The sequence below is a fragment of the Saccopteryx leptura genome, chromosome 5, assembly GCF_036850995.1.
Source record: "Saccopteryx leptura isolate mSacLep1 chromosome 5, mSacLep1_pri_phased_curated, whole genome shotgun sequence".
Taxonomy (NCBI): Eukaryota; Metazoa; Chordata; class Mammalia; order Chiroptera; family Emballonuridae; genus Saccopteryx; species Saccopteryx leptura.
The window spans coordinates 156,877,545-157,021,723 of record NC_089507.1 but is presented as its reverse complement, the minus strand read 5'-3'; the positions used below and the strand labels follow the sequence as shown (position 1 = coordinate 157,021,723).

Below are 144,179 nucleotides of genomic sequence, written 5' to 3'. Positions count from 1 at the left end.
CCAGGCTTGGTTCTTGTTTTTTCCCCTAGAGGAAGGATCCTGCAGAATGCAGGGGGCAGAGGACATGGTTCTCAGAGGAGCTATGGCCTTCTGGGTGTTCTTGCTGGTGTTGTGAGAAGGGCAATGGACAAAGCTCAGGTTGTTGGGGAGAAAATGTAGCTCCATCCTGAGAGTAACTGAATGTTACTAAGACATCCAAGAAAGGAATATAGAGTGGTTACCTTCAGGGAAAAAAGACTTAGGAATAAGAGGAATACCTTCTATATGGAAGGCACAGAAGTATAAGATCAGAAAGAAGGAGTGGAAAACAGAAAAATGTAAGCAAAATATTAAAAATGAACAGAAATCATATGAAGATGCTAAGAATAAAGGCATGATTAATGCATAATAGATACATTTGGAGAACACCTAGCCTCTAATTATGGTTTTCTTCAGCTCCTCTGAGATCTAAGCCTATTTTGACAAGCCATGATTGAAGAGGGTCAGCCAGGTGTTCTTCAGCATTTGCCCTTGAGGAAGCCCATGATACTGAGGAATGGTGAGGATGGGGTCAAGTCTAATTGGACTCCACTATATCAGACTAGACTTATCATTACTTACTTAGTAAAGGGATGAGAGTTCATGTCATATTTCTGCAACTTATACCCTTGTGACTTTGGGCAAGTTTATTTAAACTGTCTGGATCTTAATTTCTTCATCAATAAAATGTATCTAATATCTAAGTCATATAATCATTGTAGGATCTATATTAAATAAGATAATGTTACAAGTACCTAGTAATATACCTGGTGTACAGTATGCCCTTAAACCCTTATTTAATGTGTTAATTCTACTTATCCATCTGGATTTCTTGCACTTAATTGTGTTTCCTGGAGCAAAATATCAGGGGCAGCTTAAAAATTAGAATAAACTTAAAAACCAGGCAAAGGCCAGTTACCATCTCTCGATATTCAGCCATGCCTCCTCACAATGGTGTCACCAACCTTAAAATGGCCTGAAAATAAATCCCACTCCCCCCAATCCCCGCTACCGTTAAATAATGTTTAGGTTATTATTTTAACACATACTTTCTTGATACAGGACTCTGAGCTTTTGAATATCGTGCTGCAGCCAAAATATTAATGAATCCTGGCTTGCTTCTCAATTGAATGTGGTGAGTGGTCAGGACACAGCATCCGACCCTCTGTGCTCCAGCATCATTATCATTAAACTCCATCATCTGAATTATCTCCATGGGAGAGCATGCAGTGTCGGTTTTGGTTGAAGACGCAAAGAACACGGGATAAACTCTTCATTCACTATGCTTATTGTGATGAAGACGAAGTGTTCCAAGGCACAGACATTCGAATCAGTTCTTTACTGATCTTTGTATTTGTATTAATGCAAATGACTTTTCTGATGGGGTTGCTCTTCTAAAACGGTCATAAAAAATTAGATGGGAAGGCCCTGGCCGGTTGGCTCAGCGGTAGAGCGTCAGCCTGGCGTGCGGGGGACCCTGGTTCGATTCCCGGCCAGGGCACATAGGAGAAGCGCCCATTTGCTTCTCCACCCCCCACCCCCTCCCTTCTCTCTGTCTCTCTCTTCCCCTCCTGCAGCCAAGGCTCCATTGGAGCAAAGATGGCCCGGGCGCTGGGGATGGCTCCTTGGCCTCTGCCCCAGGCGCTAGAGTGGCTCTGGTCGCGGCAGAGCCACGCCGGGGAGGGGTAGAGCATCGCCCCCTGGTGAGCAGAGCGGCGCCCCTGGTGGGCGTGCCGGGTGGATCCCGGTCGGGCGCATGCGGGAGTCTGTCTGACTGTCTCTCCCCATTTCCAGCTTCAGAAAAAATACAAAAAAAAAAAAATTAGATGGGAAATATATACACTTTTACTTTGTATTTAAATATAAGTAAAATAAGGTCAATATACATGTGATGTGCATTATATATATACATAATGTGCTTTATGTGTATAAATTATTATATATATATTAAACATTGCATATCTATATAACTATTATGACTATATAAAATAAATTGATTTTTTTTTTTGTATTTTTCTGAAGCTGGAAATGGGGAGGCAGTCAGACAGACTCCGGCATGCACCCAACTGGGATCCACCCGGCACGCTCACCAGGGGGCGGTGCTCTGTTGCGACCAGAGCCACTCTAGCGCCTGGGGCAGAGGCCACGGAGCCATCCCCAGCGCCCTGGCCATCTTTTGCTCCAATGGAGCCTCAGCTGCGGAGGGGAAGAGAGAGACAGAGAGGAAGGAGAGGGGGAGGGGTGGAGAAGCAGATGGGCGCCTCTCCTGTGTGCCCTGGCCGGGAATCGAACCCGGGACTTCCGATGCCAGGCCGACGCTCTACCACTGAGCCAACCGGCCAGGGCTAAATTGATATTAAATATTCATAGTAACTATGGCAGAGTAATGCTCACCCTGTGGCCTGTTTGCTTTCCTTCTAGACTACTTCTAGTCAATGGATTCTGGTCAGAAATGATAGTTGTCCCCTTTGGACCTAATCTTAGAGTAGTAGATGTGATTTTTCTGTGCCCCTCTCTTTCTCTCTGTTGGTGAATGAGGGTTGTTCCAAATGGGTGTGGCTGCATGATGAGCAGGCATTCATTATCTGGATCCCAAGAGCAGAGCTCCCCGGTCTCTTTGCTGACTCACAATGGACAGGTAGCACGAGGGGTAAACCTTTGCTGTGTTAAACCACTGGGGTCCTTTTACCACAGTAAAAGTAAATCCTATCCTATCCTGACAGATATAGTAACTACCTTGGAATTCTCTAAAATACGCCTCAACTAGCACTTCAACCACAGTCTAGAGTAGCATGCATTAGGAGCAACGATTGTATTCTATTATTCTTTTCTCAAATTGCTGTTAAAAATCAAGTAATAGCTCAATTTTATTAAAAAATATTTAGGTATTTTCCTACTAAATTTGAATACTTTTGTTTACAATTCCAAACTCTTTCATCTAGATGAGGTTGAAATGCTTTCAAGTCTTCAAAGTTCCTCTTGTTTCTCCACTGTCTTTCCAGCAGAGGGACTTTCCATAACAACTGAGGACATTCTCAAAGCTAGCTTTCCAGAATTAGAAGGCAGAGGCCTGAGAGTTGTGCTTCACTTGTATTACAGATGGTACCCACCAGATATCTGTGCGACATTAAGATGATAAAGCTAATGGTTATAATGTAAAAGAAAATAAATAGAAAAATAGAAACAGAACAGTGCTCCACCAACTTCATGGATTATGTGAGATAAAAAGAAATGGTGAGACAGACGTTTTTCACAATGTGTCCATGCCGGCTGGACCCAAGTGATACAGAAGGAGGCAAACACACTTCAGTGGTTTAAGTTCAAGACTATGAACAGTGAAAATAATGAGCAGCTTGCTAACTTCCTTACTTTACAGCGATTTTATGAGGATTAAACAGTTAAAACACTTTGAAGATGACAAATGCTTAAGTGTTCAGCATTATTATTATCTGAAACTATTACTACATCAATTGCTTGTGTAATCAAGTATTATTATTGGAAGCGCTGCAAGAAAATCTAATCTTTGGAGATTTTCGGCTCTCTTTGCAGAACAAAGAGGCGTGGGTATCATTCATCCTAAGTACTTTAGACATGTAGATCAAGAGTATCTAGACAGTGAGTGAGTATTTCTTGTTTGCCCATATTTCAACTAATAAGAACTTTGTATTTATTGGCATCACCCAAAAAGCAATATGGTACTTTGGGAAGGAAAAAAATAATAGATTTAGATTGTAGAATTAGGTGAAACTAACATGGAACCTACCCAAATGTTTTCAGCTGAGATTAAACCCCTCCCGGCTATTTTGAAGAAATTGTTCTTTAAGTAATTAAAACTGTAGTCTATGGTCTTTAGTAAATTCTAGTAATTTCTCTGTAGTCAGTTTTAAGTATTTTTCTGGCTGGCTTCTTTCCAAAGAGTACACCTGTGTGTTAGTTGAACAATGTCTTACTGAAAGATGAAATTAACTAATTTTGTTTGATTTGGATCTTGGTTAAAAGTCTAAAGTTAGATATTTATATGCAGAGCCACATAAAGAATACTAGCTTAAATTATTCCACCAGGGACTGTAATAAGATTTCCATTTAGCTAACAGAACATTAGAATATGCTTAGCTAATGAAAACAACAATTCATCTCTGTTTTTCTATCAAACATGAGAGTTGGAGGGGGGCAAAAGAACTATTATTTTAAGTATACAACTTCTAGTATTTTAACTTTCTTCCCTTCCATGTTACATCCTCTTTCTAAATTTATTCACTTTTGCTTCTGAACTTTGAAAAGACTGTGATCTATTTTAGTTCATGAAAACCCAATAAAACATTGCTTTGACATTAAATAATGGGTCTTTGATGCCTTTGATCCCCCTTCTCCATGTAAAATAAAAGCCTAATGATTCTTATTAAATGAAAGGAATAAAGTTTATTTCAATAACTATGTTCATTTTATGAGGGCAATTTAAGTTTTCACTCTTGCCCATTAATTATATGGGATGTCACAAGTGCTGGAAGATGGGGTTTATTTATGTTTCCAGTTTTTATCTCAATTAGTTTTCACTTTGTACAGAATTAACACATCCCTGAGTAAGGGTGCCACCCACCACCATCTCGAGAGTGCATGCAGGTGTAGAACCCTGGCAGTGTAGCTCAATTGGTTAGAGTGTTGCCCTGATACATCAACATTGCAGGTTCAATCCCTGGTCAGGGCACATACAAGAATCAACCAATGATTGCATAAATAAGTGGAACAACAAATTAATGTTTTCCTTTCCTTCTCTCTTTCCTCTTTTCTTTCTCTATAAAATAAATAAATAAATAAATGATTTTATTTTAATATAAGAGAGTACAGATGTGTGTAGTGAGAATCTGGTGCTGTTCACAACTGGGCTAATTTCTGAACAATCATACTTTCCAGTGAGCTTGCACCAAAATGGTCTCTGAATGGTCTCAGGGGAGCCCCCTCTCGCGGTCAGGACACAGATGGCAAAGCATGAGTTATCCTGGCACTTCACTGTGTGGGCTTTACCTGGCCAGATGGGAGGAATGCTGCTGATTTCCCCAGCCTGGCTGTCTGCGGCCCAACACTAGAGTCCTGGTCAAGGTTGGGAGACAAAGCTCATGTAAGAAAGAAGGCTTTTCATTGTCCCTAATGTGCCTCCTATATGGCATCCCAAATGTTTCACAGACTGCCTAGAGGAAAGTAATGAATGGTGACAATTTAAAAAATACTCAATTCTACAACAAAAACATAGAGAAACAAATAAGAAGGACAGATAAATTTGAGTGTAGAAATAAGTATCATGTGAGAAGCATTAGGCAAAAAAGTAGGGCATACATATGCTAAAGCGATAGGAATGGATGGAAGAACCAAGTCAATACTCAATATTCATGAAGCATATGAAACATCAAATCTTCGTGACTCCCTAAATATTCATGAGATCTTTAGCCACTTGTTGGTGATACCCGTTCAGCCTCCATTTGTTCTCAACACATCACTTAGTGTGGGATGCTCATTATGCAGCAGTGTATTCATGGGACCCCAGTGACCCACGACCTGATGGCCAGAGAGCATAAGTAATATCTACATCTCTAAAGGTCATCTGTCTCTAAAACTTTAACCACACACATATAAGAAAGGCCTAATTGTAGTGATATATAAAGAGTCTTTACAAATCAGTAAGAAATATAAACACAATTTTTTTATTAATTTTACTAGGGTAACATCAATAAATCAGGGTACATATGTTCAAAGAAAACATGTCCAGGTTATCTTGTCAATCAATTATGCTGCATACCCATCACCCAAAGTCAGATTGTCCTCTGTCACCTTCTATCTAGTTTTCTTTGTGCCCCTCCCCCTCCCCCCTTACCTCTCCCTCCCGCCCCTCCCTGTAACCACCACACTCTTATCAATGTCTCTTAGTCTTGTTTTTATGTCCCACCTACGTATGGAATAATGCAGTTCTTGGTTTTTTCTGATTTACTTATTTCACTTCATATAATGTTATCAAGATCCCACCATTTTGTTGTAAATGATCCGATGTCATCATTTCTTATGGCTGAGTAGTATTCCATAATGTATATGTGCCACATCTTCTTTATCCAGTCTTCTGTTGAAGGGCTTTTTGGTTGTTTCCATGTCTTGGCCACTGTGAACAATGCTGCAATGAACATGGGGCTGCATGTGTCTTTACGTATCAATGTTTCTGAGTTTTTGGGGTATATACCCAGTAGAGGGATTGCTGGGTCATAAGGTAGTTCTATTTTCGGTTTTTTGAGGAACCACCATACTTTCTTCTGTAACGGTTGTACTACTTTACATTCCCACCAACAGTGAATGAGGGTTCCTTTTTCTCCACAGCCTCTCCAACATTTGCTATTACCTGTCTTGTTAATAATAGCTAATCTAACAGGTGTGAGGTGATATCTCATTGCAGTTATGATTTGTATTTCTCTAATAACTAATGAAGATGAGCATCTTTTCATATATCTGTTGGCCATTTGTATTTCTTCCTGAGAGAAGTGTCTGTGCATGTCCTCTTCCCATTTTTTTATTGGATTGTTTGTTTGTTTGTTGTTAAGTTTTATGAGTTCTTTGTATATTTTGGATATTAGGCCCTTATCTGAGCTGTTGTTTAAAAATATCATTTCCCATTTAGTTGGCTGTCTGTTTATTTTGTTGTCAATTTATCTTGCTGAGCAAAAACTTCTTAGTCTGATGTAGTCCCATTCATTTATTTTTGCCTTCACTTCCCTTGCCTTTGGAGTCAAATTCATAAAATGCTCTTTAAAACCAAGGTCCATGAGTTTAGAACCTATGTCTTCTTCTATGTACTTTATTGTTTCGGGTCTTATATTTAGGTCTTTGATCCATTTTGAATTAATTTTTGTACAAGGGGACAAACTATAGTCCAGTTTCATTCTTTTGCATGTGGCTTTCCAGTTTTCCCAGCACCATTTGTTGAAGAGGCTGTCTTTTCTCCATTGTGTGTTGTTGGCCCCTTTATCAAAAATTATTTGACCATATATATGTGGTTTTATTTCTGGACTTTCTATTCTGTTCTATTGGTCTGAATGTCTATTTATCTACCAATACCATGCTGTTTTGATTGTCATGGCCCTATAATATAGTTTGAAGTCAGGTATTGTAATGCCCCAGCTTCGTTCTTTTTCTTTAGGATTGCTTTGGCTATTGGGGTTTTTTTATAGTTCCATATAAATCTGATGATTTTTTGTTCCATTTCTTTAAAAAATTACATTGGAATTTTGATGGGAATTGCATTAAATTTGTATATTGCTTTGGGTAATATGGCCATCTTGATTATATTTATTCTTCTTATTCAAGAGCAAGGAATACACAATTTTCTTTTTAATTGGCAAAATTTATTAACATGCAAATTCACGGTAAAAGGAAGACATGCTAAAGCATGTGTGGAGGATCAAAGTGAGAAGCGGAAAGAAGGAATAGCCTGACGTTCAGGTACTCTGGTGGCTGTCCTGTTCTAGCTTCTCCAGCGCTGGGGTGGGAAGGGGGAGGGGGAGGAAAAGGCAGGTGGATGCTGCACTCTCTCTCTGTGGGTCACTGGGGCAGGCAAGCCAGTGCCTGCTCTCCTGAGCAACACCACTGTGGTTCTTTGAAGGGATATCCTATCAGATTCATACACACACATACACACAGTGTCTTCCATATGCTCACTTATACACTGGGATTTCACGTGGGTTCTTCTGTCCCAGCCCTGTCCATGGACCACTGATATCTTTGTTGTAGGATTTTGCTGCTTTAAAGTCATGGTGTCTCTCTCTACTAAATGGAGAGAATGGACCACTCCAACACTGTGTCACCCTTTGTCACATAGATCTAAGAGAAGTAAATGGCTACAATTCTCACAAGAGAAAGTTCTGTCATAGAACCTACTAAAGGAGACACTGTTGTAGAAGTATCAGTCCCAGAGGACAGCCCCGAGTGCAAGCCACAGGAAAAGTATTAGGATTATGACCTTCATCCTTTCTTCACTTCCCTCTTCATTCTTTTGCTACCTTATCTTCTACTTAGAACCTTGTGACTCAAAGAGGGGCCAGCAGATCACGCCACTGGGGAATTTGTTAAAAACACAGAAACTCAGTCCTATCCCTGACCAACTTCATCAGAATCTGCATTTTAACAACATCCTCAGGTTATTCTGAAACACATTAAAGGTGGAGGGATACCAATTTGCAGAATGTCTGGATTTTCTGCTCCAGCCATTCAAAGCCATGGTCACTTTTAGCTGGATGGCTCTCAGGGTGGGGGGTGTTCCTTCTTCGTTCTCCTTCCTCAACTTTGTCTGCACATATCTGCCCTTGGCAGCGTTTCAGTTCTGGACCCATTCTCTCATTTCTTGTTCCCCATTCTTGTGGCCCTTGCCCTTCTCTTCTTGCTGATAAATGGCCACACAGGCTCCTCGGCTCCATTTGTCCTCCTCCCAGTGAGTCTGAAAAAGCACCCCATGATCAGCTGTGGCAGGCTTGATGGGCCCCACCCTGCCTCCTCTCATGCCAGATGTAATCATTCCCAGAGTTCAGAGGTTTACGGCTTATTTCTAGTAGTTCCAAATGTGCGGTCAAGATGCCCTGGTGTTGAGTTGGCAGGACTAATGGCTTATTCAAATATTTTCCAATTCTGCTCTTCCAGACCCCTTCTTCCACATTATATCACTTGCAGAGGAATATGAATGTAGTGAAATCATATGGCTCATGTCAAGCTTGCCTTTAAACTGTTGTACTGATTAAGTCACTATGCCAGCAGTTTCCACAAACTAAATCTACTGTGAAAGAAAGAGTATCTGGAATCGGCCCCAAAATCTTTCCATAGGTTCTTGGATGCACTTTGTGATTTGGCTTCCTAAGCATGGCAAGAAGTTACATTTGAAGTCCAGAAAGGGCAAAGATGCTTGGGGAATCCACCTGCATCCACAGAGGCAAATGCTTTCATCTGAATACACACACGTGCACACACATTGACACACATGTACACATACATGCTCAGCTCACACATGCATGCACACACACATATTCACACATACATGCACATTATTGCCCAAGCTTATTGTCCCCTTCATAGACAGGGAGAAAAAACCAAGGTTGTCTCTAGGAAGAAAAGTCAGCTGTAAAACTGGTAACATTATGCATTATGCATCTTACAAGCATTAGAATATTAAGGACAATCTAGCTGAAAAGATGTCAGAGTTTATGTAACTCAGATGCTGTCCTCTTGATGATACAGAAAATAGCAGGTGTAATAAAATTGATAAGGTACTTAGATGATTAGAATTAACTGGTGGAAAGTCAAAAGAAACAAGTCATTGTTTATTCTCTCTGTGCACAAGGATCTCTGAGAAGGTAAAAAGTACAAAATAAGAAAGACTCTTGAAAGAGTTTTAAAACAGGCTGCAGATCATTTACCCCCATAACTGAGTCATCCACTCAGATAAACTGAGGCCATTTTGGACTCATTGAAAGAATAATGGCCCCAAAGAGCATTCCTTGATGAGACAAAGGTAACATCTGGAGTCTCCAGACTCTTCTGCCATACAGAGTGAACTTCTGTGCTGTAGGTCCATAAACAGCTCCATAAACAAGTTTATTTCTAGTCTGGTCTAGTCATGATCAAAGTTCTGAATGTTCAGCAAAACCCACCCTGCATACCTAACATCAACAAATAATCTCTTTAAAAATCAAAGCCAACACTCACACAGGCAACAGAAGGAAATTCAACTGACTACAGAGTGTATGGTAGGTTTTGTGCATCAAAAAACACTACCAGCAGAGTGAAAAGACAGAATTCTCTCACAGAATGGAGAACATATTTGCAAATCATCTACCTGATGAGAGCTTAGTAGCCCCAATATATATAAAGCCCCTACAACTCAACAACAAAAGACAAATCCAAATTTTAAAAAATGGGCGTAGGACTTGAATAGATAGGTCTCCAGAGAAAATAGACAAATAGGCAATAAGTACATAAAAAAATTCTCATCCTCACTAGTCATTAGGGAAATGCAAATCAAAAGCACAAGGATGAGATACCTACCAGGATGCATCTTAACCTCTCTGAACATCAGATTTTTTTGTGTGTTAAAAGAAAAAAATATTGAAATCTGTTTAACCCACACTACTAGATCTGCGAGTTTCTTGAAGATGTGGTGTGATATGCCTGGCAGAGCTATTGTGAGAATTAGCTGAATAACATCCTCCGGGGAAAAACATTTGCTGTTTCGAAAGCAACATGAAGTGTAGTGAACGGTTTTATCTCCCATTATATAACTGACTTCAAATGTCAGCATTACTAAATGTACAGCATTGCTTTACTAGAAAATCAAAGCTTTGAAATAATTTTCCATATAATTCAAGAGGTCAAATACAATTGAAAAATGCAAAGCTTTTGCTGCTGTTGTTGCTGTTGTTTTGGTCCAACTTTAGCTCTACTTTGCTCTTTCACGCTATTGAACTTTACTGTGGATTACATGTCACCTGCGTTCAGATAAAGCTCTACCACCCCCGATGGCCAGATGGCCTCCATGCCATCATGTTTTTGCACACAAATCTTGGCCAAGTTACTTTATTTCACACCAGCTTTGGAAAAGTAGGACGATTACTTAATGCAGGCCAAAAAATGATGTGACAATCATTTAGGCACCTGCCTTGATGTTATCACTGCTGTGTTAATAAAGTCATCTCACTTTATTATCTTTCCAGTGAAGTCTTCTTAACCTAGTTAGCTGCTCCCTGACCTTTCCTCTTAAACTCCCATGATAATATTCCCATGCTCAGCCCAAGGTTCTGCTCTGTTTTGTTTTCACGAGACATTTAGGTGTTCCAAGTAGCTTCTTCCTTTTTAGCTAAGTGTAAAAGCAAAGCTCACGAAGGGGCCTTAGTTTGGGATGCTCTCTACCTACAGATCCAGAGCATGGTCATCCAAGATCGTGGGGGTTATGATCAATGTTGTATTGCCCTATTTTAAGTTAGTAGTGGAATCAGACTCTAGATAGAGCCTACTCCCTCTGGCACATCACACTAAGTTTCTCTGGGGTGGCTGGGACCATCACAATATGATGCAAGCACTCTGGAAGTATAGAAGAGGCAGATGACTACCATCTAAAGAGATACTAAAGACTAGAAAGATAGGGAGTAGAACTGGATCTTTAAGGCTGGGTAGGAGTTCAAAATGATTAGGACAAGGAAAGACCTCCAAGGAAATGGAACACCTTCAACAAGACACCACAGTAGAGAAAGGCCCATTAAAAAATGAATAAGTCAGTCAGTGTTGGTGGAGTTGAGTTTCTTGGGTGGGACATAGAAGTAGAGAAATCCAATAGGGTCAGAATCACTTTGTGTAAGACTTGAGATGGCAAACTGTATGTGGAATTTATTCTGGAAGGATTCCCATGATAAAAGTGAGAGGTTTAAAACAATAAATAGGAAACCAGCTGCTGAAAGGAAGAGGAGGGGGAAAGAAAAAACTCTGTAGCAATCAAACTGATCAAACTGAAATCAGGTTGGATATGGGGGAGTAGGGGTCAAGGGCTGGTATGAAGAAGAAAAAAAAGCCAAAGATTAGACAATATATATCAGAATATTGCCCCAGTGCTAGGTCCAAGGGAGATAGTCAACAGATACTCATTGAAGTTGGTGGTTCCAGAGTGACATTTTATTCTTTTAAAGGAGAACCCACAAGGAAAGCCGGTACTTATCTGGCAGATGGTTGATGCTCAACAAAGGTAAGTTTCCATTTCCGTCCACTCCTCTGATGAAGTATACTCTATTTCCTCCTTAAATTGTCCTTCCATTACTCAGCTCACTTTTATTGAGCATCTGCTCTTTTGCCAAACTGTGCTAGACTCTGACAATGCAATGGGAATAATGGTGGGCACAATATCTAGGCAGTACCCGAGTGACATGACTAGATTTATGCTTGGGGTCAGCTAGTGTGGACATTCCAAGGGAGCCTGGAAAGGTGCTGGAACAGAGAGCTTTATGGCAGGCCCCTTCCTTCCCATCCTCTGTCTGCTTCAGAAGGCCTCAGGACAGTTGGATTTTGCAGACTAACATTTGTAAATGGACTCAACAGTTAGGCTAGGTGGTCTATTTAAGTGGATGCAGAAATGTCTTTGCAGCCAGTGGAGTGGAGAGAGGGTACAGATAGAGGGTCAGAGAGAATAAAAATAATGCTGCTCAATGACTTGGTCTAATTTGTACTTACAAATGTTAACTTATCATAAATAATATTTCTTCCAGTGCTTAAGCTTACACTTAACTTCCTAAATTCCCTTCTGTGTTCTGAAAGAGATAGCTTTATGTGTCAACACTGGCCCTGGCTGCAACCCCAGCCCCAGCCCAGCCTTAACTACAGGAGAAATACAAAGCTCTCCTTAACTTTCAGAGACCCAAAGGGAGAGTGCCTCAACTTGGCATAGTTTCTTTCGCCAGTTTTTGCTTGTAGTAGCTTGTATTTTAACAACTCTGCTAACATGGACCATCATGCTATGAAATTCAAGTGGGATTTGCAAAGGACTCTTACAGCCTAATACAGTCCCTAAATTGTATCTTGGAATACGGTTTAATCACCTCATCAAGATTCAAGAGATTAAACTATCCAAAACCATTTTTCAAAGTGCTGATTTAATTACTGTTGTATTTAACTGCCTTTCACACATGGGCTTTAAGCTTTCTACCCATATGTAACCAAATGAACTAGACACTGAACTTCTACAGTAATTTCTTAAGTGCCAAGAAATAAGAATGGGGATTTTTTATTCTACAGTTCAAGATGCACAAGGCCTAGCATGTCTGGGAACAGATACACAGCCATGTAAAGGACTGCATTTGCTGCCCCGGGAAACTTTTTTATCTGTTCATTTTCTCACCAAGAATAAAAATGCATACTTAATCTTGACCTTGGAAAGTGGTTTCTATGCCACAGTGGATAAGGTTGTGGGGTCATAATCTGCCTCAGGAGATGTTCAAATAATCATGAGAGCCAAGAGTGTGAGTTCTGAGCCCCATCAATGTCTTTCCATATTCTCAGCATCTCCTCTCCCCTGGTCTACAACTACAGCCCCAGAAGGAGGTCTCTGAGATGTCCTAGAAAGCAGAAACTCACACTGGCCATCCAGAACACTACCACCAAGCCAGTTGCTGCAAAATGATGAAGAGAAATGCCTCCCCCTAAGAAAACTCCCAGCAAAGTCTGAAAGGGTCAGTGATTACACTGTGTCTGAGAATACTATGTACTAAGGGTCTATCCAGTTAGAGATGAAAAGAGACCCACTTAACCATTAGAGTCAATGCTACCATTTATTCCCCCTAAGGGTTTTATAATTCCACAAAGCTTATTTTTACTTTATATCTGAATTTTTTAAAAAGAATCAGAAGCCCTAGCTGGTTGGTTCAGCAGTAGAATGTCAGCCCAGCATGTGGATGTCCCAGATTCAATTCCCAGTCAAGGCACACAGGAGAAGCAACCATTTGCTTTTTCACACCTTCCCTTCTTCCTTCTCTTTTTATTATCTCTCTCTTCTCCTTCTGCAGCCATGCTTCAGTTGGAGCAACTTGGACCCAGGAGCTGAGGATGGCTCCATGGCCTCACCTCAGGAGCTAAAATAGCTTGGTTGCCAAGCAATGGAGCAACCACCCCAGATGAGCAGAGCATCACCCCCTAGGGGGCTTGCCGAGTGAATCCTGGTCAGGGCACATGTGGAAGTCTGTCTCTCTGCCTCCCCGATTCTCACTTAAGGAAAATTTTTTATAAGAAAAAAAATCAAGATATTTTCTCCTCAGGAAGATCCATATTCACCAAATTTATTACATTTAAATAGAATTTTAATACAAACCTCTCATTTGTAGCATCCTATGAAATTAAATCCATTTTCCTTTTTCTTTCTTCCTATGTTTTCAGTTTTATTTTCTCCTGATGCTACCACAGGAAAGAGCACCAGGTGAGAGTCTAGAGGTCTGTATTTCAGTCTTGCTAATAATGCTGGAAACCTTAGAAGGGTCAGTTAATCCTTCCAATGCTCAGCTTCCTCACCCCTCAAAAGGCACATTTTATGAACCGCTTGCCCCACAACACTGCTGTAAGCTTCAGACAGGAATCACATCTGCAAAAGTAACTGAAAACCCACTGTGAATCAAAGCAAGGACACTTCAAATTTCCCATGGACACTTCCCATCAAACATCATATAGTTTTTTGGGTTTTTTTTAATATTTTATTTATTCATTTTAGAGAAGGGGAGAGAGAGAGGAGGGGGAGGAGCAGGAAGCATCAACTCCCATATGTGCCTTGACTGGGCAAGCCCAGGGTTTCGAACTGGCGACCTCAGCGTTCCAGGTCGACGCTTTATCCACTGTGCCACCACAAGTCAGGCTAAACATTATATAGTTTTAACGCACTTAAATCAGTTTCCTCTGATAGCATTCATAGCTTTGGCCCTCAAATATTTCATTCTTAAAATTAATTTAATGGTAATCTAACTACTGCATATGCTTCCTGCAGTAATCTAGAGCCAATTATGAAGATGATAACTTTCTCACCTGGGAATGCAAAACTTTTATGGTTATTATTCCATATTCAAATTTATTTAAACTATAAAGGATCAGACCATCATGGAAACAATTTCAGATCTGAGCAACTTACCAACATGGCCTCATGTTCTGTCTGTTTCTGTTGAAATACTCTTTCAGTCCACCCATGCTGATGTCACCAACACTGGACAGGGCCAGCTGCAAAGACCATACAGCCTCTGGGATCTAGGAAGTGAGTGAGGAGCACATAAAGGAGGAGCACACTTTATAGATTGTGAATTTTTGGAGGATGTTGTGGGGAAATTCTTTCCTTTTAAAAAAGAAAGCAAAACTTCTTTTCAGAATTCCACACTTCATCATTAAAAATTATGCTGATTTTCAAAATGTATCTTTGGCAGAGGAGATTATGTCTGGTCTGGTACAAACCCTAGCAGCTTTCTTTTTTAACCAACAGCTCATCTAAAATTTTTTACTTAATCCAGAACATAAGAGAACTAACAATGAAATCTGGAGGGTAGGAGACCCCAAATCAGCTGATAGAAAGCTGAGCTTTTCTTAGACAGAGCCTGTGCAAAATCTTTTGCACTTGCTTGTAGAGCACCTCAGAGCAACGTCTGTGAGGTTGAATTTAAATCTCCAAGTGCCAAGGACAACAATTGCACTAGATCAGGTCCAGGAACCTATAATGAGACTAGAAAGAGAGATTTTTCAAAAAAAAATATGTTTTGTTTTTTTTCTATAATATTGCTAAAAAGTGGAAATGCTGCCAGGTGAAATCTTGGCACTCCTTTGGCTATAAAACAGCCATGTATACATGAACATGTATACACAATGAACACAGGTTACTATGTCTTGTTAATTCTAGATCACAACACAAGCAGTATAGGTACTTTCTAATAGTTAATGATCTCCTAACATTAGTGCATTGTTAAGGACAATTTAAATACTTCTAACTTATTAACAACATGATTTGAATTTCATTTCTCTGTTAAATATTTCTAATCCTGAATATCATGCTTCTGTCTAGGTTTATATTTTGAGGACATTTTGAATTGTCTTAATATTTGCTAATAGTGTAAAAAACTCAAGCACTATATTTTCAAATTAAACTTGATTTTGGTCTAGGTCTTTTCTTTAAAAAGTATATGGTTTAGCTAAGCAATATTTATCTTATTATATTTTAAGCAAATACAACCCCCTGCTTCTAGGACCTTCCTTACTGTCACTAAGACATTGCAAACAACTCCTTAAAAACTTCTCAACACAGTCAGACAATTGAGTTGTGCTTTACTGTGGCACAGGGTATAATGGAGATCTTGAGCTGATTCTGTTCAGTTCAGGCTAAAACCAAGGTCACAAGACTTTTGCTCTCACCCACTATAAATAGATAGATGATAGATAGATAGATAGATAGATAGATAGATAGATAGATAGATAGATAGATAGATGATAGATAGATTTAGATAGAGATAGAGATATATAATAGACTAGTATTATACATTTTGGTAATTACTATAATGTAGACATATTAGTTGAAATTAGAGTTGGTGCATGTAAGAGAAACTCGAATAAGGGCAGGTTAAATACAATAAAGACAGAGATCTCTCAAGTAAAAGGAGTTCAGAGGTATATAGTCCAAGGCTGTTAAGACAGCCTCAGAGAGTCTTATCTCTGGCTTCATTGAAAAGGTTTAACATTTGAGCTGAAAGAAATGGAATAAAAGGAATCAATTGGCCTCCCTGGTTGATGGAGAACATTGCAGACCACACAAAGGAGATGTGTAAAGACAGAGGGGTCAGAATATAGCATGTAGAGACTCTCTAGATAGTTTAGACTCCTGGAGAGGGGAGATAAGGGCAGAATGGAAGATTAGGGCACACTTATGAAGACATTGTAAGCTGGATAGAGAAATATGGGTTTTAAGAGGAAGCCAATGAGCAATTGTACACATGGGAGTGACACAGTATGATTTTCACAACTGAAAGATCATTGAGCACTTACACTAGGAAATGTTCATCAGTGAGTGCTGCAAGGGAGTACTGTTTCATCCTGAATGGCTCATCCCAATAAAGAGACACTAAGGTCATCTCTGGTGATGGGAGAAGTAGGAAGGACAAGCAAGGCAAATAGCTGAGCTAAAAGCACTTTCTAAAACTTCCTTACAAAGACAATACGCGCACATGGGTGCACACACACACAACAAACCCAATATAAACACATTCCAAATTTGTGGAAGTTTTCAGGGAATCTTGGCACTCAGCTACACATAAAGGAGGGGAAACAATAAGAGGTGGATTAAAAAGTAACAGATTTAATTCTGATCTATACTTTTGTTCTGTCTATTATAGATCAGCCTCCTCCAGCACCACTTAAATGCTATCTCATTATTAACATAATGGAGAGCCAATTTTTTAATCAAAAGCCATTTTTAGGATCAAAGAGAAACATATTTCGAGGCGGATAGTATGTTAGTTATATCTCATAACATCATATGGTTAGGGGTATTCAACTAAAATTAAAGATGATATGCACTGAATTCTCAAAAAAAAAAATCAAATGCCTCCCAATCGGGGAAGGAAAATTGAATCTTTTTTCTTTCAGGATATTTTTCTCAAGTACTGGCGGAAGTGCTAATGAGAGACAGGCCTCCTTGCCATCCAGTGACAAATGTAATAGGTTACATGAAACCACAGAAAATGAGTGTATTTAAAAATGTCAGATACAACACTAAAGGAAAACTAGGTTTTGTATTTTTCCTCTTGATCATGGTCTAATAGAGACAATTCAAAAATGATTTCTTCTGAACTTGGTGATATTCATGATTGAAATAGTGTTGCTAATGATAACAATGTGTAGAATTATTATATGGAAAGTACTAATAATGCAAATCATATGGTTTTTAGTTGTAGTTTCCTTACAGATTATTTTTTCCTAGGCATGTTTGATTACTCAGAGATTAGCATACTAAAACTCAGATTTGTTCTAACATACAGAGAATTAGGTTTAAAACAAAGTTCGACAATTAACCAAATTTCACTTATGGCAGTTTTATCCCATAAAAGAGTGACAATGTAAGGCAGAGGGTATTAAACCTAAAATACTATTTTCAACTATTTTTGACATCTTGTGTTTTTGCTTAGATCTACCAATACATAGTGTTCTATAAAACATAATATTAAAATAATTACAAAATTTTATGAGCACTTGTAAAAATAAAAGGTACAGATGCTTAATCTATATTGTGAAAAAAATAATTTGGAATCTAAACACTACCTGATCTCTTGACTACACTTTAAAGAAAAAATTTGAATGCTTTCTTTTCCTTATTAAAAAGAATTTTTAAAACGATTTTCATATCTCATGCTGTTTATATGTCTGATGGTTATAGGAGACTATATTTTTTCTACTGTAAGAAACAACATTTATAAATATATTATGTCACTGTGATTACAGGTCATTTCCACTGGTTTTGAAGAGTAACAAAAATTGCAGAATTAAAAAACTTCCAAAAAAATTAGCCCTGGCAGGATAGCTCCATCAGTTAGAGCATCAACCCGAGACACAAAGGTTGTGGGTTTGATCCCCAGTCAGGGCACATACAGGATCAGATCAATGTTCCTGTCTCTCTGTCTCTCTCTCTCTCTCTCTTCCTTCTTCTAGCTCTAAAATCAATAAATAAAAATAAATAATTTTAAAAAGGAAAAAGAACTGCAAACATTTGAGTAAATTTCTAGAACCATGTCCCAAAATGTCCCAAAGCTGATGGGTATAAAGCAATGGGATTTTCTCAAAGAAACAAAGTTGTAATGGAGAATTGTTTATAACAAAAGGGTTGACATCAAACAGATCTTGGCTATGACTACAAATATGTCATAAAACAAAGCAAACCCACAACTACAGATTTTTATAATAATTTAATTAGCAAACATGATAGCTCAAGTCCCATAAAATGTACATATATATTATTTGTTCAAAAGATGTTACTATGTCATATTTAGGTACAGATGATATATGATATATTTTATATATCACATATATTATAGTATATAAAGAAATATAGATAACACATACATATATAGTTATTTATTCAATACACACAGTATCAATTTTGCTAGCTTATGTTGCAATAACAAACTACCCCAAAACCTCAGCAGTTTACAATAACAAAAGACTTATTTCTTGCTCCCATTGCATGTCCTTCGCTGGTTGGTTCCACCTCTACTCCCCATCTTCTTCATTCTGGGACCCTGGACAAAAGAAGAACCCCAATGTGGGATAGACTGCTGTTAAGGTAGAGAAAAGAGGAATGACAGAATCCCACACTGATAGAATTCCACCATGGACCAACTGTTAACATTTCATTGTCCAAAACAAGCCACATGGGCAAGTTTAATATCAATAGGGCACAAAATGCAATCTTAGATGAAGACAATTACTAGAAATAAGTTTATTGCTTGAGAAACACATAAATATGAAAACATTTATCAGAACAATATCTCCTTCACAGGACAACTGATCTCTCAGTTGGGTAAATCTGTTCGCTTATTATCAAATGACTTTACTCATCAGTACATCAGAAACATGAGATACAAGCAAAGAAAAAGAAAATATTCACAGCTGGAAAATTTTTATTTACAAATAAGACTCAAGTTGGGAAAAAAGAATACCAACAAAAACAGAAGGGAAATTTTTATTACTACGCTACATGAAATAAGCCAGGCAGAGAAAGACAAATAGCATATAATCTCACTTATATGTGGAATCTAATGAACAAAGTGAACTGAGGAACGGAATAGAGGCAGAGGTGGGGTCACAGGGAGCAGAGGGACAGCTGTCAGAGGGAAGGGGGATGAGGGGATAGGATCAGAGGAGGTTAAGAGATTAGTGAAATTATATATACATAACACATAAATACAGATAACAGGACAGCAAAGCCCGAAGGGAAGTGGGGGGGGGGGCAATGGAGGACAAGGGGGTGAGGGTGAGGAAGTTATATTGAGTGGGACACTTGAATTTATGTTAACACAATAAATTAAAATTAATTTAAAACATTTTAAAAACAAGGGAAGAATCATAAAATTTTAAAAATTCAACAATAAATTTTAAATAAACCATGTAAAACTATTATGTAAATCCAAGAACTGCTTCATCCAAAAAAAGCTTTAAAATATATAAACATAAACCTTTAGGTCATCTGATCTTGTGGGGAAATGGGAGATAACACAAAAGCACAAATTTGGAAAGAATGGAATAACCACAAATACAGACAAAACTGAAAAATTCATAAGCAACTACTTTGCTCAAATCAAAGCAAAAAAAAATTTTTTTTGAGAACCTGAATTAAGGAGGATGATTTTTAGGAAAATATAAATTACTCATAGTGCCAATACTATTTATATTGTCCCAAAGCAAAGAAAATAAAAAGTTAAACTTCTAGCTGGTATTCACTTGTTTGCAAAACAGAGATGGTCAAAGCTTTTCTTTAGTTGGTATATTAGTTTCCTACTGCTGCTACAACAAATTACCAAAAATTTAGTGTCTTAAAAACAACACAAATTTATTATCTTAAATTTCTAGAGATCAGAACTTCAAAATCAGCTTCACTGAGCTAAAGTCATGGTGGCAGGCCTGTGGTTCTGGAAGATCTATGGAAGAAGACATTTCCTTTTTCCAGCAATTGGCTGGGTGCCTACGTTCCTTGGTTTGTGGCCTCTTCCTTTAGCTTTAAGCCAGAAGAATAGCATCTTCTGATCTCTTTCTCTGACTATGACTGTTGCTTCCATCTTCATATTTATTTCTCTCCCTCTGCTTCCATTATCATATTATGGTCTCTTACTCTGGCCTCCCGATCCCTTTTTATATGGACCCTTGTGATTACATTGGGCCCATCTGGATGATCCAGAATAATCTTCCCATCTCAAGATCCTTACCACATATCTGCAGAGTCCTTTTTGTCATATCATGTAGCATATTCACAGATTCCAGGGATTCAGACATGGGAGGACGTTATTCAGTCTATGAGAGTTGGATAGGTGGACAATATGAAAAGACATTTTGACCTAATAAAAAACCCATAAACCCATTCTTATTTTACTGGGGAACATAAATTCTACACTAAAAAATTCATCCTGTAGCAGTATAATTAGCCCACAAAAACCTTGCTTAACGAGAAACTGGTTTCTGCATAATCCAATAAAATGAAAACACTGTCTTCTAAAGGAATATTTATCTGTAGCTAGTCCCAATCTATATTTGTTTTAGTTTATAGAGATAATTGAACAATATTTCCCATATCTTTCTTCTCTGTACCCTGTCCTGCTACTAAAAACTTTTTTTTATGGTTTCATTGAGCAGGGCTAATGGACCATGTTGAGGTGTTAAAACAAAACATTTGGAACTGCAGTTACATTATATTGCAGGTATATATATTTAAGACTTGAAAGTCTTAAAATAAAAGTATTCTTTTTTCTTATTTCTTTGTTCTTTCTCCTCTTGTTCCTTTTTACACAATATTCAACCTACATATCCTAGTTCAAAGGGTGCTTAAAGCACCAATTTGAACTTTTAGTGTAATAGAATAGTAAGGAAGGTGGGAACATATTTTATTAATAAGTCAGTTCTTTCTAACATTCTCATAACAACCATCAGAAATATTCTTTCCTATCATAAAGATGCAAGCATTACCCATTTCTTTGTCTCACTCTCATTGCTATTGTGGGCCTTCCTTCTGTTTTGCAAAGTGGCCCAAACTATTCTCTTACCTCAATTAAATGGTCTCTAACAAGTGTAACAGTTTCTAGGATTGTCTTCAAGAGTTCCTGCAGAGTTATCCAGGCCATATCAGAAATGCAACCATTTTTCTTCTCTTGCTTTAAATGGTGTTGCCTATGAAATGGTAAAAGGCTCTGACACTACTTCCCCTACAATTTCCTGCCTATATGTGCTGCATATGGTTGACAGTTCCCTGAAAATTTCACATCCATGGCACTCTGCACGAGGCTTCTCTAATCAACAAGGGGCAGATTTCCTTGGTACTATGTTCTGTCACAGTGGTTGCTAAGGAGCACTGCCTTCCATCCCAAAATCTCTCATAGATTTTGTGGGGGAAAGACTTCTTTCTGCTTCCTGCTACAATTCTCTTTTCCCTAGGACTCAGACATGAGTCCATTTGGATTGAGCAAAAAGGGGGCCATTTATCTGAGACTGCCGTCCTGAACAGTCCATAAGTTTCTCTTCCCCTTCTAGGCCTACATAAAACATGTAATACAAAACTTGGCACATAGTAAATGTTCGATAAATATTTCCTGTCACTATTATTTGACAAAACTCTGTCTCTCTTTGTCATTTACATCCATTAGAGTTCCTTAATTACCCTATTGTATATAAGGCTCAACTTATATTTTGATATTTTCTTTCCATACATTATTCCTTGCTATCCAGTCATGAAGTTAAATAATCAGAAAACCCACATCACATTTTTCTGTGGACATTGCTAGATGGATGAAATGCAGAGTCAGCCCCTCAATGCTTTTATAATGAGTCCCCAGATGCCCCTGAAATAGGTCAGCCTCTGGCCAACAGTCAGTGAGAAACAGTGTTTGGGCAACAATTACTTGATTGAGCTTAGCAGTGGATTCTCCAGCCTCAGTGAAACTTTGAGATATCTGCATCCCTGACCAACCAGCTTGGCTGCAACTGTGAAAGACTATAAGCTAGATTCTCCCAGCTAGACTGAACTCCCTAAGATTGAACCCTCCTGGTTAATTTTTCTGGCACAGGCTTATGTAATGAAATTAGAGACATAAATCACTTGAGACGACGCATCACAAATGCACATGCAAGGATTGAAAGAAATGCTGCACTTGTGAACCACGTTCACTGGAAATTTTGCACACACTGAACTATGCATTAGTTTATTTTGTGTTTTTGTCTATGTTTCTCAGACTCTGTGATCACATATTAATTCTAACCTAAATGGGTCGCTGTGAGGACTAAAACTTAGTCAATTCATGAGTGGCTTTTTAAAAAACTCATGGTGTTATTTATTTAGAAAGTAAAACTGAAAAGGGAGAAAGTTCATGAAGAAGAAGAGGACCAGTCAGTCTACTTTCAGCAGCTGATTGGGTGGTAGTTCATATCACTGAGATGCTAAAACGCTTTCTTTCTTCCTGTAGGTGAGATTCATGCACGTGCTGGTCTACTTGTCTACTCCCCCCCACCCCACTCAGTTATAAAACTATGTCACACTCACTATCCTATTTTTGGACAGATCACTTCTTTTAGACAATCACTTGCTATGTGACAGATACTGAGGATACAACAGTTCACAAGACGCACATATCTTTGTCATCATGGAGTCTGTGTATGGCAAGTTCAAAATACCTCTGTAATAGACATCTTCAGCATTTTGCTAAAGTGTGCAGTAACATAGGCTGGCTATATGAATGCTAATAAAGTCAACAGAGAATCAACTTTCCTGGGGGGTAGGGGACGAGAAGGACGCATCCAGTAAAGGAAGAAATATGGGCAGAAGAAAAAGAAAAGGAGAAAACGGGAAGGGAAGTCGTAAGTATTTTATGGATGACCACATTCCCTAACTCAGGGTCCAGGCTCTTTCACCAGCCCGCACGCCGCGTGAACTGAAAGCGTCGCTCCCGGGAGCTGCGTGCGTCGCGCAGATGTGACGCCAGAGGGCCCGTCAGAGGGCGCGGACTTCCGGGTCCCGTGACACTTTCCATGGAGAGTCAGGGCAGAGCCCGCTGCCTTCTAGGCGGACAGGTGAGGCTCTTCCCTCCGCACTGGGGGGCACTTTGCAAGGGGAAGGACGGCCGGGCAGGCGTCTGGGGGTCCCCGCCGAGCCCCTGCTGCCCTTGGCCCGACGACCCGCAGGGGCGTGACAGCGCTGCGACCGCTCGGTGCCCGGAGCCATGGCCGGGACCCGCTCTGGCTGCTGGCCCAGCGTTCGATCCTCCAAGCGCGGGGACGTGCCGCTTGTACTTGCATGCAGTGCACCTGAGGACCCGATGTCGCTGCGGCCCCCTTGGGGAGCAGGGGCCAGGACGCCGGGCAGCTGTGCGGGAGAAGTGACTGGAGAGGCCCACGTCGGGGCCTCCAGAGAGCTGAGTTTCTTCACATTTCAAGCCTCTTCCAGCCCGGACCAGCCCCTCTTCCCCCGTGGCTCTCCACTTCCCGCCCTGCCCCTCAGCGGGGTCATGAAGCGCTCTTGTTTTGCACTCAGGGTTCTCAGAAGGGTCAGCCTCCTCCCCCATACCTCTCCTAAATTTGTTACACAGATCCCCTTGAACATTGTCTCTTGGGCCAGGCTCTGAATTTGACACTCCCTGAGCCACACATGAGGCTCAGCAGTAGTTGCTTCAATAATTCTCTATGACCCCACGGTCAAAACGGAGCCTGCTTCCTTGAAGTTAGAGTGCAGCATTTGGGGGAAATCATTGAGACTTTCTGCTGCCTATACCCCTTGCAGTACATCTTGGTGTTTTACTGAAGTCTGTGCCTCGTTTTCTCATCTGTAAAATGGGGGTACTATCGTATCCATTAGATGTTTGTTTTTTAACAGATAATTCACATAGCGTCTAGAATAGTGGTTTACACACAATAAGCATTCAAAGAATGACACACACACACACACACACTCGACAACTCTTGATGCTTTTCGCAGGAGGTATTTAGTACTCACACTGCTTTTCATTTATCCTTCACCTTAACTCTGAACTCTCACCCTTAGGTTTTTATTTTCCTGCAAAAGACAGGATGCAGATTCGGACACTTTATTCCTTGATTCACAAACTGGAAGAAGCAAAGGAGTTCTGGGAAAAAAAATGTTTTTCTCTTTTTCAGGAAAAGATAATTCAGTTTAATTCATCCTGAGTGTAGTATGTGCTTCGGTTTTGATGTTTCCTCAGCTGTGGTAATGAATTTTATATCGATCATATAAGCTTGCTCTTCTGACCCAGTTGCACGAGTTTGAGAAGAATCTTACTGGAGGTTAGTATGTTGTCATTAAATAACAAAGTTAGACATAAGTTGTAAAATTACTAGTCTTCTGATCACTTATTAAGCAGGAGCAAGAGGTCGATTCACAGAATCTTGGCGTAAAGTGCATCATTTCCCGCTCTACAATATGCTATTTTTCCGCAAATTCTGTAGTATGTGACTGGGAATTTTTAGAGTGGGAGTCAGAAGATGATAGCATTGGTTTCAACATTTTAAAGCCCTATAACTGCACTCAAATAAAATTAAAAGTTTGACAGTGTCATACTCCATGAATTGTACTGCCTATTTGGCAATGCTGTTAAGGCCAGATGAGAAGTATGAGAATGTACTTCACAAATGAAAGAACTAGAGAAAAAGAGGGTAGTTTTCCTTGCAGGTAGTAAGAGTATCATCAAGTCAGGATATAGCAAATGATTACTTCCTCTGACATATTCTGGGGAAGGATGGGAAAGATATAAATTTAGTGAAAGGGTGGGGATGTTTTGTTTATGCACCTGTTTTATATGCCGACTTCAGCTGGATGAGTTGAGGCTTATAGGGGCCAAATTCTCACTTTTTCCTTTTTATTCCACTTACACAATTAAATAAATAAATGTGTTATAGGGTGTAATAAAACTTTTCTTTTGAAATTATTATAGATTCACAAGAAATGCAAAAAAATGTCCCCATGTGTGATTCCACTAATCTCCCTCAATGGTAACATCTTGTATAACTGTAGTACAATTCTTGAACTGAGAAAGTGACATTGATATGATCCATAGATTTTACTGACATTTCACCAGTATCACAAGCACTTATTTGTGTATATATACAGGTCTATAACTTCATATAACCATCAGTATGTTCAAGATACAGAACCGTTCCATCACCACGGGCTTCCCTCATGCTGCCCCAATGTAGCCACAGCCATCTCCTCCTACCTCAGTTCCTAACCCTGCTAACCACTAATATATTTTCCATCTCTATAATTTTGTCCATTTTAGAAACGTAGTATAAATATAATCATATAATATGTAATATTTGAGACTCTTCCTCTGCATTAGCTCCTTTGAGATCCATCCAAGTCATTTCATGATTTAGTAGTTTGTTCCTGTTTACTGCTGAATAGTAGTCTATGGTGTAGAACTGTGCCACAGTTACTTAACCATTCACTTGTTGAGGGACATTGGGTTTTGTCCAGTTATGAGCTATTACAAAAGGAACTGCTGTGAACCTTAGTAGGAAGGTTTTTGTGTGAACATGTTTTTATTTCTCTGGGATAAATGCCCAGAAGTACATTTTCAGGGTTAGATGGTATGTTTTTGTTAATTCATATGATTATATGATTTTTCTTCTTATAACGTCTTGATATGGTAGATTACATTGATTGATTTTTGAATGTTGAGCATACTTGGACTAGCTCCTACTTGGTTGTTGTACTATATATACTTTTTTTAAATACATTGCTGGATTTTATTTGCTAATATTTTGTTAAGGTATAGATATGAGAGGTATGGATGTGTAGTTTTATTTTTTGTATTAGGGTACTAGTATTCTTTACAGTCTTTAATTATAACCCCTATTTCATTCCTGGTATTAGTTATTTGTGTCTTCTCTCTTTTTATCTTTTTCAGTGGAGGCTTATTAATTCTATTGATCTTTTTTTAAAGAAATTGCTATTTAACTGATTTTTTCTTTTTTCAGTTTTATTGATGTTTGCTCTGATATTTATCATTTTCTTCCCACTGCTTGCTTTATGTTTATTTTGTTTTCCTTTTTCTAGTTTCTTGATCATTGATTTGAGACTTTGTCTCTCATTTCTTTCTTTTTTTATTTCTTCTTTTCTAAGTGAGAGGAGAGGAGTTAGAGAGATAGACTCCTGCATGCGTCCTGAACAGAATCCACACAGCACCCCTGTCTAGGGCTGATGCACTACCCATCTGGGCCATGCTCACAACAGAGCTTGTCTCTCATTTCTAATGTCAGCATATCATGGTAAAAATTTCCCTCCTAGCATGGCTTTTGTTGCATCTCACAATTTTGATATTTTGTATTTTCATTGAGTTCTACTTCTTCCGATTTCCTCTGAAAGGTTTTTGTTTGTTTGTTTGTTTTTTGTCGATGGATTATTTAGAAGGGTGTACTTTAGTTTCCAAGTGTTTGGAACCTTACCTGTTCTCTTCATGATATTGATACTAGTTTTTGCATAATGATAGGAGATATAAGATATATGATTTTAATTCTTTTAAATTTATGTTTGTTTTATGACCCAGGATATGGTGTATCTTGATGAATATTTCATGTGTGTTGGAAAAGAATGTGTATTCTGCTGTTGGGTAGAATGTTCAATACATGTCAATTACATTCTGTGGTTGAGGGTGGCTTTCAGTTCTTCCATATGTCGTTGACTGTTTCTCGAGTAGTTCTTTTCATTGCTAAGAGTCTTTAACTATAATTGTGGTTTTTTCTCTTTCTCCTTTCAGCTCATTGGTTTTTGCTTCATGCATTTTGAATCTCAGTTTAATGCATGTACACTTAGGATGTCTTATTGATGGATTAATCCTTTTATCGGTATAAAATGTACTCTTTGTACAATAATTTTCTTTGCTCTGATTTCTATTTTAACTGATAGCAATATAGCCTATCTTTTTTTAAAAAAGTATTATTAACATGATATATCTTTTTCTATTCTTTTATTTTCAACCAACAATCTTGGCATGTTTAAGTAACCCTTTTGTAAATAACATAGTTGGGTCGTGTTTCTTTTTATTTATTTATTTTCATTGGGCCATGTTTCTTTTAAATCCATTCTATCTATGGATTTTAATTGCTACATTTAGACTATTTCTACTTAAAATAATTATTGATGTTTTAGGGCTTAGGTCATTTTATTATTTGTTTTCTGTTTGCTCCATCTTCTACTTTTCTATTCTCTTCTTTTTTATATATACTAGTAGGTTACTTGAATATTTTTAAGAATTCCATTTGACTTATGATGCTTTTTAATATATCACTTAGTACACTTTTTTTTTTTACTAGTTGTGCTAGGTATAACAGTATACATACATAACATCACACAGCCTACTTGTATTGATATTTTACTACCTCAAGTGAAGTGGAGAAACCTTACTTATATTTAGGTCCTTTTAACCTCTCCACTTTTTAAATATAATTGTCATATGTTCTGTATATACATGGAGTACCACATCAAAGGCTGTCATAAATTTTACTTCAACCATCAAATACGATTTGAGAAACAAATGCGGAAAAGGATAATCCATTATATCTACCACTACTCATGCCATTTCATTGTTCTTGCTTTACTGAAGTTAAACCTTATTTCTTTCTATATGGAGAACTGCCTTTAGGAGAACTTCCTAATGGTGGATCTGTTAGTGACAAATTTCTTACCTTTTCTTCATCTGAGAATATCTTTATTTACCCTTCATTTCTGAAGGATTGTTTTGTCTAATACAAAATTTGGGGTTGATAGTCCTTTTCCTTCAGCACTTGAAAAATGTTCCGCTTTTGCCTGACCTGTGGCAGTGCAGTAGATAGAGCGTCGACCTGGAATGCTGAAGGCACCAGTTTGAAACCCTGGGCTTGCCCGATCAAGGCACATATGAGAAACAATGAACAACTAAAGTGAAGGAGCTATGAATGAGTTGATACTTCTATCTCTCTCTGCCCCCTCCTTCCTCCCTCCTTCTCTCTCTCTCTAAAAATAAATAAGGTATGGGAAAGAAAGAAAGAAAGAAAGAAAGAGAAAGAAAGAGAGAGAAAGAAAGGAAAGAGAAAGAAAGAAAACAGAAAAGAAAAAGAAAAAATGTGTGACTTTTTTCTGGTGTCCATGGTTTCTAATGGGCAATCTGCTGGCATTCAAATTGTTGTTCCTGATAGCTAATATGTCATTTATCTCTGGCTGTTTTTAAGTTTGTTTTTTGTTTGTTTGGTTTTTTTACAGTGACAGAGAGAGAGTAAGAGAGAGGGATAGACAGGGACAGACAGCATCAATCATTAGTTTTTCGTTGCAACACCTTAGTTGTTCATTGATTGCTTTCTCATATGTGCCTTGACTGCGGGCCTTCAGCAGACTGAGTAACTCCTTGCTTGAGCCAGCGACCTTGGGTCCAAACTGGTGAGCTTTGCTCAAACCAGATGAGCCCGCACTCAAGCTGGCGACCTTGGGGTCCGGAACCTGGGTCCTCCGCATCCCAGTCCGATGCTCTATCCACTGCGCCACCACCTGGTCAGGCTGTTTTTAAGTTTTTTATTAGTGTTTTGAAGTTTGACTATGACACGTTTTGTATTTCTTTGGGTTTTCCTGTTTGCAGTTAACTCAGCTTCTTGAATCTGTAAGTGTATATATCTTTTGCCAAATTTTAGAAGCTTTTATTCATTATTTTTTAAATTATTTCAGCCCCACACTCTTTTCTCATACTTGTTTGGGACACTCATACAAATGTCAGATCATTTGTTATTTTCCTAAAAGTCTCTTAAGAGTCTGCTTTTTTTAAAAAGACTGTTTTCTTCTTGTTCAGAATGAATAAATTCTGTTGCTCTGTCTTCAAGTACACCAATCCCGTTCTGCCAATTTAATTCTAGTGAGTGTATCGGCAAGTTTTTAAATTATATTTTTCTATTATATAATTACATTTGATTCTTACTTTTGCAAAGCATTTATCCTTCAAGGAGAGCTACTTTAAATATCCGTGTAATTTCTGGGCAAAATTAATGATAGCTTTAGATTATTAGTGTATATAAACCAATCATCTTATTCAAGATTTTAAACCTTCTCTGAAAAATTGTCTCTGTAAAATCTCAGACATTTCTTGTAGCACTATTTTTTTATATATGCCTTCTTGGGCCAGGGAAATAAACAAATGGAACTACATGAAACTAAAAAGTTTTTGCACGCCAAAGGGAACCATCAACAAAGTAAAAAGACAACCCACTGAATAGGTGAACATATTCGCCAACACATCTGATAAGGGCTTACCATGCAAAACTTGTGAGGACCTTAAAAATTCAACATTTGTACAGCCTCACTGTTCTTATTGGCTGGCTTTATAATAAATATAAATTTGAACCTATAAAATTTATACTGATGAAAGTCTGCTTTTCTGTTTTGTATATTGTCTAGGTTTGTATAAGATAATTTTAGGAAAATTCTTTTAATAAAATGAGAAATCCATTGATAATAGCACATGAACACCTATATCTAGGTAGGTAAGGCTTGCATAAGTTGTACAGAATGTATCCACACTTGGTTTTTATCCAGCCTAACTCTTGCTGCTTATCAAAACTGATGTCTTTAAAGATTGCTTGCAGACTGTGGTGGAAGGTGGGGCCTTCAGCCTTTAATGTAATTAGAGTACATTGTCTTTTGTTCATCTGACACTTGTTTGCAGGACCCAATTACCTTGGATTCTTAGGTAAGGAATATTTTGAATGCTCATACTTTGTTTTCCTTTGCATTTTTATTGAACTGTGCGGCACTCAGAAGCCTAAGAGTGGAGCAGAATAAAAAGGAACTTTCTGAAATCTATACGTTAACTCCATGTTTCTCGGTTGTATTTAATTAAGGTACTTTAGAGTTGTAGGTAGTTTTTTGTTTTCCAGTTTTATAGGATATGCTTAAGTTTTATATCTACTTGATTTCTCATTAATTTTGTGGCTAATCAAACTCCCAGGATATCATTTACTTGAAGTTAAGTGTTTGTGAGTTGACTCTAGTTAAGAACTTTGATTCTCTTCCATTCCAAATATTCAGTTTAGTCAGTGTCTTCTCAATTTTCCAATCTAATGCTGTGCATTGCAGCTGTATCTAGTGTTATTTCTAACACTTTATAAATGTGATGTGAACTTGATAAATATACTGTGTTTTGTGATAGTTTTGGAGATTGGGCTACAGTGACATTTGTTAGTGAACTAAAAACCAATCCATAAGAAAAGATGAGATAATACTTTTTTTTAGTCAATCACTGCATTTTGAATGGGGAGGAGTCCCCATATTATAAGTGAGAAATTTTCATTTTCTAAGTAGTTTTATATAGGAAAATCAGTGTAACTTTTGGTTACACATGGAGATTAAAATATGTTTACTTCCTCTCCCTAAATCCATTAAAATGACAATAAAAGTAATAAAGGCATAAATGAATAAGATGGAAGAGGCAACATACCATCAGACTAGAGAAGTGAGATTTTAGAAATCTTAAGAAGCAGATGGATAAAGAATAACCAGTTTAGCTGAGCTGGTCAGTTGTTGTTTTGTGGTTTTTAAAAATATTTTATTTATTGATTTTAGAGAGGAGAGAGAGAGGAAGGACGGTTGGAGCAGGAAGCATAGTAGTTACTGCTCCTATGTGCCTTGACTGGGCAAGCCCGGGGTTTTAAACTGGGGACCTCATCATTCCAGGTCTACACTTTATCCAGTAGCTACCACGGGTCAGGCACAGCTGTTCAGTTTTGATGGAACATAGTAGTTGATCATAAGATTGCACTACAATTTATTTAATCATTCTCTTAATGTTAAGTCATGTGTATCACTTTTAGTGGCTATGTAATGATTTATCATAATTAACCGTTCTTCCATTAATGACCATTTAGATTCTTCAGTGTTATAAATAGCATTCCATGCATTTATTATTTTTTATTAATTTAGATTTTCTATTTAGAACTGATTTCAAAAAATTACTGAATCATAGTTTATGCCTTAAAAATATTGTCCTGTTCTGCCAGATTGCTTTCTAAAGGCCATTTTCATTATTACCATCAATATATAGACTATCCCATTTCACTATGTCCTTGCCACCCTTGCATTGACTTTATGGTGTTCAGTCATAGGAGGGAAAGGTGGTGTTTGCAGTGAATTTTTGACTGTTGCACCATGAGTTTGTGTGCCGTAATGTGAATAAACAAGCATATAGATTCCTAGGGAAAGCTTACCTGGCTACCATGACCACTGCCAACTTTTGATAAAGATATAAAGATAGGTGCTGTGAGTTTAGAAAAAGAGATTTCCTTATTTGAGGTGCTTACGGAAGACCTCAAGTAGGAAGTAGGATTTAAAGTGAGTATAAAATGGGAAACATTTGAAGAGAACTATTTGGATAGAGACCATAGGGATATATCAGTCTAGATCCAACGAGGAGAAAGAAACCACACAGTAACTTAAATAGTAGTTTCAGGTAGAAGAGAGTAGAAGGACGATAAATCCTGATGGAAGGAGACGACCTTGGGTGCTGAACGCACAGTGCAGTATACAGATGATATGTTATAGAATTGTACACCTGAAACCTGTATGTTTTTATTAACTGGTGTCACCTCAATAAATTCAGTTAAAAAGGAATTATTAAGCTATGGTAGGAGAGAAACTATTAAGTTACTGTATAACAAGAACTCTAAGAGGTACCAGGGGCTGAGGGAAAGTACCCTAGCAAGGACAAACTGGGGACATGGGTTTAGAACTCACTGAGGAAGGTGTAGTTGCAGCCCATTGGGTGATAGAGGAATCGGGTCGATTGCCAGTGCCACAGCTGGTCCACAAGGACTTGGTCAGCAGGTGAACCAATGCTGGAGCGAGGGTATACAGAGTCAGTCACGGTGCTGCTGCAGATATGAGGCCTGAAGTGTGTGATGTCTGTTGGAAGGACCACAGTAATAACCCTCAGGCACAAATAAGTGGAGGCTGGAGGTTATAAAGATGAAACGGGGCACTGCCTTGGATACTGCTGTAATGGGGATTTGGAGAAGCCTCCCTCGGCAGCGACCTGGAGCTCTCCTGGCCAAGTGCCTGCCGCTGTGTGGGACAAAGGTCAGGTGGCTGGCTCTTTCAAAAGCTAGTGTGGCAGTGCCTCCAACGTGTGAGTGTGGGCAGAGGAGAGGGTGCAAGGAACAGCCACCTGGTCTGGGTACAAGCCTAGTCCTTGGACTCTTGCTACATTTCTGCTGGTGCTTGAGCAGACAGCTGGAGAAAAGAGAAAGCAAAGCATATAATAGCCTGCCAAGTGCTGGAGAAAGCTGTGCCCTGTGGGCAGCTAGCACTAGAGTGCCATTTTTTAACCTCGGCACTACTGACCTTTGGGGCTCCATCATTCTTTGTTGTGGGAGGCTGTCCTGTGCACTGAAGGATATTTAACAGCCTCCCTGGCCTACCCACTAGATACCAGTCGTAGCCCCTCCCCCAGTTGTGACAACAAAAGCTATTTCCAGGTATAGCCATATGTCTTCCCAGGGCATAGTTGTCTCCTGTTGGAAGTCAATACACTAGAGAGACCTCGCAGCCTGAGCGCTGAGGGAGTGGGGTGGGGGGAAGCGAGTGCCCTGTATACCTGCTGTGAGATACATTGAAACCAGGAGAGAGAACCCCTCTCTCTGACAAAGCTTAATGTTAGGTCAGCTGGCAGAGGAAAAATGCTGAGAAGGCAATGAAGAGTGATTTTGGAGCTGAGGCAATAAATTGATGACTGGTACAAGCAGGGAAAGCATTCCAGATAGTAGTTGAGACATAAAGGATTAGCAGTTATAGGAGCAGAAAAGTGTGGAGACACTGAGGAAGTGTAAGGACCAAACAGACTAGGGTGCGATGTCAGTGAAGAGTGGTAAGAGGAGAAAAGTGATGGGGACCTGGGAATCTGCACCTGGGTGGCTTTGAATGAAAGGAGGAAAGCTGAAGGGGAGCCTGGGAAGACCACTGTAGAGTCACTGTCCCCTTGCTAGGCATCAGGAAGGCAGAGGCAGAGACGGGAGACGTAAATCCTCTGAGACTGCATTTTCCCACGTACCTTGAGGATTCAGGAAATCATTCATGATGTTATTTCATCTACCCATCTTATAATTTAGTAATGTAGTGCTTTCATAATGCATAAAAATATGCTTACAGAATTTGGGATGAGAAGATTAATAGGGGAAACAGAGATCATCAAGTTCACTGACCCTCTTTAGAGTTCTCTCTGGGAGGGTAAAGGGTCAAGCCATAACTGCTCTAGTTTTCAGCAGGTAAAGATAGGGCGATTGTCTCACTGATAAAGCTCCAAGCTCTAAGAATGCCAGCAGGGGAAAGGGGAAGTTATCCATGGTCATTGTCAGTTTAGACTGGAGAGGAGAATTGTGGGAAAGGCTAACCTGATTTTGATCCACACTCCTGAGTAGTCTTTTATTTCACCAAGGACTTGTCTCTCTCTTTCTTCCGAGTCCTGTGGTTCGCTTTAATTTTTTTCCCTGCAATTCTTTAATCCATAATAGCTGCATAGTCATCTGTCTCCCCTATCTCCTGTGGCATTCCTTCTAGGTATGTTGAAATTTGTCGTTTTTATTCTTGAATATTGTGTTTGGCTTAAAGTTTTACATTTTAGTGACTTTTGATATTGTTTTTCTTCCCTTATTTAGAAATGGACTCAGAAATCAAGGAGGAAATTCCTGTGCATGAGGAATTCATTTTATGTTGTGGAGCTGAAACCCAGGTTCTAAAATGTGGGCCCTGGACTGATCTCTTTGACGATCAAAGTGCCAACCGACCTAAGCTACTTGTTTTTATTATTACTGGTAAGTTTATAAATCTGATGCGAACACTATATAAAAATACTTATAACCATTTCTGATTTTAAAGAGAATTTGGGAAATATGCAAAGCCTTTTGGAAGGAATTAAAATCACTCAAACCATTGATAACAACCACCCTTAGTAGTTGGGTGGTTGGGCTTTTTTTTACTTCAGTGCATTTTTTAATAAATATTATTATATTTATTACATATATATATATATCACAGTTGTAAATATACCATACCTATAATTTTGTAATCTTTTTGATTTTACAATTTTTAGAATAATTAGAACTTTGTCAAATATTTTTTCAAAGTTCTCTAAATAACTTTTTGTCTCATTTCAAGATGATTATAAATTTACTATAGAATATTTATTCTAGGATTTGGTATCTGGATCATTTGTGACTTCTGCTGAATCACTGTCAATAGAATGTTAGGGGTAGATACTTGATTGTAGGTATTTGAAGCACTCTTTGAATTGTGAGTGAATTTAATACACACACACACACACACACATCAATCAGCCTTAAAAATTAAAATGAAACTGTAATATATACTATAGAATATTATATTGTATCAATAATATTACATAGCTATGAATACACACACACACACACACATCAATCAGCCTTAAAAATTAAAATGAAACTGTAATACATATTATAGAATATTATATTGTATCAATAATATTACATAGCTAAGTCTGTAGGGTATTGTGATTACATTCTTTTCTTGAACATTTTTGTTTGTTTTCTCTGGATCAATGATTATCTCTTTAATTTACTTAGTTTTCTATGTTTCAATCCAAATATTTATCCTAAAATTATTCTCTGGAAGTAAAACAAAACAAAACAATAAAACAACCTCTCAATGCATTTAAGTAGCCAGTTTTTTCTTCTCCTGGTGGTCTCCCTCCTAGAACTCTCTGTCCTTTGGCCCCAGTCTGGATTGACTGCTGTCCAGCCCACTGCACAGACCATCTGTGGAGTTCTTCCACTTTTCTCTGGGTTGGATTCCCTGTTTGTGGATCCCATATTTTCGTATGTCTTGGTTTATTCTCTTACTTTTGGTGGGACATATCTTCCAGAAGCTTCCTGAAAAGAGGTGCATGGGAAGCAATCTTTTAAAGATCCAGCATGTCAGAAAATGTCTTAGACTTCTAGGTTGGAGACAATGTTTCCTTAAAATTTGGAGGGCATTTTGATCATTTTCCAAGATTCAGCACTGCTTTGGAGAAGTCTGATACCATTCTGATTTTTTATCTTTTGTATGTGAAGCTCCCCACCAAAAAAATTTTAGATCTTTTTTGTTGTTGTTATTGTTCTAAGATTCTAAAATTTTTCAGTGAAAGACCTTGATATGAATAGTTTTTCACCCATTATATTGGGTTTTAGTGGCCCCTTTAAATCAGAAACTCATATACTTCAAGTCTAAGAGTTCCGTTCTCTCTTTCCTTTTTATATAGTATCTTGTTTTGTAGGTACATTCTCTTTTTTTTGGCTCTTGAATTTTTTTAGAGTTTTTTCTATGTTGCTTTTTCTATTTGTTTGCATTAGTTTTTGTCTTCAAATGTTTGGTAATCCTTGACTGCCCTTTCACTTTTAACGGAAGACACGAGAAATGATTAGAAGCTCTGTATTTAGAGGTGAGGCTTATCAGCAGGTGTGCCTAGGGTGACCTGTCATCCTGGTCTGAGGAGCTATCTAGGACATGTGACTTTTTTGTACTGAAATCACGGTAGTCCTGGGCAAAGCAGAATGGTTGGTCACCCAAGTTAATACTCAGCTTGGATCTGACCAGGCAGTGGCGCAGTGGATAGAGCGTCAGACTGGGATGCGGAGGACCCAGGTTTGAGACCCTGAGGTCGCCAGCTTAAGCGCATGCTCATCTGGTTTGAGCAAAGCTCACAAGCTTGGACCCAAGGTTGCTGGCTCGAGCAAGGGGTTACTTGGTCTGCTATAGCCCCACAGTCAAGGCACATAGAAGAAAGCAATCAATGAACAACTAAGGTGTCGCAATGAAAAACTGATGATTGATGCTTCTCATCTCTCTCTGTTCCTGTCTGTCTGTCCCTGTCTATCCCTCTTTCTGACTCTCTCTCTCTCTGTCTCTGTTAAAAAAAAAAAAAAAAAAAAAAAAAAAAAAAAAAAAAAAACTCAGCTTGGGAAGATTGGGCAGGGACCCAGCATTTCATTGGAGAATTTCAAACTCTCAGTGTCTGTTGCTGTTTCCTGGATTGTTCAGTTTCCCCAGGAAGAATTTCCCCAGCATCCCGTGTGAGGAATGGGGAAGCCTGTCTGCCAGTGTTCACATAGAACAGGGAGAGGAGGCCGAGAGCCCCGGGTTTAGTAACACCTACCCCGATGTCTCCGCAGTCTGCTGCTTCTGCCCGCAGCTGGGCTCCCCCATCTCTCTTCAGTTTCACCTGTTCTGGAAGCAAACTTCCAGTCTTCTGCCATGATGTGGCAGTCTTTTTTGGAAAGTAGTCTGTTGGTATCTACTGATATTTAAAATATATAAACTCCCCCACTAAGTGAGGGGGAGTTTAAAATTATAGGCATGACAAATGCTGTTTGATGAGACAGAGATTTGGAGACCATGCCAAATATAGGATTGAGACAATAAGTGGAAACAATATCCTGGACTGGCAAAGAGAAGGCTCTTCTCCTGAGGCCAGAGTGAAGGAGGTGGAGTTGCTTACTGAGATGGAGAGCGGTGAAGGGAGTCTGTGAGTAGTTCCCGCCTCCTCAACTCCATTTTCTCTGTTAATTAAGAGTAGAGATGCCTGACCAGGCAGTGGTGCAGTGGATAGAGCATTGGACTGGGACGCAGAGGACTCAGGTTTGAAACTCCAAGGTTGCTGGCTTGAGCACAGGCTCATCTGGCTTGAGCGCAAAGTTGCTGGTTTGAGTGTGGGATCATAGACATGACCCCATGGTCGCTGCCTTGAGCCCAAACGTCACTGGCTTGAGCAAGGGGTCACTCACTCTGCTGTAGCCCCCCAGTCAAGGCACATATGAGAAAGCAATCAATGAACAACTAAGGAGCCACAATGAAGAATTGATGCTTCTCATCTCTCTCTCTTCCTGTCTGTCCCTCTCTCTATCTCTGTCTTGGTCACAAGAAAAAGAGGTGATCCATTGTTAGTAAGGATGGCATAGGGTGGATTGGGGCTTTGAGGAAAGTGGTCAGTGTTCAGCGTTAAGAATAGCAGATATGCAGGATGAAAGGAATTATTGACTGAAAAAGAGCAGATAGGTTTTGAGCAGCGCTGTGATCAAATAGCAGGTATATTGGGAGTGAGGTCTAAAAGGGAGAAAGGTTAAGCTGAAGAGCTGTTTGAGTTAGGATGCTTTGAATGGTGATCATTTCTGGGTAATGAAATGAGCGAGGTCTCAGGTTCTGAAACTTGGTACCAGGACCAGCAGTAGCATCTGCAAACTTGTTAGAAATGCAAGCTCTTGGGCCCCACCCAGACCTTCTGAACCAGAAACTCTGAGCGTGGGGCCATCTGTGTTTAACCAGCCTAACAGGGCACTGATGCATACCACTGATTTAGGGTGTGGCTTTTGGAGTTATTTGAATTATGGGCGAAGGTATTGACTCAGTCCATCCAGATTTTGAAACCACCTTAGTTATGGAATGGCAAGTGAGACTGTCATCTAAATGTCAAGGTTTTCAGGGATGGGTGAGAATGACTACAAAATTGATAGATGGATGTAGATGGCTTCAGTCTTAGAGGAGAAGAGGCTATTATAATCAGATGAGCTAGTAAGTGGAGCAGACAGCTCGCTCTACTTCCCACTCTGAGGTATTGGTCACTCACTTATACTGGGTGCTAGTGATACTGTGTTGCAAAGGCATCTGCTGTCACTGACGTATATGAGGTGTTAGAGAAGAGTGGGGTCGCACTGCAGGAGCTTTAAAGGAAGGGAGTCCATCACAGGGGAGAGCCAAGGTTAGGATACAGAGAAAGGGACGCTTACAGCATCTGTTGTCTTATCGTCTCCTTGTTTTGTAGGGCTTTGATGTTTTCAGTTCACATTAGTGTCCTTGGTTCTTTTATGTTTGCGCTTCTATTCTCGTTGCTGCCCGTGGCCCTTTTCCTGGGCATTCATGGCGCTATATTCTAGTACTGCTCATTAGTTTCTGAGATTCAGAATTTTTTTTTGGAGGGGGAGGGCTAGTCTGTTTTTACAGTGGAGAAAATTGGGATGACAATATGTCAAGGGTTGTTAAACCACTATTGACATCATATTTAATCCATCTCTGATAAACTGACATAACATTTCGCTTTAAGTATACTTTGCTTTTGCAGCTAGCAAAATTAATTCATCACTCTTAAATTAGTAATGATAATGAGTAATGTTTTATTGGAATCCACAGACTGAATAACTTTTACTTTATCTTTAACAGTGAACTGTTGTTGTGGAATTTCTGTTAAGTAGCCATATCCCTGAAGCTGATTTAATAGTGAAATGAGCAAAGGAAAAGCAATTTGAGAATGCACTGTAGAATGTATTGGATCATTATAATTCACAGGTGGTCATACGGGGATAATAGAACCTTGTGGCGTCTCTTATTACATTGTTGAGTACACTGATTAGAGGCGGAGCAGAAAACTCTAGGGAAAGCCAAAAATTCTGTCCGTGTGACAACTTTTCAAATAGATGTTATGCCACATTAACTGATGGATGGAAATTTTTGTCCCCTGCAAGATTAACTGGAAGGCATTAAGTGTACAATTGCAATGTTGAATAGTTATGAATTTATTGGTAATAGGGATCTAGAGATGATCACCACAAGCCCTGTTATACATTGCTCAGGCACTTGACTATGTGTATGTCAAGCATGTGTTTATAACACGTTTTGATAACCTTTGATAAAATAACTTACTTGCATTACTGTATTGGAATGTTTTTAAACATCCCTACACCTGGAGTTTTGTGTGTGTATGTATACATATCTGATTTTAGTTATATAAAGTTATACATATTTTAGTTAATTTTCTTTGTGGTTTCCTAGCCAGGAAATTTAGTTCATGGTTCATAAAGTGTAACATAAGCCATAATATTTAAGTGATAAAATATAAGATGACATTTAAACATTTTATATTACATTTTTCACTTCCGTTATACGTTAGATTTTCACGTTACTGCCCATTGGGGACTCCGTTTCTTTAGGAGCCAGGCTCTTTATTTGTGAAGTGCTTCTGCACCTGTCCTTCTTCCACCCTACAGATTTCTCTCAAATCCTCGCAGGATCAATTTCTTCTCATCTCAGCTAAATGCCACCTTCTCAGACATTTTCCTCTAGCCACCCTGGTCTCTTCCCTTCTCAATCACGTAATCCTATTTCCTTCATAGGAGTCATCATGCTTTTTACTTACTTAGTTGTGTATAAATATTCTCCCACTAGAATATAAATTACAAAGAGACCCTTCTCTCTCTGTTACCTAACACAGAGACTTTCACATAATAAGTGCTCAATAAATAATTGCTAACTAAAAGAATATGCAAAAGAATCAATAGTACTGACTAGGATAAATGAACATGGAGTAATTGGCATTGTTGTTTACTTGACAATGATAAAGTAGTGAATCAGAAAGTTAAAAAGGGTTTACCTAAGATCTCATAGTTATTAAGGGAAAGAACTCAGATTTAAACCCAGATATAAGGAGATTATTTGTTTTATATATCCTGTCATTGTAACTATTGAATTTAAATTATATAATTGTTGCTTTGGATTTTCCTTAATGTTAGACCAGTTTTAACATGTTGTACACTTGAAACTCACAGAATGTTACATGTCAAGTTTATTCAATAAAAAAATGTTTAATAATTATAAGTAGTAACAACTACCATTTATTCAGTGCTTACTGTGTGTCCAGTATTGTGAAGTGGCTGTTCATTTATTATCCCTGAAGATAATGCCAACTACTTTATAGAGCTGTTGAAAGATTAACTAAAACAGGGTCTACAAAAGATCCTAGACCAGGTCATTTATATTCTTTTTTAAATTCAGTATTGCCTGACTTGTGGTAGCACAGTGGATAGAGCATTGATTTGGAATGCTGAGGTCACTGGTTTGAAACCCTGGGCTTCCCTGATCAGGGCACCTATGACAAGTAATCAATGAACAACTGAAGTGAGGCAATTATGAGTTGATACTTCTTGCTACCCCCCTCCATAAAATCAATAAATAAAGTCTTTAAAATAAAAAAATAAATAAAATTCAGAATTAATGTTTTCTTTTATATATTCTTTCAGTTATTAAATGTCTATTGAGCACATATTATCTGTGTGACCTTGGGCAAGTTACTTAACCTCTCTAATACTTCATCTATAAAATAGAAATAATAGTAGTACTACCACATGTGAGGACAATGAGATAATATATGTAAATCAGATACTGCCTGTCATGCAATAAATTAGTTATAGCACTTAAAAATGTTGACTTATTATTTTTAGCCCTATGAAGAAAACAATAGAACTTTGCTGAGAAATATGAAACATTTGAATATGAGACCTAACACATTCTGAGGTTATACTCAGTAATGGAAAAAAATATCAAATCTTACTAAATTAATGTGTGAATGAGTTGAAATTTCAATATGAATTCCAAAGAGATTTTTAAAAATTGAACCTGTTGAAAATAATTCCAAAGGTTATGAAACTAGCCTAGGAAATTTAGGAATAAAAATAAAGAGAAGGGCTTTGCCCTACCAGTTAAAAACACAGTGTAGTAATTGAGACAATATGGTGCTGGCAGAGGAGAAAAGGGGAAAAAAGCAAGTGGAATTATTTGGAATCATAATTACCAAGCTAATGTAGGAACTCAGCTTTGGATCAGAAGACATTTCAAATTAATGCAGAAAGAATGGATTATATAATAAGTGGAATTGGGACACTTGGCTAATCACTTGGAAAGAAGTTGGAGTACTCCTTTGTACTTTATACTCATAAACAGCCCAGGCTTACTGAAGATTTGAATATAAAACATAAAACAGCATCACCCACGTCCACCATAGATGAAGCAGCACCCGCCCGAGGCACCGCACCCCCTTCCCCCGTAGCGGCACGGTGGCCATTCACCGAGAAGAGAGCGTGTTATTGCATCTGAGGGAGTTTTCACCCTATTTAACCAAGATGACACCAGCACCATCACAAAAAGGAATTGGAACTAGGATCATTAGGTCAGAATGCAACAGAAGCAAAATAACAATATGGAAGAAAAGGCCAACATATGTTGCATCATGGCTAAATAGCAATGACAATTATGAGTAGCTAACATTTATAGCACTTATGTATCAAGCCATGTTTAAGTACTTTTTGTATATTAATTCACTTAGTTCCCACATGAAGTAGTATGATTATTACCCTCATTTTACAGACAAGGAAACCAAGGCCTAGAGACATATAATTTGCTAAAAGGCAAACACTTAGTAATTGGCAAAGCCAGGATTCCCACCCAGGCACGGTGGCTCCAGAGTCTGTGCCCTAATCCACTTTGCTACTTTCCCTACCTAGGAAACCAAAAAGTACAGACGATGAAGAAGAAATAGCAAAACCATGTCATGTAAGTGCAAAGAGGATAAAGAACAGATAAATTGATGAGAGAAATAGATATTGACCTGGTGTTAGGACTTGAGTATTTGGTTTATGGTTGGTGGTTCCATTTATTAAGTTAAGGAACAGGGAGGAAGAATTCATTGAAATGGAGAACAGAACAGGAGCAGAAATTTTCTAAGGGAGCATTCCCAGACTTAAGGTATAAAGGATATTAAAATTGAGGTGTACAGGTAAATAAATGTTACTGGAGTTGTTGAAGAGAAATAAATCCTTTTCCGTCTGCACATTATCTTATGTTAAGATCACTGCTTTGGTTAATCTAAGTTCTGTCCTTCTTTTCTTAGGTAACCCAGGTTTTTCTGCCTTTTATGTGCCATTTGCAAAGGCTATATACTCTTCAATAAACAGACGCTTTCCAGTTTGGGTTGTCAGTCATGGTGGGCATGTTCTGACCCCCAAAGACAAGAAGATTCTTGCAACCATAGATGGTATGTCTTTATCAACATCTGTTTTCCTTTACAGTGAGTGAGTGTTCATGTTTCTAGAAAGCCTGCTAAGGTTAAGAGTTAGTTACACTACGACACTGGAAACCTCTGCTTGTGGAAACCTCTCTCTTTTTACCTGTGTGTGTGTCCCTCTATGAATGCAACTTAAGAGACTTTTATACTTTGCTTAAAGACTGGGATATACTTTAAAAAGTAAGTAAATTTTGACTACGTAACAGTGAATGATTTTTAAGAGCAGTAGTGACATGAAACTGAATATTCAGTTATTGCCTTGATTAAAAACATCTATTTCAACAACCATCATACTGAAATGGAACTGAAAGTGAATAATATGTAACTGTGAAATATTTTAAAAGCTACATTTTTATTGTTATTTCTTCATATATGCGCAAAGAAAATTTTAGGTTCAATACAGCAAACATTTGATCAGAATGTGTATAGCGACTTTGAAAGTTGAAAATGGACTCTTGACAGTAACCCCAGGCTGGGTTTTCTCAGACTTGGGCTGAGGCGGAAACCCCTGGGGCTGGCTTAGCGACACACCTATTATTGCCCCCTAAGGTGCAGATTCAGTAGATGTGGCAGCAGGACTTGAGAATTCCAGGGATGTGGATGCCGGCTGGTTCTGGCACCACTTTTCAGAACCACTGCTTTAGAGCTTCACCAGTAACAGTGGTGAGGGGAACCAGTAGCTGTAGTGTGCCTGAATTTCTGGGATGTGTCTTTAATTCTTGTTGTAAATTGCCATCTTGTTACTTATAACTCTATTTTGAGTATGCTTATTGCTTAAGCCACTTGCATACTGTTGAGTTAGTAATTAGAGCCCGGTTTTTTTGCTACCTAATGAGAACAGTGCCATCTAGAGGCACTAGCCCAAAGGGCCACCACAGGGCCAGAGGAAGCTGTGGTTTCCAGAGGGGGTGAAAAGGCCACTCATCACCAAGGGTTTATTGACAACTTACTAGTTTTTGTGTGGAGCTGCAGAAGCCTACAAACAAATAGAAATGCCCTTCTGTGTTCTGAGTAGCACAGAAGTTCTGTGAAGGGCAGGCAGGGCTCTGGGCCTCACTGGCACCCCCATCTACCCAGAACAGTTCTTTCACCCTTTTCACAGAGTGGACATTATGTTTGTAAATGCTGTAGTAGATTGCTTTGGCTAGGCAGGACAGATATATTATTTATCATCCAAGATGATTATTCTAAAGGACAGGTTTTCTGACGTGCAAAATATGGTGTGAAAAATATGTAATCATTGAGAGAAAGGACATAAGCTATAACCACACATCAAGTGTTAAAAGTATGTTTTGCTTCATATTAGCCCATGTTAAAATTATGAACAGTTGGAAATAATATTCTCGTTGCACCCCATTATCACAGTCATAAATTGAGTATAATTGAAAGAACAGATGTTTGCCAATGTCAGAAGAGGGTGCTTCAAAAAAAAAGTGTGAAAAGAAAATTTGAGGAATTAGAAGTATAAACTCTTTCTGGCTTTCATTTACTGTAGAGTCAGCTTCCTCAATGGCGGTTCATTATCAACTATTTTAAGTCATTTGTTCAAAAAGTATAACATAAAAGCTGGAAGTCATAGTGGTTTAGTTTCAGCTGATAAAACATTATCTAAAAAAGTTACACAATCTTTCAACTAATGATGAATTTGGGTCATGCTTATCCAAAGAAACTTTAAACCACTCTCATTCCAGTACCCAAAACTTAAAGAGAGAGAGAACCCAGTAGAGCTTTCTATCTTGCCAAGACTGTGATTGGCAGAGGAACATGGAGGCAGAATGTAATGAGGAGATAAGCCCAAGGCAGAGACAATCAGACAGCCAAGTCTTGGGGCCCACAGTCACTAGAAATAAATGTTTGTCTCTAAGTAGGTGGGAAGAGGCAGAAAAGCAAAGGGTGGCGCAAGGAAAGAAGTTAAAATGAAGAAAATTGTTCGAGTCTCAAGAAAGACAGAAGAAGGAAGCAGAGCAAGACTAGGAAAAGTAGCATTGCCCGTAAGTCCTGTGATACAGGACAGATCGCTGCCCTTCCCTTCATAATCCTTAGGTATCTTCTGGCTTCTCACACGGTGCGATCCAGACTCCTTGGCGATGTTCAGTGTCCCCCTTGATCTATTCTCTGCCTTCCTTTCCAGCCTTATTTGTTCCCCCTTTCTCTATAACCACAAATAGCCATGGACATCAAGCTGTGTCCAGAATTGCACCTCTCACTTTTAAGCCTTTTGCTTTGCTTTTATTATTTGCTAAGTCTATAACGTTGTGTTCTCCTTACTGAGTTAGTCAATCGCTCACTGTCTCGCTCTCTCTACCCCACCCTTATGTTTTCCCCACTGGAATTCCAGAACATTGGTTTTAGTCAAGTGGAAAGCATAATTTGATTACCCTGGTTTTCACCATCTGTTTGGAAAATAATAGTTTAAAACTATTTTATAAGACATGTTTGGAGTTTACAAAGTTTTTGTTTGTTTTTTAAGCGAGGTAGCAGTTTTAAATAGAGTGTCTTCCTGCCATCTCTCCCTGTGTGGCATACCTTGAAGGCTAACAGAGTAGCATTGTTTAGATACAAGGAGCTTACAGAATACTTAGGGGACCGGGGATAGTCCAGGCCTGAACTATGAAAGTATATTTTTACATCAGCTTAGTCAACTCGGGACAGCTGTAAAAGAAATACCTTTGGCTCGGTGAATTAAGTAAGCGTAAGGAATTGGGGACGGTTCTCATCTTCTGCATCACTGATGTTTGTGTGAACCCAGATAAAGTCCTTTGGAGCTTCTGTGTGCCATTGAGAGCAATAAAGATGTGAAATTCCTATGAAATTAATTAATGTAAGATAGCTAGGAATGGCATGTCAAAGCATTCTTAATTTAAAATTTTTGAGAAATTTTTTAAACTATAGAGAAGTACAATTGTACAACAGTCTAAGATTCTGTTTATTCACTACTCTTTTCAGTTAACTCTTTGCCATAATTGCATTATTTTGTTAATTAAGTAAATGAAATAAAGCAGTACAGAAAATGTTCCATCTTTTTGGTATCCTATCTCCAATTCGGCTATCACAAATTTAGAGTAAATGTCATGTCCCTTTTTATATTACTGGTTACATATATGTAATGATGAGCAACATATGATATGTTTTGTGTGTTTTTAAAACTTTACCTAAGAAATAAACTGCATATTCATCTTGCTGAAAACATTCTTTAACATATGAAGTGCTATTTTAAGCCTTTTAATTTCCACATGTAAGTTATTCATAAGATATAACTTTGGAGGAATGATGGGCAGGATGGGAGAGTTTACTAGCTGGGAAAATTCTGGCATGAGATTTAGAGAGTTACTATCTATAGACTCAGGCCAGCAAAAGGCTTGTGTGGAGCCAGTCTCCAGTCTTGCTAGTTCTGTGGTCATAGGTGACTTGTAAATACTGCTTGTGTGATGATATGTAGCAACACTCAATGCATTTATACTCAGTGTAGCTAGACATATATGTGTGTGTGTGTGTGTATATAGTTAAATATATATTATTAAATTTAGACCATTATGATTGCACTCAAATATGTCAAATTACACATTTATAGTCATGAGCAGACTTAAAAAAAATGCTATTTCCTAGGTATTTATCTCAAATTACTTGGAGACAAGTACAGTACTTTTTATGAACCCAAAGGGTTGTATTACTTTCTTTTGTAATCCAAAAATCCCTGTTCTTTTCTCAAAAAATATTTGAGATATTCTTACTTCAGCGTTTTTTTTTTTATAAATAAATTTTTATTTTAATGGGGTGACATCAATAAATCAGGGTACATATATTCAAAGAAAACATTTCCAGGTTATCTTATCATTTAGTTCTGTTGCATACCCATCACCCAAAGAGAGATCATCCTCCGTCACCCTCTATCCAGTTTTCTTTTTATCCCTCCCCCTCCTCCTCTCCCTCCTCCCCTCTCCCCACCCCACGTAACCACCCCACTCCTGTCCGTTTCTCTTAGTCTCGTTTTTATGTCCCATCAATGTATGGAATCCTGCAGTTCTTGTTTTTTTCTGATTCACTTATTTCACTCCGCGTAATGTTATCAAGATTCCACCATTCTGCTGTAAGTGATCCGATGTCGTCATTTCTTCTAGCTGAATAGTATACCATGGTGTATATGTGCCCCATCTTCTTTATCCAGTCTTCTATTTTTTTTCACAGTGATTAAAAGCCTTTAAGCAAAATCTTGGCCAATACAGCAAGAATCCATAAAAGAGTAGTGTCCTTAACATGTTCACCAAGTCCAAGTTGGCCCCAACACCATGCCAAATTCCTGAAAAATGCAACCCAACCACAGTTCAGTCTGTTAGGAGCTGTCACAGGGAGCAGGAGTCCAGGAAAAGTCCTCATGGCACTGGAATTGTTGTCACCATTCTATACTTTGCAGCTCATGTCCAAGTCCCAATGACCACTGCTTCTAGCTGGTAATGATTCAGGTAGACTGGAAAAGCCATTTGCAGCATGCGTGGATATGGAGCTTCTGTTCTCCTCTGCCTGGAGAGATGAGACCAGGTTGCTTTTCCCTGGAGCTCTGCGACTGTGGCTTGGTAAAGAGAACCTTGGGATACACTAAGCTGGGTGTCAAAGGTAGATTCATAATAGAAGTTGGCAAAAGGGGGAAAGAGAGCTCTAAATTAGGAGTAGGTCCCAGCCTGAAATATGAGTGGGGCATTGAGGTAGGAGGGATAAAGGAAACACTATATATTAGGCAAAGCAGCAGAAAATAGGACTATCAACACCCACAACAGAGATCTTTGAGGGAAGAATAAAAAACCTGACTATTCAGGCAAAACATAGTTAAGTGGCCCTTGTGCAAATGAGATCAGTTTACCTGCTTCTTGGAAGAAATACCCTAGGCTCGTCCACAGTGTCGTGGATAGGGCCGAAGGCCCTGGGCACCTTCAGCCTTCAATGGCAAACCCCAGCATTCTGGGCAAGGTTAGGTCATAGGTGGCTGGAGCAGGGCTGGAAGAGACTGAACCCTCCCTTAGAGGAGCGAGGGGGAAGCCTACCTTCCAGTGTCCCTGTTTCCTCACAGCAGAGGCATGTAAGCCTGGCAGGCTTTAGCTCAATGACCTTCCTTTCCACTATTGAAGCAGGACCCAGATGGCATCCTATGAGACCCCTTTGGGGCGTTGGAGCTTTTAAGGGTGTATCCTAAAAGCTGGTAGTTCCCCTGATCTCTATTGGGCTTTTTCTGCCTCTAGGTATCATAAAAGCCATGCTCAGAAGATCTCGCTGAGGGGTTTGAGGATCCCCTTCCGCCTATATAAATCTTTTCCATATATCTGGAGCTATTTTGAAAAAGACAAAACAGTGTTATTAGCTGGATCTAGTAAAGAAGGTAGTAGTTTGCAGGCGAAAAAGATTTGGTGTCTCCTGTTCATCAGCATTCAAAAGAAATGTAAATTTTATTTATTTATTTTTAAGTAAGAAGCATGATATGGTAGACCCGTATGAGTTCCTGGATATGACTACCCCCTTTTAATTTTTTTTTTTTTTAAATTGATCTTAAAATGTTTGCTGAGTACACTTTAATAATACCTTAACTTTAAAGATTGTAAGCATGACAAAATACAATAAATGCTTTTGCTCCATATGCAGGAGCATTTTCAGTTTAGCCAGTTTAGGAAATCCAATAATAGAACAATGCATACAGACAATGAGCTATAACATGCTTAGCAGCCTCTCCTGTTCTGACAGAGGTTACTATAGATCCGGAATATGTATTCACTGTAATGTGGACATACGACTGTTTGCCAAATGAAGGTATATGAGTAACATCCATCTGCCAAAGTTGTCCTGGTAGGGGTCCTTGAGGGTTAACTCCAAATGAAGGGGCAGTATAGGACCCCTTGGACAGGATTTCCCAATCTGCCGTGCTGCTTCCCGAGAAAGTTGAAACTGTTCACACCGGACTGCAGTGTTCTGGTGATGCATAGTATGAGACTGACTTGCTCGGTCTGTCATGGTTTTTCCATATAATTTTCTTTTGGGTAGCTTGATCAACAAGGGCATTCCTAGGCCCTGGCCAGTTTGCTCAGTGGTAGAGCATTGGCCTGGTGTGCAGGATTACCGGGTTCGATTCCCAGTCAGAGCACACAGAAGAAGCGCCCATCTACTTCTCCACCCCTCCCCCTCTCCTTCCTCTCTGTCTCTCTCTTCCCCTCCCACAGCCAAGGCTCCACGAGAGCAAAGCCACCCCGGGCACTAAGGATGGCCCCATGGCCTCTGCCTCAGGCACTAGAATGGCTCTGGTTGCAACAGAGCAACACCCCAGATGGGCAGAGCATTCCCCCCCGGTACGCATGCCAGGCGGATCCCTGTCAGGCGCATGTGGAAGTCTGTCTGACTGCCTCCCCATTTCCATCTTCAGAGAAATACAAAAAATAAATAAATAAAAGAAAAAATACAAAAAAAAAAAAAAAGAAAAGAAAAGAGAAACAAAAAAGGGCATTCCTTTGTGCTAAAGCTCCAGGGAGCATGGAGTGAGCTTGAGTATGTCCTATGAAACATGGAGCTCTATGTTGACATATAAGTCTTTGAAGAAGGAGGAACTGCTGAAATAGTTCATCAGCATTTGTCCCTAAGACAGCAGTCTTTATAGTGGAAACACCATAAGTAAATATTTGCTGTCTGTCTATAGATTAAGGGGGGAATATGGTAAATGCTGAAAAGCCATGATCTTTGTGCCCCTCCCCTCCCCCAAACTCCTCCCTCTCCTCCCCCCACCCTGTAACCCCAACACTGTTGTCCATGTCTCTGAGTCTCATCTTTATGTCCCACCTATGTATGGAATCATATAGTTCTTAGTTTTTTCTGATTTACTTCTTTTGCTCAGTATAATGTTATCAAGGCCCATCCATGTTGTTGTAAAAGATCCTATGTCATCATTTCTTATGGCTGAGTAGTATTCTATAGTATATATGTACCAAAGCTTTTTAATCCACTCGTCCTCTGATGGACACTTGGGCTGTTTTCCAGATCTTTGCTATTGTGAACAATGCTGCCATAAACACGGGGGTGCATTTCTTCTTTTCAAACAGTGCTATGGTGTTCTTGAGGTATATTCCTAACAGTGGTATAGCTGGGTCAAAAAGCAGTTCGATTTTTAATTTCTTGAGGAATCTCCATACTGTTTTCCACAGTGGCTGCACCAGTCTGCATTCCCACCAGCAGTGCAGGAGGGTTCCCTTTTCTCCACATCCTCGCCAGCACTTATTCTGTGTTGTTTTATTGCTGAGCGCCATTCTGACTGGTGTGAGGTGATATCTCATTGTGGTTTTAATTTGCATTTCTCTAATCATTAGTGATGTTGAACATTTTTTCATATGCCTATTGGCCATCTGTGTGTCCTCTTTGGAGAAGTGTCTATTCATTTCTTTTGCCCATTTTTGGATTGGATTGTTTGACTTCCTGGTATTAAGTTTTACAAGTTCTTTATAAATTTTGGTTATTAACCCCTTATCAGACGCAATGTCAAATATATTCTCCCATTGTGTAGTTTGTCTTTTTATTCTGTTCTTATTGTCTTTAGCTGTGCAGAAGCTTTTTAGTTTGATAAAGTCCCATTTGTTTATCCTGTCTTTTATTTCACTTGCCTGTGGAGACAAATCAGCAAATGTATTGCTGCGAGAGATGTCAGAGAGCTTACTGCCTATGTTTTCTTCTAAGATGCTTATGGTTCCACTGCTTACATTTAAGTCTTTTATCCATTCTGAGTTTATTTTTGTGAGTGGTGTAAGTTGGTGGTCTAGTTTCATTTTTTTGCAGGTAGCTGTCCAGTTTTCCCAACACCATTTGTGGAAGAGGCTGTCTTTACTCCAGTTTATTTTCTTACCTCCTTTGTCAAATATCAGTTGTCCATAGAGCTGTGGGTTTATTTCTGGGTTCTCTGTTCTGTTCCATTGATCTATGTGCCTGTTCTTTTGCCAGTACCATGCTGTTTTGAGTACAATGGCCTTATAATATAACTTAATATCCGGAAGTGTGATACCTCCCACTTTATTCTTCCTTTTCAAGATTGCTGAGGCTATTCGTGTTCTCTTTTGGTTCCATATAAATTTTTGGAATATGTGTTCTATATCTTTGAAGTAAGTCATTGGTATTTTAATCGGTATTGCATTGAATTTATAAATTGCCTTGGGTAATATAGACATTTTAATGATGTTTATTCTTCCTAACCGTGAGCACAGTAGATGCCTCCACTTATTCGTATCTTCCCTGATTTATTTTATCAATGTTTCATAATTTTCCGAGTACAAGTCTTTAATCTCCTTGGTTAGATTTATTCCTAGGTACTTTATTTTTTTGGTTGCAATGCTAAAGGGGATTGATTCCTTGATTTCTCTTTCTGACAGTTCATTATTAGTGTATAAAAATGCCTCTGATTTCTGAGTATTGATTTTATATCCTGCCACTTTGCCGAATTCATTTATCAGGTCTAGTAGTTTTTTGACTGAGACTTTAGGGTTTTCTATATACAATATCATATCATCTGCAAATAATGATAGTTTTACTTCTTCTTTTCCAATTTGGATGCCTTTTATTTCTTTTTCTTGTCTGATTGCTGTGGATAGGACTTCCAGAACTATGTTGAATAAGAGTGGTGAAAGGGGGTACCCCTGCCTTGTTCCTGATCTTAAGGGGATTGCTTTTAATTTTTGCCCATTGAGTATGATGTTGGCTGTGGATTTGACATAGATGGCCTTTATCATGTTGAGGTATGTTCCCTGTATTCCCACTTTGCTGAGAGTTTTGATCATGAATGGGTGCTGGACTTTATCAAATGCTTTTTCTGCATCTATTGAAATTATCATGTGGTTTTTCTCCTTTCTTTTGTTTACGTGATGAATCACATTGATTGATTTGCGAATATTGTACCACCCTTGCCTCCCCAGAATAAATCCCACTTGATCATGGTGTATGATTTTTTTTCATATATTGCTGGATCTGGTTTGCTAATATTTTGTTGAGGATTTTTACATCTAAGTTCATCAGGGATATTGGCCTATAATTTTCTTTTTTTTGTGTTGTCTTTGCCTGGTTTTGGAATCAGAATTATGCTCGCCTCATAAAAGGAGTTTGGAAGTCTTCCTTCCTCTTGAATTTTCTGAAATAGCTTGAGAAGGATAGGAGTTAGTTCTTCTTTGAATATTTGGTAGAATTCACTTGTGAAGCCATCAGGCCCAGGACTTTTCTTTTTTGGGAGTTTTTTGATAGCTGTTTCAATCTCATTTGTTGTAATTGGTCTGTTTAGGTTTTCTGATTCTTTCAGATTGATTTTTGGAAGATTATATGATTCAAGGAATTTGTCCATTTCATCTAGGTTGTCTAGTTTTTTGGAATACAGTTCTTCATAGTATTTTCTTACAATATTTTGTATTTCTGTTGTGTCAGTTGTTATTTCTCCACTCTCGTTTCTAATTTTATTTATTTGAGTCCTCTCTCTTTTTTTCTTGGTGAGTCTCGTTAAAGGTTCATCGATCTTGTTTACCTTTTCAAAGAACCAGCTCCTGGTTTCATTGATCCTCTGTATTGTTTCTTTAGCCTCTATGTCATTTATTTCTGCTCTGATCTTTATTATTTCCTTTCTTCTACTAGCTCTGGGCTTTACTTGCTGTTCTTTTTCTAGTTCTTTTAGATGCAGGGTTAAGTTGTTTATTTGAGCTTTTTCTAGGTTCTTGAGGTATGCCTGTAATGCTATAAACTTCCCTCTCAGGACTGCTTTTGCTGTGTCCCATAAATTTTGAGTTGATGTATGCTCATTATTGTTTGTTTCTAGGAATTTTTTAATTTCTTCTTTGATCTCAATGTTAACCCATTCGTTATTTAATAACGTGCTATTTAGTTTCCAAGTGTTTGAATGTTGTTCGATTTTTCTATTGTGGTTGATTTCTAGTTTAATGCCATTGTGATCAGGGAAAGTGCTCGATATGATTTCAGTCTTCTTAAATTTGTTGAGACCACTTTTGTGCCCTAACATGTGGCCTATTCTAGAGGATGTACCATGAGCACTTGAAAAGAATGTATATTCTGCTGTTTTAGGGTGAAAGGTTCTGAAGATATCTATCAACTTAAAGTTGTCCTTTAAGTCTGCTGTTTCTTTGTTAATTTTCTTTCTTGAGGATCTATCTAATGATGTTAATGGGGTATTGAAATCCCCTACTATTATAGTATTGCTGTTAATCTCGCCCTTTAAGTCCATCAAAGTCTGCTTTATATATTTAGGTGCTCCTATATTAGGTGCGTAGATATTTATAATGGTTATATCTTCCTTTTGGATTGCTCCCTTTATCATTATGTAGTGACCTTCTTTATCTCTAACTATGGTCTTTGTTTTAAAGTCCATTTTGTCTGATATAAGTATTGCTACCCCAGCTTTTTTTTCATTTCCATTTGCATGAAATATTTTTTTCCATCCTTTTATCTTCAGCCTGTGTGCATCTTTTGATTTAAGGTGTGTCTCTTGTAGACAGCATATGTATGGGTCCTGTTTTCTTATCCACACAGCTACCCTATGTCTCTTGATCAGATCATTTAATCCATTAACATTTAAGGTTATTACTGATATGTAATTGTTTATTGCCATTTTTTTTTTTCTTTAAAACTGTATTCCTCTTTTGCTATATTATTTTTTTCCTTTGATCTGTTTACAACAGGTCCCTTAGCATTTCTTGCAGCCTTGGTTTGGTTGCAGTGAATTCCTTGAGGTTTTTTTTTTTTTTTTGTCTGTAAAGCTTTTTATTTCTCCTTCAATTTTAAATGATAGCCTTGCTTGATAAAGTAGTCTTGGTTGTAGGTTCTTCTTCTGCATTACTTTGAATATTTCTTGCCATTCCCTTCTGGCCTCAAGTGTTTCTGTTGAGAAGTCAGAAGTCATCCTTATGGGGGCTCCTTTGTAGGTAATAGTCTTTTTTTCTCTAGCAGCTTTTAATATTTTCTCTTTATCAGTTAGCTTTAGTATTTTAATTATGATGTGTCTTGGTGTTGGTTTCTTTGGGTTTCTCCTTAATGGAGTTCTCTGTGCTTCCTGAACATGTGAAATGTTTTCCTGCCTTAACTGGGGGAAGTTTTCCGTTATAATATGTTTGAACAAAGTCTCTATCCCTTGTTCTTTCTCTTCTTCTTCAGGAACCCCTATGATGCAGATGTTATTTCTCTTCATGTTGTCACAGAGCTCTCTTAGAGTTTCCTCAGACTTTTTGAGTCTCTTTCCTTTTTTCTGCTCTGCTTCTGTGCCTTTATTTATCATGTCCTCTAACTCACTGATTCCATCCTCTGCTTCATCCATCCTGCTTTTAATTCCTTCCATTGTATTCTTTATTTCAGATATTGTATTTGTCATTTCTGACTATTCCTTTTTATTATTTCAATATCCTTTTTTATATTTGTTATCTCTTTATTTAGATTTTCGTAATGGCCATCTATGGTTGTTCTAATATCTTTGAGCATCCTAACAATCATTATTTTAAACTCTGCATCTGGTAATTTGGTTATATCTGATTCACTTAGGTCCTTTTCTGGAAATTTTTCTTGGTTTATTTGTGTTGTATTTCTCTGCCTCCACATTTTCTCTTCACGGGAGTGGCTGTGATCATTTGCTCAGGTGCACAAGCGTTGGTGGCCTTGGCCTTTGCCCCACCCCCGTGTGCAACATTATGCTCAGTCCTGAGGGCGCTGGCAAGCACCTTTGCTCAGCTGCGGGTCTCCGCCTGTCTCCAGGCTTTCGCCCTGCCCTTGCAGGAGGAACCCACTCGAGGAACGGCTGCTAGCCTTGGCTCTACTGCTGGTCAGGACTGTGTGCCCAGCTCAGCTCAGTAGCGGAACTCCGCCTCTTCTGGGCTTTTGGCTCCACCCCTGCGGGAGGAGCCAGCTACCAAGTCAGACTGCAAGCCTGGGTTGCACGGGTGGGGCAAGGCTGTGCTCCTGCACCCTTGCTCAAGGGCTGGTCTCCACCCTTTCCGTGGTTCCCGCCCATCTCCCGCAGGCTGGATTACAGGCTGCCGGCAGCTGAGCTTGACAGCTTTTGCATGCCCCCTTCTCCCCAGCCAGGCAAGATTGAGCTCACACCTGAGCCCAGTGGTGGTCACCCGGCTTCTGCCCCTGCCAACAGAACCGCGCTTTTGTCTCCCACTGCTGCCCGCCCTCCGGCGCGCCCTCAGCCATGTGGGTGGGGGCATTGCAGCTCGTACCCTAAGACTCACTACTGTAGACCCAAAAGCTCCCTCCTTCTATGCAACTCTGCTCTGAATGCCAGGGGGGAGCTTGTTTGGCTGCTCTCCTGCTTCCCTTTGCTGGTATTGCTGTTTCCGGGGAAAATATTCACTTCAGCTGTGGGGAGTGACTCGTCCCAGGGGTTAGGGTGGCTATCTCCCAAAATGTTTCTCCCTGTGCCTCCTAGATTACACGCTCTTCCTGTTACTCTGGTCCTCTCCTCTCTCCCCCCGTCCCCAGGAGCCCCGGATGAGTGGTTGTGAGAGAGATGTTCTGCATGGTCCCTTTAAGAAGGATCCTGGGTCTGAGAAATCAGACTCTTTCTCACAAACAGTATCCTGACTTGTTTCCAGCTAAATACTGTCCTTATGCCTCTTCTGGGCTCCGGGGCTGCAGGCTGGGGCTTTGTTCCTGGGACTCAGGACCCTTTCCCCTCTGCTAAACTCACTTCTCGCCACGCGAGTCTCTCCCTGCTGCCGTTTGCTCCGGGGAGCTGGGCAGCCCTCTCTGCATTTCCGCTTTTCCTACCAGTCTCGGTGTGGCTTCTTCAGTGTTCCTTGGTTGAAGAGTCCTCTTAGTTTAGTCCGAAGTTGGTTTTTCCAGATGATAGTTCATAAAATTAGTTTGTAATCCACTTTGGTTCTGGGAGGTAGATGTTGGTACGTCCGCCTACTCCAGCGCCATCTTGTCTCTCTCTCTTACTTTAGCATTTTATAATTTCTTTTTATTTATTTGTTTCCTCTTATTAGTTTGTGAATTCCTTAAGACAAGTAGAGTATATTGTATTTATATCTACACTTTCAATATTACTATGGGCCAGTTAGTTATTGGTTTCTGTCAGACTAGCCAATTTAGTTCATGTGAAATGAAAGAAAACAATAGTTATCAGATTCACCTGTGTCCTGAAGCTGTAAGAGTACATAATATTTTGATCCAAAATTAACAAAGTTTTAATAACTAGATTGACTAATTTGAACAACTACATGAAAAGTAAAAGTGAAGTACTAATATTACCTAATTCCTCTATGAACTACCTAGGAACAGATTAGATGTACCTTTTGAAATAATCTTCAAAATCAATATGTGAGCTATAATGTGGATTTCATAGAGATCGGTTTAAGAACAGGGTCAGATTGTAAAAGGGAATTGTCAGTATTATATTCGGGTCCATATGTTGATAAAGATACAGTGACTAGGATTAACATCTATCAATTCAACCAGTTCTCAATTCAGAAACAGATTAAATTTCAAGCACACTTAGTTGACTATAACTTGGAGTACATTTACCCTATAGAAAGAATGGTATCATCTTCATATTATCCTTCTTCTGATTTTAATAAAATTGATTATAATTTTTTACTGCATTTTATGTAGTAAGTTAATGATTCCTAAGTTTTTCAGAGTATATTACGATAATAATAGGCACAGAAATATATAGTTAAATATAGTCTTTTAAACCTGTAGTTCTTGCTAATAAAATAATGTTCAGATAGCACATTCAAATTTTCTATCATTGATTATTTATTTATAGAAATTATTTTTCCAATTAATCTCATTACTTCAGCAAACACTAACAAGTAGTGTGTTTATCTTGGAAAACTGAGCAGTTCCCAGAGGTAAAGCCAGACTTATGTCTGAAATCCACTTGATAATCATTTGAATTATAATGTTAAGTTTTGTCTGAAATACAATATTTTAGGGCCTTTTTTCTGGTTTCAGTCAAGTTTTAAAATGTTTATTGCATTTAGCTCATTTTCTTTCTCTTTGCTCTAACCATGTTATGGTTTTGGTATATATTTACAGGGGGGTTTTAAATTACAGTAATTGAAATGATACAAGTCATAACTTTCTCAAACAGTTTACTGTGTGCTTTAGAAAAATAAAATTATTGATTGATTTTAAAAGAGAGAGAGAGAAAGGCATGGGGGGTGGGGAGGGGGAAACATCAACACATAGTTGCTTCTTTTCTGTGCCTTGATGGGGCAAGCCCTGGATTTTGAACCGGCAACCTCAGCATTCTAGGTTGACGCTTTGTCCACTGCACCGCCACAGGGCAGACCTGTGTGCTTTTAAAGTGTTGTACACACAACATTCCTAGGAAGCTAGAATTATTATCTCTGTTATATACACGAGGAGGCTGAAGGATTTACCCAAGTCACACAGTAAGGTGCTCAGCTGGGAATTAGACCCAGACTTACCTAGTTTCCAATGCTCATGATCTTTTACTACCCTATACCATCCCTATGAAAGGAAGACTGACATTTTTAAATGTGTGTATTGTGAGAAATAAAGTACTACTTGGGTTGCAAATATAGGTGTTGGGTTTGGGTATCAGAGAACAATACGATTGTTTGTGGGAAGAGTGATCAGAGAAGGTGTGCCAAGAGCAGGGGAGTATAAACAACTCACACTTAAAGATGATATTAAGTAGACATTTGGATTTGGAGTCATACGGGGTCCTACCCAGGTCAGATTCCCAGGTTCTGTCTCTTCTTGATTCCACTTTAATCTGAACTTCCTTTTTAAACAGAGAACAGATCGTAGGCTGACCTGGGAAGAAGGATTAGGGCAGACTATGTCTTACCGAGGGGATCAGCAGTACCACAGAAACAGGGAACTGATCCTTATTGATTCAGTAGAAAAAACTCTCAAATAACCTGTATGCCAGGCACTGGGAACAGCAAGTCTGGATTGTGGGGTAGGAGTAAGTCAGGGGTGCTGAAGTCAGATGAGCAAGGGATGTTGTGGAAGCTGAAAGGAAGGCTGCCGACTCCTCACCTACCGGACTGTGGAAAGGCTTCCCAGAGGAGATACCACTTGATGAGAATTGAAGGTTGAAGAGGAGTTATCCAGGCTAGCAGGGGGGCCCGAGCACTGAAGGAAATGAAGACAGCGGGTACAGAGAGAAGGCAGTCTTTCCTGATGAGCTTTGGACACCTTTTGAGTAAGCCCACTGTGACTCATTATAGTTTGCATCAGTGCCTTGCAGGAGTCATGGAGGCAGGAAGTTTAGTATTCCAATGATTCAGATTTTAGGAAAAATTTGACTGCCCTGTGGTATTTTGAAATATTACACTCTGTCATTGGGGCTATGTATACATTCACAAGGAAGCCCTTTGAAGTATTCTGTATTTATAGACTATGAGAGCTGGAAGCATCTTCAGAGCTCATCCAGTCAGTTCATATTTTCACTCGGTGACAATATTCACTGTGTGCTAATCACAGGACACAGATGAGATGAACCTTGTCTTCCAGGAGCTTGCAGCCCCAGAGGAAATAAACAGTTGTCTGGGTGTGACACAGGGCTATAGTAAGAGTGGAGTACTGGGTAAACACAAGTAAGGCTCACTTATTTTTCTTGAAAATTAGCTGGACAAAGTTTTAGTTAGTCTAGAAGAATCTAGAAGACAGTTCCTCTGTGAAAGGAAGAGAGAGTACTTAGATCAGTTCTGTGCTGGTTAAAAGAAACAGCTTACAGCATTTCTGCTTAAGTTTTCAGTCTGAGTAATTCAAGCAAACCAAAGATTATCTAAAATAGTTAAGTGACATCATAGATTTTCTCAGTTGTTTATTAATAGTCTAACCAGTGGTTCTCAAAGCATGGTCCCAGGACCAGCAACATCAACATCAACATCCCTTGGAAACTAAGAAATGCAGACTCCAAGGCTCCGACCCAGAACTATAGAATCCAGGACTCTGGTGGTGGGGCCCAGCAATCATGAGGGTTGTGATTCATGGTCAAGTTTGCGAACCATTGGCCTAAGCTACCAGTAATAGTCCATGGAATATCTGTAAGTTTGTGAGCTGTGAGGACAGAAGGCCTGGGTTTGAAAGTCTCCCTCTTACTTTTGTTTTTTTGTTGTTGTTGTTGTTTTGTATTTTTCTGAAGCTGGAAACGGGGAGGCAGTCAGACAGACTCCCGCATGCGCCTGACCGGGATCCACCCAGCACGCCCACCAGGGGGCGATGCTCTGCCCATCCGGGGCGTCGCTCTGTCACGACCAGAGCCACTCTAGCGCCTGGGGCAGAGGCCAAGGAGCCATCCCCAGCACCCGGGCTATCTTTTGCTCCAATGGAGCCTCGGCTGCGGGAGGGGAAGAGAGAGACAGAGAGGAAGGAGAGGGGGAGGGGTGGAGAAGCAGATGGGCACTTCTCCTGTGTGCCCTGGCCGGAATCGAACCCGGGACTCCTGCACACCAGGCCGACGCTCCACCACTGAGCCAACCGGCCAGGGCCGCCCTCTTACTTAATAAGTATTTGACTGTCATTCTGTCACCTAATGTGTGTGAGCTTCTATAAAATGAAGATACTAATACTTCCTTTCCAGGGTTGCTCTGAGGATTTGGTTGATAGAATTTAGCACCTAACAGTGTAGCTAGCATAATGTAGGCTTTAAATAAATGGTAACTACTATTATTATTACTGTTATTTTTTTAATATTTTTCCCACCAAATTTATTACTTTCACTTATTGAATAAAAACATGATCATATTTTTGGTTTTAGATCCAAATGGTCAAGAAAGTAAGGACACCTATGGACTCTGTGGTCAAGTAGAACACAAGATAGCTTTCCTGAGAGCTCACGTGCCCAAGGAAATCAAGCTGGTGATCGTTGGCCATTCGATAGGCTGTTATATTTCCCTCCAGATTCTGAAGCTTGCCCCCGAGCTCCCAGTAAGTATGCCTCTGAGGTGACTGCAGGACCCTGGTTACTCGCTGTACAAAGCCCCGGCTTTCCTTCATCCTGTGTCTCTTGTGTCGTTGATAAATAGAGCAGAGAGAGGATACTTGGTAGCTACCTTTATACTTTTCTCCAAGTACTGTGGGCCTATGTAAGTATATGTTCATGCAATTTCCATAGCACTTTAAAAAATAATACTGAAAAGGTAGGCATTTTCCAACTGAATGCCTTTTAGTCTCAGGTTATCTGGAAGTCTTAAGTTATATGTAACTTGTTGTATTTTGAAAAAAAATATTCAAAAGCAGTCACTAGCTAAGACCTAGACAGGAATCTGTCTTTATTGAGAGAATATTTTGCAAATGTTCATACCCCCTTTTAAAGGGAAGAAAATGTACCATCATCATTGATAGGCAAATAGCTGTCTTTATGTAATGTGAAATCTTTAATCTTCAGTATGAATTGTTATCAGTTCTGTGGCTTGGCAGGCTTTTTGAGACACTCATTTATTGGTTCATTTATTCAAAAATACTTATCAAGTGCCACTATGTACCGAAGACACTGGGGGCACAGAGACCTATTTAAAGTACCCAGGAGAGGTACTGAGCCACAAGATATTTCAAAACCAAACCAAACCCTGTAATTTCATTGAAATAACCCATTGTATAGATGCAGTTCATAACATAAATTATTTCTTCACTCAACAAACATATTAAATATTTGTTATATGTCTGGCCCTGTGCTGTGTGTAGAGGACATCCTAATGAAGAAGACAGTCTTTGAGGTAAGAGAGTCTGAAGTCTAATGGAGGCGACAGGCTAAGCCATGTGTATGATAACTACCATCTAAGTAACTACTAGGTGTGCGGGAGCATGAGGGAGTGCCATTGAACCTGGTCACCGCAGTGTGACACAGGAACTTCATTTTGCTGGCTTCTAACCTCTTCTGTTCCTGCTGATGCCCCTCTAGTGCTGTTATGAGGTTACCATCTTGACTACATCTTTACCAGCCCTATGACTTAGTGGTTCTCTTTGCACAATTGCTGTGAGCCCTGGTTCCAGAGCCACAATACCTTGTTTCAAATATTTGCTGTCATATTTTGTCACTGTGACTTTGGACAAGTTATTGAGTCTCTCTGTACCTTTGTTTCTTCATCTGTAAAATGGGGATAATAAGATGTTCTTCAAAGGAATTCCTTCAAAGGCATTTAGGGGAATTATAGAAAGAATTAGAAGTGGTGCCTAGAGGGTAAAAGTTTGCTATATGTTTAGTGACTGTTATTATAGAAGTGACAGTTCTCCTGCTGTGTTAGGTATCTACGGCCATGTAGCAAACGGATCCAAACCTAACAGCACAAAACAACACACATAGATTCTCTCACAGCTTCTGTGTACCTGGGATCTTGCTTCAGGGTCTTTTATAGGCTTTAATCAAAAGGTCCCATCTGAAAATTTGCATTGCGAAGGACCTTCTTGCAAGCCCATTCATGTGGCTGTTGGGAGGACTCACAGAGAGTGTTGGTTCCTCACTGGCAGTGGGGGAGGCCGCCATCAGTGCCTGAACATGTGGCCTTTCTGACTTGCCTCATGGAAGCAAGTGTGGGAGGAGAGCCAGAAAGAGTCTGCCGGCAAGACCTGTAACCTAGTTACAGAAACGACAGTCCCATCACTTTACAGTCTTCAGACAAGCAGATCCCCAGGTGCAGCTCCCACTGAAGGGGAGTGGCTTACATGGGAGCATGAATGTTAGAAGGTGAGGATCCTACACTCAGCACCTCACTTGTGTGGGCTAACCCAGCATGTAGACACGCGCACACACTTTATTTCCCAGGTTAGGAAGTGCCTTGGTCCTGACACATAAAACGTAGCAAACTGATATGAAATATAATTTTGGTTGTTAGTTGTTGCAGGTGTTTTAAAAGCTTTAAAAACAATAATAATAGCATTACTGTTTGTGATGGCTAATTTTAGGTCTCAGCTTGACTGGGGTAAGGGACACCCACGAGACAGAAAAGAAGATCTATCTTCACCCCCGTGGTCCAGCATGTCCAGTTCTTTGAGGGCCCAACTCAAACAAAAATTCTGAGAGAGAGGAAGTTCTGACTCTTTCACTTCTTGAGCTGGGACAGCCACCTTCTCCTTCCCTAGAACCCTGGATCTCTGGATTCTCAGGTTTCCAGACTCCAGGACTTATACCAGTGGCACCCAGTTCTGACACCTTTGGCCTCAGACTGGCTTACAGCCCTGGCTTTTCTACTTCTCAGCTTGTAGATGGCAGGTAGTGGCACCCTTGCCTCAGTGATTGCGTGACCTAGTTCCTGTAAATCATATATATAGTAAGCCTCCACGTGTCTCCTGTTGCTTCCGTTTCTCTGGAGAACCCTGATGAATACATTATTGCATGAACATAGGGAAGAAAATACTCATTTCTGTGTCCTTCTGTTTATTAACTTAATCACAGCTCTCTTCTTGGGGTTCTTGTTTGTTCGCTCCACATCCATTCTGCATGTCCTGTGTCATTTCTCTTAGACATCTGTGAAAACAGTTGATATACACGTTTGTTTTGAACCCACCTCTTTTTTGGCTTGTGTTCGCAATGTCTGCTGGGAAGGAGTATGATGCATCTTAAGGTTCATGAGGTGCTTCTGACTTCTTCAGCTTTAGAACGTTGTGATGCCTGCTCTGCTTTCAGGGGCTCGCCCTTGTAGGGATGCTGGTGAAAAGGAGAGAGGAGGAGGAGGATAAAACATGAGCTTAACCTGGTCTGATTTTGGACACATAACTCATACTGTGATTATAGAGCTTTCAGAGAAACATGTGAAACTGTGTTTTCTTAAAAAGGGTATTTTAGAAAATAATGTGTGCAATAAATTGTCCATAAAGGTCACCCTGGGGAGGAGGGTGAACATCTGTATAATTTTTATTATTCAAAAGCTTTATATGGTTTCAATTAACTACATTGTTGAAGTCCCCCCACCCCTCTTTAAACACCTGGCCCAGTTAATTTTGGTAGTATGATCCCCGCTGAAGTGTTGAAATTTCAGTGTCTCTAGGCTACTCTAAGACAGCGCAGTGCCTGCATGCCTGAAGTTAGCATGACACGCTCCATTTAAGATGCATTTGACAATCAAGTAAGTTTGTGTAAGCCGGAGTGTTGCAATCCCTAATCATTTTGCCAAAAATAAGTTAGCTGTTATGTTTTATAACATATGAAGTGTGATAATAGGAAACTTGTGTTTCCATCTCTTCTGTTATTTTTACTGGAATATTTGACTCCCATAAGATTTTAAGGACATATGTGTAGTTTAGTAGCTGGTTTATTTGGTTTTATTTTGGTTTAGTTCTTTACAATGTTTTTGTAACTAATTACAGTAAACTTTGATCTTAAAATAATTTTAAGAGACTTATTGCATATATTAAACATGTTGTCTGACCTATATTTTAATGTACTAAAATATTAGCTTTTTAAAATGTGGTATTAAAATATTTTGGTACATAGAATTATAGAAATTCTGCATATGTTTTGACAGTAAAGTCCGGAATAAAGAATTTAAAGAGCCTGAGAAAATTGGTAATTAGATGACTGTTAAATGGTAGCTGTTGTGACTTCTAATAATAAACACAATTTTAGACTCGTAGGATCTTCTAACTGAAAATGGCTTTAGAAACAACCTAGTCCCATCTTTCATTTTATGGATGGGAACTGTGAGAATATGCCTTGCCAGCATTCAGCCTGGCTCTGTCTGACTCCAGAGGTGGGGGCCAGTTCTATTAGCTGTGGGTATAAAGAGAGTCTGTAAGATACTTGATAGCTCTTTCAACCTTTGGATAATAGCAGAGCCTACAGATATTTCTGGAGAATACTTATGTGACTCATTACATTTCAGCACAAGGAATAAGAGACCCCATGAATATTGCTGTAACAATTTGGGGCAGGGTGGAGGACGGGTGCAATAACATGGGAACAAAAAATGTAGTAGTCCTGTCTCTCTATCTAGAATCCTCTTTCTCTCAACATCAATCCTTCATATGTTCAAAATAGACCATCTGATTTTGCCAATACATTGTTTGCATAAAGTTCAAGGTTAGGAGTTAAAAGCCCATGATTCTCAACTGGGACTTTGCACTGAGTCATGAGGTGAATTTCAAGTAATTTAACTTTTATTTTCCTCTAAGAGTTTATATAATATTTAATGATAATACTTCCTCTCCTTCCAGGGGTATCAGATCCTTCAAAACTTAATATCTTATATTATTTGGCCTTCCTTTGGGGAAAATGTACAATAACATAGAGCTTCCTTTGTCCAGTTGGCAAAAATATCTTCTCTCTAAATGAAATTTCCAGATTACTTAAATTCACTCTTTTAAGCACCAAACTATTTTATCCAGTTGGGTAAAAACTTGTCCAAAATAGATGATTTACTGATCTGCCTTCTTCAACAATGCATATTAACTATGGAGGAATTACTGATTCAAGGGCATCATTTTGATAGTGTTGCTATACTACAGTAAAATACAACTAAAGGGATTTTGCCTATGTCCTGAAATTTCTCAGCTGGTTGTGCTTTTAAAAAAAAAAAAAAAAAAAAAAAAATCTCATGTCTGTTTATCTGATAGTTTTTCTATCTCCTCCCTTATTGTTAGATGTACTTCTGTTTCCTACTTATAATTTGGTGCTACTGATTTGCTATGGGTAGAGAAAACAGATAACTATGTTAGAACTTTGTCTCAGGAAAGAAGGACCAGGTCTTAAATGAAGACATAAGAGTAAAACTGACAAAGTTGAGCACATGGATCTGTTACTGTTCAGAACCTCTTTGTCTTGTCTTCTGTGAACCCCCAGTGGTGTTCCTAGATACTCAAACGTTTAGAGACTCAAAGCACACCACAGGTGCAGCTCAGAAGCTTGAAAAACTTGACTGAAAGAGTTAGAATAATAGCATGTTAGGTCATGTAGGTGTTGATTCACAAGTACATCTCATCTCCATTAGGGAAAAATACAAGTTCAGATATTCTGCAAACAGATTATTGAGACTGGTACGCTTTCATTATTCTGATGAACCTTCAGTTCAGAGTTAGACGTGCTTGTGAGAACGCTCAGATACATACCATCACTAAATTGTGTTCAACAGTCAAGTGAATCTGGAGTTGGGGGGAAATAAGAGATAATTCATTTGTCAAAATAGCTGTTGTCAGAGTCCTGTTCTTATATTAAGTGATAAAAAGCAGAAGGCAAATGAGCAAGTACCATCGGCTCTGAGTATTGTAGAAAGAGAGGTGGTCCCTAGCTGGGAATAGCAGAAGCCCAAGGAAAAAGCTGATAGCTGAACAGGAAAAGGATGAGTCAGAATGGAAGTAGAGAATTTGATGTTTTGGTGATAGGGGATTGCTGTGCATTGTAGGCAGGGGAAATCATTGGGGAAAGAAAAGAGGGAAATGGTTTATATCACTGGGCACATGAAGAGAGCAGAGGTGGTCTGAATTGAATACAGCATAGTGTGCACAAAGAGTGTGGGTGATGGGAGAACTGAGGCCGATTGAAGTGCAGGGACAAGAAAGTTTGGACTAGGGGCTTTGGACTCTGTTCTGGAAAGCAAGGAGCCATTGAAGGACCAGTGTTGATAATAGCCCTGCATCAGGTAAAATAATTTCTTCTAAATAGAATGAAATGGGAAGAGAGTGTAGAATAAAAAGTGAACAACCAAGTGATAGACAAGTTTACTAGTCCAGATGAGAAACACTGAAGAAAGTAGATGGGATTTGCCAAGGGACATTATAGAGAGAAAAGAAATGGACAATAGAAGCATACTGGGGTAATTACTTTATTTGATGAAGAAGAGAAAGACGCAGAAAGTACAATTTTCCAGACTATTGACTATATAGTCCATTAGTGGATCCTGTGCTCTCCCCAGTGGGTTGCAACCGGTGGTTCAATCAAGACAGGAAAGACTGCCCTACAGGTACACAGGGTCAGTGGCTTTCAGCACCAGAGGCTTGTGTATTGCTCATAATCCAAGTCTTTTGAGGGTAGGCCGCCCCCATGTAGTTCTGTCCATGTACACTTATTCCAGAATCCAGATGATGGAGTCACTTCTCTCTGGAATATTGCAGTCTTATAACAGAGGATACAAAGAAAATAGTGAGCCATGTACTGTATTTGAAACCTCTGCTTGGAAGTGGTTTTGTCACTCCTCACACTACTTTGGACAGAGCCACTTACATGACCAAGTCTGCCATCAAAGAGGCTACAAAGTCTAATTCCCTTCATAGAAGGAAAGCATATGTTTGTAAACAATAAAATAGCATTTGAAAATATATACAATAAAATAGAGTAAACATGACTAGAAAACATTATAGAGTGTGTTGGATTATAATAAAGGTAAGTATTGTGAAACTTTCATTTCACTTTTTATGTGTGTGCTTATGTCCTAGATTACAATGTAGAATGTATATCTTTGTGTGGGACCAAGGTAAAAAAAAAACCCAACCAAACAGACTAGAATATACCACAGAAGCTAAGAGGAGAGAAAGAAAGTGTCAAGAAAGCTATAGATATGTGGTAGATCAAAGATGGCCATAGATCCTTTGCCATTCCTCTCCTAGAAGGTGAAGTCTCTTTTCCTTCCCCTTTGAACTTGGGCTGGACATGTGACTAGTTTTCACTAATGGAATGCAATGGCAGTGATGTTCTGGTACTTCCAAGCCCAGGCCTTAAGGGTACTGGGAGCTTCTTTTTCTTCCTTTGGAAGCTAGCTGCCATGTAGGAAGTCCAACTGATGAGGAGGCACTCGATATGAGTGAAACCTTAGACCTTCCAGCCTGTCCCATCTGCTATTAAATACTGCCAAGGAAATGGCCCGTATGGAGAAGTTCAGCTGAGCCCTGTATGAATTCTGGACCCCACAAAGTCAGAAAGAATAATCATTGTGGTTTTAAACTATAACTTGAGGGATGGTATGGGTATGTAGTAAGAGGTAATTGAAATAAGGTTGCAGAAATGAGTGTAACAGAGATTAAAGAGAAAAGGAACTTAAGGCTTCTGGTATTAGTACAGTAATCAGAAGGTTACTGTACTAATGATGACCTTAGAGGGAACACTTTTAGTGAAATAATGGGAGGAGGTTGCAGGTGATAAACAGGTAGTTATCCAGGAATTGGCCAGTGAAGGGGAAAAGACAAAATGACAATTTAAGGAAGAAGCTGGTGGAGAGAATGCTTTTGTCCTGTGAGAGGGAATTTAACATATGCCAGGCGAATAGCCCATGCAGGGAGAGAGATGTTGACAATGACAGAGAAGTGGGAACACTCGTTGGAACTGATTTTCTTTTTGTTTTTTAAGCACACTGAAAAACTAGGAAAATTGAATTTTTCTTCATCTTTAACTGCATCCTTGCAATAGTGTTGTTGTGCCTTATGCTTAGTTCTTCACTGAGTCTAGAAACCTAAAACAGTTTATAAAAGTGATGTATTATCATTACGCACAATTATACCCAACATCATTTGAAATTTACAAAACATGTTCACGTATAACAGGGTCATTTAACAACTTAATGTTTCCCATTTTACAAAGAGATTGCAGTTCCAGGGAGTTATATGTCCAAACCATATATCAGAAGCTAGTCAGTGGCAGAACTAGGACTCTGTATTCTGTTTCCTAACCTTCCCATCATCTACTATTAGGTGGAGTAGCAGTTTATAGATGGCTAGAATAAATTACCTTGACAAGCCATCAAAACCTATTTGACCCATATACTTACCTGGCAGGGGAGATACTATACTCACTGAGGTGGTTCCCCCGGGGGTTGGCTTATCCATTGCACTTAGGATGTGCTGACCCCCGCGATTTTCCCAAATGTGGGAAAATCTGCCGACTTTGTGATTAGAGAAATAAAATTACAAAAAAACAACAACAAACCTATTCGACCTAAACATAAGATTTCTACTGTTGTTTCTTTAATATTTGAGTTCTTCAAATACACAGGGGTTAGGGCGGGGGAGTGTTAGTGGGAAGCAGGGGAGTGCTATCGGGGAATTTGAGAGAGAAGTGGGAGAAATGTGGATGTGAGTGACCCGAAGCAGAGAAATAAAGGGAATGGGTGGGGAGGCACGGGCCATGGGCAGACATTGAGCTCAGAATCCTAGAATTGAGTTGGGGGCCAAGGGGAGATAGAGCGTGAAGGGAGCAGGAATACTCTACAAAACAGTGCGTGGTGGTTCCACAGTCGTGTCCACGTGACCCATTAGTGACCCCTGGTGTGTGAATGCCACAGGACTCAGGCAGGCAACAACTAACTGCACACTGGTTTGTGAAAGATTCAGTTTCAGAAAACAGTAAATTCTCTACTCTGAGGGAAGTTTGTACTGAGTATGATAAAATGCTATTTAATCACTCACGAACTTATTTAAATATACAGTTATGTTTATGAGTGTGCACACACATTATCTTTTCAGAATGACCCAGGAGACTTCCTTGCTGAAAACTAGACACATGGAAAGTTTCAACTTTTCAACTTCAGCCATTTTTAGTTATCTGCATGTTTTTTAAAATCCTGAAATTGCTTTCAAAGTGGAAAAATTGTGTGGGCTTTTTTCATCTTTTCATAACTCAGAAAACAATTTAATATATTTTTCTTAAAGTTTGCAAAAAAAAAATCACCTTTGGGTTGAAACCAAGCATGGAAAATTTCACCACAAAGGGCTAATTTTTTGGAAAGCTGCAAGAAAGTGAAAACAGGGGTTTATAATAGAACATTCTTCATGCATGTTAATACTTAGTACTTTATCTAATGCATTTCATCTGAGAATTTCTGAACACTTTTTAGATTTAAATATTGAACCATTTTAGTATTTGTGTATCCATGATACTGTCAGATATGGAAAATTCCCCTCCACCTCTTAAAGATCCAGTATCCCGGGACGCCCTGAGATGTGTTTAAAGGGACAGGTGGGGCAAATGAAGGGAATGGCTGCTAGCCACAGAAAACCTTACCCTGACTGCCTGAATACATTCTGTCAGCACCTCTTCCTGACCTGGCCCGGGAGTGGTGTGAGTAGACTGTCATAGCTGATACTAGGCACTCACGCAGCTCTCTGAGCCAGTGCTTCTCAAAGCAGCATCAGCATCAGTTGGGAACTTGTTAGAAATGCAAATTATCAGGCCCCTCTCAGACCTATTGCAGCCACACCTTTAGCACTGGGAACACCAGTTACTTGTAATTCATGCTGCCAGTGATTCTGGTGGTGCTCAAACTTGAACACCACCTGCCTAAGCTTTCCAATCTTGGAACAGGGACTGTATGTATTGAAATCAAGGGACAATTAAATGTCCCTGGTCCTTCCATAGCGTGTCAGTTCCGTCTTACATCACCTCTCGGGAGGAGGAGAATGCCAATCAGGTTCTCTAAAGGAAAGATTTTTTTTTTGAACTCCATGTATTCTAGATATTTCCACCCATGACCTTATCCCTCAAGCACAGTGACCCCTTGAATAAAACTGCTGCATTCCCACTTGTTCAGGGAAACAGAGCTACCAAGATGTCTTTTCTCAGTTCTTTGAGTGATCATGGTTAAACCTGGATGGGATCCGATATTTTATTTTCATTGCTTTGAAGTGTTAAGTTCTAAGATGTGAGTGGCCAGGTAGCAGAGGTCTGTCAGTAGAAGCTGACTTAAGCCCTGACTTGGTGAGTAAGTTCTCAGTCCTAGGTTTTGTGGTGGCCTTCTGCATTCCAGCAGACTCTGATGTCTTCATTAATGTGTCTTTAGGCACTGGAGTGGTTGTGTATCTGGCACTGGAATAAATTTTGAGAAGATGCTTGTGAGGGAAGTTGCCAGTGTGTTGTATGTGGGCCTTTAGCAAATCACTGGTGCCCTGTTCTAAGGATGGGGATTTAGGAATAGCCCAAAGAGGTGTGTAAGCACGTTAAAGATATATTCAGTTGCCACCCATCTTGGTGAAGCATAGATACAGCTATCCAAACTAATATGGATAGAAAGGAAAAAGATACCTTTTTAATAGATTATTTAAAAGTTTTATGAAAATTTAAGTTGCTTTTACACTGTTAGTTGTTAAGATGTAAAAATTTATATAAGATATCTAATTCTCTTGTAGATATTTAAAGTAATTGAAGATTAAATTACTAGCTGATTTTTACTATGATTATTACTATATTACTATAATTACAATTTATGGATTTTATTTCATCTTTTCAGCAACTCTGAGGGGGCTATTACATTCTCATGTTATACATTAGGAAACTGTGACTTTGAGAGGACAAAAGTAACTTGCTCAAGGTTGAACAGCTAGTTAAGTGCTGTGCTAAGATTTGAACCCATGTGTGTTTGACTCAAAGTCCATGTTCTGAGCCACTAGGCTAAAACATTAACTTATTATAACAATTTCTTTGATACAAGTGCAAAGAATATGAACAGATAATTCACTGAAGAGCTAGCTAATAAAACCTATCAAAAAATATGTAGGTAGCACAGTGTGTGACATAGTACTTAATAAATTAGAATATGGTAACACTAAGTGTCTGTTTAATAAGTACAGTAGTACTTAACTTTTGTTTAATGATTGTCCCTCAACAGTTATCAACTTGAGCTGCTACTGTTGCAGTATTTTTTTAAAAAATTCAGTGTTGTGTGTGTATACTGCTGTAGAAGGTCTGCACGGGTAAACACCAGGTGGCCTGTGATGGCGACCACTGGGGTCAGGGGTAAGGGTATATTGGAGGTGGAGACTATACACTGTTTCTATTTTTTTTTACAATGATCATGTGTTATCACAAAAAGTTATTCCTGGTCGGCCTGGCGTGCGGGGGACCCGGGTTCAATTCCTGGCCAGGGCACATAGGAGAAGCGCCCATTTGCTTCTCCACCCCCCCTTCCTCTCTGTCTCTCTCTTCCCCTCCCGCAGCGGAGGCTCCATTGGAGCAAAGATGGCCCGGGCGCTAGGGATGGCTCCTTGGCCTCTGCTCCAGGCGCTAGAGTGTCTCTGGTCGCAGCAGAGCAACTCCCCGGAGGGGCAGAGCATCGCCCCCTGGTGGGCAGAGTGTCGCCCCTGGTGGGCGTGCCAGGTGGATCCCAGTCGGGCGCATGCGGGAGTCTGTCTGACTGTCTCTCCCCGTTTCCAGCTTCAGAAAAAATACAAAAATATATAAAAAAAAAAAAGTTATTCCTATAAAAAATGTTCATAGCCTTTAAGCCTACTATTTTTTTCTTTGGAATCTATATTAAGTAAATCTCAAAGATAGAAAACACTCAGGAACAAAAATATTATTTTTTCTAACAAAAATTTAAAAATATCCTAATCTCTGACTCTAAAAGAAAAGTTAGAGAATGGAATGTGAACTATTAAAAGTATGTGTGTGTGTGTGTGTGTGTGTGTGTGTGTGTGTGTGTGTGTGTATATATATATATATTCTTTTTTTTAAGTGAGGGGAGGGGAGACAATGAGACAGACTCCTTCATGTGCCGCGACTGGGATCCACCCAGCAACTCCTGTCTGGGTCAACACTTGAATCAACAGAGCTATCCTCAGCACCCAGGGCTGATGCTCAGATCAACCGAGCTATCCTCAGCACCTGGGGCCAACACTCAAACCAATCCAGCCACTGACTATGGGAGGGAAAGAGAGAGCGAAGTGGGAGAAGTCGCTTCTCATGTATGCCCTGACCCAGGATCGAACTCGAGACATCTGGATGCTGGGCTGACACTCTATCTACTGAGCCAACTGGCCAGGGTCTAAAATTATAATTTCAAAAGACATTTAATACATGAAAGTTACTTACAGAATATTAACAAAGATGTTAAGATATTTAGAGAATATATACCAAAAAATATATACATTAGAAAATTAAACTACCAAATGAAAATTGTAGCTGTGTTTGGGGTGGTGAGTTTTGGGGTGATTTTTTTCTATTTATTTTTTATTTTAGAATTTTTCTTTAGTGTCATATATTTCTTTACTATTATAATCATGTAATGATCACGTACTTTATTTAATAAAAAAAATAATTTGTATGACTTCATAGCAGAACATTGGTTCAAGAGAGTGAAGGTTTTTGATAATCTGTCACACAGCCATAGATAACAGATCCAAAGGGAAATAAAAGGGCCGTGTGAACGTTGGGGCTTCTCTGTGGGAAAACCCACCCATCAGACCAGCAGTGGCATTAAGTCAGCAGCAGCGTTTTCGGCTGTAGCAGCTGTCCCAACCTCTTACCCTATCCTCCCTACTTTTCCTGTTCTACTCAATTTGTGATTTTTATTAACCCTGCCCCCACCCAAGATAATATGAGTTGTTGATAGACATGCCTGTTGATGGCCTGCCATGTGATTGTTACTTGAGGGTGACAACAAAATCGGAAGTTGGGCTTAGCTGCATTGTTCATCCTACTGCTAGACTAAAGCAGATCTATTCAAAAAATACAGGCACATTCACCTCTCATCAGACTATGGGGTTCATGGTGGTGAGGACTTGAAGAGGCTCTGGGGCATGTGTAGGGGGCCCATGCTAAGGCGGAGCAGTTGTCTATTTTAATACCCTTGCAGTTGGATGGCTACCGGTCTGAAAAACGTACCTTGTACCCAACTGCATTTAGACCTTCTTGTGCTAGTAACTGGGTGTTCACAGAAGAGCAAAGTGACAGAATATCAATAGGCAGAATGTAGCAGAGCGGAGAAAATGCAGTAGAGAGTGGAAACAGATGATCAGAATTCTGGAATATTTTTTTTTAGTGGCTATTGTTTATTCCAGTGAGAAGATCCCCTTTGGGTCTCAGTTTGTAGAGATGAGAACTGTGAATGTGATCTTTAAGGAAGGAAACGTCTCTCTAATGCAATTACGCAGTGTGCATGAGACTGTTTACCCTCCCTTCTTGCTCGGGTGGAAAACCTGTGAGCAATATGCAACATAGGCCACAGAAAGTTCCCTGAAGTGGGAAAGGCCCAGCAGGCACCAAGTGGGAGATGCCTCACAAGAATAAAATGCGGCTGCTCTGAGATCTTGCATTACAGGCCAGTTGAGACTGATTGTATTTGGCGGGGAAAAGCCAGATTATCGGGTAATACAGAGGTATGTGGACGAATAGGTGAAGACTGAAGCCAGCATCATTTCTCACAGCCCGTCACTAGGGAGCCAGACAGTAAATCATTTCCCAGCATCAGCCCTACAGGTACCAGAGGGAGTGCACATCGCTGAAGTCTGTGGACAAGTTCAGAAGCTCCATCTCAGCAATCTTAATTTATCACCTCACCAGTAGAGTTATGGGGGCTTCCACAGTGAGCCAGATTGAGTGTTAAGAGATTCCACCTTTTCCTCTTTCATAACCTACCACCCTCAGAAATATTCTAGGAGCTTCTTGTGCCCTATTTCTAAGGAGAAAGGCTCTGAGGGCTTTTGTAAAATCATATAAATGTTGATTTCATAAAAACTGAAAGAGAGATTCCGATGACCTGGGTACCAGGGGAATTCTCCTCAAGGTCCTCTGAGGGAGACAGTCTGCACTTGTCTCTTTAATCACAGTCCCTGTTCCTGCCCCAGACACGCCTGGTGCTGCCTCCTCACTGTGCTCTTTCCTGCTGTCCACTTTTTTTCTGCTTTTTCTACCACCACCTAACATGACTCTGGCCATCTTTTAAACTCAGTCATCTCAAATACAGAATTTTATGTGAACTCTTTCCCAATTCTTATCATCTTTCCTTTGTAACCCTTCTTCTCATAATTCTTATATATTCCACCATGTATTATAGGCATTGCATATATATTTGAGTCTCCCTATTAGATTTTTGAGGTGTTCTCTTTTTGAATTGGGGTGTAATTTATACACAGTAACTCTTTTTTCTCTCCCTGCTTTGATCCAGATATGTTCTTCTGACCTGTCTTCTAGCTTGCTCATCCTCGCTTTAACTGTGCATGAACTGCTTTCAGACCCTGTTGCACTCTCAATCTCAGTTATCCCATGTTTTGCTTATAGAATATTCATTTTATTATTTCTATAGTTACCAGTTCCTGAAATGCTATACCTAGTCACTTAATTTGATTGTATTTTAAAGTTTCTGTCTGATTTTATTTTTCTTTGTACTGTCAATAATTTTTTAAGTAGAATTACTTTTATTCTTAAAATATTAAAAATTCAGAGATGACATATCTGAAATAAAAATAAATAAAGATTGCCTCTGATAATTTCAGTGTCTAAGTCTCATGTAGTTGCCTTTCTTTTCTGCTTTTTCCTTCTTGTTTTTGGTCCTATAGCTCTGTCCCTCGATAAGATTTTGTATTGTTCAGGGTTCTCCAGAGAAACAGAACCAGCAGAGTGCATGTATATGTACAAAAAGGAATTAAATAGAAGTGTCTGAGAAAGTTATGGAAGCTGACAAATGCCAAGACCTGTATAGTCAGTAACCTGGAGACCCAGGAGAGCTCACAGTATAAGTTCCAGCTCAAAAGGAGGCAAGCTCAAGACCCAGGAAGAGCTGATGTTTCAGTTTGAGTCCAAAGGCAGGGAAAACCAATGTTCCGGATCAAAGGCAGTCAGCAGAGGGAATTCTCTCGCAGGGGGCCTTTCTGTCTTGTTCCAGCCTTCAGCTGATTGTATGAGGCCCACTAGCATCAGGGAGGGCGATCTGCCATACTCGTTCTCGTGATTCAAATGCTGGTCTCATCCAGAACACCCTCAAGACACACTCAGAAAAATGTTTGACCAAATATCTGACCACCCCAGGACCTGTCAAATTGACACAGAAAATTAACCATCATGGCTTGGCAAAGTTTGGTGTTTGGTTTGGTTTGGTTTGTTTGTTTTGTGAATACCTATTATTGTGTATGAGAAATTGTTAAGACAATGTGAAGCTCCTGTTTTTCTCCAAGGAGCATTTTCCTTTGCTTTTCACTAACAGTTACAGCAGGACCAATGCCGTCAGGGCCATCGGGAACTGGGCTAACTTCACCACTCTGTGAGGTCTGGTCTGTTTCCAGTTCATCCCTCCTTCTAGGTGGTAGCCCTTTGGTAGTTCCCACTGAGAGCCTTGGGTGCTCCCTTTTTAATGGGCATCAAACACCCACATTTTGACATTTGAGCCAAAGAAAAATTTCTAGGAACTCTGTTCAGCGGCTGCTCACAAATTGGTAAACAATGAAGAAGAGCTAAGTCAGCACACCTCTCAGAGTTTCCTTGTTCTCCAGGATTGGCCCTGCAAGTCACCTCTGCCTTCGATGCTTTCAGAGCACTTGACAAAAATACTTGGTCCAGCTTTTCTTACTGATCTCCGCCGGAAGGCCGCCATGTAGTAAGCCGGTCTGCCGTCCCCACTCCTGCGCGCTGAGTCCAGCTCTTCGGCCCTGCCCTGAGGAGGGTGCCACCTGAAGCCTGTTAGTCTTTCTCTGACCTCTTTTTTCCCCTCTTTTTCCCCTCTGGGCAGTTTTAGAATCTTTACCCCCATTATATTTTATAATGATATTTTTGGACTCTTCATCCTTTTTAAGTTGGAAACTGGAGTTCTAACATACTGAAAATGTCTCTTGTATTTTTTTCCTTGTTTTCATATCATTCATATCTTAAACCTCCAGAAATTATTTTCCTGATTTATTTTAGTTCCCATTGTGCATCTCTGTTGTTGTTTTCAGTCATACACAATGGTAAATGTGGGATATTTTCCCAGCTGTGTCTAGAAATTCATCTCATTGAACTTTGGATTTCAGCCTTCATGCAAATGACTTTGGAGATCATTTTTTATTTTTTGTTTCCTTGTTGTGACCTTTCTAGTATTTCATGACTCAGGCCCACTGTCTGTGGACAGCAGATTTTTGGAGTTTTGGATTTTTGGAGATACTTGCATTGTCTCTATTCATTTGATTCTCTTTTCTCATACTTTGTTTATGTTGATCTGACAACTATAAGTGAAGCTTTCCTCAAATGTCTGACATTCTTTTGCTATCTATTTGTATCTAAGAAAGAAGCTCTGAAATCCTAGGAGGTCTGGGGTGGCAATAACCTGCTCAGCATCACTGCAGGGTGATTGGACAGGTATCCTGACATTTTGGGCTATGTTCCCCAATGTCATTATCTGTGTGTTTTTTTCTCTAGAGCTCTTCAATTTCTCAAAAAAAATATAATCTTCAGCTGTCTCGCCTAAGGGCAGCATCATCAGAACAAAGCAGCGCAGAGGTGGGCCTTGCATGTGGATGCCAGCGCTAGTGTGGGGCTTTCACTTAGTCCCTGTGCATGATGGCCCTTCCCGGCCCGTCTCCATGCCCGCTGTCCCAGGTCACCCCGGCCCGGCCCGGTGCCCACTGTCCCAGGTCACCCCGGCCCATCCCCGTGCCCCTGTCCCAGGTCACCCCGGCCCATCCCCGTGCCCCTGTCCCAGGTCACCCCGGCCCATCCCCGTGCCCCTGTCCCAGGTCACCCCGGCCCAGCCCGGTGCCCACTGTCCCAGGTCACCCCGGCCCATCCCCGTGCCCCTGTCCCAGGTCACCCCGGCCCATCCCCGTGCCCCTGTCCCAGGTCATCCCAGCCCATCCCTGTGCCCACTGTCCCACATTACCCCGGCCCATCCCCGTGCCCCTGTCCCAGGTCACCCTGGCCCGTCCCCATTCCTGCTGTCCCAGGTCAGAAAACCTCACCTTCTGCTTTTATACAGAAGAAACCTCTCTCTGAGCTGGGCTTGGGGAGAGGAGTTGCTTGGGGTACCGGATGAGGCAGGCATGCTGGGGTCTCCTTGCCCCTAAGCCAAACTTGCATTCCGTCTGCCATGTGCCATGCATGGCCACTGAGCACCTGTAACAGACTCAAAGGCACACAAAAGCTCTGCCCTCTCAGAGTTTAGTCTGCTAAAGGGAGCTGGCAGTAGACATAAAAACATGCATAAATCAGTACGTTCCAGGGCAATACCACCCTGACAGAGAGCAGGAGGAAGATAAAGTGGTTGGACATGCCGTGGCTGGGCGTAGAGGGCAGTAGTGGAAGGGACTGCATTTTTTAACATTTTATTTGAAAATAATTTCAAACAAGAATAGTACATAGAATACCATATACACTTAACCCAGGTTTACTGTTAATATTTAACCTCATTTTCTCTGCCTCTCCCCTGCTCCCACCTGTCTCTCTCTTTCACACATACACACACACACACACACACACACACACACACACACACACACACACACACCACGAGGCAGGCAGGGTAGGGAGAGTAAATATATATGCAGTTGGCCCTCATCTGCGGGTTCTGCATCCATAGATTCAACCAAGAGCAGATCAAAAATATTCAGAAAGAAAGTTTTCAGGGAGTTGAGCCCTAAACAATACAGTATAACAACTATTTACATTGTGTTAGGGATAAATAATCTAGAAATGATTTAAAGTGCAAGGGAGGATGTACACAGGTTATATCCAAAAATGCTACTTTGTATAAGGAACTTGAGCACCTTTTGGATTTTTGTGACTGTGGGGGGTCCTGGAACCAATTCCCCATGGATATCAACATGTGTGTGTGTGTGTGTGTGTGTGTGTGTGTGTGTGTGTGAGAGAGAGAGAGAGAGAGAGAGAGAGAGAGAGAGAGATCTGAACCATTTGAGAGTAAGTTGAATACATCATGATCCTTTACCCCTTTTGAGGTGAATGAACTTTTTAGTTTTCAACTAAGCTTTGAACTGCTAACAGTACATGATTTCCATCACATAGCGTTTTCAGATGCTGTGGAGTGTTTTTAATCTGATAAATTAGTGGCCTGTGATATTTGTATGCCAAGTATTCTTAAAGTTGGCAGAGAAGTTGGCAGGCCATTGGGAATGCAGTCCAGTCCTGTCAAATGAAGGCCTGTCTTCTCAGAGGTCCTTGTCTCCCCCGGGCTCTAAGGAAGCTGAGGCCGAAGTTCGGTGAGACAGCTGGAGGACTCTGGAACTAACTTGTTTTTGCTGAGCCTGAGATGTCATGGTGCCATCAGGAGGGTGGCTGTCCTCAGGAAGCCGGTGTCTGGGCCTCAGTGTGGGGAGGAACCTTTGTCAGAGAGCTCGGAGGGAGAAGATTTGTTAAGACACATCTTTGATATGCCTTTATTTTGTCCTGAACTGAAAGGAAAGACCCTTACCTGCTTCGTTATCAAAGCTGGTATTGGGTTCATGCACTTCCCCCACTTATTTGGAACTTATCTTTTACCACGAGTTACCTGCTTGAACTCCCAGGGAATTGTTTCATGGGTCCTCACTGCCCTGACTGTTGGATTTGCTTTTTGCCAGATAAAATGGAACGAGGAAGCCATTCCTTTTGACTTCTGGGAGGTGAAGTGTGTTTAGTGGGACAGCTTCTGTGGCAGAAATCCCTGGTTGTGTGGCACTTTGGCACACACCCAGAGTGTGCCTCTGGCAATGAGCCTTTCCTTGGTGTCACTTTTCCTTAGTCTGGAATTGTGTGATGGACCCCGAGGAGGTGACAGTATGCAGCAGCTGTGCCCAGTGTGGCCAGGGAGCCTTGGCCTGGGCCCAGTGCTCTCCTCCTAAAGGGTCAGGGTCCCTCCCCTGGACCTGGGGTACGATCCTGTCAGCTCAGCACCAACCGTGCTCCAAGTCTTTTATCCTGGGTGTTAGCATCTTAAAGAGACCCCTCAGAAATGCTGGTTTGCCACCATCCTCTCCCCACCCCGCAGCCGGGACCTCTTGCCAAGTCTCTGTTAATGTTTGTACAAACACTCTATTTTGTGATTTAAGGAGAATAAAACTGACTATGGTTTAAAAAATATAAGAATGTATGGTGGATACCTTCACTTCATCTTAATACAGGTGAAGTGGTCTTTTAGTGTATGGAGCTGAAATGCCATGTTTCACAGTGTCTTCCAGCAAAGTTAAATGGGTTTCCCCAAATAACCCTGAGCTCTGTCATCAGCATGTAGCTTGTGTAGATTCTCAGTGAATGTCAAACAATTTGTTTTTCCAAGATCCTTTTCAAAGGCACCTATTTCAGGATGAGAAAGTTTCTAATGCCCATTTCTGTGTTCTGTTGTTCTTTGTTTCCCATAGCATGGTGCCTGTTGTGCATCATTATAAATATCTCTCCCATTAGATTTTAAGTTCCCTAAAACCAGAGACTCTGTCTTGTTCACCATTTTGTCGCCTGCACTCAGCGCAGCATCTGGGGTATTCTAGGCACCAGTGCACCTTTAATGACTGAACAAACCGAAGAACAACCATGGACCCAGTGACTGACTCCTCCCTCTCATCATTCTTGGCTGAAGCTTTTAAAGACCGCAGTGGCTAACTTAGATAAGTCCCAACCCCCTTTCAAACAGTGGGAGAGTTCGCTCCCTGACCACGTGGAGTCCTCCAGCTCTGGGTTTAGGAAATTGCCCCATAGGTTTTTAGTCAGCAGTCATTCTTTCAGATTCTGTGTTGCTTTGCCTTTGGAAACCAAGAGAAAGCGGATATTGACCAAGGCTCTAGCAGTCCTGTGAGAATTTTGTAGCTGCAGGCAGGAGGATGGGTTTGCCTTTGTCAACAGTTGCTGCATCCTGAGGCCATCTGGAGAACACTTCATTTGGGAGTGACAGGTGCTCTGTAAGAGACTGTTGCACTGCAGAGCAGTTTAAGAACATCCTGTGCCCTCATTGTTTCCTTACCTGAGTCTCAGTGAGGCTGACTCTCAAAGACTCAGTGGATTCCAAGAGATTCTAAGTTGAGGAGAGGAGCGATTTAATTAAAAATAAAATAAATGTGAAGTCTACAAATGACAAAAGCTGCAAGAAAATACTCTGTAAGAAAATTTTTAAGCTATGTTTCCAATAAGTGTAATTGTAAGTTATATAAATGGTTCTGCAAATATGCAAGCAGTTCATGTAATTAGCAACCCTGACAAGCAGATTAAATGCATGAAATGACGTCTTTTTTTTTTTTTTTTTTGCCTTCAGGTAATTAAAGTGTAGAAAAATCTCTGCACCAGGTCTGAGTATCATTCACCTGAATGGAAGGTGGTAAAAATGGTCAGTTTCATGACTGGCATCTGTCTTAAGCAAAGCATATTGAAGTGGCATAATTTTTTTACAGAAATCAATAGTTGAAGCAACAAGGTTGGTTTAATATTTGCAAATTGATTAACGTGATACATCATATAAACAAAATGAAGGATAAAAATCACATGATCCTATCAGTAGATGCTGAAAAAGCATTTGATAAAATCTAGCGCCCATTTGTGATTTTAAAAAAACAAAACAAAACTCTCATCAAAGTGTGAATAGATGGGACATACCTCAATATAATAAAGGCCAGATATGACAAACCCACAGCCAACATCGTACTCAGTGGGCAGAAACGAAAAGCATTACCGCTAAGGTCAGGAACAAGGCAGGGATGTCCAGCTCTTGACAATTAAAGTAGAATTGTACTTATAGTTTATAAGCTGTATACATATGATTAAATAAGCTGAAAAGTCTTATCCTAACACGAGGAAAACCTGGCTTTATGGGGAGAAGAGATAAACTAAACTAGGATTACTTCTAGGTCTGTGCTTTGACTACTAGCAACTGTATCTTTGAAGACAGTCTGGTTTAAATTGCAGGTCCTCTGACATGTCTTATCAATGTCAGCAGTCATAGAAAAGGAAAAGCCATGTGCTTTGTTTTCTTGTTCCCAACTTGTGTAGTGGGGAAGCACCCAGCATGACTGCAGCAGGTGTGCTCAGCTAATCGATACACAGCCAAAGTAGAAGTAATGCTCATGGCTTTGTAATATAGGCTTCATTGCTGTACCCCAGAAAAAATGGGTGCATATATAATAAATTTTCTGAATAGTAAAGTTTATTGATGATTTTTTAGGTTTTACTCTTTGTTATTGTTTTTTCTTTTTAACATGCCTATTTAATGAGACAGATTGCACACAAACCACACCCGAACATCAGACTCTTTACCTTATGGCTATTCTTTAAATCGTTTCCTAACTTCCTTTCTGAAAACTGGTTAATAATAATAATAAATTCAGGAAAAAAATAAGCATTTAAGTTCTGTCTCTAGTCCCCGGAAAGTGCCCTCTATAAAAATCCCCGCGTGTGTATTCACTTTCCTGTACTAGGCAAGAAAACGTGGTGTGCTTCATTATCAAAAGTTGGTTCTAGCAGATTTCAGATGACAATGTGAAATACAAGAAAATGTTTCCTTAGAGTAGAAGGAATTGGCCAGCCTGGAAGTTCCTTCTATAATGAGACAGTAACATAAGAAAATGTTTTGTCATATACACAAATTTGGAAACCTTCTCTGCACAGCTGTGTTATAAAATTGGGTATGCTTCCTTGACCTTGGTGATTTTTTGGCCAATAGATTGCTATATGAATAAAAGAAATTTTTATTACTATGACATCATATCAAATTTGGACTATAAATTTCACTGAAATTATTATTATATCTAGGAAAAGTATAAGTTTCACCCAACAGGTAATAACTGTTGTTCTCCAAAGACAAAAGAGGAAAACCAGTCTCATCAACTAAATATGAGTTGTGATGAACAATATTTGGTCTTCTTATATTTTTGAGAAGCAGTGATGCATTCAGAGTACAATTAGAACTTCCTTATTGTTTCGGTACATTCCCATGATTTCAGAGTGTACTCTAATTCTCAATTTGTTATTGATATAGATCAACCAAATGTAACCCTGCAGTTGCTCATGTATTTTTAGAGTTTCCCTTGCATGCATTTTTGCTTAACATGGGTCACAGTAATGGATCATTTGTACACAGTAATGGATTGCTTCCTCTTTCTGCCAGCTGATTTGCTCAGTCTGATGTTCTATATGTTCTGTGGTTTATATAACTAGTAAGGAATCTGTATGGTACATTTATTAGTAGGACAGTAACTATGTTAACCACTTATGTTCTCTGAGGATTTTTTAATAAACACAAAGAAGCCTTATTTTGAAGTGAATAAACTTAAAACTAAATTGAGCAATGAGTTACCATAAAAGACTGAATTACCAGACTTTAAAAAACAGACCATTTTCCATAGTTGATTATTCTGGCTAACTGTGGATTGGCCAGGGTGGGGGTAGAGGGACAAAAACATTTATTTCTAACTTTCCCATTTAAAATGTTTGTAATGTGTTTTAGCATATATTTTTGCTTTCATAAACAGAGTAGTACAATAGAACATAATTTAGTTGTATTAGCACCTGAGAGTCCTAGTTGGAATAATTTCTCTTATCATCTGCAGTGTTGTTATAAATGCAGATCTAAGGGATTGGGATTAAATGTACTGACCTCATTTATTCCCTGGAATTATTTTTTAACCAAATTCCTGATAGTAGTGGTTGGTTATTTACTAATATGGTTAAATGCTACGGAGGAGAAAATAAGATTGAGAGTTGATTAGCTAAATTCCAGTTTGTGGAGATTGCATCATTCATCTAATTTTCCAGGTATCATTTATAGAACATAGTTGAGGAACCAGAAAGGAAGCAAAATTACCTGTGCACTTTCAGAACAAGAAAATGCCAAAGAACGTATGAGCCTCAAAGCTTAAAATGGTCTCATTTGAAGCTTGCTGACTCCCTTAACGCCCTTTATCCACGATCCGAACCAGGTGGTTTAGAAAAAGAAATAGGATTTGGACATCTTCATTGTCAGCACTTGGAAATCTAATATTTTATTGTAGCATAATATTCCCTTGTGTGGATGCATGGTAACTTATGTAACCACTTCTAATTATAGACACTAATTTCCAGTCTGGTTATTCCAAATAATTCTGTTTTCTAGTTTTCCTAACTGCATTTATTGAACAACTCTTTTTTTTCTCCAGTGACACCTTATCACAAATTTAATTCCCATATATATTTAGGTCTATAGTTTCTAGACTTTTTTCGTTTCATTGATTGTGTAATCCTTTTCTGTCATATATTTTTAATTATTGTAGCTTCCAATCTGTGTAATATTTGGTAGAGCTAATCCTTCCTCTTCTTCTTTTTCAGAATTCCTAGGTTATTAGTGCATATCATTTTCCAGATTAACATTAATATAATTGGTTAAATATCAAAATTAGCAATCTTCTTTTAGTAATTTAATTGTGATTGATTGGATTTAATTAATAAGTTAATTTAGGGAGAGAATTTATATCTCTTTTTCAATAGAAGACTAAAGAGTTTTAAAGTTTTTTTAGGTAAGTGATTTACATTGTTTTTACACTCGTATTTAGCTTTTATTTTTGTACATGAATTTTTTAAGTATAAGCCATAAACTATGGTAATTTTGCTTTCCATATTTATAACACATATTTTTATCTTGTCTAATTTCATTGGTTTAGTACTTCCGGGACAGTCTTAATAATACAACAACCAGAATATTCTTATTAAAATGAGAGACACAGACACTCCTGTTTCCAGACCCCTTCAAAGGCTTCTTAGCTAGTGAGGCTAAAACCCAAGGTCTATTCCCCCTGCTACTGCTGTGGACACAACCTGAGCTGCTGTCCTTTCACACACACTGAAGAACAGCAATACTGTCCCTGCTTTCACAAAATACCATCTAGGTTCTATCGTGTGGCCTTTGCACTTACTTCTCCCTCCTCAAAAAGCTCTTTTTCCAACTACCTTCCAGCCCACTCCATGCTGCGTTTGCACAGCCTTCCACTGAAGCCTCCCGGAAACCCCCCATTGGAAACTATGCCACCACCTCCCACGGCTCCTAGTGTCCCTTTATTATTCCCTGCCCCACATAGGACTGGAGACTCACCAACATGCTACCTCTTTTCCTCAATTATTAATTTATTATTTACTATTTGTTCCTTAAACTGTTACTAATTGCTTGAAAATTATTAATCATTTATTGTGACTTACATACATGCTTTACTATTTTTTATGTCTTATCATCTATATCTTTCTCAAGCAAAAGATGTTAAGAAAGGAAAAATTGGGTGGGAGATACAAAAATAACAAGCACAAAATAAGATTGAGATTTTTACAATTTTAGCTCCAAAATATTAGCAGTAATTTAAATAAAAATGTAGTAAATATATTATACATATTAGTTAAAAGACAAATATTGTCAGATTAGATAAAAATAATATATAATATATATCCTTATAAATATAAAATTATATATCTAAGACTAAATTATAGAAAGGTAAGAAATGAAAAAGTGGGAAAAGTATATCTTGCAAATTCTAACCAAAAGAAAGCTGGTAGCTATGTAGACTAAGCCCTAAGAAAAAGCATTACTAGGGATGAAGAGTGTCCCTTTGTAGCTATAAAAGCTTTACTGCATCAGGTAGTAATAGTCAATATCAGGAATGAAAGAGGCAGCATCACCACTGGTGATCCAGAGATCAAAGTGTAATAGCAGGATATTATAAATGAACTTTATGCCAATAAATGTGGAAGTTTAAATGAAATGAACAAATCCCTAGAAAAGGGATAACATCAAAGAAGATTCAAGAAGAAATAGAAATCCTGAATAGTCCTAAGCCATTAAAGAAATTGAATCAATCAATAGTCAAAATGTTCTAAAAATAAAACTTCAGGAGTCACTGGTGAGTTCTACCAAATATTTAGAAAATAAAGCATTCTATTATTTTACAGAATCCTCTGGATATTGGAAAACAAGAACATATTCTCCAACTCAGTTTTCTCAAAGTAGCTAAACCTTTATATCCAAACCAAGGGGAAAAAAATAAGAAAGTTACCAGCCAGGCTCACTCATCAACATGCAAAAAGACCCTCTACAAGATATGGGAAACCAAATGTAGGAACATATAAAAAGGATATATCATGACTAAGTTGTTTTTATCCCAAGAATGGAAAATTAGTTTCATGTTAGAAAGTCAGTTGATAGTTTACCACCTTAATTAATAAAAGAAAAATCACACAGTCATCTCAAGAGATACAGAAAAGATTTCAGCTCCCATTTATGATTTTAAACAGCAATTAGCAAACATTATAATAGAGGAAATTTTTTTAATCTGACAAAGTATATCTCTAGAAAACCTTCAGCTTTATGGTGATTATATTGAAAAAAATTTTTTAGTTCAAGAGTAAGAATTATTTCTTTTTTTTTTTTTTTTTTTTTTTTTAATTTTTCCGAAGCTGGAAACAAGGCAGTCAGACACACTCCCCCCACATGCGCCCGACCAGGATCCACCTGGCATGCCCACCAGGGGGCGATGTTCTGCCCCTCTGGGGCGTTGCTCTGTTGCATCCAGAGCCATTCTAGCGCCTGAGGCAGAGGCCACAGAGCCATCCCCAGCGCCCGGGCCATCTTTGCTCCAATGGAGCCTTGGCTGCGGGAGGAGAAGAGAGAGACAGAGAGGAAGGAGAGGGGGAGGAGTGGAGAAGCAGATGGGCTCTTCTCCTGTGTGCCCTGGCCGGGAATCGAACCCGGGACTCCTGCACGCCAGGCCGACGCTTTACCGCTGAGCCAACCGGCCAGGGCCAAGAGTAAGAATTCTTTCTATTGAGTATTGGCTAACTCAATAAAGTAAGAGAAAGAAATAAAAGATACAGGGATTTGAAAGGAAGGAATAATGTGGACAATATGCATATGTACTTAGAAAATCCAAAAAGAATCTACAGATAAGTTATTAGAACTAATAAGGGACTTTAGTAAGTTTGCTAGACACAAAATCAACCAGAAAATATCTTTTATGTTCTATAAGCAACAACCATTTAGAAAATAATATTTTAAAAATACTCTACTTACAAAAACATAAAATAATAAGTATCTAATTATCTCATAAAAGTTGTACATGACAACTCCCTGTAAGATATATAAAACGTTAGAGGCACGAAAGGCTTATAATGAAAGAAGAATTATCTCATGTTTATAGGTTTGGAAACTCAATATTGTAAAGATATTCTCCTCAAATTAATTTATAAATTTAGTACAATTTCAATCAGAATCTCAAAAAGATGTTTGTGGAACTTGATAACCAATTCCAAAATGTTTGTGGAAATGCAGAGAGCCAGCACTACCCAAGGCATTTTTGAAGAACAAGATGGGGGGTTTAACTCACTCTACCAAATATCAAATATAGTATAAATCTTGAGTGGAAGAGCCCCGGAAAGGACCCATTCACAGGTCCACAGGATTCACAACCCGAAGTATCACTGAGTCGGGGAAGGGCAGCCTTTGCACTTCATAGTACCAGGACAACTGGGTTTCCATATGGAAGAAATTAAACTAGATCCATATTTCAGACCACACATAAAAATTCGTTTCAGGTAGATTATGCACCTCAGTGTGAAAGACTAGACCAAGAGCTTTTAGAGGTATTACTGAAGAATAGTGGTTGCCAAGGAGCCTGCGGTGACAGTGAACTGTGACCAACCTGGCTTCCTCACCCCGGCTCATCGGTCCAGGTGGGGCTGCGCTCCGCTGAAGCCCAGAAGTCAATTTCTTCCTCTTTGTCCTTGCTGCCACCGCAGCTGCTGTGGGGAAACCTGCTTTCAGCCTTGAGGAGGGAGCTCTTCCTGTGGGGCAGGGGAGGACACTCCTTCTCAGCCCTTCCTTCAGCTAGGGGAACCTCAGCAGGGCGGTGAGAAACCCTGCCTCTCTCAACACCAAGGGTTGCTTTTTATGAATCTACCCCTGTTTTAAATCTCTCAAGTTTTGTTAAGTCCAGTAGCACTTACAGGAATAAAAGGACTTAGGATATTAGAACTACTCAAAAGAGAGTGGAGGAATTCTGAATTTGAAGGTGTAGAATTGATGCTTAATTGTAGCACTACTGCAGATGCAGGAAATTCTTCCATCATGTCTCTCTCTCAGCTTCTTAAAGCATGCTGCTTGGTATCCAAGTGAAACACCAGCTCCCTGACAATGTGATAAAAATTGACCCCCCTATGTGAGCCCCAGACACCCACTAACGTGAGCGTATTTTGAGAAACAGGAGGGAAGTCTCATGAGGAACGCTGTATTTAACAGTTCCTGTTCGTCCATGCTTTTAATACTTGGTATTATTAGACTTCTTAATATTTGTCACTCTGAAGGGCATATTGCACATCTCTGAGACAGCAGTCACATTTGACTTTGAGCCATTCGGAGATGTCCTGAAGAATATCTTGGGACTAAAATGCAGGATAAAGTGGTAGCATGCCTACTCTATGTCAAACACATAACTAGAGACAGTTGGATGCATGGGGACACTACTAAGTTCTTTACTTGTGCTCCCTGCAACTGAAGATAATTGTCATCCCGGTGCCTGTGCTATGTGCTTTGCTTACCCTGTGTCCTCAACAATTATGGCTACATCGGGAATGCTGTATGTATCTGTGTGTTGTGCTAGAAGGGGCCAAAGATGACCAAATACAGAACTACGTGCTAGGATTCCAGAGCTCATACCATTCCTCTGTGTCTGTGTTTGAGTGCATGCAGTGCCACTGAAAGTGGCATCCAGGGAGAATGACTCCTTTAACTGACCTTCCTTGTCCAGTAATACTTCCTAGACAGCTCCTAACCTTAGTTTGAATCTTCTTTCTTTCTTTTTTTATATAATTGAATCTTGAACAACACAGATTTGAACTGCATGTGTTCACTGATACATGGATTTTTTTCAATAAATATATAGCTGGCTCTCTGGATCCCCATGTTTCACACTCAAGGACTGAACATGGATCAGAAACAGTGGTTAGGGATGCTTGCATGTGGAGAGCTGTTTGTATGCATGTTCTACACTGTTTTTATAAGGGACTTGAACATTCTCAGAGTTTGATACCCACAGGGATTCTGGAACCAGTCCCTGCAGATACCAAGGGATGACTGAATTTTGGAGGAGTCAGTAGCTGTACGTGGATTTTTGACTGAGTGGGAGTGGATACCCCAAAGGCCTGTGTTGTTCAAGGGTCAGTGGTATATGACCTTTGTATAAACCTATTACTCTATAGCAGGGGTAATCAACCTTTTTATACCTACCGCTCACTTTTGTATCTCTGTTAGTAGTAAAATTTTCTAACCACCCACCAGTTCCACAGTAATGGTGATTTATAAAGTAGGGAAGTAACTTTACTTTATAAAATTTATAAAGCAGAGTTACAGCAAGTTAGCGCATATAATAATAACTACTTACCAAGCACTTTATGTCAGATTTTCACTAAGTTTGGCAGAATAAATCTTTATAAAACAACTTACTGTAGTTAAATCTACCTTTTTATTTATACTTTGGTTGCTCCACTACTTCCCACCATGAATGCTGGAATGCCCACTAGTGGGCAGTAGGGACCAGGTTGACTACCACTGATCTATAGGAAGCTGGCTCTGGAGGATTCTGGATCATCTCTGACAGTCTAAGCTGATAGTGATCTTATTACAAATACCCATGAATGCCTCCTGAGACCTTTATTAAGTACAGTGCATCCAGCTTCTCTGCTTTGTGCTTGAGAAAATGCCAAGGGGGCAGAAACTCCTGTGCTCTAGCCAAAACTGTGCATTCATTCAAAAAGCACATTGTATTTTTCAATCTGTTGTTGTCAATCCAGCTTTTTAGAAATCATCTGAAAAGGCCCTGGCCGGTTGGCTCAGCGGTAGAGCGTCGGCCTAGCGTGCGGAGGACCCGGGTTCGATTCCCGGCCAGGGCACACAGGAGAAGCGCCCATTTGCTTCTCCACCCCTCTGCCGCACTTTCCTCTCTGTCTCTCTCTTCCCCTCCCGCAGCTGAGGCTCCATTGGAGCAAAGATGGCCCGGGCGCTGGGGATGGCTCCTTGGCCTCTGCCCCAGGCGCTAGAGTGGCTCTGGTCGCAACATGGCGACGCCCAGGATGGGCAGAGCATCGCCCCCTGGTGGGCAGAGCATTGCCCCCTGGTGGGCAGAGCATCGCCCCATGGTGGGCGTGCCGGGTGGATCCCGGTCGGGCGCATGCGGGAGTCTGTCTGACTGTCTCTCCCTGTTTCCAGCTTCAGAAAAATGAAAAAAAAAAAAAAAATACTAAAAAAAGAAATCATCTGAAAAGGCTGTGACTCCCTGCTCCCAAAAAATGTCTTTTATTCCCCATCGAGGCCACAAAGGTGTTGGCCACAAAGGTGTTCAGGAAACAGTGCATTCTTACTTGTATAACAAAGGAGGAGATCTAGTAGAGCTCAAATTATTGTGACCAAAAAAGAAACAACAAAAATATATGTCATTGTTGAGAGCAAAGGAAAAGTCTACAGGAAATGGCTGGGCACTTTTTTGGCTTGTTCTGGCTGAGCATTTAGCTGACAGATATGGCCAAGGAAAAACAAAAAGATATGGCTAGAAAGAAAAGAGACCTCCAGTTTTCAGCTTTCAGTCCCTCTTCTGTCAGTAAGAGAAACATGAAGGCAGAATGTGCCACTTGATCAACGTTAACGTTCGGGCAGTGCCATCACACAGGTTGCTACGAAAAGGACTGTGGGAGAGGACAAGAGACTGAGTCCACAAAAGCCTGCCTTCGCTCCCAGGTCCCCATAGGAAAGTTTATGAGCCCCTCCAGGAGGAGTGTAAATACACACGGGAAATGGCAAACCGCTGATGTCTGAAATCACAGGACTAGGCGCACACTGAAGTCTTGACGAAGGCTTAAACCCACATTGTAACACAGATAAGAGGTGGCATTATCTAACTTCTAAAACATTTTGAGTGGAAAAATAACATCTTCATGGTTTGAAGTTAAAGAAGAATTTTTTGAACAAGGTACAAAGGACAATAACTATAAAAGAAAAAAACTGTTCAACTCAACTGCATCACATGTTAGAACATACCTTCGTTATGGACACGAAATAAGAATTAACAACTCGAGTTGAACAGGCAAGCTAGGGACTGCCACAAGAAAAAGGCTGGTATGTAGAATAAAATTAACTCCTATGAATCAATAAGAAAAAAAGACAGGCTGCCTAGTGGAAAAGTGTACAAGAGACTTGAATAAGCACTTCAGAGGACATAGAAAACATCCAATAAACAGGAAAGCTAGTCAACCTTTGTAGTCATCAGAAAAAGACAGAGTAAAGCCACAGTGAAGGACCGCTAGACACAGGGTTAGTCAGAATTATACAGTCTGCCAGTACAGATGTGGCGAAGACATGTGGCAGTGTGAGTGTTCGTGTCTGTTGTTGGAGGGGTAGATTGGTACAACTACTTTGGAAAATCATGTGGAATAGCTTCTAACGCTGAACTTATGGATACACCATGACCCAGTATTTCTGCTTTGGGCTGATAAAGTCAACAGAAATTCATGCACACATGTGCCAACATGTATAAAAATGTTCATAGCATATTTATAGTACCTCTAGCTTAAAAATAACCAAAATATCTATCAGTAAAATAAGAAAGGTATGTTCATACAATGGAAAGCTATATAGCAAAGATCATCTATTATCGCTGCACACATATCAACATAGATGATCTTACAATGTTGAGTCAAGAATGTAAAACATGCCTGACCAGGCGGTGGCGCAGTGGATAGAGCGTCGGACTGGGACGCAGAGGACCCAGGTTCGAGACCCCGAGGTCGCCAGCTTGAGCATGAGTTCATCGGGTTTGAGCAAGGCTCACCAGCTTGAGCCCAAGGTCACTGGCTCGAGCAAGGGGTCACTCGGTCCGCTGTAGCCCCCCGGTCAAGGCACATATAAGAAATCAATCAATGAACAACTAAGGAACCACAACAAAGAACTGATGTTTCTCATCTCTCTCCCTTCCTGTCTGTCTGTCTCTATCTGTCCCTCTCTCTGACTCTCTCTGCCACAAAAAAAAAAAAAAAAAAGTAAAACATGAAGACATACTGCAGATTATACTTAATTAAAATTCATTAACAAAAATTAACTGTAGTATTAAGGAATATGTATTAGTCTGCTGCAACTGCCATAATAAAAGGTTGTGGCTTAAGGAGCTGACTTTTATTTTCTCTGGAGGCCGGAAGTACAAGATCATGCCAGCATGGTTAGTTTCTGGTGAGACTTCTTCCTGGCTGCAAATGGCCACCTTCTCCCTGTGCGTTCACCAAACCACCAGACCACCAGACCTCTTTGTGTGTTCTGGGGAAGAGAGCATGAGCTCCCTGGGGTCTCTCCTTATCTGAATAACTAATCTTGCCTGCCAGCCCCACCCTTTGACCTCATTTAACCTTTAATTACCTATCTCTACATACAGTCACATTGGAGGACAGGGCTTCAACCTAAAGATATGGGGGACAGACAGTTCATTCTGTGGCAGGATAAAAAGTATTAATGTAAAGCAAAACAAGGAAGGGAATATGATATTCAGGGATGACAAGGGTTGACACAAAACAAAGTAAGGACCTCAGGATAGAGGTTACTTGAGATGTGAGCAGAGGAAGGAGTTGTGATTGGAAGATGCCATGCTGACTATGTTTTGTTTCTTGACCCACGTAGCTCTTCATTTTATAAATTATTTGTTAAATGTCACATTTAAATCTTTTGTATACTTTTCTATATGTGTTATACTTAACAATTTAAAAGATTTAAAAAAAAAAAAAAAAGCAAAGCCGTTACATTTCTTCTCATTTCCTGCTCTGCAATCTGTTAATATCAATGATCTGTTCCATTTTTGTTCCTCTGCTGCTGATGGGGGTGCGCTTCACTGTTTTGACTTCTGATTCCCCATAGAAAATATCTTTATGTATTAACCTTTTAAATGTTAATATGGTAAATGATGGTAAATTTAAAATGTTTAGTGATGTTCTTTTTTCTTTTGGAGTATTATTGAAATAGACTTCCTGATATTCTGAGGAGCTGAGTTGAAACGATATTTTTGTCTTTAAACATTTTCCCACGTAGGTCGAGATTTCTGACTTCACTTGTCCCTGGACTGTACCTTATTAAGGTTGAACGGTTGTTAGATATAATTCTGGTCCTGTTAAAGATTATCTTTGGCTAGTAAGATTAAGGAATAGGGGAGATTTTCAAAAATGCACTATCTCCAAATATAATCAGTAAAAGAAATGCTGACTAGAAATAGAGTTTTTATGTGTGGCTCTACTGTCTTCTGATATGATTAGTGAATCAAGTTGTTGTAACAACTAAAATGGCACATTAATTTCTACTTTCATCAATCCTTCAAAGGGATTATGAATTGCTGTTGCAATCAAGAAATTACCTAGGAATCTGATTTCCTCCCTACCCTGAAAATTGACCCCAGCAATTCAAAGGACATCTTTATGTCCTACCCAGATTGATGGAGGGCTGGGACAGCCATCGATGGAGATTCTTAGACTGAACAGACCTTTAGTCGTATTCTAAACCCAGTCATTTGTCTATGCTACATAGAAGAAAGAATAAAACAATACGTTATCCATTATGAAATTTCTCATCAAAATATGCTTTTTCTTGTAGATAATCCACTCCTTTCTGCTCTTTCCAACAATTGAGCGAATGTCCGAGTCCCCCAACGGCAGGATCGCCACTCCACTTTTGTGCTGGCTTCGATATGCTCTCTATCTTCCTGCCTACTTGTTACTTAAACCATGTCCAGAGATGATCAAGTCCTGGTTGATCAGAATGGTCCTTCAAAGAATGAACTTGCAGACTGAATTTTCACTCCTGAATGTGTGTGAACCGTTCTGCCTTGGTAAGCACATTTTAAAATGTGTGGGTTTATTCTTGTATCAGAAAGCATTAAGAAAACAATCTAGCTAGTTGTTGAAATAGTTCCCATCAAACAGGGAATTATTTGTTGGATTTTTTTTCTCCGAAAAGTTTAAAACTATAAATAAAATGAAAATAGAGTGAAGGGAATTCTGCTCGACACACAGAAAAGGCTTTTTAGCCTTTTTTCTCTTTCTTTTTGAGAAGGGGAGGTAGTGAGACAAACTCCTGCATATGCCCCAACCGGGATCCACTCAGCAACCCCACTCTAGGGCCCATAGAACCAACTGAGCTATTTTTAGCGCCTCAGGCTGAGGTGTTCAAACAACCAAACTATCTTTAGTGCTAGCGCCAGCACTTAACCAATCAAGCCAGTGGCTGCGGGAAGGGAAGAGGGAGAGAAGAAGGGAAGAAAAGGGAAAAGAAGCAGATGGTTGATTCTCATGTGTGCCCTGACCAGACTGAACCCAAGACATCCATGTGCTCTACCCTCTGAGCAAACCAGCCAGGGCCCTCAAGCTTTAATTTTAAAATGTATCCTGCTGTTTCTCCACTCTAGCTGTGGAAAGGTGAGAAATAATTCTTCTGTACATAGTATGTATGGAGTCCTTACAGGAATTCAGGGTGTGCCCTGAGAGTCCAGTGTGAGAACTTCAGACGACCAGCCCAAAGAAGCCAGGCCCAGTATTCCCAAAGAGTGAACAAACTCTGCTTTCATTTTCCTCCTTAAATGTTTTTAGAGGGGGTTGAATTTTAAAGTAATAAATAGTAGTCATAATAATATAACTGCTTTGCTGATTACATTTTCTAAATGGCCAAGGAATGTTTTTGCTACTTTACTTTTGGCTTTAAACATTGTTTTTAAATGTAACCTATCTTTTTAGTTAATACTAATTTATACTGTATTTATAAGTGATATTTCTAATAAAATAATCCTACTTTCTTCATCTAAAAGAGATAATAATATCCCACACTTCAAAAGATTATTCTAGGATTAAATATAACATATGCAAATTGTCTAGTATTTTATTATAAAAGGCCTCCAATGATTGATATAACAGCAGTTGCAGGAGCAACTAATAAAACCATTCTAAGGTTTTACCTGTTTTTCTCAGAACTAATGAGATTTAGTTATTGTAACCATACCCATTTTACTGGTGAAGATACTAAGGTACAGAAAAGTTATGTTTCTCTACATAATAGAAAAATAAATACTTGCCCAGAGTTATAGAACTAATGGGTAGTTTTCAAACTTAGCCACTATGCTAAGCCTCCTTTTATCATAGCTGCTGCCCCAGCTCTGGTATTATCTTTTACCCTAGTTAATCATAAAGGCAGGACTCCTGAAAAAATTGACCATGCTCACCTGCAGTAGGAGTGCCACAAGATCATGTGTATAGTGAACCCAGAAACAAGTTACAGCCCTGTCTTTACCACTGTACAAGCTACATATTGTATGTGAGGTCATCACAAATAGAAATGTAATACATTTTCTGTATTTATCGGGTTTCTTTCCCTCCTGCTCTACCCAACCCCTATTCTTTATTATAGTCTCAACACAGCAGTGGAGGAAGCTAAGATGGGGAAATGGGATGCATGGTTTGGCACAGTCATAAAAATCACCAAAAATTGAAGTTGGAGATACCCCTTAAAAACCTTCTTGGTCCAACCTCTCATCTTTCCTTCGTGTTGTAGTAAAGAAAGAGGTAGCCTAGTAAGTGAAAATGGCGCTGACTGCAAGTCAGAAACTCTCAACTCTTGCTTGGTTTTGCCCTAGTCTCACATTGTGGCCTCAGTTTAGTCCTTTCCCCTCTCTGGTTCTGGGTCATTGGTGATCAAGAGTAGACTAGATCTCAAAGGGCCAATATCCCTATGGAAATTATTTGAAACCAAACAGAAATCACTTGAAATTCTGGCAAACATATAAGGTCGCTCTATTTATATACTTTAATAACTCATTTCCCTTTACATTTTTTTTTTTTTTTTTTACAGAGGCAGAGATAGACAGGGACAGACAGGAACAGAGAGAGATGAGAAGCATCAATCATCAGTTTTTCGTTGTGCGTTGCGACTTCTTAGTTGTTCATTGATTGCTTTCTCATATGTGCCTTGACCGCGGGCCTTCAGCAGACCAAGTAACCCCTTGCTGGAGTCAGCAACCTTGGGTCCAAGCTGGTGAGCTTTTTGCTCAAGCCAGATGAGCCCACGCTCAAGCTGGAGACCTCGGGGTCTCGAAACTGGGTCCTTCCGCGTCCCAGTCTGATGCTCTATCCACTGCGCCACCACCTGGTCAGGCTTTTTTTTTTTTCTTTTTTTGATGTTTTTTTTTTTTTACTCTCTAGAAAGGCTTTTAAAAAGCACTCTCCAGTTAGGGTCTCCATTTTTCTCCAAGGATTTCTGCTTCCAAGAAGATAGACTAAATGTACTTTTCCCTGTTTCTCATACTAAGTACTGAAAACCCTTCATATTATATATAAAACAAACATAGGAAGACTCTAAAAGGTAGAGAAGAAAACAGACTATATAGACCCTGAAACCCAGGAACAACCCAATGGAGAGTTCTCTGCATTTTCTTTTTACTACATGTAATCTAGATTTGGAACCAGAACCCAGAAACACCAATGGGTACAGACCCAATAAAAGCCCTCAAAACAGCCAGAGGACCAGGGAAATTGCAGCCTTTCTAAGAGAGACTTTTAGATAACTGCTCTAATCTAGCCAAGCACCATAGTAAAAACTGTAGCCTTATTTTCACCCATGCCAACAAAGGCCAAGTGGGAAGACTGGAGCCTGGATTAAACCCCCCACTAAACAGTATTGAGGCATCTCTCTCTTTTCTCACTAGGGTGGTGTCTGTAAGAAACTGAGTGAAGTATCAGGACTTTCACCACTGCCTAGCAGTAGTGGGGCCACTGCCACCCCTGTGATACAATGGGGGTCATGTGGGAAGTAGCAAGACACTCCTACCCCTCCCAGCCAGAATGGTAACAGAGAAACTCTAGCAGGGAGTCGGGATTCCTACACTGCTGAGCAACAATGAGGAGCACCTCCATCCCTTGGGTGTCAACAGACCAAATGGAACACTTAGATTTTTACCTGACCTAGAAGCATGAGGCAGCACTCCCCTCTTCCCACTTTCCCTGCTGGAGAAGTGTCAGGGAAAAAAAAAAGCTGAAACAGAAAGTTTAAATAAGATTAGGAGTGTCATAGCATTATACTCAAAATGTCCATATTTTAGTTAAAATTCTTGTCATACCAAGAACCCAGAAAATTTCAATTTGAGTCAAAAAAGACAATAGATGCCAACACCAAAATGACAGAAATATTAGAATTATCTGACAAAGATTTTAAAGCAGCCATTGTAAAAAGTACTTCAATGAGTAATTATGCTTGAAATTAATGGGAAAAAAAAGATAGAAAGTGTCCAGAAAGAGATTTAAAGGAAAACTGAATGGAAATTTTAGAACTGAAAAATATTAATACATTAACTGAAATAAAAAATAAATAATTTTAAAAATTAAAAATGGATAGACTCATCTGTAAAGTAGAGGGGACAGAGGAAAGAAACATTAAACATAAGGATAGAACAATATAAATAGAAACTTTCCAAATTTGGCAAAAGACATAAACCTACAGATTCTAGAAGCTAGATGACTCCAAACATGGAAAAACCCAAAGAAAACCACACCACAACACATCATAACCAAACTTTTGAAAGCTAAAACAAAGAAAATATCTTGAAAGCAGCCAGAGAGAAATGATACATTAATTGTAGAGAAAATTTTGAGTGACAGCTGATGAGCAGAATCTGTAGAGGCCAAAAGAAAGGACACATATTTCAAATACAAAAATGAAAAACTGTCAATACAGAAGTATATATCCAGCGAAAGTATCCTTCAGGGAAAAAGAAATTAGAACATTCTTCAATAAAGGAAAGCTAAAGGAATCTGTAGCCATCAGCTGTATCATAAAAGAATTGCTGCAAAAAGTTCTCTAAATAAAAAAGGAAATGATAAAAGAAGGAATCTTGTAACAATAAGAAAGGAAAAAACAGCAGAAAAAAAAGTGAAGAATTAAATTTTTCTTCTTGAGATTTCTAAATTATGTTTAACAGTTGAAGCAAAAATTATAACATTGATGTGGTTCTAAATGATATAGAAGTATTTAAGACTATTATATTATAAATAGGGGAGGGTAAAGGAACAAAAAGGGAAGTAAGGTTTCTACATTTCACTTGAACTAGTAAGACATCATTCCCAATAGATGTTTTATACATATAAAATATAATGCCTAGAACCACTTTAAAATTTATACAAAGACATACCTAAAACCACAGGTGAATAAAAATAGAATTCTAAACCATATTCAGTAACACATAGGAAGACAAAAGAAATAACACAAAGAAAAAAAAACCCAGAAAACCATAAAATAGCATTCAAGCTCTAACATACCAGTAATTACATTAAATGTAAATGGCTTAAATATACCAATTAAAAGACAGAGTAGCAGAGTGGATTAAAAAACATAACTACTGTCTTCAGAAAACCCAGTTTAAATAAAATTATATATGTAGATTGAAAGCAAAAGCATGGGAAAATATATATCATGCAAAGATTGATCAAAAGGAACCAGAAGCCCTGGCCGGTTGGCTCAGTGGTAGAGTGTTGGCCTGGCATGCAGTAGTCCTGGGTTCGATTCCCGGCCAGGGCACACAGGAGAAGCACCCATCTGATTCTTCACCCCTCCCCCTCTCCTTCCTCTCTGTCTCTCTCTTCCCCTCCCGCAGCCAAGGCTCCATTGGAGCAAAGTTGGCCTGGGCGCTGAAGATGGCTCTGTGGCCTCTGCCTCAGGCGCTAGAATGGCTCTGGTTGCAACAGAGCGATGCCCCAGAGGGGCAGAGCATCGCCGCCTGGTGGGCGTGCCGGGTGGATCCCGGTCGGGCGCATGCGGGAGTCTGTCTGACTGCCTCCCCGTTTCCAACTTCAGAAAAATACAAAAAAAAAAAAAAAAAAAAAAGGAACCAGAAATGACTGTTATTTCAGGTATGCCCCTCTTTTCAAAAATTTGAATTACACTAGTGCACTTTTACAAAATACGTACATTGTTACCAGCTTTTCCTAACCAGAAGAAATCCAAAGAGGATTTTTACTCTTAAGAAAGTTACCATACTGGCCCTGGCCAGTTGGCTCAGTGGTAGAGCGTCGGCCTGGCGTGCAGAAGTCCCGGGTTCGATTCCTGGCCAGGGCACACAGGAGAGGCGCCCATCTGCTTCTCCACCCCTCCTCCTCTCCTTCCTCTCTGTCTGTCTCTTCCCCTCCCGCAGCCGAGGCTCCATTGGAGCAAAGATGGCCCGGGCGCTGGGGATGGCTCCTTGGCCTCTGCCCCAGGCGCTAGAGTGGCTCTGGTTGCGACAGAGCGACACCCCGGATGGGCAGAGCATCGCCCCCTGGTAGGCGTGCCGGGTGGATCCCAGTCGGGCGCATGCGGGAGTCTCTCTGACTGTCTCTCTGTTTCCAGCTTCAGAAAAATACAAAAAAAAGAAAAAGAAAAGTTACCATACTAATATTGGTCTTTCATAAAAGCAAAGTGATGTAACAAAAACTTTTGGAAAACAGAAGTTACTTCTCATTTTATGTCATTTGCCTTAGGAAAGGTTTCATAGGAATGCTCTACTTTCAGATAGCAGGGGAAACCTATATCAGATAGTAGACTTCAGAGCCAAGAAAAGTATAAGAGACAGAGAGGGACATTGTAAAATAGTAACAAAAGTTTCAATCTATCAAGAAGATATAGCAGTCCTAAATGTGTATGTACCAAACAAGATTGCTACAAAATATATGAAGCAAAAATGGACAGAACTGGAAGAATAAACAAATCTACAATTATTGTTGGATACTTAACACCTCTCTCAGCAATTGATAGAACAAGGCATAAAATTAACAAAGATACAGAGGAATTCAATAATAGTATCAAACAATAGGATTTAGTAGACACTTACAGAACACTGTCCAAAACATCTGGGTTTCTGATAGGCATTAGATAGGCAACTACCTGTACTTTCCTTATGCCTCATTGGAAATATTTCCTAAACCCAAATCAGGACATAGGACATAGAGTGTTTTTAATGACCTATAAATAGTTACCTTTCAGTATCCATAGGAATTGGTTCTAGGACCCCTTGTCAATACCAAAATCCACAGATCCACCTTATATAAAATTGTGGACATACAACGCATATACAGATCATGTAGTAGGGAAATCTACACTTGAAACTTAAATAATCTTATTAACTATCACACCAGTAAATTTAATTTTAAAAACAGAAAAAAGAGTCCCTGGCCGGCTGGCTCAGTGGTAGAGCATCAGCCTGGTGTGTGGAAGTCCTGGGTTTGATTCCCAGCCAGGGCACACAGAAGTGCCCATCCGTTTCTCCACCCTTCTCCTGTCCTTCCTCTCTATTTCTCCTTCCCCTTCCTCAGCCAAGGCTCCATTGGAGCAAAGTTGGCCTGGGTGCTGAAGATGTTCCATGGCCTTTGCCTCAGGCGCTAGAATGGCTCCAGTTGCAACAAAGGAACGCCCTAGATGGGCAGAGCATCTCCCCCTAGTGGGTATGCCCGGTGGATCCCGGTCTGGCGCATGCGGGAGTCTGTCTCTCTGCCTCCCCACTACTCACTTCAGGATAATCCAAATTAAAAAAAGGCAAAGAAAATGGTGTAGTATTTGCATATAGGCTACAGCAGAGTAAAGTGCCTACACCTCACTTTATTTGAGTGGAGTCTGCACACTGTTCAGGACATGACAAATTCAAGTTTGCTTTTTGCAGCTTTCTGTAATTTTTTAAAAAACATTTTCACTCCAAGGCTAGTTGAATCTGCAGATACAAAACCCAAGGATACAGAGGGGCTGAATATAATATATTACATATGGCAAATAATCAGTGTTTATGTTTTTAATTAAAACAGGTAATTCTTAAAGGTATTTTCCAGTTTTTCTATATCAGAATTATGTACCCCTCTTAAAGAAACAGTGTTTATAAGTGGCACTTGAGGGAAAGGAATCTTCCTTTCAGCTGCAGTGACTGACCTCCTGCTGCATCTTCCAGAGCCCAACCGCAGGCATCAAGGTGCAAGACAGTTTGGACGCAGGACATGTTCCTCTCCATGGTTGCCCAGAGCCTTCCAGCTATATACACTGTTGCTTGGAGAACCCTGAGATTCCTTTCCCACACAGCCATAGTAGAGACATGCTATGTGCAAAACAGACTCTGTGAGCCAGACCACATTGCTTCATCTCTGTCCCTAACAACCAACTTGCAAACCAGTGTTTGAAGCACAGCCCTCCTGTTTCTAACATCTCTTCTCAGATTATTTTTTTTGTCTTCATTCTAGATCTGGCCTTCTCTGGAGGTTTTTCCCATTAGCCACTCGGCGTCTATAACCTTGGGTAAAGGGAAAGTAGGCAACAATACCGGGGGGTAGGGGTGTGTGTGTGTGTGTGTGTGTGTGTGTGTGTGTGTGTGTGTCTCAGAGACAGAGAGAGGGACAGATAGGCACAGAGAGGAAGGGAGAGAGATAAGAACCATCAATCGGCACCTTAGTTGTTCATTGCTTGCTTTCTCATATGTGCCTTGATCAAGGGGCTACAGCAGAGTGACCCTGGGCTCAAGCCAGCAACCATGGGGTCATGTCTATGATCCCACACTCAAGGCAGCAACCCCACACTCAAGCTGGTAAGCCCAAGCTCAAGCCAGCAACTCAGGGTTTTGAACCTGGGTCCTCTGCGTCCTAGTCCGACACTCTATCCAATGCACCACCACCTGGTCAGGCCCAGTCTTCTTCGGGTTCTGGGTTCAGTCTCCTAGTAGTGACTCTCAGATGATCCTTTACCAAGCATCTCAATCACTCTAGCCAACTTCTTCCCACCTGTCCCCCTTGAATCCTGTGCCACCCTTGCCTTCTCCTGCAACAGCTACCACAGAAGCCACCTTTACCCAGGCCTGTTCTGGCCATCCCTTAAAAGATTCCTATTAACTGGCTTACTACATATAGAATAGGTCCACTGAGAGAGAACAATGGTAATAAGACACTGGCCCTTACATGTAATTAGCGGACTCTTCCAAAGCATATCTCCCATCAATGAGGAAGGTAATCAAAATGCAAACGAGCCACTTGAGTTGGTGGCAAGGTTGTAGATGGCACTAAGAAGGGTTGTCAGGAGAAAGGGATACTAGGTCCGAGATGGTCCTCAGTGGTCATTCTCACTGTGCCTTCTGAACGTCCCCCTGCAGACCCGCTTCTCTGAGGCCTGTCATCCAGACAATGACCTTTAACATGCCAGCCTGACTTTTAGGCCTGCGATGTTTGCACATTATGTCATGTCTGTGCTTCACTAGAAATCTCACGGAAACAAACGGAGGAAGTTTGCCAGTCCAAGTAGTGGATAATAAATCCTACCCTGTCTAGATAGAAACTGATTTTCTGTATCCTTTAGTTTATACACATATTTGCTTCAATTGTTGTTGTTGTAGTAAAGTCTGAAAAATTCAAGGAACCAAAATATTTTTAGTTTATACATTTTTATTTTGTTGTTACTGTTTTTGTAAGGTCTGAAAAATTTAAGGAACCAACATATTCAGGTATTTCCGACACTGTTACCCTTTGGCAAAGATGGCATGTCCCTTTCTGCAGGCCGAGGGTCTGTGCCTTTGCCTTCTTCACCAGGCTGGTATCCAGCATTCAGAGAAAAGTGGCCCTCATGCAATTAGCATACTTCAGAAACTTGACCACAGTGTCCATCCGTTCAACTTGTGTAACTAGATTGTTTTAAATGTTCTTTTTAAAGAAAATATATGGGAGTTTTTTTCTTTAATTTTAATTCTGGAATGATTGCTGCTATGTATTTTCTTTAGAATAGATGTTCTTCTGTTTCATGAGAAATGTTTTTCACTGAGACAGCTAAATTGGATTTTCTGATCAAAGCTAAAAGCAAATATATTTTAGCTTAGCAGTATCACAGGTCAAGATAATTAACTTTAAAAAATATTCTAGGGTCTTGTCATTAGTTAGGCCAAACTGATGTTTTAATTCCTTTCAGTTACCTAACTAGAAAAACAGTACAGAGACAAAGGGCATTCCTGGCAGGTTACGTTACTCTGTTGCATACATTCTTGTAAAGGAAACTTTCATATCTTTTCTTTCCTTAATCAATATGGAAATAACTTTTGAAAACATGTACAGTGATATGAAAGGAACTGGACTATTCAATGAGCTGACACATAGCTTCACTAAAGAATCACAGATTTCTTCTCAGAATGTCTAACTCAATCCCAGAGTAATCTTTTTAATAAAAGACAAAACTAGACTCCCATGATACCTATTCTGTCATTTATGTGTGTAGCTTAGGAAAATCTGTGTAGGAAAGCCAACTGTAACTTTCACATTTCATGGAAGTTTAGCTTAAAATTCTGCAATGAAGGAAAAGATTTTTGTGTGTGCATGTGGTCAGTATTAGGATTTAGGGCAAAATGTGATTAGATAAGGTACTAGAATATCATCTTTGTTTTAGAATTAAATGACTTGAGGTTTTACTATTTTTCCCCCTAAGGAAAATTTTACATTTATATTTAAATTATTCAACACTCTAAAAAATTGTATTACTTTTAAAAATCATACACTTTGAAAGTGTTTTTCTCTTTGGTGAACTCCTTGTCCCATAGAAAAGATTATCTATTTGCAGACTAAATGGATGGTTATAATAACCAAATTCTTGACTTTTGGAGAAACACTAATACATTGTATGAACAATAAACATTCCTCTTAAGTTCTGCAGAAATTTTGGAATGCGAGAATTACATTTTTAAGTCTGGTTTTCAGATTGCTAAAAGCCACATTTGGCACCATTAGGGAAAGGTGGAAAACAATCTGGAAAAAAATAAAGAGCACCAAAGAACTCTCCTTGTAGAAGACTTCATCTGGGTTTCTGAGCATGTCCGGTTCTGCTTCATCTTCTGACGAGCTCTCCTGGTTTACGCCTCTCAGACACCAGTCTGGGTGGAGCTCTGCTGGAGTGTGGGATACTCGTGTCTCCATGACCATCCGGTTTCACAGTCCTCAAACCCAAGAATTTGTTACCATGCAGCCCTGGTTGGCTTGTACGTCCCTAACTCCCCTACATCCAGCAACATCTTGCCAGCCTCATGACCAGTCAGAAGATGTGCTAGGAGGGACGATCCCTGGAAGGCTCCTTCCCGGTCAGCTCCCTCCTCAGCCTCCTCTCAGACGGATACAGCAGGATGCCACCCTGCTCCCCTCGTCAAGCACCAGAATCTGATAGGAGGTTCAGGACAGCATCAGCCCCTGTGCTGTGACCAGACGCACCCAGGAAATTCAAAGGTCTCATCTTTACTTGCTTTAAATAGCTAGGATTGAGTTTAGCTATAGATAATAGAAAACTACTATATATTACAGTGGCCTAAACAGGAACTTATTTTTCTCATGAACCAAGGATCTATAGGAAGGTAGTCTAGAGTTAAATAACATCTCAATGGTGCCATCAGGATGTGGGTTCTTTCTATATTTTCACTCTTGTCCTTTGCACGTAGACCTTTATTTCCATGTTGTTTCCATCTCCTGATCACATGATGACTTATGCCCCCTAGGCCTCACGTCTGACATTCAGGCCGATGAAGGACACAGAGGGGCAGGGGCTGGGGGTGGGGGAACAGACAGCTTATTCTGATGAGGCTTTGGCTTACTTAGAAAGAGAAATCCTCCAGAAACTTCTGCCAATAAATTATTAGCCAGAACTATGCAACATCCCTAGCTGTAAGGGATGTGAAGCCTATGTTTTGACTTTCCCATGTCTCTAGTAGAAAAATATAGTTTTTTTTTTATTGTTCTTACTGGCTCTTGGGTAGGTACATAGTACCTACTACCTCCCCACTTCGAGCTGGTCCTGGGACTCATCTTCCATGAACTTGATTATAGCATACCCCACCCATCACACACTTAGCTAGGTAAATCCATCCATACTAGTTAACCAGTAACTGAGACAGCTAACTTCCATCTTCTCCCCACCATAACTAAAATCTGTGACAGCCAGAACACCCCAGAGAGACAACCTCAGCCTAAGCTATATAGGGACTTTATGACAGGCCCATTTTGAAGTGTGTCTCGATGCACCAAATGCTAGATAGAGCCCATCTCAGTTCCCATGGTGATTGCTAGCACGCTTTTATTGTAAAGAGAATTTAAAATAAAACTCTTCACTGTTTGACATCTATGAGTGTGCTTACTAATAGCCAGTCTCCCCAGCCATCCTCCCATCATGAAGGGGAATACACCAAACCTTTTTTCTAATCCAACAAATCTTGTAATGAACATTTTTAAAAGAGATTGATTTTTCTTAGTGAACATCATGGAATATACTTTGGACATATAGAACCTGTCAGCCATTTTATTTTTAATCAAAGTGACTACAAGTAATGATTTGGTCAGAATATCACATTTTATGCCGCAGTGTGCACACCCACATGTGGTTGATTTCCTACCTTTGAAATCCACCCAGATAAACTACACCCATCTCCAGTCATTCCCTTTGCTTCAGCGCCAGCAGCTCTGTCTCCCCAACATGATGGCAAAACAGAACAGTTGGGGCATTCCGCTGGGGAATCTGCATCCCACCAAAACGCAGGAAACCTGGCTTCCCACCCCCAAGTTCTAGATGTACTTCATACATCTCTCCAACACCTAGTTTATCATTAATTGTGCATTCAGTTCCCTTGGCATTTTCTCTTGCTGCACTGACCAGTGGGTTCTGCGGCCTAGTTTGCAGCCAGTCTTAACGGGAGTTCTCAGACTCTCCCCCTTGCTTGCAATGATTTGTCCCTGTTTTGTACCAGTACCCTGCCAGCTCGGCTTACGTGTGCCTCAGCCTTGGGTTCTGGCTTCCAGTGATGGCAGCTCTAGCATCACTTTCAAAGACCCCTTACTCCCTGAGAAACACCAACCTGCCCAGCTCCCACCTCGCTCAGTCCCTTCCCAGATGTTTCCTTTAACAACCTTGACTGCGAACTGCCCTGAACCAAGCACTTGGATGAGCACTGCAAGGAATAGTAAATGAAATACAGCCCCTGCCCTAAGTCATTTCCAGCACAGTCGGGATGACAAATGTGGAGAATTTCACTATATGACAGCAAGGGCTGTCATGAACACAGATACAGGACCCGAGTGGCACCAAGAAGGGAGAGGTCAGTTCTACCCAGAAAAGTAAGGAGGGGGATAAATGAAATTGGACTTAAAGATGACTTGATCTTTTCAGAGAGACAAAATGACATCAAGATAGGCAACAATGCCTGACCAGGCAGTGGCACAGCGGATAGAACGTCAGACTGGGATGCAGAGGACCCAGGTTCGAGACCCCGAGGTCGCCAGCTTGAGCACGGGCTCATCTGGTTTGAGCAACACTCACCAGCTTGGACCCAAGGTCGCTGGCTCGAGCAAGGGGTTACTCGGTCTGCTGAAGGCCCGCGGTCAAGGCACATATGAGAAAGCAATCAATGAACAACTAAGCTGTCACAACGAAAAACTGATGATTTATGCTTCTCATCTCTCTCCGTTCTTGTTTGTCCCTATCTATCCCATTCTCTAACTCTCTCTGTGTAAAAAAAAAAAAAAAAAAGGGCAATGATGCTAAACAAAAGGCAGGTTTCTTTTGTAGATGTTGTGTCCTTGGAGAATTCAGTGATACCATTTGACCTGTGAGAAGAATGTCCTTTTGATCTCCAGCCTTAGCCCATACTCAGCCCATACTATTTCAAGCCATGAGCCACTTGACCATGAGTTGAAGCTCTGTAGTAATATTTGAACATTACACGTATCGCAGAAGATGATAGGAGTGAATAAAAGCGAATGTTAGACTCTTCAGTGGTTTTTCTTTTTTTAGCAGCTGCATTTAGATTGGTGATGAAACAGAAGTGAACAATTATGATTCTTCTGAATCATTCCCTTTCGTGTTTTTGTTTCCATTATTCCGGCTACTTGATATTTCCTCCACTGGGGTGCTTGAAGCCCTGAACTCTGCTGGGCTTCCAGGAATGTGGGTGCCAGTCATTGTCAAGAGAAACGTGTTTTCCCCTCAGGAAATTACACTTCTATGTGGTATTATTTATTTCTGATCACTGTGTTGTGTTATGAGCATGTCTGAGGAATGAAAAAGGTGACTTCTCTTAGGCAGTCACAGGAAGGTCATGCGTACCCTGCAGACCTTTATCTTTGAACAGTATACTCAGGTAAAAAATTATTGGGGGGAAAAGAGTAGAAATAAAGGTGGTAGAGATACCTTCCTTGATGAAAACTCTACTTTTAAAAATGTGATTCCTTTTACTAGTTGTTTGAACTTATAAACTTTTTCTAATTCAACAATGACACTGCAGAAAAGTGCTGAAAACATAAGTATTTGCCCCCAAAAGTGAGCACAAAGCAAGCCTCCCATGTAGCTCCTACCTGGCTCACAAATCACCATTGCCCAGATCTCAGGAGCCTCGCTGATGCCCTTGCAAGTCCAAAAGTCCACTTAGCTCATTTGGGTTGTTGGCAAAACCCAGGTCACGTGGCTTTATGCCCAAGGCCCCCATTTTCTTTCCGGCTGTCAGTGAGGGGTCTGTCTCAGTCCTAGAGGTCACCTCAGGCCCTTACTGCACGAGCTTCATCCTCACTCCAGCAGTGGTGCATTTAATACTTTTGTGCTTTGAATCTCTGACTTCCCCTTCTGCCACCAGCCGGAGAAAACTCAGATTGTGGAGGACTTGTGTGATTAGGTTAGGCCCACCGGGATCATCTTCCTTAAAGTCATCTTCATTATATAACATAACTTGGTCTGGGAGCAATATGTCATCATAGTCACAGGTCCCACCCACACTCAACAGGAAGGGGATTATGAAAGGGCAACGGATACTTGTGTCATCTTGGAATTCTGCCCATCGCAGACCCCTGTTTTCTGCTCTTCTGAAATGCTACCTTTGTCAGAGATCTGTAAACGTTTGTGCTTCTAAAGATTTATCTGCAACAACGTGTGCTTCTAATCCTTAAGACATAAAAGCACATTGATCAGATACAATTACACATGTCATCTGCCGTGGTGTCTGGCATTAGGCCATCATACTGCCAAACATTGCTGTTGAGAGAGCCAGGTGAGGGTGAGCAGAGGCTCTGCTATAACACGTGATCCTGTTTCCAGAGACAGTGCCCTTGCCTGACTCATGTGCCTGTCTGGGCCTCACCATCTCACATCAGATAGCACTTGCCAAAGGAAAAGGGGGGACAGGAATTTACTGCAACTAATTTGACAGTTGTGTTTGTCCTGTCTATTCTAAGTGTTTGGCTTTTTTTTTTTTTTAATGTAGTTAATGCTGCCTATCTTGGAGCCCAAGAAATGATGCAGGTGGTGAAGAGAGACAATGAAATCATAAAGGAACATTTATCTAAGGTAATTACATAGTGCTGCATGGACGTAAGTAGATGGGCAGAAATAGTTACTAACAATAAAAAGGCTGGACTTGGTTAGAATCTGTAGGACCTCAGGGATAGGTAGATTTCAGGTAGAGTTCTACTTCTAGTTAAAATCAATGCTATCTTTGAATGTTGCATAGAAAGTAGGTAATTAAATATACTTTACCACCTGTCTTTGCTGGGTTAATTTTTGGAATCCATACTCTCTCTAGGGCCTTGTGTACTGAGAAGATTCTCAATGATATTTATAGAATAAATAAGTTCTATTAAAATGTAAGTAAAACATTGGAAAAGAACTAACATTACTGCAACCCAGTGACTCAGCGAGCCTGTCTTTCCTGTTCTCCAATGTATTAGAGTAGAAATGTCCAGCCGACACCAAGACCAGTTTTCTATACAAGCAGTGTAGAAAGACAAAGATTGAAAAATTTAGCCTTCGTGAGTTGCTGCTGCAAATGGCAGAATCTTAAACAAACATTTGGAAGCACCAGTCTCAGAAACTGAATGGTTATTTGTGACTATAGTTTAATTTGAAATGTATGGTCAATGTGCAGTGCTTGGGGTTTCAGAAACGTAGTACCAAAAAAGTAAAATATTTCATTAATATTTGTATAGTGATTACATGTTGAAATGATAATATCTTAAGATATGTTGGGTTAAGTCAAGTATATTATTAAAAGTCATTTCATCCATTTCTTTATACCTCTTTTGATAAAGCTACTAGAAATCTTTAAATTACGTGTGCACCTCTATCTTTCTGTTGGACTGTGCTGGTTTAGAGCTTTGTGGTTGGTGCTGCACTGTGACATCTGCTGGGAGCGATGTGATGGGCCCTCCTGAAGGAACCTACAGCCACAAGTAAAATCTACTGCGCTTGGAATCTCTTCCTCAACTTTGAGTTGTTTGACTTAAACTGACCTACAGGGTTAATTCACATTTCCAAATACAATTACCTTAAAGCAAGAACTATACGTGTTCCTTTCAAAAATATTTTCAGAGTATTGCCCTGTACTAGCATCATCCAGAGAGAACTTTGAAAATGCCAGTTTGTGTTTGTCTCTGGCCATAGTGGTCACTGTCTTTCCCAAACAGCAGTTGGCTACAGGTGAAAATTTTGGACCCAGAAGGAAGCTCTCACAAGCTGCATGGGGAAGGTTGGGGCCTTAGAAGGACTCTTTCTCCAGGGCTTTCTGGGTTTTTTTTTCAGTCATTGAAAGATGTGAAAAATACAAGAAAAACAGTATTTTATTTTTCAGTTAAATTATAACTGAATTTATTTCAAAAATGCATTTAAGTTCTCAAGGCTGGAAGTTCATAAAAACAACTCAACTCCCAGTTAATAATAAGACTGGCAGATACTCACTTCCAAAACTCACACTTGCTGACTGACTAGACCCTGGTGTGTCCAAGCCCGCCCTACCACCTGTGGGAGCCAGCTGCTGTAAAATACTCATCATTCCTGGATTCTGTTTGGATGTTGTGCTCAGAGAGAGGTCAGAGGAAGGTGCTAACTTATTCCCGTCCTAAGTTAAATCCATATGCAGGCGTAATCATTCCCAGACAGAGGCCTGCTCGTGGTAACTGTGTCAGGGCTGTACGTTTGCTGCAGCTTTTATGGGGGAAGCATGGGGCTAGAATGGTAGATGGCAGACGTTTCAAGGTTAATATTAATACTCAGTTGGAGGAATAAACTTTTCTGACTACGGAGAATGGCTTTGTTTTGTTTTTCGGACAGCATTAAATGTACTGGTGAAATATGGAAAAGCAGGCCATTGTTTAGTGTAATGGGGTAAAATACTTGCAATTACTTGATTATCCTTTATACCAGCAAAGTCTGTGCTCCCCACTAGAATAATGCAATTCCAGCTCCTAAGGGAAACGAGGTACAGAGGCAGGAACTTTTTGTTTCTGTAATGAACAAAAGAGGAAACATGCTGTAATTTAATATTGGGGGGAGTTGAATCAACACACGTCCCATCTGCTTGAGAAAATAAAGAAACTCAAAAGGGCACATAGTTCTAGGGAGATAGTGGGCGTTGTCTCCCCCCTTCCAAACCACCTAATAATGAGTCAAACTTGAAAGCCACTTCCTAAGAGTAGATAAATCCCTATTGTAGATGTTCCAGTCAGGGATACTGCCCCATTTCAGCCCAGATGTGGGCATTCAGAAACTTCATACCTATCCAGGACTGCCCAATGTGAATACTTTTCTGAGCTGTACGCTTTGTTGCAAAAATCACTCAGTATATCAGTTATTCAACATTCAAGACAATTCTGAAGAATATGTCTTCTTTGTGCCATTCAGTCAAGAAGCCACAGGAAGTTAGTCTACAAATAGTCTCTACTGTATCATGTGGTGGCCTTTGAATCCACCCCTCTACAAAACTATCAGACCATCATCCATAGGTTTTGGTTCTAAATTCAAATTTCTACCTCTGGATTTTCATTGTCCACCTGAAGAGAACTTTTTAATCTGGAAAATTGGCCTTTTTGACTCTGAAAAATATACTGGGCTGTTCTTTCCTCCCTCCCTCCCTTCTTTTCTTCCTTCCTCCCTCCCTCCCTCCCTCCCTCTCTCCCTCCCTCTCTTCCTCCTTCCCTCCCTCCTTCTCTCCCTCTCTCTCTCCCTTCCTCTCTCCCTCTCTCTCTCCCTCCCTCTCTCCCTCCTAGGTCTAGAGACTGTATGCACAGCATCAAGCTGCATTTATTTGCAGTGCTTCACCACTGCATAAGTTAATTCCTTTTCTTGGAGCAAATATTTCAGACCCCTAGCTGTTTCCAGAAGAGTAGACTCATGGCCTGTGGCGTTGTGGTTGTGTTCTTTCTTCACCTGACTCCGTCCTGCCGTCCTTTACAACCTGGCTCCATTGCCATCCCCAGGAGGCCTTCCCCAGTCTCTGGTTTTGGTTAGATGTCTCTCCCCTTGGTTTCCATGGCTCCCTATGTCATTATAATGTTGCATTCACTATACAGTATGTAAATGTCAGCTTCTGCTCTCTCCCACCTTGAGGTGAGGCGCTGGGTTTCTCTCCTGTCTGTATCCCTAGGGCCTAGCACAATGCGTGATGCCTGGTGCGTAGTCAGTACATGTGCCCTGTACCCTGGGTGAGTGGGCGGGGACGCAGGTCGGTGCAGACGCTCAGCCTGTGTTGCGCTGTGGGTCTCTTTGGCTCTCGTGCACGGACCCTTCTCTGAATAATGTTTTTGAGTGCATAAAATAAATGTATGAGATTACAAAAAAGATATAATTATCAAAATATCTTAAAAACAAATTTGTAATATATAATATGTACATCTTTATTAACACATTAAATAATTAGATAAAATAGCAATCAGAATTACTATTGTAAATTTGTGGTGATTGAGCATAAGTTATTTTTTGATACCTACAACAAGTTTACTGTCATTTGAAAATTTCCATAATTTTATAGGTGATAAATAAAATATGGAATTACTAATATCACTGTGATTTGTTACCAGTATTCATAATTGAATGAAATACTAAATTATAGAGATTAGCAAAAATAAAAATGTAATCTTTTTTCCATCCAAGTTTACATTACCACACACACACACACACACACACAACACACAACACACACACGCCACTACATCTGACCATTGACTGGCATGGACCTATAGACCTGCAGACGCAAAGGCACTTTGTACTAATAAGGTATGAGAATGGTGAGGAGGAGTCAGGGGTCGTTTCTCTGTATTAGAACGGTGACAAGATGGGGACTATGGAAGGAGGAGTGAGTTGTGGGAGATGGTTGAGAAAGTGGTCTTTAGGGCACTTGGGTTTGAGACACCTGTGGGCCACCCAGGTGGACACAGGTCTGGCAGGCCGCTGGACGTGTAGATGTGACATTGGGAGAGCGGCCTGGGCTGGACTGGACTTGGGAGAGACAAGGGTACATCTGAAGCCCGAGCATGGGTACAGTGACCTAAGGACATGTGTGGCATAAGGAGAGAAGAATCTAGAGACTGATTGTGGGGACACAGCCTGAAGGTGGAGAGAAGGAGAGGACTAGTGAGTAAGACGGAAGTGGAGGGGGAGGGGCGGGAATGAGAGCAGGACAGAGAAGCCGGAGTAAGAGAGTCACATGAGCGTTTTGCCACCCCAGTCCCAACCCCTCTGGGAGCCCCTGGGGTGTGCTCTGCTTTATGAGGCACCTGGCCTGTCTGAGGCCAGTAGGAGGTCAGCATCCCTGTACTCTGTCATTGCTCCGAGCTGCAGGGATGTGTGTCTCATTCGTAGGAAAGTGAGTTTGTGTTTGATTTAGAAACTTGAAGTTTTCATTTAAAACTCACTTAGGAGGGAAACTCTAAACGGCTGTGACCATCTTTGGCCTAGGCTTATGGAAACAGCTGGTGTGTGCTACTGCCAGACCAAGTCTGAGCCTCACTCTCAGCCCACAGGCTCTGAAGTGCTTCCCAGCCAGGACACAGGAGACAGCTTTGTGACACAGGTGGGGAGCACTGGAGGGGTTGCCAGCAGAGGGCACTGCCCCTACCCCCAGAGGGCCCGGCCAGGGCGACAGAGTGGCTCCGGAAAGGGTGTCCCCAGGACACAGGAGCCAGGGCTCCATTCGAGCAGAGATGGCCCGGGCGCTGGGGATGGCTCCTTGGCCTCTGCCCCGGGCGCTGGAGTGGCTCTGGTCGCGGCAGAGCGACGCCCCGGAGGGGCAGAGCGTCGCCCCTGGTGGGCGTGCCGGGTGGATCCCGGTCGGGCGCATGTGGGAGTCTGTCTGACTGTCTCTCCCCGTTTCCAGCTTCAGAAAAATACAAAAAAAAAAAAAGAGAATAAGAATTAAAATCCCCAAAAGATTAAAAAAACTGGCTGAGGACGGAGGTGGAAGCACAGTCCTTATGACCACGAGGCCCTGGTCCATCGCTCAGTGGGCTGTGGGAATCGGCACCCCACGGAGGAGGAGCAGGTCTGAGCAGTTATGGCCTGGGTTGCTTTTCTGTGGCTGGAACAACTGTGCCCCAAAAAGGCCAGCAAAGTGGGGCCCTCTTTCTGCATGACTCAAGGGTTAAGGGACAGTATCCACTAGCTCCCAGACGGAAGTCCCCGGGCTGTCTAGTGACCAGCTTTGTGTCTCTCACTTGGGACCACAGAGAGAAGCCGCACCAACATGGCCACGTCCTCTGGGGAGGAGCAGAGGAGGGGCACTGGCAGCGGATCTACCCCCCTCCCCCGTGTTCCTCTCCCTCTAGGTGTTTGTCTCGGGAGAGTGGAGGGGCAGAAGGCTCTTGCTTAGCGAAGGCAGAGAAACCCCAGGAGCAGCTCATCTGAATGCTCTGCCCTGGGGCACGGGACCCACGACCTGGCAAAGATGAGGTGCGGCTCTGTTCCCTCAGCGCTCCCCCCTTAGGCATCTCACGGGGCAGCGGCTGCGACCCAGGGGCAGGGGCACTCCTGGGTCTGCTGGCTACACAGTCAGCATCATCAAAACCCTGCACTACAGAATGCCGATCTGGGAAGGGACACGTGAGGGGAGAAAAGTCAGCCAACAATCTTTCTAAATACTCAGAGGCACATCTAGGATATAATTAATAATAATAATAAGCCTGACCTGTGGTGGCGCAGTGGATAAAGTGTCAACCTGGAAACACTGAGGTTGCCGGTTCAAAACCCTGGCTTCCCTGGTCAAGGCACATATGGGAGTTGATGCTTCCTGCTCCTCCCCCTTCTCTCTCTCTCTCTCTCCTTCTCTCTCTCTCTCCCCCCCCTCCTCTCTAAAATAAAATTTAAAAAAATTAAAAAAAAAAAGAAATCTTAAAAAAAAAATTTTTTTTAATAAATAATAATAATAATTTTAATTGAATGCTTAGTACATGCCTTACATTCCTGCACAGGATTTATATGAATTACAGCATTATATTTTTGGAACAACTGTATGAGAACAGATACCATTAGTAAACCATTTTATTGACGAAAAGAAGAGGCAGAGTCAGGTCAAGTAACTTAACCGAGATGATATAAGCAAGCAGGTGGCAGAGATGGATTTGGAAGCTCAGGCTGTGACTCTAAAGACTTTGTTCCCCAATACCCCCTTCCCTCAATCACACTCCACTAGAGAACTCAAGGGGAGGCTAGCAGAAGGGTCCACAGTGAAGCTCTCAAGGTCAAAATGACTGAAATAAAAACAAACCTAATCCCAGGATGACTATGATGTTTGGTACAGGCTTCAGGTTAAAGAGGCAGAACTAACACCATCGGTTCAGACCGAGGCCCGACGGAAAGCAGTCCTGGTTAGCCAGTCCACGGAGCACTTCTTACGCTCCACTGAGCGGGACCTGCGCATGTCTGAAGGATTTGCATGCCCGAGTCTACAAACACTGCCTGAGGTCTGTCCCAAAGAGGACAAGCAGCACCTCTGGGCTCAGGTGGGCTGAGCAGGATGGGGAGAGAGCCACAGCAGAAGCTATTCTGTTCCCGGGGACACCCTTTCTGGAGCCACTCTGTCGCCCTGGCCGGGCCCTCTGGGGGTGGGGGCAGTGCCCCTCTGCTGGCAACCCCTCCAGTGCTGCCTACCTGTGTCATAAAGCTGTCTCCTGTGTCCTGGGGACACCCTTTCCGGAGCCACTCTGTCGCCCTGGCCGGGAAGGGGGGGGGGGGGCAGGTGGAGAAGCAGATGGGCGCTTCTCCTATGTGCCCTGGCCGGGAATCGAACCCGGGTCCCCCGCATGCCAGGCCGACGCTCTACCACTGAGCCAACCGGCCAGGGCCCTCATTCTCTTAAGAATGGTAACTGGGCCAGTTTGGGATAAAAAGAAAGGAAACAAGGTAAATTGGAAAATGAATTTTCTAAACTGACTTCCTTTCTTTAGCAATTCTTATGTTCCTACAAATGGTTGTTCAGAAAGACGGCAGCACACTTGACAGCCGTGTGACTGCTGTTACACTGTTCCCTAAGGCAGTGGTCCCCAACCTTTTTTGGGCCACAGACCGGTTTAATGTCAAAAAATATGTTCACGGACCGGCCTTTAGGGTGGGACGGATAAATGTATCACGTGACAGAGACAAGCGTCAAGAGTGAGTCTTAGATGGATGTAACAGAGGGAATCTGGTCATTTTTTTAAAAATAAAACATCATTCAGACAAATATAAATAAAACGGAAATAATGTAAGTTATTTATTCTTTCTCTGCGGACCGGTACCAAATGGCCCACGGACCGGTACCAGTCTGAGGCCCGGGGGTTGGGGACCACTGCCCTAAAGGACGAGAGTTTCAAGTACCAGGAGGAGCGCTATGTTACAAAGCAGGTTCCCTTTAAGGTTGCAGGGTCGGAGCGTGAGTGTGGACTAGGGGAGGGGAGAGGCAGAGGCCCTGTTGTGGTCCAGCCTGTTCCAGCTCTCCCCACTGAGGGGCGCCCTGGAGCATCTCCCCGCCTGCACCCTGAGCCTGGGGAAGCTGGGAGGGGCTGAAAACAGGGAAACAAAGGCAGGGCAGGGAACTCGAACCGGGAGATAGGAGGCCTGCCTGTGTGAGTGCTAATTTAACTCCTTGGTAAGCACCTGGCTGCTTTATGCCAGACCTTTTGCTTCTTGAATTTAAAAAAAAAGAAATCCTGGTCTAGTGGGAGTTCTTTCAGAGAAGGAAAGAAAACGCGGAGAAAGCAAGCATTACATAATCTTTCTTGGCTCTGCAGTTAGGCAGAGAGAAATGTAGCGCCTTCCTGAGCATCGCCACCCTTGCTGGCTGTTACCTTCTCAGTGCCGGCAGGCCATTTGCTGCTATACGGGGTGACAGATCGGGGCACTGACAGAAATCGGCACACAGCTTTAGCTGGGAAGCCTGTCCGTTGAGCACCCAGAGAGTTCTGACTCCACCAAATGCTAACAGAAGACACCCCACAGCGCCCAGGGAAGCGGGGGGCCATGTCTCTGCTGTGTAGGGAACCCAGGGGCTCGTCTTGCGGGCTCTGCCGGGACGGGAAGTCACAGGCTCGGTGTGCTGGGCCTCCCTTCGTTTTGGAAGATGTGGCGACCAAGAACCCCCAATGGCACTGCAGCTCAGGCGCCAGGTCTACCTATGAGTAGAAGTTGGTGAGGACCCGCTGAGACCCGCGTGAGAGTGGGGGCTTGAGATGGGGTGTGCTTCGCTATGCATTGTTGATGGCTTCTCTTCCATCCAGTGGCTCTCGCCACTGTCATTTCAAGGAAATTCAATGTATGTGACAGAGAGAGAGGGGTAATGTACATAGTAGACTACTTTAAACTTAAAAATGTTTAATACTTTAGTTTCTGAGACTGACTTACATCAAAAGCAACTATATCAGAAGAAAATATATTTTCTCAAAACCTAGTTTAAGGTTATGTGGCTGTGTATGCCTCTGAGCGGGGCACAGCTCCCAGCGTGGGGGAGAATGTGGGCAGGTCTCGCCCACAGTTGCACAGTCCGGGCCGCCGCCCCTTTGTCGGCTCCGCCAGCACCGTAGTAATAGCGCCTGTCCTTTCAGAGTGCTTTCTGTGTGTCGTGGTCGATGTGCTTGGTTTTCTGGTGTGACCACCAGCCCACAGGCAGCTACTTCCTGCCCCACTTTACAGAGGAGAAAACAGGCCCAGAGAGGCCAAGTAACTGGTCGAAGGTAACAGTGTGTGTGGCTGGGAGAACAAGATTCCAGTTCCAGTGGCTCAGGGCCCAGGCTCTCACTGTGTACTCACCGTGCCACCTGTATTTACGTGATGACTCGAGCAGTTTCACACCTTTTTACTGTAATGAAATACGCAGGTTCTCTGGAAATGCCTTCACTCTGAGCATGCCCAGAACACCACTTACCACTGCGCTCCGGACCGCACTGCATCCTGGAGCAAGGTGCCCAGAGATCACTGCGAGGAGTCAAGTTCCGTTTGCTTACCTACTGGGAACTGGTTCATCCCAAACTTGGCTACAATGGTGAACTAAGTTCTGAGGAGCTTCTAAAATTCAGCTTATCCATAAAGTTAACAAAAGAAAAAGTAAATAAATAAATAAAATTTTAAGGCCCTGGCCAGTTGGCTCAGTGGTAGAGCGTTGGCCTGGCGTGCAGAAGTCCCGGGTTCGACTCCCGGACAGGGCACACGGGAGAAGCGCCCATCTGCTTCTCCACCCCTCCCCCTCTCCTTCCTCTCTGTCTCTCTCTTCCCCTCCCTCAGCGAGGCTTCATTGGAGCGAGGATGGCCCGGGCACTGGGGATGGCTCCTTGGCCTCTGCCCCAGGCACTGGGGATGGCTCCTTGGCCTCTGCCCCAGGCACTAGAATGGGTCTGGTCGCAACAGAGTAATGCCCCGGAGGGGCAGAGCATCGCCCCCTGGTGGGCAGAGCGTCGCCCCCTGGTGGGCGTGCCGGGTGGATCCCGGTCGAGCGCATGCGGGAGTCTGTCTGACTGTCTCTCCCCGTTTCCAGCTTCAGAAAAATAAATAAATAAATAAATAAAATTTTAAGACGATGAAAAACTTTTATTAGACAACAATTTCAGGCAACTCCTGTGATGCCTGTAGTCCTACTGGATTGTTGAAGAGAGAAGTAATTCAGATAAGAGGGGTGTTTTTCTAGTTTAATTGAGACATAATTGACATACAACATTGTATTAGTTTAAGGTGTACAACATAATGATTGATATGTGTATATATTGTGAAATGATCACCACATAAATTTTGTTAACTCCCATCACCTCATGTAAGTTACACATTCTTGTGATGAGAACTTCTAAGGTCTACTTTCTTAACAACTTTCAGATGTAAGAATAACCACTATGCTGTAGGTTACCTTCCCTGGACTTACTCATCTTACAAATGGAAGTTTGTACCTTTTGACCCCCTTCACCTAATCCTACCACTCCCACCCCCTGCCTCTGGCAACCACAAATCTGTTCTGTTTCAATGAGTTCGCTTCTTTTTAAGATTCCACAAGTAAGAGATCATAGAGCATTTATTTTTCTTTCTCATTCTGACTTATTTCACTTAGCATAATGCCCCAAGGTCCATCTATGTTGTAGCACTTCCTTTTATATGGCTGGACTATATATATATATATATCATTATCACTATGTATATCTACAGTGGTACCTTGAGATATTTAATTCGTTCTATAACCAAGCTCATAAGTCAGTCAACTTGTATATCAAACTGCCGATACTGGACCCATGCGCCAACGCGCCAACTAGCGGCAGCTTCCCGAATCATGACTCGTATCTTGAACAAAAATACGGACCAAGTCGTAGCTCGTATCTTTAAAAAAAAAAAAAAATGTATGTTGGTCTGTTCGTATCTCAAGGTACCACTATATATAGGTATATATCCCTAAATGAAGAGGTTTTTTGTTGTTGTTGTTGTTGTTTTTTCATTTTTCTGAAGCTGGAAACGGAGAGACAGTCAGACAGACTCCCGCATGCGCCCAACCGGGATCCACCCGGCACGCCCACCAGGGGCGACGCTCTGCCCACCAGGGGGCGATGCTCTGCCCATCCTGGGTGTCGCCATGTTGGGACCAGAGCCACTCCAGCGCCTGGGGCAGAGGCCAAGGAGCCATCCCCAGCGCCCGGGCCATCTTTGCTCCAATGGAGCCTTGGCTGCGGGAGGGGAGAGAGAGACAGAGAGGAAGGCGCGGCGGAGGGGTGGAGAAGCAAATGGGCGCTTCTCCTGTGTGCCCTGGCCGGGAATCGAACCCGGGTCCTCCGCACGCTAGGCCGACGCTCTACCACTGAGCCAACCGGCCAGGGCAATGAAGAGTTTTGTGTATGGCTTTTCCATGTTTAATATTTTAAGATGTTGATATATCATTAAAAGTGATTTTTATTAGTTATTAGTGAAATCAAATTTATAAGCTTGGGTAACAAGATGCTTCCTAATATTTCTTTTGTTCTTACAATAAATTGTCTTATTAATGCTTAAAAGCGAACAACTCACAGTGTATCCTAACAAAGCTTTGTTGATTCTCTCAAGGTAGAATGCAGGTTTTCCTGCTTTAGGCTCTTATGCTTTGTTCATTCCTCTCTCTGCCCACTGTGTTTAAGGGCCAGTTGGTGCATGCCTATGTTTTTCCTACTCTGGGAGCTTCTCCAGGGCAAGACTGTCTTACTTCTGAATTTCAGCGACTTAGCCAGTACCAGATGGGAGTTTTTGGTGACTGTCAGTTTCAGCAGCAAAAAGTAAAAAGAAACAGAAAATAGAACATGAGAAATGACAAATGTAGATTCTGTCAGGTGGCAGGGACATTTTAGCAATTTGTAGGGACATGTCTCCTTGCGGGCATCCTGAGGAGTTAAAGGAAAATGACGTCTGTGAGCAGAGAGACTATAGTAACCATAATCCCACCTTGCTTCAGAGAACACACGTGTAACAGCACAGGCAGTCCTGGGAAATCCAAGTCGAGAACTAAGAAAATTAAATTCTAGGTTCGATAGAAGAATGGATTAGCTAGCATGACAACAGGGTGGGAGCACAGAGTAATTTCCATCTCAATATGTGTGCTTTTATCATTCTCAGGCACATCAAAGCAGGTGCCCAAGGGAAATACCTAGGGGAAATAACTAATGTTCTTATAAACCTCTGAATTTAAACACCCTGCTGGTAGCCTGAGGTTCTTGATTAGCATCTCCAGTATTTTCACAGCAGTTATCACCCCCGTGCCAGGCAGTGCCCAGGAACGCGGAGACTTAAGACTTGAGGTAAAGGTGATTGGGTTTATGCCAGGGGTTGTCACACTCAGTTTTCGTATCCAATTTAAGACCTCCCACTCTTCAGATCTGTCTGTCAAGGACATTGGTCAGTTCATTGTTAATTGTACTTATTAGGAATGTTGTATCTAGATTTATAACCCAGCTTTAGAGCTCACTAATTGTTTAAACATCAGTGAGTTAGTCTCGCTAAGCCTCAGTTTCCTTTTATATAAAATACCTTTCCCAAATGTTGTTATAAGGGTTCAGTGAGCACAGAGCTTACTTAGCACAGAGCCTGGCACATTACTCTGTTTTCATGGGCTTATTGCTATTTGCTGTGATTTGTTTTTACATATTGATATAATAATAGCATATGTTCTTAACCACTATGCTTGGTGTCCAGTTATTTATTTTCTTTCTTTCTTTCCTTCCTCCTTTCCTTTCCTTTCCTTTTTCTTTCCCTTAGCCTTTCCCTTTCCTTCTACTTCACCTGGCCTCCGCACCCACCACCACTTCCATACACCCCCTACTTTTTCGTTTCCTGTTTAGGGTTACAGATGCAAAGGCCTCTTCAGATCTGTTGCCTGTGACTAACAATCTGTAGGGAACAGGAAGTACTTTGAGCCAGTGTGGGTAAAGGCATTAGAAATACTCATGTTTTACCAATAAGCCAAGATTTTCAGAGTCCTTCAGTGAGTATAACCTGAAGAAGAACTTGAAAAACAAAAAATAAAAAGACATTGCCCCACCAGAACTTAGAGAGTTAACCAAATACAGCCCACTCTAAATGGTTACTGGTCAAGGAGGGTTGAGAAATAAAATCAGATGAACATACAGGAAGCTAGACTCTTCACTGGTACACTGTCTTGCACACTGATGTCACTTTGTGTCAGGGTCCCTCGTACCTGCTGTGGGCCCTGCATGACCCACAGCTACTGGGACCTGACTTGTCTCTTGATACCGTAAGGTATCCCACCCTGTAATCCATGTTACTGGATTACATGAATCTCAGCGGGCTGCCACCTCCCACGTGCGGGAGGGATGGCATCTCCCCAGTGCTGCGGCTCATCAAGCCACCCTTCTCACTGGAGGCATTTCAGGTAGTAATCACATCACTGACAAGTAAATGCAAAGTTCTCCATAAAAATAGTAGGAAATGTTAGGCAGAAAACAGCAGGTGTGTACCGTGGTACTGTTCTTGTACAAGAGACTTTGCGGATGGGGGATATCTGTTCTGCCTTGCTTTCCTGCTAGTGAGCCCTCTTCTGTTAAGGTTTCTCACGAGACTTCCCCATTACAGCTGTCATAGTGTGAAGGCTCCCAGAGTGCCTCTCTCATTGTTCAAGTGTCTAAGCAGTAGAGTGCCCTGGAGCAGGGCAACAGGCCTGATTTTCTCACACATGAGTCTGAGCTTCCAGATTTCCCAACACCGTCTCATACTCTGAGGGAACAGTGTGCACACGGGCTGTTCCATATACTGCTTCCTGGATGTCATTTCAGTGGGTTTTGGTGGTAAGAGTAGGGAGTGATTTAGAGAGAACTGCAGTGATTGGCCCTAATGCCTGCAGAAAGCCATAGCAGGCGGTTGCTGAGAGATAGGACACTCATCTTCCTACAACTGGCCAAAACAGCCAACCACTGGTTGTAGGTTGAGCATCTTAGAGCGGTAGAGAGACGGGCACCAGGAGGGAAGAACCAGGCAGCTGCCCGCTCTCCTGTTCTCCAGGATGCAAGGAGAACTTCCTACTCTGCTCAGAGCCCTGGCAAAATGAATTTTGATTTTAGGGGCTTCGGAGAGCCCAGAAATGGTTGTAGTGAGCAAAAATAGAAGAATAGGAAGAATAAATTAAGTGAGAAATCTGAGCCACAGATCTTTGCTCTGTGTTACTCAAAACTAAAACCCCAGCCCTGGCTGATAGCTCAGTGGTTTAGCATCGTCCCAATTCAGTGCCCTGTCAGAACACATACAGGAACATATCTGTTTCTCTCTTTCTCCCTCCCCCAGCTCTTCCTCTCTCTCCAAAAAATCAATCAATCAATCAATAAATAAATAAGTAAAACCCCAAGTAACAACCAGAAAAATCTCAGTGAAGTTATTCAGAATAAGTCTGCAACTCAATGTTTAGTTACTAGTAATTGACTTGGAGTACTACAGTAAATATCTTCCTCTTTAAAGTGTTTTTAATTAATCATCTCTTGAAATATTGGTTAAATCATACTGTTATTGTAATAAAGGCTAGTGTTTTTATAAGAGCAGTTTTACCTGTTCATAATCAGATAAAGGCTTTAATAATTGATAAAACAAAATTATTCAGGGGGCAGTAACACGGATTTCCCACATCTTCTTCCCCCGCCAGTTGATCCCCTCCAGTCGCTTCACCGTAGTAACCAGAGTAGGTTTCCTCCATTCAGACCTGATCATGTCACTTCATTGAGTGAAGTCACCTGTTAGCTCCTGTGTACTTCAGAGTAAGTAGCACACGACCTCCTTAGCATGGCACACAAGGCTATAACCCACTCTCCCTCTGCCTTGCTAGTCTTTTTGTTTGTTTGTTTTAGTGTGAGAGAGAGATGAGAAGCATCAATTCTTCATTGCAGCACCTTAGTTGTTCATTGATTGCTTTCTCATATGTGCCTTGACCAGGGGGCTCCAGCCGAGCCTGTGACCCCTTGCTCAAGCCAGCGACCTTGAGCTCAAGCCAGCGATGTTGCACTTTAAGCCAGCGACCCCATGCTCAAGCTGGTGAGCTGTGCTCAAGCCAGATGAGCCCAGACTCAAGCCAGTGATCTTGGGATTTTGAACCTGGGTCATCAGCATCCCAGGCCACACTCTATACCCGCTGTGCCACCACCTGGTCAGGCCAGCCTTGCTAGTCTTATTTCCTGCCATTCTACATCCCAACCATATGTAGTTACTTCCCATTCCCAAGCGTGCTGTACTCCTGCAGACTCCTTCCTTTGCTCGGCCTGCTCCCCACAGTGTGGTCCTCCAACCTGAACACATGAGTCACGCGTCAGCTCTCCGGGAACGTTCTCCTGCCTGCCGTCCCTCATCTGAGTCTGTGGTTGTCTGGTGTACGCGGTGCCTCCAGGCTTCCCCACCAGAAACTGTGTCTTGTTATCTGGCTTCTGGGTTCGTAATACAGGGTAGAACCTCATTAACTATTTGCTGACCAGATTAATAAATAAGGATTTGAGTGAGTGAGTGAATTCAGTGTATTATGGAAACTTCAAGTGAGTGTAACTGGCCACATAAGGGCTGGAGCCAAGCATAACTCTTTTTTTTTTTCAGAGATAACAGCTGTCTTAGGGTCCTTAAAACTTAGTTCTTATTTTTTTTGTAGAAATTACCGCTTCAGGGGGACCTCGGATTACAATAGTCTCAACATACTGCGTTTCAAGTTTATAACACTCACTCCCATAAAAACTTTAACAAATTGAGATGAGTGTTTCGGCTTATTCCATTAGTGTTATATGTGTGGACTGGGTTAGTGAACTGGTCTGGTTGCGTGCAGTAGAAGAATTTGCAGTAACGTGGTGTATGAGTGAGGGGGTTGGCACCCCCCAGTACGCCTACCTACACCATTTTGAACCGTTAAAAGCACAAGTGTTCCATTTGTGTTAGGCTAGGGTGTGTTTCAACTTACACCAAAATTCGGGTTACGTCAGTGTCAGTGAACTGTATTGTAACCTGAGGACCCCATGTACCATGGGAAATATTTCACTTCTTTTGCCTTTTTGTTTTAGAAATACAGAACTAGATTATAGTTTTTAGTGAAGAACAACCTAGAGCTAGATGCACATATGTGTGCTTATTATAAATGTATGTGTGCATAAATGCACATATACGTATATATGTACTTCCATATACATATGTGTCGGTATGAACCCATACACGTGTACATATATACACATGTGTGTACGTGTATATACATTTGAATGTGTATGTACACGTGTGTGTGTGTGTGTTGTGGGCAGGTATAGATAAATCTCAGCAATGCCTCAAAGGAGATTCTGTCTCCACCCAGCCTCCCTCTGTCACCTGGAGTGTGACTATAATACCTGCCCCCTGACGAACGTGTTCTCCTGCCACATGAGCCTGTTTGTAGAAGTGTCCTAGACACTCTCAGGTTCTGCTCACACTTCATCTGCCACACTGAGAAGCCTGAGTCCATCTGATTCGTCTTTGCACTCAACAAACATGTCCCATGTGCCTGCCATGTGGCTCTATCAAAACTGCCAGGTGTGTAACGAATGACCGCTGGTCACTCAGCAGTGATTTTGTCTCAGTAGCTCTCCCTGCTACTGTCGCCACCTCTCCGTGTCCCCCCAGCCACAACATGCACAGCTCTGGGCGAGCTCTTTCAGCGAGCAATGGGTGGTCTGTGCACAGGGCTCTCCTCACAGGGCTTTCTTTCCAGCCGTGGCCTCTGAATTCTCGCTGCCCTGAAGGAGACACTCTCCGGAACAGGCCTGGGGCAGGTTAGAGGGCCAGGCACAAGGGGGGGGGGGGGGCTATCTTCAAAGCAGGTTGCTTGCAGGTTGCTGGTATCATATCTGTATTAGGAGGGGAAAGTGTTTTCTAATAAAATGTTTTTGTCTTGTCTTCTAGCTTACATTTTACTATGGAACTATAGATCGTTGGTGTCCAACAGAATACTATGAAGACATAAAGAAAGATTTTCCAGATGGAGATATTCGACTCTGTGAGAAAAAAATAGGTCATGCTTTTATCCTCTCTTCTAGCCAGGATATGGCTGATGTGGTAGCTGACTGGCTAAACGATTATCTGTCCAAGACAGAAATACGGACAGAAGGAAACAAGGACTGACAGTCAGGTGGACTGACTCTTAGTAGTAAGTAGTAGACTTAGTAGGTGAATACTTAATTTCAGTGTTTGATTTTGGAAGAGAAAAAAGTGAGAACTTCTTGGCTTAAAAACTACCAGCTCCCAGCTTCCCATGCCACAGACTGAAGTCAATGCAGTTGACGGAGCATTCTGTAGGTTTAACCGCACATTTTCCAAGGCTCAGGAGCACAGTGGTCTAAACATGTCCCTGCTGCTCATACGAGACGCCCTGGGGCACCATGCCGTTCATTTTGGTAGGCAGGGTCCTTGCAGACAAAAATAAGTCTAAATTGAGTTGATTTTAATTGAATGCCATTATAGAAAAGGCTCTCCTAGGGGCAATTATGAAATGCTGACTAGAAAATGTAAGGGAGATGAGCGAATGCGGCGTGTGTAGCCCGCCGTGTGAAGTCTGTCAGACCGTGACCTGGCAGCGGGCAGAGTGCTGGGCAGAAGAGCTTGGCGGCGACCTGAGTCTCCCAGACTAACTCTGCCGAGGTCTTGGCTGAGGCCATCACAGTCAGGCTGGGTACCAGGACACCCTGCCGACCTCTGTCACTCAGCATAAAGTCAGCCTCCTGCCTGGCCACCAGCAGCAGTTGCACAGGCCCAAGGAGAGCCAGCATCAGGGGAGGCGCTGCCTGTGTCCCCCTTGAGAAGCTTCCCTGAAGAGTGACTTCCTGGCCTACCTGCAGAGACAGAGAACAAAGTTCACCGGACATTCCTCTGCTCAGCTAACCACGCAGGGTCTTTGGGGGATCCTGAGGATGGCTCCCGCTACCAGACAGCCAGCAAGCTCCACGCCGAGCCTCAGCCTCCCGGGGTGGGAGCCCTGTGGCTCCGCTGTCCCGAGCCAGGCTGGGGAGGCCCGGGCTGTCCCAGGACCACCTGCACCTACCCATGCAGCTGCCCCCTCTGTGACTTTGTTCATGGAACTGCACTGAGGACCAGCAGTGAGCCCAGTCCTGCACTCGGCATTGAGGCTAGTCTTAGCTACGTCAGGATTCTTCTGCCAGTCTGCTAGTGAGTCATTTTCCTAAGGGCACCTTTAAGTTACTGAATAGAGAATTACAATAAATAATTGTTCAATTTCTGCATTAGCATATTAGTTGGAAAGAAATTGTCTTATTAATGAATCAAAATAAGTCATTCAGTTATCTAAATGTACTTTCTTTGGACACCTTGCGGTCCAGAAGAGAAGAAACTTGTTCTCTGGCCCAGAGTGGGCTAACATTGCTGCTTTCCTGAAATGACTCACTCCTGGGGCCTCAGGAGCCAATAAATCACACTGTGTACAGAGTGCAGTGACGATTGACCATAGATCAGAAACACTCGGTTTCCTCCCTGAGGCTTAAGGACAATGGGATGTTGGCCTTCCTCTGCAAACCTCAGGCCCCTGGTGAAAGATTCAGCCCTGACATGCTGCCAGCCCCATGGCGAGTATGGAGTATGTCTCTCGTAGGCAGAGCCAATGCGTTTTCTGAGGGGAACATCCAAGCTCCAGGCAAGGATTGGTCTTGGCCCGAGAGCCCGAGCACACATGGGCCATTGGCGCAGGGCTGCTCACAAGTTCCTCAGCATCTGCGTGCGAAGGCCCGGAGATCTGACGGCAGCAGCGAGGATTCCGGGCTCTGACACGCCTTGCATATCGGAGACCTCAGTGATACTGACATGAGCACTCAAGCAAGTACAGCAGGGGTCTCAAACTCAACTCAGCATGTGGGCCGCAGAGCAAGATCACAGCCGTTCGGCGGGCCGCACTAGGTCTACAAAAGGCAACTGTTACGCAACACTTTTCTCACTGCAGTTGAAAACAAAAAAAAAAATCAGTCAACAAGCACAATCGTACATGCAGTTTACTCAGTGTCACAAAACGACCAGAAACTGTAGTTCGCATCACAACTGCTGTTAACTAAGCTAATATCTAGCTAGGATGCTAGAGAAATGAAAAATACAAGTAGGCCCCTAGGCTTACTTAATTTTATCCAAAATATTTTGAACTTCGTGGATTAGTCTGTGGGCCACACAAAATTGTTCGGCGGGCCGCATGCGGCCCATGGGCCGCGAGTTTGAGACCCCTGAAGTACAGAGCCAGTTGTGCCTGCCCAGCGGAAGACTAGCGCCCAGCTGTCCCTTAGTGTGGCTTTACAGCATTGCACCCTGGCCAGAAGTCCCCATGTATAAAGTCGTACCTCATCTCATTTCTCAGAGCTTCGAAATAAAAAGTGAAATGACAAAGTAAAATACTGCCTGTTTATCATCTAAGCAGCAAATGGATTTTTGAAATAAATCCTTTCCCCGCACTTACGAGCTTGCCTGGCTGATGTCCATGCGCTAGGGGTGGGGGCACAGTCCCAACAGGACTCCTGAGTTTGACGCAGTCCGAGTCCCTCTGTGAAATGGAGAAGCCACAAGGAGGAGTCAGATTTCAGGAGATTAAAGTTCATTTTATTTCATTAGGAATTAAACAAAAGACACTTTTGAGTGTGTCTGAGGTGATGGGGGCCGTGAACTCGGGAGGCCTGCCCGTCTGTGTGATATCCAGGCAGCTTGATCTCATCTCTCCAGGCCTTCCAGTCCTCGTTTGAAGGCAGGATTAACCATAACGCGTGCCTCGTACCATTGGAAGAGTTAAAGGGGATGATAACATTAAAGCATTTAGCATAATGCCTGACCAAAAGTATCTTAAAGATTGGCTATAATACTAGTTATTGTGTTAACTATCGTGATACTAAAAATAAAAGACTAAGCTTGATAAGCAGTGGATGAAATCTATTTTTCCTGAAGCTTTCTGTCTCTGTGGCCCAGTCAGCCATGTGCATGGCCCTTGCCAAAGATTTAAAGTCGTAGGGTGTTGTCTAGTGTGAACGAAAAACCTAAGTTGGAGCATGACCAGTGCCTACGGTGGTTCTCCACCTATGCTGAGCTGTGGGTAAGGGTCTCCAGAGGCAGCCAGACTCCAGGCCTCTCATGGCTGAGGTCCAAGATGGCCAGGCCCCTCGCTGCCTGCTTCTCCATGTAGTCCTTGGACAGCCGGTCACCTCCAAAGGCATGATGTTTTTTCACCCTACGTTGTATTAAAATTAAATTTAATTCCAGATTAAAGGAGACATGACAATATAATGCAACACCTATTCTAGATTCAGTGGTTTCATTACAGAAAACACTGTCAGGACCGTTTGCACAACTGGAATGGGCAGAAGCTTGGCTGGGAGTAAGAGATGGTAACTTTCTGACTTCAGCGGTGGTGATGTGGAGGAGGAGGAGAACATCTGTATTGTATGAAGACACGGCGTGTCGGGGGGCTGGCGGGCAGCATGTCAGTTTACTCTCAGGTGGTTCAGAGGAAAAATTGGTCTTTGTATTTTCCTCGTCACTTTTTATAAGTTTCAGATGATTTTGAAATTTATAAAAATAATTATTAAAAATTAAATCATGTTCTTTTTGTGTCTGTCTCTTATTGCCTCTTTTCCAGAAAGTGAGTTTCTTCTTCTAAGCAGTAAATGAAGACTTGGGTTCAAATTCTGGATCTGTTATTTTAGAAGTTTGTGAGGTTACTTAGGCTTAGCCCCCTGGACCTCTCCCCGACCCTCACCCCTGTCTCTTCATCTATGAAAGTACTTTCTTCAGTTTTTGGATTTTGGGAGGGGTTTTTGTTTGTTTTAAATGGAGGCAAATGAGGTCATGCACATGGCCTTGAGCACCCTGTCTGGCTCGTGCTCAGTGCTCTGTGAAATGATGCCTAAAGAAAACCACCACACACTGGTTTTTTTCCTCTTCTCTCTGGTGCAGTGGAGGACCCAGGGTAGCTGATGTCTGCATCGTTTCCCCAGCCCCAGACTTGCTTCTTGCATCTTAGCATTTCTGGTTCACTGGGGGGGTGGGGCACTTGCTCACCTGGCTCAGCTTTCTGGCCCCAGGCCATGCAGGACTCCCGCACACAGCCCAGGATGCTCCAAATCACCTCAAGAGCTTATGGTCCATTTAGAAAAGGTGCAAGGAGCCAAGCATTTAAATAACACCAGGTGTCCCCTTTGTTCCTGGCCTTCTCTTGCAGGAGAGAGGAGAACATACTTGGCTCCTTCCCTTGGGGAGGGGGGCTTTTTGCGCCAGTAGTGGCTGGAACTCCGTGTGAAACAGTGTGCTCTGTGAACAGACACACCTCTGAGGCCTCAAGGCCAAGCTGTCCTGCAGGAGTGCTGAGGACAGAAAAGCTTTCCATTTCCAAGGGGACTGAGGTTCCCGCCTGTCCCCACAGAGACGCAGGTGAGCAATCCCATTAGTGCAGGTCAGGGGGTCCATGTGGGTCCTGCTCTGCCCTCTTCCCGCAGACTAGAGGCATCCCGAGCAAGGCTGGCGAGGTCAGAGAAGGCTCTGGGTTGCCCTGGCTGTGTAAAGAGCCAGCTCCTGGGGGGAGGGGGCAGAGGCTGCCCCTGGTGCCCAAGGGACAGGTAGGACTGGGCTGGGCTCGGGGAGGAAGAGCGAGGCCAACGGACCTGCTGCTCACCCTGCACTTGCTGGTGTCTCCTCGAGGCCTCCTGTCCTGTGAGGTTAGGGTTACACGCACTTCACAGATTACCGCAGAGGGAAGTGACTTGCTCAAGATCTCACAGCTCCTGAGTGGCAGCTGGGAGGCAGTGCAGGTCCCTACCGCAGAGCCAGCCTCAGCCTGGTGGGGGGCGGGGGGCACGTGAGGGCCAGGTCACAGGGGAGTGAAGAGTAGATGGTGGGAAACAGGTGAGTGGTTTTAAAAGAACAAAAGATAACCCACCAGTTTTCAGGGCAGGAAATGGGAGAATGCCTCAGGCAGTATGTCTGGAAAGGAGGCCAGCATGCCTGTGTCTCCTCATGACCACAGCCACAGCCTCCAGATACACTAACTTCTTGCAACTGCTCGGAAGGTGCCCCGAGCTCTGAAACCTGCTCCCTGCTGCCCCAGCTCTCAGGGTGCCCTGCCTCTGCCCCACCCCAGGAGGCCAAGTATGTCCTCTTCCCTCCTACAAGAGAAGGCCAAGGACAAAGGGGACACCTGGTATTTAAATGCTTGGCTCCTTGCACCTTTTCCAAATGGACCATAGCTCTTGAGGTGATTTGGGGCATCCTGGGCTGTGTGCAGGAGTCCTGCATGGCCTGGGGCCAGAAAGCTAAGCCAGGTGAGCAAGTGCCACCTGATCCTGCCACCCAGAGCTCGCGCTCCCTCCCTCCCAGTCCTCCTGCCTCTGGCTGTGTCTCTACTGAAGGACTGGCCATTACTGCAGGAACTGTTTTCACCAGCCTGCTCCTCCCCTGCCCCACCATCAACACACCTTCCTGCCCTTACAAGGAGCCTCCCAGGAAGGACATGGACTTGGGCCTTCGTCATCTCGGCCTTCTTAGGGCTGGTCGGATAGGCCCACCACATGGACTAGTGAGTACAGTTTGTTATCTAAGTTCATAAAGGTTCCCACCCTACCTAACAGGCAAGCTCTCAACAAAGACAGTTCTCAGTCAGCCAGACCCTCAGGAGTCACATCCCAGGGACTCCAGGTCCCTCAGAACTGACTGTGTAAATGCAAGTGAGGAAGGGACCTGCTCTGTTACCTCTTCAGGGTGTTCCCACAAGCAGAGCACAGCTGGGCCAGGCAGATTCGAAGGTGCGGACAGTTTGCTTTCCGGCCCTGGGGAACGACAGGAAAGCAAGGCCACTACACCTCGTGGCCCATTCTTCTTGTCCCCTTCCACTGCAACTGTTACTTCCGTTCTCCTCTGACTGGGAAACCTCTGGAGTTCGGGTATTAGCAGTTCCCGAGTGCGTGGTTATTGTTCGTTGAGCGCTAAGCCCATGCAGCACCCCGAGTGGGTATTGCGACAGCAGCAGAAGGCTGCGCGCTGGGACAGCGCTGCGTTTGCATTTTCTATTGCATTCCTCAGACAGTCTGGCAAGGGCCTGCGCTGACCTCCCCGCTTTGGGGTAGACTTCCTTGCTGGGTAAGTCTATTGGAAAATTCCTCTTCCCTGGGAAGGGAACGTGACCCTGTGACTGGGCGTCCATTACAACCAGGGGGTGCGGGTGCACCTGCAGGGCCTCCCTCGCGCAGGGACTAGGACTCCGCCTCTGCAAGTCCACCCTGCTCAGGCTGTGCAGACCATCTGGGGCCCCTCCTGTGGCCGCGCTGACAGGCCGTGCACCTGCATGTGATTAGGACTCAGCAGACGTCCACAGCCTCACGGCCGGTGGCTACACACTGGTGACGCGTTGCTGTGGACGAGTTTCTCCCTGGTCGCTGTTGCTCCTGAGCAGAAGAGTGCACAGCATTCCCGGGGCACGGGAGCACAACGCATCCCTGGCATGGCAGGCAGCCCTGCCCACCGCAGTGTTGATCCTTGCCTCGGCCTGTGTGGCGGTGAGCGGACCATGGGCACCGGGGCGGCCCAGGGGGAGCAGAAAGGCCACTCCTCCTCATTGCAGCACCCGGCACTGCTGGGCCTTCCATGTGCTCTATCCGTGGTTGGGACCTGGGGCAAAAGTCACAATGCTGCCCCTGACTTTCCTCTTTCCCTGTGACCACCCCTTCTCTGCTGAAGACACAGAAGGCCAATAGGTCAAGTAGGGACTGAAAGATGAGAAAATGAAGACCTGTCCAAAGATTATCATCAACAAAGCATAACAAGACGACACTTTTTGACAGAAGGGTTATACAGCTTATACATTTGTTCCTACTGAATGAGTCAAAGGTGAACATAATTTTTATTCCAAAGAGACTCCTTTAATTAGTAGTAATGAAATTAAGGAACAAAAAGCATCGTTCTCAGTGCTGAGGAATGCGAGCAATCTAACACAGAACAAGTCGAAAGTAGTGAAATGAAGGCTTTGTTGAGCTTTTCTCCAGAGGAAGACGTGTGGCCGCAGGGACAGGCACTAATGCTCTCAGAGCGTCGGAGCACAGCGAGTGGGCACATGGGGCCACCGCTCTGCCACGTACTGGGTCGCACTGGCCTGTGCCAGGTCCCTATGAGGCACGTCCCTGTCATCGTCCCACAGCTGCTGCCCTGTCACTAACCCTCTCCCAGAAATACTCGGGGAACAGAGAAGTGCCTTTCCCCTTCACCTGCAGCAACAAGTCTCTGTGAGGCCTCGGGGCTCTAAAAAGCTATAGGATGGGCCCTCCACTGCCGGCCCGGAAGAATGTCCGAAGGACCCAAGGTACTCGCCTAGAAGAGTCCTGAGCAGAAGGGCCCTGTGGCATCTGGGCTGGGCTTTGTTGGCTCCCCAAAGCTACGTCATTAGCCGCACAGAGGGGGCTGCCACAGCTGGGCCTTACGCTTTGGGTTTCCGAGGCGTGATTGTGCACCGGCAGCGTGGGCATGGTGTGCCGGTGCCTCTGAGCTGAGACAAGTCCCACAGCAGCTGTGGGAAGGCAGAAGGGCTCTATACCCCATCTGCCCCCTCATGACAAGTGGCAGTGCTCATTTTCCAAAGAGAAGATGCACTGTTTCCCACTGCATCTTGGTCTCCTCTCCCCTGAGCCCAAGCTGACACGTCTGCCTGCCCACGCGGTGGCGTCCCGCAGAGCGGGGCTGTGCACAGGGTCCCGTGCAGCGTCACGGAATCACGACACCCAGGGAGCAGCAGCCCGAGGCCCCCATCCCGGTGGACATCTCCCCGTGAGAGCCTGAGGTGTTCCGAGGGGGAACGAGCCGAGTGAGGGGCTCAGAGCTCCCAGGGAGCCCTGTTTCCATGCAGTTGTTCCAATGCCTATGTGGGTGACGCCAGTTCTCAGTGCCGAGGAGCACGAACCACCCAGCGCAGGAAAACAGGTCAGAAGCACAGCTCAGAGACCAGGCAAGAGCAGTTTTATCAATAAAATATTTAATCAACTTATCTGTACAAAATACCAAAATGGTTAATGAAGGGTAGACAAGCTTGTGTAACAAATATATACTGCTATATAATTGTCAAGAAAAATAGAAATTGCTGTTTTACAGTTCATTTACATGTCGATATGTACACTCTGTTAAACTTGAGAATACATACACACAGTGGGTTTGTACCTGCCCTTGGAGAGCTCCCTGCTAGCTGGCCAGGGCACAGGCAGCATTCGCAACGTCAGCTGCTGATGCCCAGAGGGCCGGGCTGGTGAGTGGGCAGACAGCCCCTGCTCCAGCCCCCTAGCCTTGGAGTGCTGCTCGGGCCCAACCAGTTCTGAAAGATTACCCACAAAGGAGATTTCGCCTTGAGTTCAATGAGGGTTTAAAAACCACACCCCTCCCCTTCTTACAGCAAGTGTCACTGCAAAATGACAGGGACTTCTAACCATCCCCCCGACAGTTAATATTGTCTGTAGCGGCCGAGGGAGTGGCACGGTACTGGGCGGTGACAGTGGTGCCGTTCCTTCGAGCTGTGCCCATTTTCTTAAATCCCAGGTCTGGGGCCGGATCACACGTGCTCGTTACGGGCAGGGCACCGTCATGCGGACGCTGCGCCTCCCAGGACCCGCGCCAGCAGCGCTGCCTGCTCAGTCGTGCAGGCGTTCAGCGGAAACCTTCACGGTGAGAGAGCTGCTGCTTTATGTTTTTAAAAAAGAAAAAGGCCCTGGCCGGTTGGCTCAGCGGTAGAGCGTCGGCCTGGTGTGCGGGGGACCCGGGTTCGATTCCCGGCCAGGGCACATAGGAGAAGCGCCCATTTGCTTCTCCACCCGCCCCCCCTTCCTCTCTGTCTCTCTCTTCCCCTCCCGCAGCCAAGGCTCCATTGGAGCAAAGATGGCCCGGGCGCTGGGGATGGCTCCTTGGCCTCTGCCCCAGGCGCTAGAGTGGCTCTGGTCGCGGCAGAGCGACGCCCCGGAGGGGCAGAGCATCGCCCCCTGTTGGGCAGAGCTGCGCCCCTGGTGGGCGTGCCGGGTGGATCCCGGTCGGGCGCATGCGGGAGTCTGTCTGACTGTCTCTCCCCGTTTCCAGCTTCAGAAAAATACCAAAAAAAAAAAAAAAAATCCCCTGCTAAAGGGCAAGTTGCAGTCTGCATCCTAAGCCTTGTAAAAAATGCATTAACTTTTCATTTGAGGTGACAGACTTCCAGCTAAAAGACCTAAAGTGATGCAACTATGATTCTTTGTTACAGATAACACAAAAGCTGTTTGCACCACAGTATAAAGTACAATGCAAAAAAAAAAAAAAATGACTAAGGCTGCTGGTGACACATCCCAGGTGGAGAACAGCAGGGAAATTCCCGTTGCCAGAGTCTCTGTTCCTGGCTGGGAACACTCTCTCCTGAACTGGACAGTCCTTTTCTAACCAGAATGCTGAGGGGCCGACTCTGCTCTGACCGACAGGTCCTGGCCCAGAGATGTTGTATAAGCTGCTCGCGGGCGCGCCCCTTCCTCGGGCTGCCTGTGTCCCTCGAGCCCAGCTGCTGCTGCCCTGAGCCGCAGGGCAACTCGGACACATGTACCACTTCTGCCCTCAGTGACCTTCGGTCACTCAGAGATGACCGTGCAGACAAGGAAGGTCCTTCGACACGCCTTGCCGCTGCTTTTCAGACTCCCTCAGCCCACTGAGAAATCCAGGTGGGGGCTGCCCACCCGTGTGAGGTCTGAGACAGGCATATGGCAGGTACAAACCGTGTGCAGCTCCCCGAGGCTGCCCGCTCGCTGGCCTGGATGCTGCCCTTCCCAGCTGGTGGCCCCAGGAACGTCCCCAAGGGAAGTGTCGCCCTGCTCCCTGGGTCAGTGTGTCAGCCTCTAACTCAGCAGCTCTCCTGTGAACCAGCCTCACAGGAACTGTCTGCTGCGTCAGACATGAGCTCACCTCGGCCCTGCGAGCTCCAGCCGAGGTGCCAGGGTCTGGCCGGCAGGTGTCAGAGCGGGGTCTAGGCCCAGAACAGGCCCTCACCCCTTTCCTAGATGGAGGGACTAGATGTGGTTGTGGCCACCGCTGGTCAGGTGGAACAGCACAGAGGTGATTCTGCAAAGAAGGCAGCCCCCTAGGCCACCTGCTGCCTGGCCTAGTCTCCAGCCACACTCCTCTGTGCCAACCGCTCCTGTTTGCCAAGGCGGGTGAGAGTGGCAATGCAGAAGCAAACAGCTGGTTACCTCCTGGGCGGTCTGACCAGGCATCCGACTGTCAGAAGCTTTTCCTTGCTTTACTAGACAACTTATTTCACATCCCATTGGGGGGGGGGAGGGAATAAAATGTTTCTGCAGAAGGAAGTTTGTCAGGCAAAAAAAATGAAAAGAGAAAGAGCGCAGATTGTGCTTCAGACAGCAGCACGCTAAGCTGTCCTGCCGGCACCCTCCCCCAGCTGCAGAAGCGCCTCTCTCAGGAAGTGGCCGTGAACTCTGCAGCCCTCTGGCCGCTGGAGGGGGGCTCATGTAGGAAAGAGCAGTCCTTCCTTCTGCCAGCACAGATGCAGGAAGGGGCCAGCAGCGCTGCTCCGGGAGGTCCATGCGGCAGGAGGAACCCACCCATCGCCTACTGACTGTGCACTTTTAAGGATAAGCATGACCTGAAATGCAAACTAATTTTCGATGACCTACACTCTTTTCACCGTCCTAGGTTGCTCTGCGGTGACTCCTGCAGTTGCCATGACGCCCCAACCCCAACATTCCCGGCTAGGCCAGAGTCTGTGGCGGAGTCCCAGGCCCCCTGTAGGCACGGCACCTGCACCAGCAATTACGCTGAAGCTGGTGTGTGAACATCGTAACCAGAAAGCATCCCTGAACAAATGAAGCCCACACGGCAGATGTCCAGCCCTCATCACCCCCAGGGATGATGGAGGCCAACTTGCCGCCCTCTCCCTGCAGCCACGTCCACGCAGGGGACTCTCCGTGGGTGGGAGGTGCGGCCCTCCTGGAAGAACAGGCCCTTCTCACCTAGCGCTCCCGTGGGAGCCACTTCTCAGTGCAGGTCCACACTCCGGGGACAGGTGAAAGCCTGGCACAAAGGGAGAAGCCTGCCCCAGCCTAAATGGCCAGAAGTCTCTAGCTACAAAAGGCCCAGCTGCCTGAGAAGTTAGAAATAGCATCTTTTGCACTTCCCCATTAGGCTCTCTTCATGTTAAACTCTGTCCCCGTTTCCAGCCTGTAAGAAAGGAGAGAGCGAAGAGGGCTTCTGACGGCCCTGGTCCCTCCCCCGGCAAGCTGGACCAGTCATGGCCGTGACAGTGGTGGCTGAGCAGGGGGTGAGGACCTGCTGGGACCTGGTGGAGCAGTCCACCCTTACACAGGCTGGCTTCCCTCGCCCAGGGACACTGAGACAGCCCCAGGTCCCTGTCTGGGCTGCCAACAAGGGCAACCTATTCTTTCCGTTGCTACTTCCACAGAGGCAGCAGCAGCAGGTGGGACCCTTCCCAGGACTCCCCACAGGACAGTCCCAGCCCAAGTGTGGCTCTGTGCATCACTGTGTGAGCACAGGGGAACTCGAGCTGGGTTGGCAGTGCCTCCCCACAAGGACACAGAAAAGGCTGGCTTTGGTGATCAGAGCCCCACTCCCGAGGCCCTGGCCCACCCTGCACCTGCCTTGCTCCAGGTGGAAATCAAAGCAGCATCCATGAAGCATCAACAGAAGGTACGAGTATAATGGACACACACGGGCAAGAGCTGGGACACTGTGAGAGGTGGCTCTGGGGCTGGGGTCAGGGAGGGACCTTTCTCAGGAGCAGTCACATTCGCCCTGCCTCGGAACTATGTGAGTGAGCTTTGGGACCAGGTAGCATCCTGGAACGAAGGGACTAAGCTGAAGCTCGGGGGATTGATGGCCACAATCCGCCTAGACCTCTCAGGAGGCCCTTGCAGCAGGGGCAGGTGGCCGTGTGGGCAGGGGCCCACGGTGGGCTGGGCCTGGAGTGCCACAGGCACCCTCAGAGAGATCCACTTCTCACTCCCGAGGTCTCCTAACTGCTGGTTCACTGGTCCCTGGCCTGTCCTCCCTTCCCAGTCCAGACATTTCTCAGGGGACACCACAGGCCCTCCCTCCCTCCCTCCGACAGACCGCTGCTTTCCAGAGCTACTGTCTTCCCAGCCTGCCTGACATCCCACGTGAGGCCCCCTGGCCACAGCCCACTGAAAGGCCCTGCCTTCCTGCCCAGGGAGCGTTCTGTGTCCCCACCGACATGTTCTTCAGCCGTCAGCAAGGTCCCAATGACACTGGTGGCCCAGAGATGGCTGTAGTGCTCTCTGTCCCCCTCGTGGGGTTTTCTGAAGACCAGATTCAAGCATGGAAGACTGATGTTTTCTGTGCATAAGCTGCTCTTGGAAAGAATTCAGTTTTCCTCCCGGCTTTAAGAGAAAAAAAAATCAGACTGCAATCCCTAGTTATTTTCTGCTATAAGTGTGAATGAAACTGAACAGGGTGAATGATTGCAGGATTGGAGTTCTCCGACTGCACCCACAGGGTGCTCAGTACTCTTCCAGGCACTGAGAGCAAGGCTCATGTGAGAAGTCCCTGCACAGGGTCTGGAGGGTCTGACTGCACTGTCACACAAGCCACACCTCATCTCTTTCCCATGCCACTTTAGCAATAAAATGCCAGGACAGTGGAGTAAAGGGCGGTGTGTGCACAATGGAGAGGCACAGCCAAGCCTGCTTCCCCACGCCAGGGGACAAAGCCCGCCACCCTCCCAGAGGGCCCAGCCCTGCTGCTTGGGAAACCAGAATTCAACCAGGGAAGCACTTGGGCATGGGAGGACACGGTCACCTGCCAGTACAGGGGCCTCCCTTAACGCTGAAGTCTGGCTGCCTACAGCAGTGACCAGGCCGTTGTGGTGTTTGGCTGTTGTGGCATTTGGCTGTTGTGGTGTTTGGCCGTTGTGGTGTTTGGCAGCTGCGCCATAGCCCCGTCGCACCTTGGCTAGCCTGCCCTGCGCTCCCCCCTAGCCGGAAGTGGTTTACACGATCTCAATAGTGGGGCACAGTTCTCCCCAACAAAATGAAAAGTGCTGCTTACTTCAGAAGGAACACTTGGGTGACCCCGGGCAGGTGGTCACCGACACACTTACTCCCTGTGCCAGCAGGCAGCTCCCCTCTAGGTGGGGCCTGGAGTTCCCAGCTGGGTGCTCTGGCTCCATTCCCCACAGCCCAGAAGACAGACAGACAGACAGTCCAGGGCACTACCAGCGGTGCTGGCAGAATCCCTCCTCCACACCTCGTCAAAGCGAGTCTGCCCGAGTCTCTGCAGACAAAACCTGCCCGTCTCCACACGTGGCTGCCCTTCCTCTGTCATTTTTACAAAGTGACACACATCCTCTCCGTTCACCTACTTTTAATTCAGAGCCGTGGAGGGGGGCTGAGCAGAGTTGGAGAGGAATGCGGGTGGTCCCTGGTGGTTAGTGCAGCTTCAGAGGAAATCCAAAGGCATTCCTTTTGTTTGTAAGCAAAGAACACACTGAAGGCATCTGGAAGTGTCACTGGCCAAGGACAACACTCCCCCACCACCACCCTGGGGCAGCCTGGACTCAATCAAGACCAAGAAGACACCTATATCACTTCCATCTTGGTAGAAGGCGGTGGGTCGGGAGGAAATGGAGAAAATGGACGTTTTTTTCTGCCTTTTATGGCTCGGGCTAAATCAAATTTCTTCTCATCCTCTATTCCCCATCAATTTTTTTCTAGTCCCCAGAAAAGTATGAAATTTACTTGCTTTTGTCCAAAGTCTTAAGTACCCTAGAATTTCTTCAAAAGAATATTTAGCTCTAGTTTTTCATGAAGTCCCTTTCCAAAACTTCTGGTACTACAACTTTTTCCCTTCATCATGACAGGTATCGGAGCGGTCACCAAGCAATTGTTATTAAAATCATAGCTTAAAAAATAAGTGCGGCTTCTCTGGCAAAATCCATAAATATAACGGGACCATCTCGGCCCAGGCACTGGAATTGGATGGAGGTGTAGGATAACAGCCACTCTGGGATTTGGGGGGTTTAACCTGAAGAGAATGTTGCATTTTCTGGTAATTTATAGCTACCCACCTAGCCACAGCCTATAAATTCACATTACAAGTGTGTTTCCTTCTCCTTTGGGAGAATTTTACAGGATAAAAAAGACTCAGGTGGGGCCCTTAAATAAATTAGCTGTAACTACATCTTTCATCTCTCCCCCTCTCTCTCAAGAAAGTAATCCCCGAGAGTTAAAATTTGTATAACTGTCCCTGGGCCTCAGCATGCAAGACAAGCAGGGTGGAAAAAGGCCTCTGGGGGCCTGCAGAACACCCAGCGTGGCCTCAGCCGGGAGCACTCTGGAGGGCTACAGGGGCTTCCCAAGGGCTCCCCCGAGCCCAGACAGGTGGCCCCAGCTCATTTCTCTCCCCTTACCCAACCATTTACACTGGCCACAGAGGACTCCCAGGCAGAAATGAACCGAATAAAGCTATGAAGGCTAATATATTCGAGCTTCCTTGTCCACAGAGAGACAATCCTACCCTCAACAAGATTCTGGGGCAAACGGCCTGGGGGGTAGACTTGGTAAGCAAAGAACACCTCTGCACCTTCACACCAAGGCCCGAGCCTTCTGAAGGGGCCACAGCACCCCCTGCAAATACAGGCGGGCAGAGCGAGGATGGGAGCGTTGGCCCTTCCTTCTGCTCTAAACCACTGGTGTCGGGAGTTGAAAGCTCACAAAAGCACTTTTGTGTGGCTTCACTTCCCGTTGTTATCACAGTGCCAGAACTACAGCAACAACACAGTGGAAGTGTGTAAAAGCCGACAGAGACTTGATAGCTGAGCACAAGCACGTGGCGGCCCACTCGAGTCTGTGCCCAGGCCTTGCGAGCCCGGAGAGCCTCCTGACAGCTCCCTGGGAAAGCTTCCTAGCAGGTCCCCAGGAGAAGCCAGAGCTGCCCTTCTTCCCCATTCCCAGACACGGCGCTGGCTTCCTCCTGAGCCCCCAGGCACGCCAGCACCCCTGGCTGCCCAGATGGGCGCTTTCGCAGACCTTGGCAGAGGCACCATCCCAGTTCAAACCTCTCTCCTGTTCCACTCCTACCAAAGAAATACTCTCTCTGCTTTCTAGATCATTCCCACTAGGAACTGATTTTAAAAGACGGTGGGGAGGGCGGGTACTGACCTTTGCAGAATTCTAACAAGCTCTACACTGTTCTTTGGAACGAATGTTCACTTTCAAAACTGAGGGGACACATTCCATTCTTAAAGTCAAAGAAAATAGATAAGGCCTTTGCAGGGACTCCTTCCCAGAATAAATTGCCTTGGTGCCACGCAAACCTTCAGAGACGGTATTGCTGCTGTCGGTCCCGGGTGCAACACCCCGAAGCACCCACGCGGCCATTGTGCCCCACACTCGGCCAGAAACATAAAGGGGTCAGACAAAACTTGAGCAAGTACCCCTTTAGTTCACCCATTCTGCAGCCCCCAACTCCCTGACCTGTTCCTACCCAGTACAGGGTCTGTTATTTTAACATGAACACCGATCCTCTCCCTGAAGGAGGCAGTGGGCGCCAAGGCCATCGGTTGGCAGAGGACACATAGCTGTGACGTTCCATAGCATCAGGTCGTCGCCACCCAGGCTTCCGGACGCAGTCCCGGTAAATGCGTGCGTGAGTGAACGAGTGTGTAGGTGTGAGTGTGAAGGTGCGCCCTCTCTCCGTCCGGGCGCGGAGCCGGAGTCCGACCTGCACCCACGCTCGGTGACGGCCCGCCCGCAGCTGCTCTTCAGCCGGGGGTCCTCCGTGGCGGCGCGCTTCCCCCTCCCGGCCCGGCCCGCATGCTACCTGCAGCCGCACGCCTCCACCACCATGTCCTCGTACTGCTTGTAGACCACGTTGTTGGCAGCGTCGATGTAGAGGATGCTGATGGGACTGAGGCGCGCGGGCACGCAGCAGGAGGCTGGCGCCGCATCCGGCGCCATGGAGTTGAGAAGCGTCTGAATGATGGCGTGGTTGGTGGGCTCAAGGTGCGAGCGCAGGGGGAAGTCACAGACGCCCTCGCAGTGATATGCCTGGTAGTCCAGCGGCGCGATGATCCAGTCGTCCCAGCCCAGCTCCTTAAAGTCCACATGCAGCGGCTTGCGGCTGCAGCGGCTCCGGCCCCTGCGCCCCTGGCCCCGACCCGCGCCCCCGCCGCTGCCCTGCGCGACCCGAGCCCCGGCCAGCGCAGTCCGCCGCCTCCTGCGCCCGCTGAGAACAGCAGCCGGGGACCCAGTGCCGGGACCCGGGTCGGGCGGCCGTTCCGCAGTCAGGGCCGCCCCGAGCGCGCGGGTCTGGGCGCGGATCTCCCGGAACAGGCTCTCCTTCCTCTGCGTTCGGGAGGAGACGACCAGCAGCGCGCGGTTCTCCGACGCCGCGCTCCCGCCGCCCGGAGAGCCGAAGCCCAGCCGGCTCAGAGCCAGCGGCGCCCGCGCGGGACCCGCCACCGCGCGCAGCAACAGGCAGAACGTGCGAGGGGCGCGCGGCTCCCGGCGGTGGCCCCGGACGGCGTCCGCCACGTCGAACACCTCCCAGCGCGCCCTGTGCAGGGGCTCGGCGGCCCTGGAGGACAGCAGGCTCTGCGCGCGGGCGGCCTCGGGGCACGTGGACAGCAGCAGCAGCGGCGGGGGGGTCGTGCTGCCGGCGCCGGGCTCCGGAGACCCGCGGCGCAGCACCCGCAGTTCCGCGCCTACCACCTCGTCGGCGTCGGAAAGGCTGGACACGTCGAACAGGAAGCTCTGGCCGGTGTCAGCTGCCGATTCATCTGCAGAGGACGGGCAGAAGCGGAGAGGGGGGGGGAGCAGAATGAGAACGGAGTCCGCACTCCTGGCCGCGGGGCCTCCTGACTGCGAATGGCCCGGCCCGGATGCGGGAACTGGCCCGCGGGAGCCGGCCCCCGCCCCGCGGCTCGGCCCCAGCCTGGTCCAGAGGAAAGGAAGACTTTGCCCCGACTATCAGGACCAGGCTTTGGTTCATCGACCCCAAAGTCTTTCCAGGCGACAACCCACGCACACCCACTCACTGCTGAGCCAGGAGCGCAGCCCCACAGCCGACACCAAGACTCAGGGCACTCCAGTCCCGCCGCCTGCCCCGGAGCCACGGCTTTGCGGGAACTGGGTCCGGTGCCAGACTTTCGGCTGGTGGCGGACAGAAGGACTGGGGGGGGGGGGGCGCATCAGAAGTCCTACACTCCTTCCAAGGCCCGGAGTTCAGGCCGACTGTTCGCCCGGGGTCCCGCGCGATATGAGGATTGCTCGTTATTACTGCCCTGCCGAGCCTCTGAGAGCCGCGCTGAGCCGGCTGTACGGAACCGAACATTCTTGTCCCCTGAAAACTCGGCTCCTCCACTGCCTCGGCCCAGCCTGGACCGACATGGCAGCCGGCCACGGAGCTCCCCACGCAGGCCGGGACCTGAGATTCGCCCAGAAGGGGACGCGTCAGCAGGGCTCCAGAGACCCTCCAGTGCGTTCAACCTTCTCGCTTTGCCCAAGGGGAACTGAGCCCCAAATACGGGTCTGGCTCGACCCAAAGTCTCGGAGCAGCGAGCGCTGCTGATCGCGATCGGAAGCTCCATGCTCAGCTGCCCAGTGTTTCTTCGGCCTCTAGCCTCCAGTGGAGCGGGGAGCAGCCCAGGAGAGCAAGGAATCCTCTTGCAAGGGTTGGGGCAGGGCGACTCCTTGCGCAGGGACGGCGGTGGGCCCAGTGAGGTCTCGCCTGCAGGACTCGCAGGTCCCTTCGCTGGCATCTTTTTTACCTCTGCTATGACTTCTCTCAGGCTTTCATATTTTATTTCTGGTCGTAGATAGTTTTTTCTTTCAGGGCTGGGGGGGGGGGGATGTTGAAATTCCACCAAGCAACAGATAAGGAGCTCCCTTTGAAGAAGGTCATATGGTTTCGTTTTGTCCCAAACACAGAAAATGTACAGACTCCCCCCACCAGTGGAGATTTGCTCACCGACCACCAGCGCCAGGCCCTCCCCTCTGAGGTCCAAAAGTCTGGGCGCTACCAGCGGCCTCCGCGGACCTCAGGCAGCCCTGCTCCAAGGTGAGGCTCAGGACGGAGAGGGAGGCAGGAGAGGCAATGGGCAAATGCTCTTCCCACTCCCCAGACACACTCACTGCACAGCTCCCCCCCCCCCAGGGCTCGCTCACTGGAGCACTTTCTATGAGCCTTCAAGGTGAAGGTGCTGCATCCACCTCCCTCCAGAGGGAGGAAGAAAAGGAGGCCCTACCAGCCTTGCCAGCCAAGCCAGAGCCCCAGAAAAGACTTTGGCTCGGGCTGGGACTACGGCGGGCCTAACTGAACCACAGAAAGAGCATCGGTGCCTCTGGCAGCCTGGAGCCCTGCGCCCCGCAGCTCAGTGACCAGGCAGCACCAGAGGGCTGGGGCTCCCCTGGCCTGTACGCCAGGACGCTGCCTTCCTAGAAGCACCCAGCACCCAGTCCAGGGTCACACGGGCCCTCGGAGGATGCTTGCAGGTTCCCTGCAGGATGTCCCTGCACCCAGGTTCGTTTGTAGGCACGCTGTGTGTGCTGGAGGGCTGGGTGATTCGCTCACTGCTCCGAGGCAGGGCCAGTCTGCAGCAACCCTTCCTTTCCAGCTGCATTTGCCTTCCTTTCTCTCCTGTCTTCCATGCTGGGTCTCTGGCTGTTTAGAATTAAGGCCAAAATTACTTAAATCTTCCTTATCTGTCTGCTTTAATGACATCAATACAGATTAATAAAATCCAGATGACACAGCGATCACCACGGCCTCACCCACGTCCTACCTTTGGAGGGCCGGGAGCAAGGTGGGGCCCTCGGTCCGGCAGAGGCCTGCGTTTGTGAACCGTCGCTGGCCCTCCTCTCCTCCCCACACAGCGAGTCCTCGACCTCCGCTGGCCCAGGGGCCCGGCACAAGGCCCAGGCACCCATGGCTACATACACACCTACACCCTGACGCGGCCTGCTGAGAAGGGCCTTCTTCGTACTCGATGATGCCACCAGCCCCTCTCGGGAGCCATTTGCTTTAGTCTGGTGCCTGCCTCTGTCTCGCATGCCTCTGAGTTACCCCAACTTTGTACGGCCCCACGAGACCGGGAGCCGCCGAGATTGCTGAGACTAAGCAGCCACCGCCACTACCGCTGCCTATTAGTCCCTCTCGTCTGGGCCCTTCTTCCGTTTCTCCGGATCTCCGATCAGCCTGCCTACTCGAGGGGCCCCGCCGGCCGCAGGGCCAGAGCAACCCCGTAGAGGGGCCAGCGCAGCCCTCTCGGGCCCAGCCCCGCGAGCTCTCGTCCCAGTCCGGGCGCAGCAGGTTCGGGCGCGTGGGCCTTGGCGAAGTTTCTAACACCTGACCCTGGGGCTGGGGACGCGCCCAGAACGGAGCGGAGCGGGGGCGCGGCTCTGGCGGTGGCCTCCGCCTGGGACCCGACAGCATGGACAGACGCAGGAGAGGCATGAGTACCTTGGGTCGCCTGGTCTGCAAAGCCAGTGATTGTGTCCGCGCGGCGGGAGCGGCCAGAGCCCGAGGCGGAGGCGGCGGCCGACCCCGCCGGAGTCCTCCCGGCCAGGGTCCTATAAAGCGACATCATGAACTGGTGCGGCACCACCGAGCCGTTCCTGAAGCCGGAGCCGGTGCCGCGGCGCGAAGCACGGGCCCCGGGAGCCGCGGCAGCAGGGGTAACCGAGGCGCCTGCAGCCTCGGCGAGGGTCCGCCCGCCGCTGCCGCCGCCCCCCGGGCTCCCGGCCGGCCCTGCCCCCGCCGCTCGCAGCACTGCAGCGGCTTCGAGCCCGTCGCGGGGGCGGCAGGCGCTCAGCAGCCAGAGGCACAGTGCAGCGGCCGCGCTCAGGTCCATGGGCTCCGTGGGCCAGGCGGGCGGGCGGCGCGAGCTCCGTGGCTCCGGGAAGTCCCCGGGCGCCTTTTGAACATAGTGTTTAATAATGGGGGAAGTGTGCGCAGCAAGCAGCGGCCCCCCCTTCTATCCCACCCCACCCCACCCCACCCCCGCCCAACTCCCGGAGCAGCGCCCCCTGCTGAACACTTTAGTGGCAGCGCCGCGCCCCCTACTCCCGCCTAACGCGGAGTCCAGGGCAGGAGCTCCCCCACCCCCTGCCCCACACCGGACCGCTGCGCCCCTACTCTGGACAAGAGAGTGATACCAGCCAGAGGCTCCGGCACAAAACCGGGCCCGCCTCTCTTCCCCAGGGCCGTGTTACCACCCTGTCCGCCCACGCTGCGCCCCGAGCCAAATGCGCCCTCCAGATTCGGAGACTCCGGGGAATCTCGCCTACCCGCCGCCCGCCCAGCTTCTTCCCCACTCCCCTCCGAAGAAGCACCCGCCCCTCCCCGCCCATATTCCGCGAGTGCCTGAGACGCCGGACGTGGGCGCCAGAATGGCTCGCCCCGCCTGTGCCGCGACAAGGTGGCCAAACGCGCACAGGGAGGCCACCGGGGCGCGCAGAGGCCACAAGGGCGCACAGGGCTGCCACAAAGGCCCGTTTTTGATCATTAATTCGACTGTTCCCCACACTGCCAGAGCCACTGGAGAACGGAAGAAGCGGCAGGAGCAGGGAAGGGGACCCGTAGAGAAGAGGGAGAGCGGCTGGAAGGGCAGGCCGGAAAGACAGATTGACATGGACCAACACTCGGAGAGCAAAGGTTTGGGCGTGTAACGTGGGCTTAAGCCGAAACCCAGATTTTAAAGGAGCAGAAGAATTACGAAAGCATCACCGAGGTGATGAAGAGACTCCCGGGAGGGAGTGGCGCCCTCAAATTCATCTGTGCGCGGACGGTGACGACAGTCTGCCCGCCGCTAGGGGTCAGGCTAACGGAAACGGGCTACCGAGTGTGTGGGGTGCAGGTAGAAGCCGGGAGGGCGGACGGCGAAGACCTGAAGGAAGCGGGGTGGAGGGGTGCCTCTGTGCTTCTTTTCTCGCTGCGGTTACCGCGCGGGGCCAGGGGTCGGTGGAGGGGGCGCCCAGCGGCTGTGACGCCCCGGAGCACATCCACGAGGGCGGCGGGGCACCTGTGTCCGTGGCCTTCAGGGCAGGTTCCCAAGGCCACGTCTCAGGGGCAGGAGCAGGGGAGCGTGGTCGTGGGCGGGTGTTGGGTCAGCCTCACCAGCAGCCAAGTTGTCCCCAGATTGCGGGAACGTCCAGCAGAATGACAAGACACCATTAGGCAGACGGAGAGGCTGCGCCTACCGGGTCCCCGAAGCAGGGAAGGCTCGTCCTTTTCCTTTAAAATTACATTTGCTACGAAACTTGAAATCTAGACAGGGGCGGTGCGTCACGGTCACTTTGAGTGGGTGATCAGTGTCAACGTGACGTCACAGGGTCCAAAGTCTCAGGAGCTGCGACTCTCACCAGGATGCGTCGCACTCGGGCGCACGGACAACACCCGGCCCAGGGCCCTGAGCTCCCGTGCACCGGCTGCTTCGTCCCACGCGAACTCCTCGCCATAGCGTGGCCATCCCGGCCACTGTGGAGACACGGCCACTGCAAAACCGGGACGCACAGGCAATGGTGACAAGAGGAAAGGCCTGGTGAAGGGTCCCTCCTCACAGACCCCAGGCGGCTCAGGCGGGCGGAGAAGGGCGGAGACTAGCTTGGGAAGGTCCAGGCTGTCAGGTGGTGTGGGACAGAGATAACCAGGGCCGGATCTTTGGGGCTGGGTT

General features: G+C 43.3%; 2 protein-coding genes and 1 pseudogene across 4 annotated transcripts; 2 read left to right on the top strand and 1 right to left on the bottom strand.

Annotated features, from left to right (window-relative positions):
• The first annotated feature begins 23,253 nt into the window (after positions 1-23,253).
• On the top strand, positions 23,254-126,079 carry LDAH (lipid droplet associated hydrolase). Of its 3 annotated transcripts, XM_066386277.1 has the most exons (8): positions 23,255-23,352; positions 24,433-24,579; positions 33,958-34,113; positions 42,027-42,170; positions 58,945-59,114; positions 91,382-91,616; positions 106,035-106,117; positions 122,405-126,079. In XM_066386277.1, exons 3-8 carry the CDS (start codon positions 33,960-33,962, stop codon positions 122,621-122,623), a joined length of 1,005 nt encoding a protein of 334 aa, XP_066242374.1. In that variant the 5' UTR covers positions 23,255-23,352; positions 24,433-24,579; positions 33,958-33,959; the 3' UTR covers positions 122,624-126,079. The 3 variants fall into 3 exon arrangements, with proteins under 3 accessions (XP_066242375.1, XP_066242376.1, XP_066242374.1); XM_066386278.1 differs by lacking the exon at positions 24,433-24,579 and having other exon boundaries at positions 23,254-23,352; XM_066386279.1 differs by lacking the exon at positions 42,027-42,170 and having other exon boundaries at positions 23,254-23,352.
• LOC136407193 (U1 spliceosomal RNA) lies at positions 66,867-67,001 on the top strand (annotated as a pseudogene).
• A 5,835-nt stretch (positions 126,080-131,914) lies between the features above and the next one.
• On the bottom strand, positions 131,915-142,376 carry GDF7 (growth differentiation factor 7). The gene is made up of 2 exons (XM_066386262.1): positions 141,968-142,376; positions 131,915-139,286 (listed from the first exon to the last, which is right to left on the bottom strand). Exons 1-2 carry the CDS (start codon positions 142,356-142,358, stop codon positions 138,325-138,327), a joined length of 1,353 nt encoding a protein of 450 aa, XP_066242359.1. The 5' UTR covers positions 142,359-142,376; the 3' UTR covers positions 131,915-138,324.
• Between the last annotated feature and the right edge of the window lie 1,803 nt (positions 142,377-144,179).

Excerpts from the sequence above, each read along its gene's own strand:
- LDAH (XM_066386278.1), top strand. The coding sequence starts at position 33,960 with ATGGACTCAGAAATCAAGGAGGAAATTCCTGTGCATGAGGAATTCATT. Across the intron at positions 34,114-42,026 it reads ACTTGTTTTTATTATTACTG|GTAACCCAGGTTTTTCTGCC; the intron begins GTAAGTTTATAA and ends TTCTTTTCTTAG. Across the intron at positions 59,115-91,381 it reads AGCTTGCCCCCGAGCTCCCA|ATAATCCACTCCTTTCTGCT; the intron begins GTAAGTATGCCT and ends TTTTTCTTGTAG.
- GDF7 (XM_066386262.1), bottom strand. The coding sequence starts at position 142,358 with ATGGACCTGAGCGCGGCCGCTGCACTGTGCCTCTGGCTGCTGAGCGCC. Across the intron at positions 139,287-141,967 it reads TGCAGACCAGGCGACCCAAG|ATGAATCGGCAGCTGACACC; the intron begins GTACTCATGCCT and ends CGTCCTCTGCAG.